Here is a 144,179-nt window from a genome sequence, read left to right on the forward strand (position 1 = left end):
GCCCTGTGAGGTAGATGCAGTTATTGTACCAATTTTATAAGAGATAACTGAAGGTAAGTGACTTGTCCAGGGTAACCCAGCTAAGTAGATGTCTGAGGCAGGATTTGGATTCAGATCTTCATGACTCCAAGACCAGTGCACTTATCCACTGACTACCCTAGCAGCAATATTTTTATTTCCAAAAATAGAAGCTCTTAATTTTCACAGTATCCTCAGATGTTATTTATCTCCTTTTTCCCCTTTTCTTTCCTGTTTTTTGCATCTTTCCTAACCTTATCATATCAAAATTTTACTAGTGCTATGTCCCATTCATTTGATATTGCTCTCAGCCTTCCCAGGGAACAACTAGAAACTAGGGGAATTCAACTAATCTCTAAATTAATGTATTGACCCCTTTCCCAGATATATTTGCATACAAATAGGGAGACAAAATGCTCTCACCTTAGGGAATAGATTGTAGAGGGGTAGTTTTCAGTTCCATGTAAAGAAAATACTTTCGAATAATGAGGACTGTTCAAAAAGGAATGAGATTCCTCAGTTCACCTTGGGTTTCTGCAGTGGCAATCTTCAAGTGTTCTCTTTGTTGATGAGTTAGACTAGAGGAACTTCAGGTTTTCCTTCCAATATTGATTCTGTGACTCTCAGAGGATAAAAGTTTGAAGTCTTAAAGCTGACTGACAGAAGCATGGATTTTGAGCTAAGAGGTCTTTCAGTATCTCTCATGCCACAGTATATTGGCAGCCTCCTATTATGTATAGGTCAATTCTTGTTTTTTTAAAGCTTTAGAAAGGCTTATATTCTTGCTATGATTAGATATCAATTCTAGATAAAACTTATTAGGAAAATATATAAAAATTCATTTGGAGACTGTTAGCACAATAGCCTGTCCTGCAAAATGTCACTGATGGCTGTCAATTTGAAAGCAAATCTTGCATGAATAGATGCACTTAGTTGCAAAGAGCCTCTCTGGATTCTGTTTGCATTTGGAACACTAGGATGCTCTTAGAAGAGGGAGTCTTTACAATGATGCTCTTGGAAGAGAAACTTTTTTAAAAGGATGCTCTTGGAAGGAGTTTTACCTCTTGGAGGAGAAGATTAAAGCAGGGGAAGAGAATGGCATGGTGTCTCACATTTCACCAGAGAAACCTCTTGGGTGTTGAAAGATCTGAGGATCTTTGAGAAGCCTCCTCCCCTCTTACTGAGGTCAGGTGAATAACACTGAGGCAGTGTGACTAAGTTCCAAGAGGTTCCATTTTTCCTGTTGACTCTTGAGATTTCATGGGACCACTCTTTTTTTGTTCTGGATGACCACACCCATTCCTTATGGGAAGGGTGATGATAGAATCCCCAATTCCTCAGTATCCCTGAGGTGATCAGCAAAGGTGACCTAGGAAACAAGGTGTGCCACCTTTGATGAACCAAAAGTGGGGCGAGTTATTAACCCTCCATGTAACCATCCATGCAGTTGGGATCTGGAACTGGACTAGAATTACAACCTTCAGCATCTAGAGACAGAGGGGGTTTGATATTTTTGCTTGGGACTTGGACATTGAAAGGGTTTGGTGTTAATGTATTTTCCTGAATTTATACCATTGTATTAGTTAGTTGTTATCCAGTCTTTTCAGTTTGTCTATCCAACTTATACATATGATTCTCATTATATTTTTATCTGATCTGTATCTATCTATATTCATATCCATACTTACATTTTAGTTTATATATATATCTAAATTCATATGTATATTCAATATGTATCTATATCTATCGCTATTATCTATATTCATATCCTTATCTACATTTATATCTGTATTCAAATCATATCTATATCTAATCTGTATCTGTAGCTAAATTTATAGCTGTATCTGTATAGATATCCTTATCTATATTCTATCTATATATCTATATAGACACATATATATATATATACATTTAATATATAGAAACAAGTACATACACAAATATATATGTATATATATATATATATGCTACATGCATGTGTTAAATGCATGTATATATTTGTTCTGCATAGATTTAAATTTTCATCCCCATAGAGTGGCTGAGAATTGCATTCAAGAACAAGTAAATAATTCCTAGATTAATTAGAAAAATTTCCCTAGTTAATGTGTTATGTTTCAATTGGATATTTTATCATTATAACCCCTTCCCCTCACACTATAAGCCCATTTAACATTTTTAAAATCAACTGTGAAAAGCATATGTTATGTCCTGCTTGCTCTCATTCACAATACATATTCAGTTGCTAAACTCAGCTCAGAGGGGATTGACTGACACTAGTCTTCTGACAGCAGAGATAATCAACAATGGCTCCTTCCTCTAAGGGAACCACTAAGAGGGAGAGGTTGTTTTCATTTGAAAATCTTAGTTTACTTCTCAATAAAAAACAAAACAGGATGCTAAAATATACACATTTTTCTAACTTTTACAAAGTAATATTTTTCTATGTATCCATCTTTGCTTAAAGAGATTCCCTAATTAAAGACATTCCTTTTTCTTTCCCCATATTTATTGATCAATATGAATGAACTACCTCCCCCCAATCCTAACAAAAGGAAAAAATAAACAACTAAAAATTGTACTTTTTTTGGTTTGCTTTGTTAAAGAGATTTTTCAGCTTTGTTAAAGAGATTTTTCATTGTTTTCTGTTAAAACTACTTTTCTATTAAGTGAGGGCAACTAGGTGGTAGGTCTGGAGTCATGACTAAATTTAAATCTGGCCTCAGGAATTTAATGGTGTGTGATCCCTGGGCAAGACACAGCAAAATGAGAATAACACCACCTACCATGTAGAGTTGTGAGGACCAGAGATGATATTATTAATTAAGAACAGTGTCTGGCAGCTAGTGGTGCTTAATGCAGAGTATGGGGAAATAAATTTGATAATTTCTCTTTAGAGATATATTTGACTACCAGTAATTAAAGGTAACTTCATTGCTAAGTACTAAAGCAATGAATTGCATATGTGTGTACGTAGATATACATTTAAATGATTTGTTTGCATTATTTTAGTTAGAAAACCTTATAGTAGAATAAAATATATGTGTATAAATACAAACATAATATGTTACTTAAAGTTATGAGATTGTACTTTGTGTCTGGGTTCATTTCATGGTTGTTGATTTGCATAGAGAACACCAGGGGGAAAGCTTTTACCAGTCAACATATCAATAACTGTCTTGCAATTTCTGGTCATAGAATCCCAGGGAATTGAACTGGTCCATACATTTGACTGGCAGAATTTGAACTCAGATTTTCTTGCCTCAGAGATCAGTCAGCTGCTATACTTCCTCCCCTGGAAGTTACTGAGAGAAGCCAAAATTGTAGCAAGAATACATTCATGAATAGAGCACTTAAGACAATCACCAATAATTTTACTTAAATTAATATATTTCCAAGACCATCCTATTTAGTCTTTGCTTGGTCTATCTTTTCCTGATTGTCAGTAGGCATTTCAGGAGAGAATGATATTAATATCTTGGGGAAATAGATGAAACCCTTTTTGGGGGGAGGAGAGTAAGAATGATCCTTTGATCATATATTTGAAGTCAAAATCAATTAAAGACTATTGTATTGTGCTGTCAAAGAAGCATTAGTTTAAAAGGGATTTTTATCACTGAGTCATTTTCTCTCTCTTCCCCTTCTTTTTGTCTTTCTTTACCCCCACTCCCTGTCCTCCAACAGATGAAGAAAATGAAGCCCCAACAGGCTAATTTGATCAGCCCAAGGTCATACTGGTTAATCATGTGATGGATTTCAAACTTAGGATTTTTAATTCTAAAATCTCCTCCAATTTATCTATTTTCCTTCCATTTATAGTTAATTAGATATTTAATTGGTGCATGTACTTTTGTCTGAAAATTAACTCTCAACAAATCAACATTTGATCTTTGTTCATTCTAAGAATTAGTGCAGAGTTACAATTATCAGTATTGCATTTAATATAAAATAAAATAAAATAACTAATTTCATAATTTTTAGTTTTACTTAATAGAATCTTTAATCTAGAGTGGGAAGGAACCTTAAAAGATCATTTAGGCTAAATTCATTCTAAGGTGAGGAAACAGGGTGGAGGAAAGTAACTAATGCTCTAGATTACCTACGAAACAAATGTCAATGGTCAGATTTTTCACTGAGGTGAGTTTACTCCAGAACCAGGAGTAATATAAAGTCTCAAACTTTCTTCACTATTTACGATGAAATGTTGGTTTCCAGTTTGAGTAGATTTACTTTCAAAACTTTTGCAGGTACCAATCATGTTCAGATAAGGAAGACCACCTATATTTATGAATCAGATGAGTCCATAGATAAAATACTGAACTGAAAAATCCTCCCTTATCCTCTTGGGTCTTCAGGAAAATAAATGTCTTTTTTGGGACTGGGAACTTTTATAAAGTTAAGCTTTAACTAGGGTCTATGACTTTAGGAATGATTTCTAGGCTAGACTTTGGAAGTGGAGAAAACTGATTAGAAAGTTCAAAGCCTAGATGAGGAAAGAATAATTATGTTGGCACAGCTAGGTGATGCAGTGGATAGAGCACCAGAGAGACCCAAGTTCAGATCTGGTCTCAGACACTTATGAACTGTATGACCCTGAGCAAGCCACTTTGCTTCTATTATCTTTCCTGCAAAATAGGAATCATAATAGAACCTACCTCCCATAGTTTTAAGAGTCAAATGAAATAATTGTAAAGTGCTCATAAAAAACATAGTTAATTGCCACATAAATGTTAATTATTTTTTATTATCATCATTATTATTATTTCTATATATAGTAAAAGAACCAAGCTCCACCATTAGATTGTTGCAAATTTCTTTCTTTTTTTATTCTTTTGCAAGGCAATGGGGTTAAGTGGCTTGCCCAAGGCCACACAGCTAGGTAATTATTAAGTGTCTGAGGCTGGATTTGAACTCAGGTCCTCCTGACTCCAGGGCCGGTGCTCTCTATCCATTGAGCCACCTAGTTGCCCAGATTTTTGCAAATTTCAAGTAATTTTCCTTCTGTTATTAACATTTATACAAACAGGGATCAACAGTAGAACTAATGTCAGACACCCCTCAGATCTAGACACATATACTCTGAATTGTTAGTACTCTGAGACTCCTTGTTCCTATCTATATGAGACTATGGGCTAATTCCAAAGTTTCATCTTACTAAATTCTATTTCAAATATGCCCATTTTGTGCATGGTTTGTTTTGACATTTCTTTGCTGTTGCCTCTGACTTATCAAGAGAGGCATCCATTTAGAAAATATTTGTTGCTAATGTTAATTATTTTCCATTTTAGATAAATTAGTGTTCTTCTACTACCACATGGTAGCAAACATTGATGGTGAAATGTCAAACCTTTATCTCCTACATAGTCACTCATCCAAGGCAGCCTTTCCACATGTAAAACAAAGTCAAATGCACATCTCTCTCTTACATAAAAGTTCTATGAACTGAGCAGAATTTCCTGGCTATTCTCCAAATTGTCCATCTCATTTCTGCAAGTATTCCAGTAGCATGAATTTGTGATGCTCCATTTTCAGGAATTAGATAAAATTGAAATTCAATCATTTGAGTATTTAAATTAACCTCCTTTGTTTCTCCACTTCAGTTCCCTGCCAGTGTTGTATTATTTCAATGACATGTCCTTATTGGGACTTAATAGAGGTTCCTTGATAGGAGAGGGGGATCCCCTGACTGAACATAGCTTCAGAATTGATAGGAAAACTGGTAACTATTTATCCAAACTACATACTTGAAAAGAATGATCATTGCAGCTTAGTTGTCAAACTTTTCCTGAAGAATTCCAATAAGATCTTCCCCTGGTGACTATGGCAGTTATTTAGAGAGAGCATTTTTCTTTAGATCAAATTTAAATTTGGGCTTACCTGACACATTTCTACCAGGGTTGCCCTTGAGGGTCATACAGAACAAATCTAATACTTCCAATATAGGCAGGATCTTTCAAGCACTTAAAAGATAATTATGGTGTTACTCCTCAGTCTTTTCCCTGATAAACAATTACAAATTATTCACTTTTTGGATGACATGTACTCCAACTTTTTATTATCCAGTTTATCCATATTTGAATACTAACTACCCTGACCATCAATATCTTTCTGAAAAGGTGGGGTTCAGAAATGAACACTAGGTAATATTTGGACTTTGACCAAGGACTATCACTTCCTTATTCCATAAGTTGTAGTTCTCTTGATATTATAAGTTCATAATACCCTCAAATCTTTTCCCAGGCAATCTGCTAATCATGTCTCCTCTGTATAGTCTCAAAAGTTTATTTCTTGAACCCAAGTATAAGACTTACTCTATTGAAATTATTATTAGATTTAGCACAATATTAAAAATCTGGTCTTTTCCATTCCTTTTTCTTTTTTTAAAAAAATAGATCAGGACAGTGTTTGCCCTTCTCCAGGCCTTCAGTACCTTTCTTTGATAAACGAACATCACCAACAGTGATTCAGCAATTTCCTCTGGCAATACTATCAGTACCCAGGGATATAATTTTCATGGACTCCATGATTTGGATTCATCAAGGACATCTAATTGCTCTCTTTGATCTCCTTACTTAAATATCAATTCACTAAAAAGCCATTTTCATTTTGTACTTTCTTCTTCAAAGGTTATTCTCAAGCAGAAAAAGCAAACAGGGTAATGGACAGTTCTGTCTTTTTTCTGTTTTCAGTTAATATTGTCCCATCTACTCTGGGGAGCAGGCAGCAGTATTTAATTTCATTTTCATCTGAGACTTTATCTTCTGAGTCATCACCTAGTCATGGCAATCTCTTCGCAGCTGATGAGGGATCTCTTCTTTTTGGAGCCATCTTTTTCCAGCCTCCAGCCTTCTGTTCAAAAGGAAGTCTGGCTAAATCCTCAATAAGCAATAGGTGGATATAAAGTATTGTCTTTGTCACAATCTGCCTGGGATCCAGGGAAATCTTGTAGACTGTCAAGTTGCACAGTCTTCCAACCCCTTGGTATTTGATGACTTCCTATTGGTCTGTTATTGTGTGTGGTCCTGTCATAACACAATGATTTGTTGTTCCCCACAAGCATGCATCCCTATGCTTCCTATTCATATTGTATCTCTTTACAAGAGACCAGAAGAAGGTACATTGTCAAGATTGCGGTCTTGTTCCTACCAGGTGTGTGTGTGTGTGTGTGTGTGTGTGTGTGTGTGTGTGTGATGCGACTTGCTCATTCCGTTGACCTTCTGCTGGAGCTGCAAGAGTACCAGCATATTTGGTAGTGTAGGACTGAAATGTTCAGGACACAACTGAGATCATAATAGAATACTCCTCACCAACCCAATAAAACCAGGGCACATACTCTCATAAATAGAAACAGCATGAAGGGGATCCACTTAAAGAACAAACTTGTGGGGACCATGTCCACACTAAATTAGACACCAGTATGGGGAGGCTTTAGAAGTTGGCACCCTCAAGCTGCCTAAGAATGAGAAAATTGGTGGCCCATGGTGAAAATGGAGCAAGTCAAAGCTTCCATACTCACTGGTAGTTAGAGTGGTCTGCTGCCCTTCTTGCCTAGGTAAAATAGGGAGACCCAAAATAAGGAAGACCCCAAAATAAAAAATAAAAGTCTAAGGATTTTCTCTGTTATTTTTTTAAATTCCTTTCCTGGGAGACAAGAGACCTTTCTAGATTGACAAAGAGCTATTTTGATTCCCACATAGTGGGGAGTCACAGGCTTCCAATAATCTTTTCTTCTTCTTCTGATCATTACTGGATGTACAGGTGGGAACCTATCATATCCTCTGGAGGGCATCATTCCTTGGAGGAAGGTATAGGTGTAGCAAGGTAAATAAGAAGGTATGGGTAAAGCAAGGTTCTTTTCTGAAAGAACCTATTGTTTCTTAGCTCCAAGTGTTGAATGGTTATTCCCCCCTCCCCCCTTTCCTTTTGCACTTCACATTCTTCTGTTTTTCAAACTCCTGACTTAGATCAGGATTCTTGCCTGACTCTCCACACATTTTTTTTCTCCTTGGTTTTCAGACTGTATGCATTTTATGTGATACTATAGTTCATTCTCTCTTAAAACCTTGAGTCCTTCATCTCTAGTGGGAGGGAAAGGTTAATATTACTTTGAGAATAACTGGCAGTAATTTTGGCCCAGGCAGAAATAAAAATATCTCACATTCAATGAAAATCAATGTAAAATTCATCCTTCTGTTCAATATTATTAATAGTATTTTCTTAATAAATGCTTTTTGATTTTTATTACTACTTTACTTCATTTATAAGATTTAATGTTTTGCTTATTTAATATGTACATGCTTATTCCCTTTTGCTGCTACTGCTTCTAATACTTCTATTACTACAAAATAGCTTTTTATGGATCTTTAATATTTGCAAAGCACTATATATATATATATATATATATATATATATATATATATATTAACTAAGCTGATCCTTTCAACAGCTTTGTTAGATGGGAGCTATTATTCCCATTTTGCAGATGAGGAAACAGACTACAAAAGGTAAAGTGACTTGATTATAATCGTATGGTTAATAATTGTCTGAGGCAGGATTTGAACTCAGGTCTTACTGATATCAAATCAAGCACTCTATCCAACTGCATCACCTCATTCCATCATTTATAAATTGACTTTCCTGACAGATTTATTTCCTTAACAACTCTACTCTCTCCATTTTCTCTATTTCCTTTAATAGCTGTTTTTTCACCTCTTAACAACTGACAGTCACATTCAACTATTTTCTCTGTATTCTCTCATCAGTGGATTGATACTCATTCAATTTTATTTTTATTCGACTTTAAATGCTTACTATATCAATTTTTTCATTTACCTTTTCTTATTTACCTTGCTATACCTTCTGCATTCCCTTGAGTTCTCGTCTTTCTCCTTGAGACATTTTTTCTTGATCTGTCTCCTTCAGCTGGAGGGATCATTAGCTACAGTCAAATTGATTAGTGATGGAGACATGAACCTAGAGCTATGGGCTAAATACTTCCATAGTGTTATCAACAGACTGCCAACAATCAATGCTGAAGCCAATGACTGCTTACCTCAAGCTGAAGTCATAACCCTAGTTGAAGTTCCAACTAAAGAAGAGATTTTGAATGCCATTAGGTTTCTCTACTATGGCAAAGCACCTGGTACTGATTCTATTCCAGCTGACATTTAAAAGGTCCATTGCTTATACCAAAGATGACTGATATTTTCCCAATTATATAGCAAGAGCATATTCTCCCCCCCCCCAGGAATTCAAGGATGTCTTCATTGTTCATCTCTATAAAGGTAAAGGAAATAGATTGTCCTGTGATAATCAAGGGGTAGGAGGTGGATGAGTCCTCTCCAGTCACTGTTGGCAAAATTCTTTTAGGAGTCCTACTTAAAAGGTTGATCCTTCACCAGAAAGATGATTATCTACCTGAGGACCAGTGTGGCTTCAGAAAAGGTTAAGGAATGGTAGATATTTTGTTTGCTGCATGAACTCCAGGAGAAATACCAGAAGCAAAACAGATCTGTACACAATGTTTGTAGATCTGACAAAGGTCTTTGATACCATTAATCATGTATGTTTATGGAAAATTATTTTAAAATTTGGTAGTCCAGAAAAGTTCATCAGTATTGTATATCAGTTTCACCACATCAATTGCCCAGATTATGGATAATGTATGATGCTCTTGTATTTTCCCAGGTACCAGTGCAGTGACAAAAGGCTGTGTTTTAGAATGATGTTTTCACCTTCAATGAAGATGAAAATGGCATCAAGGTCCACTATGCATTGCTGGTAAATTCAACTTGAAAAGAAAATAAGCGAAGACCAAAGTGGAGGGAGTATTGGTGCATGGTCTTTTGTTTGCAGATGATTGTTCACTCAGTGCAGCCTCTGAAGCTAAGATGAAACAATATGGATCAATGCTCTACTGTTCCTGATAACTTTGACCTAACAATTAACACCAAGAAAACCCAGGTGCTCCATCAGTCAGTACCACACCATCCATATGTGGAACCATCAGTTACAGCAAATGGAGAGTTTTTAATATTATAAACAAGTTCATTAACCTTGGTAGTGTAATTTCTAGGGAAGTACATATTGATGGTGAGGCTGTCACACACATTGCTAGAGCTAACTCAGTGTTTGGAGGGCTTGGAAGTAAGATGTGGAAGAGAAGACTGACTTACACACTAAAGGTCCTTGTTGTAAGCTTGTAAAACCTGAACAATCTACTAGCACTATGTATGGCAACTGAATAGCTTCCATTTAAATTATCTTAGGAAGATTCTGAAGATCACCTGACAGGACATGATACTAGACACTGAGGGTCTTTTTTGAACTAAACTGCCAAGCATTCAAACTCTATTACAGAGAGCACAACTCCGATGGGTTGTCCACATGAATGTCAAATATATACTTGCCAAAAAGATTGTTTTATGGAGAACTCACATAGAGCAAGAGTTCACATGGTAGTCAGAAAAAACTGATACAAGGACATCTTTCTCTCTTAAGAATTTTGTAATTGATTGTGATATGAGTGACACTGGCACAGGATTATCCAGCATGGCATGCCCTCATAAGAGAAGATGCTGTGCTCCAGGAGTGAAGCAGAACTGAAGCAAGTCAAAAGAAATGTGCGATGCACAAATCTAGAAGATTCATCTCAAATGTTCACATAGCCTATTTGTGTCCAACCTACGTTAGAGCATTCTAAGTTGGTATTGGTCTGATCAGCCATAATTAGTGCACTGTAACTTCAGTCTAACATAGTGGTATCATTTTGGTCCTCTTCAAGAAACAGACAACCATTCTCTTCTTCTTCCTTCTCTCTTTACTCCTCCATCTTTTTTCTTTTTCTTCTTTCTCTTCCTCCCTTTCAAATTCTTTCTTCTCCCCTTCCTCTTCTTTCTCTTTTGCCTTCTTTCCCTCTTATCTTTTTCTTCCTCATTGGCCTTTTTTCCCCTCTTTCTTTCTTTTCCCATCAATCTTTTTTTTTTGTCTTTCATTTTGTCCTCTTTTCCTTCTTGATTTTTTTACTTCACCTCTTCATTTTTTTTCTTTTTTATTTTCTCCTCTTTTTTCCCCTCTTTTTCTATATTTTTCTATTCTTCCTCCCGGCATCTCAAAGTATATTTTCCCTTCTCTATAAATATTTATTTTTTCTTCATCTTTTTTCCTAACTGATTTTCCTTTCCTTTCTCAGCTTCCCTTTTCTTCCACAATTTTTCTTCTTCTTACCCCCTTTTTAAAAAATTTTACCTCAAAGAGCTGTGCTCTTAGTCAAGCAAATCCCATCTGAGCTCTCATTTGCTTATAGCCCGAGGGTATCCTGTGAGACCTCTAACAGAATAAAGAGAAAACTGATCAATCTTGTCAAGGAATCCAGCAATGTTGGAACTTGAGAGAGCCATATCACTCAGTTGGCCAACTGCTTCCAAATACAAATGAAGGCAAAGAATTTTCCTTTTGCTTTATGACAAACGAGGGCCTTAAATTTTTTTTTTTATTTACCTCTTGCCCTGGAACCCTGAGGAAAATTGCTTTAAAGCTAAGACTTTTGTGTTTAGTGTTTCTCTGAAGAGAAACAGGACCCCTTCTCTCAATGTACAATGTAAATCATGTCTTTATTCCTCAATATGAAGGAAATGCTGAATGCAATTAAAAAACCATGAGGATCACTGTATGTATTAACAAGGATGAAAAATAGTATATAGTAACTTAAAAATGACTACCATTTCATTTTATAAGGAGATTGATATTTAAACAACATAATTTGAGGCAATAGGAGACTACTGTTTAAAAGATGAAATGTAAGGTCAGAAAGCCCATGGTATAAGCAGGGCAACAATACGAGATGAATGGAGGAGGGGTACAAAGCTGTTTATTGAAAGAAGAAACAGCAAGCTGGGTCAGAACAGACTCCAGAACCAGATAAGTAAGAAAGCATACCTTTTTATAGCATAAGTGCTATAGGAAAGCAAGGTATTGTGGTCTCCATGGGGGGTATGAGAGTTATTTCAGGTTTCCATGGAGGCTGAGAGTATTCTGGGGTTTCTGTGGAGGTTAAGATTAATTTTCTCAGTAAACAATACTCAGCCAGGCTCAACTGTGCAAGAGTGAAACACAGGCCTGGATCCAATATTGTTTAGACATTCTATATTTCATCTCATGCTATACTGTCTCCCTCAAGGCTCATCTTCCTCTCAGTGGTCACCTCTTTATTTTTTTAAATTTTTTAGGTTTTTGCTAGGCAAATGGGGTTAAGTGGCTTGCCCAAGGCCACACAGCTGGGTAATTATTAAGTGTCTGAGACCGGATTTGAACTCAGGTCCTCCTGACTCCAGGGCCGGTGCTCTATCCGCTGCATCACCTAGCTGCCCTAGTGGTCACCTCTTTAAAGAATCAACATTGAAAGGAAGGTAGAAAGCTCCTACTAAAATGTAGCCACTTCCCAATGAGGAGTTCAGGAATTCTGACTTTTTGAAATCACTAGACTTTGTCTTAGGCTCTCTAAAGATCACCATTCAGTCACCTATGCTAAGGAAAGCTAAGGAAAGAAGAGGTAGGGTAGCTAGGTGGCACAGCGGATAGAGCACCGGCCCTGGAGTCAGGAGGACCTGAGTTCAAATTCGCCCTCAGACACTTAATAATTACCCAGCTGTGTGGCCTTGGGCAAACCATTTAACCCCACTGCCTTGCAAAAAACTAAAAAAAAAAGAAAAAGAAAAAGAAAAAAATGAAGAGGTAGCCAACACCTTTCCTAGCTGAGACCCTGCTCTAGCTATCAACTAGAAGCAGTAGCTATGATGCTAATATAGAGAAGGCCACTTTTCTTTCCCTATGGGAAAGGATAGTCTAGTAATAATGAGATCCAGAAGCGGTCTCTCCTTTCTTCCTTCTCAGTAATGACTATTTGCATAGAGTCACATATAATCCCTGAAATCTTTGGAAGTCTCCAGGAGCTCCAACTCAGACCTGACAAGATGACTGTCATAGGCTTATTCCCTCCCATTTTCTATATGGTACTGCTTCCATTACAAATGCATAAATCAAGTTACAATTATTAGGGAATTATACAATTGTACAATTACAATTATAATGGAAATTAAATAGAGATATAAAACAAAATACAAAATCCTTCTCAAATTTCCTAGTCTTTCAAAGAAGAAAAAATGAACAAAGAACATTTTGTTTTGTATCCTATTCTAGGGATATAAAAAAAATCCCACCACTTTTTATAATCTTTTTCTCCCTCATATCTCTCTCTCTCTCTCTCTCTCTCTCTCTCTCTCTCTCTCTCTCTCTCTCTCTCTCTCTCTTTCTACCAGGTCTTCCTAGCTCACCCAAGCTGCTGCAAGTATAGTAACCTCTAATGGGACCAACCCACTATTCATGTCTGGGAACATGCCCTGCTTCATTTGCTTCTCCATGGGTGGCTTGGTGGATTGCCTTCTTGTGTAAAATTCATCATACTGTGGTTAGATGAAATCTCACATTCAATCGACTTAGTCTTCCTGCAATTCAAAACACTTGGATTAAAGTGATATACCAAGTCTCAGCCTCTTTGGTAGCAAGGATGTAGACCACCATATCTAACTTATGACTCATTTTTATTGAAACAAAAAAATTGCACAAAATAGGTGATGAATTATCAGGGGAAATTATAACTGGAAAAATTACAACTATCTTTTCTATAATACTAAAATTAGAGAGAGCAGCTTTTAAAATAAATTATTAAAATAGACAATGTTTTATAAAGACCTTTCTGTTTACAAAGAGCTTTAAGGAAATGATCTCATTTGTTTCTTATAGTAGCCCTATGAGGTGCTATTATTATATCCACTTTACAGATGAAGTTTAGAGACTGATAGAGATAGAGTATTCACATAATAATGTTTAACTTTCATTTTCAAAGAAGACCAAAACATCAGGGAGGTGACACCATGGCAAGCACATGAATTGGATTTCAGTGAGGGGGATGCTGTGCCAGACTCACTTTCTCCACCAGAGCCGTCTGGGTCCAGTGGCCAGATATGAATCACGATGAATTAGGATGACTGGAAATGGCCTTGGATTCAGGTTAAGTGACTTGCCCATGGGTCACACAACTAGTAAATGGCAAGTATCTGAGGCTGAATTCAAACTTCCATCCTCCTGACTATGCCACCTAGCTGTCCAAGGTATAGACACACACACACACACACATATACATATATGTATATATATGGAAATGAAAATGATATAACAATAATATAAATAAATTCGTTTTGTCATTATATTACCTATTACCAATTAAGCAATTAAAAGCAATTAAAAATAACAACTACAGTGATCATCCCATTTGACAATACCTGTAGCATTCTGCCCCTGACAATCCCTTTCTATCAAAGCGAGGGGTGCCATATTTTCTCAAACACACTTTATCGTAACTTGAGCATCTGATCAGGATCAGTGCCCTTTTCTTGAGCATTTGATTCTTTAACAAGAACATAAAAGCAAAGGAGAAATCTGATAGAGGATTTTAGAGAATCCTGGAATGCATTTCTATACTACCAACTAGAATTTTTAAGACATCCCTTTCTTAGGTATTTTGACATTTATCTTCTGTGTTCACCTGGTTTTCTTGGACCTGAGATGAGCATCTGCCCATAACTAATGTGTTTATGAGCATGAAATAGGTTGGACATTTTTTGTGTGTGGCTATAATCTGTGTGCCCCCTAGAGTGACCTAACATCAAACACTACCTGAAAGAGAGAACAAAGAGGTGATTTAAACAACAAGAACAACAAATCAGTTTTGGGTGGTGATCTCGCTGGTATTGTGGCCCAGGAAAGAAGCCAAGGAGGTGCAATGTATTCAGAACTCTGCTTCAGGGATTCCCTCAGGGCCTCAGACAGATGTGCAGATGTTTGAAAGACATTTTTGCTTTAAGGCTGAAAGAGGAGAGGGGAAAAAAAATCACTGGAATGGAACAACTAGAGAAAAATGTAGTGTGTCTAACAATGACTCTGGGAGCAATGCCAGACTTCAATGTGTTCCATCTAACATATACATACTGAGACAGTGGAACTGTGGACGAGGGGCTATTTAATGGAAGGAAGGTAATCTGGACTTGCTCAGGTTCTGCCACTAATAATGATATCTCCCATTTATGTAGAATTTTAAAGTTTGCAGAACAATATATACACACACATGTATAATTTATAACAATTTTCTCATTTCATCCTTAGACCAGCCCTAGAAGATGAACATTATTGCTGCCTCAATTTTACAGTTGAGGAAACTGAAGTCCTGAGAAATTAAATGACCTTCCTAGGATCACACAGCTACTAAATGTCAGAGGCAGGATTTGAACTAAGTTTTGACTCCAGGTCCAACCCACAGTCAACTATACCAATTATTTACTTCTCAATTGCTTTATGATCTTGATAAGTTGCTTTTCCCCTCTGATCTTTAATTTTCTATCTATAAAACGATGTTGGACTAGATGACTTAAAAGATGGAATCCTTCTAAGTCTCAATCCTTAAAATCTCTTTTAGCTATAAATCTGTGATTAAGATTCTATTGTTGGGGGGGTGGCTAGGTGGCGTAGTGGATAAAGCACCAGCCTTGGAGTCAGGAGTACCTGGGTTCAAATCCGTTCTCAGACACTTAATAATTACCTAGCTGTGTGGCCTTGGGCGAGCCACTTAATCCCATTTGCCTTGCAAAAAAAAAAAAAAAAACCCTAAAAAAAAGATTCTATTGTTATAAAGGTAAGTCCTCCTCCCTTCTTTCTTTCCTGCCCTAACCCCAACTTTCCTCTATCAAATTGCTCATCTGTTTTGGATAAAGTGCACTCCATTGGGTCATGCCTAAAATTAAGCCAGAGCCTAAGTAGCTTTGGAAAGCCAAGTTAATTCCACGTAAATACCAGTGAAGAATGCTTTAATGAGAACCTAAAGAGAGAGAGAGACTCATTCCTCTCAGGTCATTTCCTGTAGGTCATATGGGTTTTGGTTCAGGATACATTATTCATTTGGGAATGCTCTAACTTTAAATTACCCCTTTTGTTAGATAGTTTTATGAGACTAGAATCATAGGCTTCCCTTTCTTCCCCCTTAACCAAGATTCTTTCCATTTATTTATTTTTTTTAGTTTTTGCAAGGTAATGGGGTTAAGTGGCTCGCCCAAGACCACACAGCTAGGTAATTATTAAGTGTCTGAGACCGGATTTGAACTCAGGTACTCCTGACTCCAGGGCTGGTGCTCTATCCACTACTCCACCTAGCCGCCCCTTCTTTCTTAAGCTGCATATTAAATGCTTTTCATAAAAATGAGAATTCTAGATACAGCAAATGCCTAAATCATGTACCCATTTTGACCTTATGTTGTTACATGGTGTAAGATGTTGGTCTATACCTAGTTTCTGCCAAACTGCTTTTTATATATTATTTCCTAGCAATTTTTGTCAAATAGTTTTTGTTCAAAGGTTTGTATCTTTGGGTTTGTCAAATGTTAGATTATTATGGCCATTTACTAATCTTTTCCTCTGATTTATCACTCCATTTCTTAGTCTGCACTAGATTGTTATGATGATTGCCACTTTGTTATATAATTTGAGATCCATTACTATTAGGCTACCTTCCTTTATATTTTTTATATTGATTCTTTTGGTATTCTTGATTTTTTGTTTTTTCCTTTGTTATTATTTTTTATCTCTTTAGATTCATATGTCATTGAATAAGTAAATTAACAGGTAGAATTTTCATTTTTATTTATATTGGTTTGGCCTATCTTTGAGCAATAAATATCTCTCCACTTGTTTAGGTCTGAATTTATTTGTGTGAAAAATGTTTTACAATTATGTTCATATAGTTCCTGGGTTCATGGTGGGCAAAATCTCAAATATTTTATATTATCACCAGTTATTTTCAGTGGAATTTTTCTTTCTATCTCTTACTGTTGGACTTTGTTGATAATACAATAGAAATAATGATGACTTATGTGGGTTTATTTTATTCTAAATTTTGCTGAAGTTGTTAATAGTCTCGATTAGTTTTTTAGTTGATCTGCAAAGATTGTTATTTTTGTTTCCTTGTTGCCTAATTCTAATGCCTTCAATTTCTTTTTCTACTTTTATTGCTATGGGTAATTTATGGTACAATACTGAATAAGAGTGGTGATAATAGACATCAATGCTTTATCCCTGATCTTAATTGGAAGACTTCTAACTTATCTCCATTACTGATAATGTTTGCTGATGGTTTCAAAAAATTACAACTTATCATTTGTAGGAAAGTTTCATTTATTCCTTTGTTTTCCAGGATATTTAATAGGAATGAGTTTTGTATTTTGTCAAAATATTTTCTGCTTCTATTGAGATTATCATGTAATTGTTGTTGTTTTTTAATTGATATAGTCAATTATGCTTCCAATTCTCCTAATATAGAACCAACCCTGACTTCCTGCTATAAATCCTATCTGGTCATAGTGTATGATCTTTGTGATACATTGCTATAATCTCCTTACTAGTATTATATTTAAAATGTTGCATCAATATTCATTAGAGAAATTGTTGTATAGTTAACTTTTCCTGTTATCTTATTGCCTCTTACAATTGTGAATTATGTTCCCATTTTGCAGATGAGAAATTGAGGACAAGAAAAGTTGAGTGATATGCCCAGGATCAATCAGGCTACTGCCTTGTCTAAGGCAAGGTTTCAACTCATGTCTTTCTGGCTCTAAGTCTCTCATAATATTCACTGTGCTACCCTAACCACTTAGAATTATTCCCAAGTCAAGATTGACTTTTTGGCTGTCTTGCTCTACTAAATATTTCTTGGTAATATTTGCTATAGCTAAAGTAACTCTTACAAAAGTAAGGATGTTATGTTTAAGTTGTTAGATAATATACTTACTGTGGGAATGAGCCATTCTTGTCACCCTTTGACAGATGTATGTTGCATTTCTCAAGAACCAGGAATAATACTCAATGCAGAATCTAGAGAATTAATGTAAATGAAGGAAGGGATAAACTTGCAACAGCTAGGAATTTTCACATAGAGCAACCTGAGGGGTTTATTTAATTATGTAGGACAGAGCTTGATTTATCAATAGATTAGGCATGATTGCAATCTACCAGCCTTCATTTTGGGAGTGCTTTGGGGGTAAAGCATGCATTTCATTAAGACTTGATCTTGGGGTATCTTTTGCCCAAATAGTGCAAGCAGTCATATATAAATACAATTCAGGAGCCCCAGGAAATAGACTAATTCAGTTCAGTTCAATATCATCATTTTCTTTGACTCCAGCCATTCTTGTGAAGCTCTCAAGAAACTTCATCCAATTTGGCAAGATAAGCACAAAACAAGGGCCTTTCTCACAGGAAAGTTCAGGAGTGTTTAGATCTAGAACACAAAGCAAATAAGGCTGTGCTCTATATATTGATAAATGGGGAGTTAAAATTCTTACCCTTTATTTTCTCTGCCTGATTTCCCCCCCAGAAACAGGCTATCATCCTTGAGCCTAGACTCAAGAACCTAGCATGTTCATCTCCTCAGGTGCCATCACAACAGGTCAGGATACACTCTTCTCCAAATTTTTCCTCTGTCCTTATCTGACCAGACTCTACAGGCTTGTCTCTTTTCTTTCCCTATAGAAAACTTAGCCATATAACTTACCCTATTACTAGTCTCTAAATTTGTTATTTATACTATTTCCTCTAATAAGCTTCCTTGGTTGCAGAGTTGTGGAAAGATCAATGAATTTAGAGTCAGATTGCCTGGTCTATAGCAGGTGCCTCATAAATGTTTATTAACTGACTGACTTATCTGTGTAACCATAGGCCCTTAATTTCATTTTTCTCAGCCTCAGTTTTCTCCACTGCTAAATGAAGGGATTGGGCTAGATGATTTTTCATTTTCATTAAGCTATAAACATGTGATTCTAGATCTCTCCTTTCAGATTCCTTGCATCTTCTGAGGTCTATTGCAACCTTGGCTTTTTTTTGAAGGCACCACATTTCTTGACATTTTTTAGAAGATTGTCTACTCCTTCCCTGTGTCCCCTGATAAAGAGTGAGGAGTTTACAAACTCCTTGACCCTCACCACTACATTTAGATCTTCCTTCTATCACCATTAGTATATCAGTTAGCAACCACCTCTCTTCTTGCTGAGTATAAACAAATCTGGACCTTGTTTGTATCATCTGTCACCTATGGACTCAATAAAATCAAGGTCTGACCCACAGTCTTTTCTTTCCTTACTTTGTTCAGTTCAACCTCCTACCTTTCCAATTTACTCACCTTCTATGACTTCTATCTTTAATACACCCCAATTAAGTTAGGGTATGTTTATACCTTTCACTAACTTTGAGAAACTTCCACTCAAGCCCAAGTGATTTCTGATGACAGTTCTGGAATATGAGTCTTTGCTTAAAAAGGGCAACTTGTGTCAGGAAGAGGCTTAGAAAAGACCGAATAAAGCAGGAATGGGGAAATACAATGGCCATCTCTCTCTGGCCCTCCCTGAATCCAAGATTCTTAATATAGCATGGACTTATTACACCCACATTGCTGTTCCAGAACTCATTCTTCCTATTCGTCTTTGGATTTTGGGACTCCAAAAATATTCTGGTACCTACCTGACCTGTCTTTTCAATGTGTTTTCCCTTCTTCCAATGCAGATCCACAGCTCAACTGCTGCAGATGGGTATCATTATTTCCCTTACCAGAAGTCAAGGTTCAACTTTTAAAGAAGAGCCACAGATGCCTATAAGATAAAATGGTCTTCCCCCTTTGCTTTCTTCCTTTTCTCTTAATTTCTGATACTAAAGACCTTGGTTGATCCATTTAGCAATGGGAAGGAGGAGATTCTGAGTAAGGTGACTAAAAGTAAGAAATGGAGATGATATAGGGATCTGTTGAAGGACTAGGAGATGATAGGAAATTAATTTATCAATAATAGTTATAAGTGTTGAATTGTACTTAATTGTACTTTAATTCTTTAAAATTTAAAAAGTACTTTCCTTTTATTAAATTTGTGAAATAGAGAATATGGATAATATTGAATTTATTTTATAGGGGAAGACTTATAAAGGCTAAATGGCTTATCTACATTACCACAAGTAATAAACAGATAATAAATGTCATTTAAATTGACTAGTAACTTGCTCCAGGTCTCCTGACTCCCAGTCCACTACACCACAGATTCTAATTAATCAATCAGTTCTAATTCTAGTGGGCCTTTTCGTAGACTTTGAAAATAATATTTAAGATTTGTAAGTAGACAAGTTCTCAGGATTATAGAAATGGAGTGTTGTTTTTTTTTCCTCTCTCTCATTTTTATGCTTATGGCAGCATCTAAGGGAAAATCATAGTTAAAGAGAAATCATGTCAGCATTTCAGGGAAGGCAAAAATCCCTGACCAAATTTTCTGAAACATTACAGGGTCCATTCTCCCATTTTCCTTCATTGACCCATTCATTTGACCCTAGAATGACTGGTATTAGCCTTTGGAAGAACTGTGATTTGTATATATTTGGAGAAATGAGGCAATGACCTCTCTGACCTACCTCCCTTCCCACCCCCCACCCCCCACCCCCCAGTGATTCCATTAGTCTGAGAGGTATAGAAGTCCAGGGAGTCATGCACAGAAGTTTGAAAACAACACAAAATCTTCTTGGTTCACTTTTTTTTTCCAATATAAACTCAGTACTTGTTTGCTTCCAAATTTATTTAGAAAAACAAATCAACTGGCTTTAGGACAAAGTCTTATAGAAAACGTAATAAATGATAATATCCTGTACTGATTTTAAGGTTTGAAAAGAGTTTTATCTATGGCAACTCATGTGTTTCTCACAATAACCCTAACAGATAGAGGCAATTATCATCTGCTATAGCTGAGGAATCTGAGTCAAACCATGGTAAATTGAAGGCCCAAGGTCACACAGATAGGAAGTAGATGGGGGTGGATTTGAATTCATGTCCTTCTGATTCCATTTACTACCATTTATCCATTGCGTCACTTAGCTGACTTTATGAACAGGAACCTGAGGGAACAGAGGACATTTCAGACTGATCCTATTGGTAAGAAGTAAGACAACTGTCTACTTTTTGACTATTGCCTTCCTTCCCCCTATTGTTCTACTCTCTTCTTTCTAGCCATTCCTCTGTGTTATCTCCACTGTTCACGAGTAAGATCTGAAGAGAGGAGTTAATGACCATCCACTTCCCACTCTTTCCCCACACGTCTGTATCTCCCATTATTGTTCACTCTTGTCTTTCCTGTCTCCTAAAACCTTTATGATCAGGTTTAGGGAAGAAAAACTCAAACTTCATCCTCTTGATAGGCAACTGGTTCATGACCAGTCAATAAGTGAGACCCAAATACACTAATCTCCACACAGTATAAATTTAGCAGCATTCTTCATTAATCTTTTATGAACCTCTGAATTAAAACACGAATGAATGCTGAAACATTTATTAAATGTTTTCTAGGCACAAGACACTGCAATAAGTATCCAAAACATAAATATAAGGAAACATGACAGTCTGTGCTCTCAAAGAACTTATAGTCTAAGTGGGGGGAAGGCAGCATATAAAAGGGAGAAAGAAAAGTAGGAAGGGGAAGAGAAAGGGGGCACAAACCTGTGTCTTGGTTTGAAAATGAAGATCCTATAGCTTATGCTTTCTAGTGATCAAGGGAATTCCTAAGTGACTTGTTTGTAATAGCAGGTTATAAATGTCATTTAAATTGACTTGAATTACCTGGGGTTTGTTGTTGTTGTTATTGGGGTTTTTTTTTATTGGATCATGTGTGTTAGTAGAGATATCACAGATAGAAAAAATTTGTTTCTGAATTCTCAATTAAGTCATTTGAGGAATTAATAACATAGCAAAATCCATCATTTTGCACTAACCAAAGGGCATCTTTTTTCCCCTTCAAGAGAAACAGTTTAAGGAAAATATTCCAACAAAAAATATCTAGGGTTACCTCATAACATCTTTTCGGGAATGTTGCTCTTGACTAACACAAAGGCATTGTTGAAAGTATCGGCACAGCTCCATGACACAAGGGTTTATCTTCTGGAAGCTCAGGGTGAGAGGAAGAGTCAGCATCTCTTTGTCCTTGAGCAGTGGCTGTGGACATCCTGGAAGAAATATCGAGAAGAAAACAGAGTGGGGTGAAAAGAGTTTTTGAAGACATACTCATCTTTTAGTTATGGGATTATGGTTGCCATCATGAGGATCTCTCTGAGATTCATTCTCCTTATCTGTAAAATAAAGACTTTTCTTTTAGATTTTTGCAAGGCAAGTAAATGGGGCTAAGTGGCTTGCCCAAGGCCACACAGCTAGGTAATTATTAAGTGTCTGAGACCAGATTTGAACTCAGGTACTCCTGACTCCAAGGCTGGTGCTTTATCCACTATGCCACCTAGCCACCCCAATAAAGACTTTTTTTTAAAGGGGAAAACAAATTCACTAGCACAGGTAAAAGCCTCAGAAAATCAAGGATCTTGTAGCTGTTAAGGATCTCAAAGTCATTTGATCTAAGGGTCCCCTTGAGATGAAACCCTTCTATAATAATATTCCTGACAAATGATCATCCAGTGTTCTGGGATATTTCTAGGCATAGGAAAACCACTTCTTCCTGAGGAAAGTCATCCCACTTTTGGATAGCTCTAATTCATAGAAAGTTTTTTTTTTTCCTTATTGTCATAGCTCTTTAACTCTACCCTTCTCAAAGGAAAACAATTCCCAGTTTCTTCAAAAGTCATGCTATGGTATGCCCAGTGTACTCTCCATTCTGGTCATCCTCCTCAGGGTATGTCCTGTCTAATCACCATACTAGCTTTTAGTCAAGAGCACTAGTTAGGTGGCACAATGGAGAGAGCATAGGACTGGAGTCAGGAAGACTTCAATTCAATCTTGCCTCAAATATTAGCTCTGAAACCCTGGACAAGTCACTTAACTTTTGCCTGCCTCTATTTCCTTATTTGTAAAATAGGTTTAATAATAGTACCTTCCTCTCAAGGTTGTTATGAGGATCAAATGAAATTATGTGTAAAACACTGCAAACTTTGAAGAATTATGTAAATGCCATTTATTATTAAATGGCAATAAAATATGAACTATTATCATCTAGAAGTAATATATGCTTCTTGTGCTTCTTGTTCTTGTAATAAATTAGCAACAAGAGGATAGCTAGGTTTGCAGTGGATAGAACACTGGACATGAAGGCAAGAGGAAGTCCATTCAAAGCTAACCTCAAACACTGACTAGCTATGTGACCCTTTGCAAGCCACTTAATCCCGACTGCTTTACAAAATATATATATGGATGATAAATTATGATAACTCTAATCATAATTCATATAATGTTGACATTTACAAAGAGTATTATAACTATATTGTCATGTTAAATGCTATAGATTTACAGTCTGGATGCCTCTTTCAGATATCTTATTCTAATGCCCTTGCCATTCTTATATGATTTCAATACATTGTTCTTCCTAGGTGCCACCCAATTCTCACTTCATTTCTGGATTCCTTTCTGCTTGAAAATACCCTATGGACATTTTTTATTGAAAAATAAGATTAGCATTTCTCTTTTGTTTGCAAGATAATTCAAATCTAAAATGCATTAAAATGGGTTAAGGGGAAAGTCACACTCAATCAAGACTCTCTCCTTGAAATAAGAGGAAAAAACTAAATAAATGCTGAAAATATGAGGGCTTTGGGAAAAAATATGGACAGGTCAATCAATTCTCTTGATTTGGAAATAAGTCTCCTTAGGGCTGGGATGTGTAAATAAGTAATTATTAAATACCTACTATGTATTAAGTACTGTGCTAAGCTCAACAAATATAAATGCTTATTAACTGATAATTTTTTGTATTAAATTACACTGGGTTTATTCTACATCCATTTCTCCCTCCCTTTTTAATTCACTTTGAGGTTCTTACTCTAAAGGGTCTTTTATCTGTAGAATGCTTGGAAGATGGGAAAAGGTCTGTGGCAGAATAATTACACTTTTGTGTCTTAAAGCTCCATTTATTTCTTATTTGGGGTGATCATATGTTATGTGAAAGGAAGGATTATGCAGGTTGCCTTTGGATTAATAACATTCTGTTGAAATATACCCCAATTGCCTAATGCTGACGTGAAGTTAATATAGAATGGCATCCACTGGCAGGAAGAAGAGGAGAGAGCAATTAGACTGAAAGAGATAGCTTTGTACAGTATGTCTCTTATGGAAGCTGACTGGACAGAAAAGAAAGACAGCACTAGTTGTTCATCTGATAGGTACAAAGGGAGAAACCTCCCCCCCCAAAACTCAAGGTCATGTCCAAGAAAATGTGCAATGAATTATGAATGTGAGGCTGGGAGTGTCATGAAGAAGGGGAACTCAGCTAAGGCAAGAATTCTTTGTCTTTCTGAAAGCCGTTTAGAGGCTGAGAAGGTAGGATGTCCATGAAAGCTGGCAATAGCTAATTCTAGTCAGTGATTATAGGGATTGAAAACTTCACATGTTCTTTAATTATTTATATAGTATCTTATCTATTTATTTTCATTTTATTCTTCCAACTATCCTGGAATTTACTCAGAGATATGATGGTAAATGTTTACAATTGCTTCTCCAAAAAGTATACTCTAAGTATACTTTTAACTTTAGTCTGTACTACTGATTTTCCCTTTCACCTTTTAAAGCTTGGGAAATTGCCCAAACAATAAATAGAGCTCTGAACGTATTATTGAATATTTTTAAATTATAAATTCTCATACTACAAATTTATCATTAACTTTCCTGAACTTACTCCAGCAACCCCTGGTTTTCAGGAATATTAAGTACTATTGTCCTTACTAATCAATTAACCAATAAGCATTTATTAAGGATCTACTCTGTCCCAAGTAAGGTACTAGGCATAGGGGGTACAAAGAAAAAATAGTCTTTAACCTCAAGTACTTATTATTATTGTTGTTGTTGCTGTTGTTGAGAGACACGCAATATAGACATATTTAAGCAGATATAAAATTTATATCAAATACAAGGTAATGGGGGAAGGGAAAAAGAATTTATATCAGGCCAATCATGTTATAGGCACTGTGAGAAAGGGTTTATTTTTTTTTTTACACATGGAATCTCACACAGATCCTCACAACATACTGGATGATACTGGAGGATACTGTAATTATCCCCATTTAACAGGTCTGAAAACTGAGGAAAAGAGAACTCAGTGACTTGCTTAGGGTCACTTAGCTAGGCAGTGACAGAAACTAGATTTGAATTCAGCTCTTGATTCCTGGAGTAGCCATCTATCTACTGTTAATGTGGATATTTCTATAACACTAATACATGTCAGAACTCATGTATATATACATACATGTATATATAAACATATACATGTATATGTATGCATATACATAAATACACACACACACACATATATGTATGACAGAGGGCAGCTAGGAGGTACTGACCTTGGAGTCAAGAGGACAGACACTTGACACTTATTAGCTGTGTGACCTTGGGCAAGTCACTTAACTCTGATTGCCTCTCATATCTGCTCACTAGATCCAGATGGTTAAAGAGGAGAAAGAGAGGCTGGTGATTTAGCACAACATCCCCTCACTCAAATTCAATTCAAGTGCTTTTCATGATATCACTTCTCTGATGTCATGGTCTTCTTCAAGGACAAAGGACAAAATATCATCATCAACATATTTGTACATGTGTATGTATATATATATATATATATATATATATAGTATATATACTTTTTCAAATACAGTATCTCCTCCAAAGTCTTAGTATAATTTGTCTTTAATAATAATAATCTTTATATTAATATTAACTTATTGTTATTAAATTATATTATTTATTACATATTATATGTGCTATTATAACATGTTAATAATAATAGTATTTAATAACAAGCTATGCAATCTTAAAATTATAGCAAGACTTTTGAGATACCCAATACATCAGTTATACATTGTTATACCTCAGTGAAAGCATTAGCATTATGTCCTTATTCTTCAATTAGAGCATTGGAGTTCTTAGAATCTTAGATTTAGAGCTAGAAAGGATCTCAGAAGCTATCAGGTTCTTACACAGATGAGGAACATAAGTCTGGCAGAACTTGTGATTTACCTAATAAGTATCTGAGACAGGATTTGAATCCAGATTATTCAGAGTTCCATCCTAGATGCCTATGCTTAATATGATGATGATGATGTTGGTGATGATAATGATAACTTATAATTAATGTAATTATATAAATATATATAAAGTGTAATTATATTACACCTTCATAATGTTTTTAAAAAGTTAAAAGGAAGAGTTTTATAAGAAGGCACCCAACAACATTCTCTTGGGACTAAAATATTTGGTTGGAGGGATTTAAGCAGCAAGAGATAAATTCTAAGGAAACACTGAGAATCAATGTTAAGGGTCCCCTGGACATCAGTTATGTCTTAGATTAATTCTGGATAGGACCTAACAGGTAACTTAATCCAATCCCTGTATTTTACAAGGCATGAAACTGAGGTCCAGAGTGATGAAGTGACTTTCCTAAGACCATATGAATAGTAAGGAGCAGAACTGGAATTGAAATTCTGGTCCTCTGACTAAGTTCAATCCTTTCTCCACTTTACCTTAACAAATGAGAAAAGTGACTATCTATGAGCATATGTGTAATATGCATATATTATATATACATTCGCACACATATATGTATATGCACGCATATGTATACATCTTTATATTCATACACACATATGTTTATAAATTGAATTTAATATCACATAGCTAGCAAGCAAGCTATTCCACAGAATGTATTAAGTACTTAATATGAGCCAGCAAAGGCAGTGAGTGTAGTATAGTGGATAGAAAGCTGATTTATATTCTTAATCTCAGAGCCAGGAAAACCTGGGTTCAAGTCCTGTCTGTATGACCTTGGACAAATAATTTAACTTGTTTGTTTTTTGGGAATCTCTCTAGATTGCATAGAAAGTGTCAACCTCATTGGGAGAGGGGAGCCATTCAGTTAGAGCTGTACCTTACATTACTATTTATGCTGTGAGATTGCTCTGGGTAAGGATTTTAAAATTTGTGCTTCTTACAGGAAGGATCCTGGAGTGAATTCCTCATCTTGGACTCAGGAGAGAACTGAGTTTCAACATTAATTCAACAATTATTAAGTTTCTACTATGTTCAAGACACTGTAATGAAAGAGGGTATCTTCTATCTAAACTCTATTTCTAAATTTATACTAATAAGAACTTCAGTATTCTAATTGAAGTACAAAAATTATCTTTTATGTATCTTTTCCCCTCAAACCTAATTCCTCATACCAAAATAATTAATACTAATCTGTAAATATGTTTATTAAAATATGTATGTATAATGCTATCCTGACTGCCACAGGGGGAGGGGAGTGAGAAGGGAGGGTAGAAGGAAATTTTGTAACTTAAAAATATGCATATGCATATGGATGAAAATAAAGAAATACTCTAATTGAAGAATAAGTATATGTTAATACTTTCATTAATGAATAAGAATGTATCGGGTATCTCAAAAGTCTTCCTGTAGTTTTAAGCTTTAGTGATCGAAAACTACATTAAACTTTAAGTTGTTAAAATTAAAATTATAATAAAACTTTGGGAAGATGCTATATTTGAAATATACATACACATATCACACACAAATATATATAAGTTCTGATCTACATAAGTGATGGAAAGTCCACATTTTGGAGGTGGCTAGGTGGCAAAGTGGATAGAGCACTGGCCCTGGAGTCAGGAGTACCTGAGTTCAAATTTGACCTCAGACACTTAATAATTACCTACATGTGTGGCCTTGGGTAAGCCACTTAACCCCTTTGCCTTGCAAAAAGAAAGTCCGCATTTCAAAAATGAGAGTCTTTTTACTGAAGGAGTTTGTATTCCTTTCTGTTTAATTCTTAGTTCCTTTACTAAACAAGTTTGCATCCCATTGGATTCAGTTCTTGTCTTTGAAGCTGGATTAAGGGGATGCCACTTCATTAACCTGAACCTCAGTTTTATTCATCCATAAACTGAGAATACCAATCTCATCAATGCTATATAGTCAGATGTCTAATCATCTTTGATCAAAATGTCTCTCTCATTTGAGTATTTTGAAAGTTTATCATATTCCTGGAATGGATCTCATATTTACCGAAGAGACCACATTTGCAGGGACTGAACATTTTGTACTCAACTTCCTTAAAACACAAAGCTAAAGCTGTCTCTGTAGACTTTAGCCAAGTAGAGTAAGCTCAGAAAGAAGAATGAAATTTCCTTCTCCCCCTCTTGCCCCCCACCCCCCGCAACTTCCATCTTGCAGAGACAGAAGGCTTCTGCATTCTGTGATAAATGACAGGTATACTAGAAGCACAGTTTTATCCAAAATGTTAGAGATGATTTTGAAAAACAGCAGGTTGGAATTGAAGTGTACTCCTTAGAGCTATCAATCAGACTTAGAGGGGAGGTGCCTGAATTTTAAATGCAAAGTGGCCTTTGGAGAGTTTAGCTATCTGAAAAAAAAGACTAGAAGTGGAATTAGTTTAGTTTAGATTAAATTAGTTTAGATAACTGGAGATGGCCCAAAGGAACTGTAAAGGCTATATAAGTAGGCATCTCCCTGCTAGGATTCCAGTTAGTTGGAAGTCTTCACATCTGGGGAGAAAGAGGTGACCTTGCCACCTAATGTTAAAAGTAATCTGAATTTCCTTTAGTAAATGGGAGAAGAGTAGTAAAATGGAAAAGGCAAAAGATCCAAGTTCAAATCTCAGAGCCAGCATTTAACATGTGTTTAATCTAGAACCAGTCACGTCACTATCCTGGACCTCAATTTCCTCATTTGTAATATAAGAGGGTTAGCTTCAATGACCTCCAACATCTCTTTTAGTTTTAAATCTGTAATCTTATAAAAAAAATATTCCACTTGCTTTGGGAGGTCTTTTCCACTTATATGTAAATGATACTATGGTTGCTCGGCAACCATGTTACATCCCCCAGTTCCCATTCTACATGACACCCCTCAAGTTGAATGTTACTGCTTTGAACTGCCTCCCTCAAATCTGGCATCAGCTTCTAATTAGCTGTTTGACCTTGGGCAAATAACTCAACCTCACTCAGTCTCAGTTTGCTCATTTGTAAAAATGGGAACAAAACCTGCCTCCCAGGGTTATTGTGAGGATCAAATGAGATTATAATTGTAACCTTACTCAGCTAGATAGTAGCTGAGGGCGGGCTTCGGCATGAGGATTGTGAGGGAAGGGGAGGGAATGGGAGATGGAGGATGTAACATGGTTGCCAAGCAACTATAAGATCATTTAGATAGAAGTGAAAGTTACCCATAAGTGCTAGTTTGTTATTATTATTGTCATTATAGTCACCATCATCATTATAATCATTATCATCTGCTTCAGAAGTTATTTGTAACCTCATTTCATTCAGAAAAATATACTAAGTAGAAGGATATGGATAGGATATTCCCATCCAGTAAAATTTTTCTTGGATCTTAGAAATGGCTTTGAGGAATGAATATTTTCTTAACTATAAAAGGTGATTTCTTTGTCCCAGGACACAGGTGAAATAAAGCAACTCAGAGAAGTATATTAGAAGAAAGCAGGGAATTTAAAAACATGGCAGTATTGGATTTTGAGCCAAAGGACCTGTATTCAAATCTCAGCTCTCATCAGTTAGTGTCTTTGGTTAAGGGGTTTGGACTAGATAATCCCTGATCTAAGAAGATTTCTCTCTGTCTCTCTGTCTCGCTGTCTCTCTCTCTCTCTCTCTCTCTCTCTCTCTCTCTCTCTCTCTCTGTCTGTTTCTGTCTCTCTCTCTCTCTATAAATATATATACACACACACACATAAATACAGACACACACACATGTGTGTGTGCGTGCACATTCTAGACCCCTCCCTCAAATATGCTAGCTTGAAAACCATGTGACAGTCAGTCCACCATTCTCAAACCTAGGGTTACTCAACTTTACTATGACAGTATTAAGTGTTTTGCCTAATCATGTCACAGGTTGTCATAAGGAAAGGGTTTTAAGGTGTTTAGTTCTAGGTAGAATATGGTTGTTATTAAAATTGATATTGATGCTTTTAGGTTCTGTGGGTGAGGCAAGGTGAACACATTTAGGCATTACTGAGTATCTGTTGCTCCTTCTATATTGGGTCTATGGTGGACATGATGATGCATTTCATCTGCCCACCAAATAGGGGGATTATGAGATTTCTTCGACTTCACACTTTCTCAGGTGATGTCTTATCACAATTAATAACTTAGTTTTCTGTTCCTCCCACTCTTGGTTAACAGTTGATATTTGATGCAATCAGGTTATTAGGTTGTCTTCACAAGTGAAGATAATTTTGAAATGGGTCCCCATCGAGAGACTATCTTTTCATTGATACATGGAAGAACTTTCTTAAACCAATACTGTAGGCCTCATGAAGGGCTAAACTTGATCTTTTCATTTCATGGAAGTCATCTTCTTTCCAACTGATTTCTTTCTCACAGTACTTCTACTGTGACTAGACAGCATTATTTAGTTTTTTACCTCCAAGGAGTAAGAGTACCAGGTTAGAGCAGGTACCCTGAGAATAGCAAGGTTTCATCAAGAATAGACCCTTGACCTTGTTTCTGGCTGCTCTTGTCTACCTGTTCTAGAAAGAGCAGGAAGTTTTTCTTCTTTTCTTATTGTGGACAAGAATGGTAAACATTGTATGTATATAGTCTTTTCCCTTCCAGGTAGCTTTGAGGTAGACCAGCTTTAAGTATGTACTTCATACATATTTCTTTGAGTCTGGCATCATCATCCTCTTTATGGGAATAATCATGTGTTTTCTATTCCTAGGGTTATCATTAAGGCTTATATTTTAATTATGTAGAGTCCATAAAGTCACACTGAGGCAAATTGGTACAGTAAGTAGAAAGTTGGTCTCGGTCAGTTCTCAAGTTCTACCTCTGACAAAACTGAGAGGTGATCTCTCTCTCTCTCTCTCTCTCTCTCTCTCTCTCTCTCTCTCTCTCTCTCTCTCTCTCTCTCTGATCTAGGCAACTCTCTAACACTCTAAGTTGTGGAGGAGGTGTTGCCCTCCTATTAGTAAAGGGAACTTTATCAACTTCTTGGAGATTCTCAGGTCCAGTGTCTCTAATCTTGCCTTGTATTGGGTATGTAACCTTCAACAACTTATTTAATCTCTCAGTTCTCTAAGAAAACAAAAGTCTATAAAAGTCAGAGAAGATGCTTATCTAATTTGGAAGGAAGTTGCCTTGCTTGGAAATTCCTACACTTATGAAATTCCTACATTAATAAAAACCACATATCTGAACAATAATGAAGAAGAAGTCATTGTTGTGGAGTTCATGATTCCCCAGGTGGGCCATCTGCTCTGGTACTTTATGGGTAGTTAGCTGGTGCAGTGGATAAACCACTGGACCTGATTTCAAATTCAGTCTCCAACAACTGAAACTTATTAACTGTGTGACACTGGGCAACTCACTTAATCGTGACTGCCTCATATCTAGGGCCATTTCCAGTTGTCCTGATTCATATCTGGTCATTGCAGCCAGATGGTTCTGGAAGGAAAATGTGAAGCTGGTGACTTAGCACAGTAACCCCTCACTCAAACCCAAATCCAATTCATGTGCTCGTCATGGCATCAACTCCTTGATGTCAAGGTATTCTTCAAGAATGAAGAATAAACAACAGTTGAATTTATATCAATTTTGGTATGTCCATGATTTAGTTCTGAGTGAAGAATTCCTCTATGACATACATTCTGATGATTCTCTTTAAAAACTTCTCTCTTTCTAGATCATGTCTGCCCCATCTGTTTCTATAAATTATAGTGCTTCTATCTTCATATTATCTTCAACATTGAGGAGTGGGACTGTCTTGTCTCTTTTTGTATACCCAGCACATAGTAGATATTAATAAATATTGATTGAAATAAAATCTCCTCTATTTTCCATTTAAAGATTTTCATAACCAGTCCCAAACAGATCTTGAGCATCATAATATATGATTTCCTTTCATTACTCTTAGGGTTCTTTACATATATATATATATATATATATATATATATATATATATATATATTTATATGTATGTATGTATGTATAAAACATTATAACATCCATCTCTATGTCTTTTTTTGCACAGACTATCCCCCATGCCTCAAATGGATACCCCCCTCTTATCTAACTCTTAGAATTCCTTGTTTCATTCAAATTCAGCTCAAGGCCCACTTTCCCACATGAAGCTTTTTCTGATTCTCCTTAGCTAGTAGTGCTGACTCTTTCACATTAACTAGTTTTTATTTTGTATATATGTATTTGCACGTTTTTATATAGGTATATATTATATATCTGATAAAGTCAGAGAAGATGCTTATCTTGAAGGCTCCTTGAGGGCAGTAACTTTTTTCATTTTTAGCTTTATTATCTAGTACTTAGCTTAGAGATTGACATATTATAAGTGAGTAACAAATGCTTGTTTAATTGGTTAAAGCAAAACTGTGTAGTCATTTTGTTAGTTTCTGCTTTCCAGGCATGATAAAAAAAAAATCTGGCATTTCAATAGATTCTAAAAAATTCGACAACTGGTGAAAATTAAGAGGAAGATTTCCCCTTTTAGGAAACTTGGTGACATGAATCATTGAAGTATGTGACATTCTTTCTTTAGTTTTCAACACAATGCCTTAGTGTCATGAAAGAATGAATGCAACTTTTAAGAGGAAAGCCTCATAGATATGTTCACATAGGAGGAGTATCTGTCTCCTTGTGTCAAACTAACATGATGGGAGTAGAAAAGAAAACTTTTTTTGGTATACTCTTCATGGTCTGAGGATTTAGAGTTTTAAGGGATCATCTGATCCAAATCTCTTATTTTACAGGTATAAGGGTGAAGTTTCACTGATCAAAAAACACTTCACTTAAATTACCTTTGTTAGGTAAGAGCTCTTCTTGATTGAATGAATAAATGAGTGGGATCTAAGTCCATACATCATTTGGAATCAACAAAAATCATTGTATAAGAGACTTAGCCGTACATTGAGAAAGTTGTATAAAAAGGATGAGATATCTGATAACCAGATAGAGATTCTAAGATCTGTAAGTTAAAAGGAAGGATAAGGGATCATACAGAACTGAGCCAAGAATTGGTTAGCTCAGGAGTACTAGTAAAAGGTAAAGGAGAAGGTAGGATTGAAGTGTGGTAGAGAACAGACATATTGAAAAATTTATTGGCTCTACTGATATCATAAAATAGAAGTCTTTAACTGAAACCATCAGGACACCCAACCCAAGGACTGAGAAAAGTCTCAAGAAAAGGTTCATTCTTCTCCCAATATCTCCTCCACATGTCTATCTATCCACAGACACTATTGCAATAGTCTATTGGTGGATCTGCCTTCTACAAGTAATTTTTCCACTCCATAACTGATCACAGCATCCTTTCTCCTCCCAGCTCAATAAACTCTTGTAATTTCCTATCACCTCAAGGATTACATAAAAAATTCTCTCTTTGGTATTCAAAATTCTTTATAACTTTATTCCCTTCCATCCTTTCCAGTTTTTCTTCAACTTCATACTCTTCTTACTTAACTCTTCAATTCAGTGACATTTGTCTTCTGGGTGTTTTATGATTTTGACATTTAATCTCTCTGCTCTGAATATTTTACTAATTCTCCTCCATGAATGGAATGCTTTTTCTTCCTCATCTTTGCCTCCTTGATTTAGAGAACACCTCTTCCAACTCCCTTCTTTTTTAGCTCAAGGACATGATTCCCAGAGAAATTTAAGGGAATTGTACAAAGTCACCCAGTTAGTAAATAGCCAAATGGGGACGAGAATTCAGTATGTTTTGTTTTTTGTTCCCCCTCTTAATTCCTCCCCCCTCCATATGATATTAATTCAGGGGTCAGCTAGGTGGCATAGTGGATAGAGTGCCAAGTATAGAGTCAGGAAGATTTAGCTTTATGAATTCAAATCTGACCTCGGACACTAGCTGTGTGACCCTCTATAAGTCACTTAACCCTGCTTGCTTCAGCTTTCTTCTCCATAAATGGGCTAAAGAAAGAAATGATAAATTGCTCCAATATATTTGCTAACAAAATCCCAACTAGGGTCACAAAGAATAGGGCACAACTGAATGACTGAACAATATTTATTCAGGTCTGCATGTACTCAGATCACTTGCTGACCAGTCTCATGTTCAGCATTCTAGTTTCCTAGAAACTAGACAAAAGGGTCAAGATGAGCAGCTAATACATGTAATAATAACTCACATTCAACCTAATCTGCAAAACACTACAGAGAATGAGATGACTTCTCTACCTCCACCCCACCTCTTAGCTGAGTAGGGAGGTCAAAAGGGGTCATACATTTTATATATTTTTCCAAGATTTTTTCTATTATTTTTTCTTTTTTTCCATTAAAAATATAAGTAGTTTGGGGGAGAGGGAAGGTGATTTGATGATTTAAAAATAATATCAATTAATTCTATGATAATAGAAGATAGTGTCTATGATAATAATTCTATGATAATAGAAGCAGTGTCACCTTAAAAAATAGTACAGTAGTTATATGACTTTACATGTATAAACTATATTGAATTATTTGCTTTCTCAATGAGAGGAAGGTTGGGGATGAGGGAGGGAGAGAATTTGGAATTCAAAGTTTTTAAAATGAAATGTTAAAAATTGCTTTTACATGTAACTGAGGAAAATTAAAAATACTAAGAAATAAAAAAGAATTATTCAAAATACTAAAGGAGTGATAGGAGGAAAAAAATGAGCCTGTAGATTGTTCAGGCATGAGATTCAACTAAGTCAAATTATCCTGGCAGTATTGAGAGATGAAAATGAATGCAACATAACAAAAATAAGTGATATGGGCATCTTGGTAGTGAAATATTTTTATCTTTTATGGGAGTGAAATCAGGACATGTGGATCTTTGCTATCCGATGTGCTTTATAAGGAAGTAGTAATGACAGTTAAGAGGATTAAATTGGGAAAATTAATTGGACCTGAATAAAGATGAATGAAAGAAATACATGCTGAATTTCATAGACATTTAGGAATAAAGTTTTAGTATTTCAAAGAAAGGGAAATTTTGCCTAGTTTATTAAGAAAAGATAAGCAGAGAGAGATCTGAGTTTATATCTTCCTGCCTTTGAGAAACACTGTGTGACCTTGGACAAGTCACTTAACTCTGTGGGCTAAACAACTCACTAATACTTCAAGTTACATAGAAGGAGGCAAGCTATTTTGGGTGAGGGAGTTTCATTACCTAGGAATTCCTTAACTCAATGAAATTACTGGTATAGTCCCTATCCCATTTACTAAAAAAATGAATAAGATCATAAAGAGATAGGCTTTCACAAATGATATTATCTTCTTGATCTAACAAATGATGGAGAAATGTAGAAATAAACATCTTGATTTGTTTATTGTGTAATTAAAAATAACCTCACATAGCTATAGAACAAAACAAAATCCTAAAGGCTCTTATAGAAAGAGATCTTTCATGAACAACTAAGTTCATTTGAGATACTGTGAGGAATTATAAATATTGTGAACTTGAAGTCTAAGCAATTTTTATAAAATGTAGCCCCACAGCCTTTCATGTTGCTGTTATTGTTGAATTGTTCAGATTTATGTGTCCCCATTTGGAGTTTTCTTGGAAAATGTCCTAGAAGGGTCTGCCATTTCCTTCTCCAGCTCATTTTTACAGATGAGGAAACTGAGATATACAGAATTAAGGGATTTGCCCAGGGTCACAAACTAATAAATGCTTGAGATTGGATTTGAACTCAGATCTTCTTGACTCCAAGACTGGTGCTCTACCCATTGCACCACCTAGCTGCCCTCAGTCTTTTATATAGAGTCCATTTATGCTCATTTTTACATAATTTGAACATATTTGCTTATCTGACTTCTAGGCCTAGAGAGCATTAGGAGAAGTAAATCGGAAGTCAGGAAAGACTTGCTAAAATTAGTCAAATGTGGTGGCAAGAAAAGGTAGATGACAATCTGACAAGGCATGAGAAGACAGCAAAACCATAAAGGAAAAAATATGTAAGCTTCAGGGCAAGACTTTTTTTTTTTATTTGTCACGATATACCTTGTCCAGAGCTTTTTTTTTATAATTTCAAACACCAGCCAATACCCCTTAATAGTACCTTCCCTATGTTGATGATTTTTAATTTCCCCATTAGATTGTGAACACCATAGAAGGGATTGTGTCTTGTCTCCATATGCCAACAATTTTACAGTGTCTGGAGCTTACTAAATATTTATTAACTGAATGACTGACAAGGGGTTCTTATAGAGACTGACACAATAAATGCTTTATAAATTGAATACGTACAACTAAGAGACTGTGTGGTTCAATGATTTCTGAGTTGCAGTATCTAGAAAGGCATAAATGAGGAAGATGTGTCTTTTCCAAAACTCTTTGCCGCCATCATGGGATATGACCTGTATAGATTCCAAATGGAATAGGAATCCTAATAGATTTGGGGGTTCTCCAGATATTCTTTTTTTGCAAATGGCATTGAGCTGATTGTACATTTTCCAGTTGTCTAGCAAAAATCAAGTTGAGTAGTTGAATGAATCTATAGATATACTTTATACAGTCATTGTCTATAAGACAATGATAAGAATCCAGGACTTGAATAAAAGGGGGAGAAAAATCTCATTTGGGAAATTATACAGCCCTTTTAGTGATTCCCACACTCTTTACTAAAAAAGTTTTGCTTTTTAACACCAATATTCTCCTTGTGATGTTATGCTGCTGTTAAATTGTGAAGTGTCTTTATCTTAAAAGAATTAAAATTGTATTTGATCCAACGGATAAAGAACTGTGGAGAGATTATTAACCATTTTGATGGAACGAACTCTACCACATTAGTGAGATCAAGACTCCCAATTTTCTAAGGAAGATGATTCGGTTATTAAAAAAACACCATAACAATTCCTTTGCAAAGAACTTTCCCCATAATATTTCCAAGAGATAAGTACTGTGACTATTATGATGCCCATTTTGAAGATGAAGAACCAAGGCCCATAAAACAACTATAGTAACTAATATTTCTATTAAGTTTTCCAGAACAAGCTTAGTCTGTAGATGGATCAATGTAATTATGATTCTCATTTTTCATATGAGAAAAATTAGTTTCTAAGGGATAAATAATGTAACTTAGGCTGCACAACTCATAATTAGTTGGAGTTGGAAAGTTAATTGCTTCTCTTAAGGATGTATAAATTAGATACCTTCTGCTATATTGCCAGTTAATACAGGAAAATTCCTTGACCCTTTACTTGGTTTGCCCCTTAGTCAAATGAGCATTCATATATTGATTGTAGCTGGGTCAGAGATGCTACATGGATAATTGCCTAATGATCTAATGCTGGATATTAATATATGATGTTTTTGTTTAAGGAGAATAACTGAGTACAGGGTGGGCATTTTAACAGATACTTACTTGATACAAGGTAGAGTTTGGGGAAAGGTGATGACTGAGACTGAGATGGAGATATAAATGCTGGAGCAAAGTCAACTGCAAAGGAAAAGAGTTCATTAAAACAACAACAATAACAAAGTTTACTTGGGATTATAAATAAATAAACAAATGAACAAATAAATAAATAAAGATATAGGATTTCAATTGGATGAGACATTCTATCATAACTTCTCCCAAACTCAGGTGTTTTTTTATCTCAAAAATGAGGGAGTTGGATTAATAGGCCTTTATGGTCCCTTTAACCTTTAAATCTCTGATCCTATAATGAATGTTTTGCCATCAGACAGGTAATGCAGAGAATTAAGCACTGGGTCTGGAATCAAGAAGACCTGAGTTCAAATCTGACCTCAGACATTTTACTAGCTCTGTGACTCATTTTACAAATGAAGAAACTGCCTCAGTTTTCTCATCTGTAAAATGAGCTGGAGAAGGAAATGACAAATCACCCTAAAATCTTTATCAAAACAATCCCTAATGGGATAAACAGAGTTGAATATGACCAAAATGATTAACAACAATAAATAATTTCTCCAGAGTCATCTCTTTTCCAAGCTAATCCTCAATTCCTTCAATGGAACCTTTCATCACATGGGCTCAAGATATACCAGTCTGGGGGTTCTCTGAATGTTTTCCAGTGTCATTTCTAGAAGGATGAGATTATAATAATGCTTGTCCTTCATTTTTCGAACATGAGCAAATGTACAAACTGCCACAATAACAGAAGAGGATGGTCAGGCTAGTCACCATGTCATTTAAGAGATGAGTATGGAAAAGAGAAGATTGTGGGTTAACATAGCTACTGACAGTCAATTAAGCAATAAATATTTATTTGTTGTTCAGTTGTTTCCAACACTTTGTAACCCCATTTGGAATTTTCTTGGTGGAAATATTGGAGAGGTTTGCCATTTCCTTCTTCAGTTCATTTTAGAGATGAAGAAACTGAGGCAAACAGGATTAAATGACTTTCCCAAGATCACATAGTTTTTTAGTGTCTGAAGCCAGATTTGAACTCAGGAAACTGAGTCTTCCCAATTCCAGGTTTGGCACTCTACCCATTGTGCCACATAACTGCCCTATTAAAAAGTTAAAGATGAAAGAGACCTGAGCTAGTTTATTTTGTTTTCAAAGGTTATTTCAGACATGTTCAACTCTTTGTGATCCCATTGGTTTTTTTTTAATCTTGTCAAAGATATTGGAGTGATTTGCCATTTCCTTCTCCAGCTCTTTTTAGATGAGGATCTAAGTCAAACCAGGTTAAGTGACTTGTCCAGGGTCATACAGCTGGTAAGTGTCTGAGAACCAGATTTGATCTACCAAAAATGAATCTTTTTCGCTCCACACCCAGAATTCTATCCATTATGTCACCTAACTGTCCTAACCATTTATGAAACATTTACTATGTACCAGATATTGTGCTGTGTTTGGCTATTCAAAATATAAAATATACTTTGTCCTCACGGAGCTTATGATTTATATGTTTGAAGTTTTCATTTTTAACTGAGCAATAAAATTTAATTCAAGGAGGCAGGAAATGACTTAAAGGATAAAAACATTATTATTAACTCGAGTGACCCTGGTCTTAACTATGTAAGAGAATTTTCCTGATAAGAGAAAGAATGTAAATAGAGGAACTTAGGACACCCATAACTTCTTTGACACTTCTTTTATTTAGTTGTTTGTCAACATAATACTTTCTCTGCTTGTGCTGGAGATACTAAAAAAAAAAAAACTTGTAGGGAGGAGAAATCACTAAATTTTAGCCTCCTGGTCTCAGATTGTTCCTGAGTATAATTCATTATGTTGTTAGATCATTTCTTTATCCTTATTTTGAAGTGGGGCTAGACTTTGGTCTGCTTGGTCTCAGAAGATAAACTGAATAGTAATGTGTGGAAGTTTCAGACAGGCAGCTTTTGGCTTAATATATGGAAATATTTCCTGATAGAGCTCTTCACAAGTAGATTGTGCCACCATGACAGAATTAGGAAAGGGGCAGCCTTGAGGACGTTTGAACAATAGTCCGCTTCAGGCCCGTTGTTACAAGGGATAGGCAGTCATATGTGTAGAACCTCATAGATGAAGACATTTGGAGCCATAGACTTCATTTTTACTATTTTATCTTGCATTTTCAACCAGGAGAATCTCCACTCTGTAAGTAAATTAATGTCTGCATCCATCCCTACTTAGTTTAGAATGGAAAGTTTGTGAAGAGAAATTGGATTCTAAGAGCTCCAGGAGGATGGATAATGATCGATAAGCATTGCTTTGTTTGAGAAGTTGCAACTAGAAGTCCATATAAGATATATACATACATATATATATATATATATATATATATTGCTTCTCAGTTTAGTGATGATTTTACCTATCTAATTAAAGTGATTTAACTATGAACATGAGGCTGAGATGATTTGTAAAGCATATGAAGAATCTAAAAAGAAAATGATTGTGAGGTGTATGTGTGTGTGTGTGTGTGTGTGAGAGAGAGAGGGGGGTGGGTGGGTGGGAAGAATGAGCTAATGAGATTCCAATCCAGTGGCCATTATAGAGGGATGGATGTAGCAAAATGTACAACCTTTTACAAGAGGGATGAAGTTACCAGTGTGTGGCTGTTTTGGTGCAGGTGCTTTTGTTGGTTCTGGGGTATCTGTCCCTGGAGTATGTGTTCCTTTGGGGAGATCAGAGAGAAGTATAATTCAATGCCTTCAAACAATTAGTTACCAAGCATTTAAGGGCACACTCTGCCCAGGGCACTCTGCTAAGTGTTCAGAGTACCAAGACAAGATCCTTTCTTCAAGGATCATGCAATTTAATGGTGGAGAGACAGCATGCACAGAGTCTATCTAATCAAGTGTCTTTTCAGCCCCTGAGTCAGACCTCAGCCCAGAAAGTCTAATTCCAGTGAAGAGCCAATTCCTTCGCTCATTAGAGGATATTAATAGAGCAGAAAGGCCTTTAAATGTAGCTCATTACAGCACTAACTTAAATGCCCTTCCCACAGGCCACAGAGGTTCTAATTTCATGAAGAATGGGGCTACAGTCTGTGTATGGCAGTTTGAGAGAAATAATTCTGCCTAGGGTACCTCTCTGAAACCTCTGCAATAATGAGGTCCCCTGCTACCTGCTCTGAATGCCCTGGCCCAGGTGCAAGGAAACATTGGAAAAATGTTCTGACAACCCTTCCAAAGAAGCACCATAGAGGCCCAGCATGAGGCCCGTGATCCATCAGCAGAGCAACCCTATGTTCAGCCTGAGCAGCCTTCATTTGCCTCTGGAATGACTTCTTGGGGTTTTTGAGTATAGCATGATTTATGTGATACCTGATAATGACAGGAAAAACATCAACAGAGTTATGGGCTAATGGGGCATGTTTTCCTTCCCAAATAACTCTATAGCATGTTAAATGTACTGCAATTCTCCTCTTCCAGCAAGTTGCACAATTTATGTGCTCCTGAGCCACCATAGTATTGCTTAGCCACTCTGCTAGAGAGGTTAGACATTTAGAAAAAGACAAAAAAATAGAAAGCCAAAAATAGTCCCCAATCTTCTGTAAGAAGGTTCATGAACTATCAATTTTTACTCAACAGCTGTTCAAGACAACCTATTGAATTCATTCATCCTATTTTCCTGTATATTTATCCCATCACTTCAGTGGGAAAGACATCATCATTTGGTGTTCTTTCAAGTCCTGAATTGGAATCAGAAGATTTGAATTTGAAATTTAGGTCTGAATCTGTGACCATTGACAATTCCCTTCACTATTCTGGTCCTTATTTTCCATGACTATAAAAATATTAATAATACTTCTAATACCTATTTCCCAGAGTGATTCTGAGAATGAAACAAATCAATTCATCATATATTAATAATAAATACCTTTAAGTTTTACAAAGCATTTTACAAGTAATGCCTCACTTGATCCTTACAACAGTCTGGGAAGACGATGCTCTTGTATTCCCCATTTTACAGATGAGAAAAGTGGGGCAGAAAAGAGTTTAGTTCACTTATGCAAGGTCACATAATTAATAAGAAATGGAGGCTGGAATAGATTTCAAATTCACCTCTTGTTGGTATCATCTTTAATGGCAATAAACTACAGGTCTTTCCAATAAGATCAGAGGCAAAGCAAGTATGACTGTTGTCATCAGTGCTCAATATAGTGCTAGAAATGCTAACTATAGCAGTAAAATAAGAAAAAGAAATTGAAAGACTAAGTCTGGGCCATGAGAAAACAGAATTATGAATTTTTGTAAATAATATGGTTTACTTAGAGAATCCTAGAGTCAACTAAAAACCAAGTGCAAAAATTAGCAACTTCAATAAGGTTGTAGGATATAAAATAAACCCATAAAAGTCACTTTGTGTATATTAGTAATAAAATTCAGCAGGAAAGGAATAGAAATCCACTTAAAATTAATAGGAAAAAGTATAAAATACCTGGGCTTCAAGAAATAGGAATTACATGAACACAATTACAAAACAATCTTTGCACAAATAAAGATAGACTTAAACAATTGGAGAAATATTTATTGCTCCTGGGTAGATTGAGCCAGACTGTAAAGGTAGAGAAATTTGTATTTTATCCTAAAGGATAAAAAGGGAAGAGTCACGTAAGGACAATACTATTAGACCAATGCCTTAAGTAGGTTATTTTGGCAGCTATGTAGTGGATGGATGGGATCAGAGAGATGTTAGAAGGAAGAAGCTCATTTAGGTAGTTTATTAAATATAATAAAATTGAATTATTTAGTATCTTTGCCAACATTGTCAAAGTCTTGGTTATATACCCAAATCACTGAAGTGTATTCCTTTAAAATTAAAATTAAAATGGCAAACACTTGCATGACCATTTTGTGGGTAATTTGAGACATTGAATTCAATACATTACTAAGCTTGGATAACTTAATGGGAAAGTTATTTGCCATACAAGACTGCCCATAACATATGAGCAATCTGCCACTGACTAAAGCATTTCCCCCTCAGAATAAGTGTAGTTCATTACTTAAGCTGTAGAGAAGTTAATCCCCATAAAATCCACCAGTCTACCACTCAAATATATAATTATTCTGACTGTTTCATAAATTCTACTGAAGTCATAGACTGTTATGCTGAATGAGAATAAAACAAATTAATAAAAGGGACAAAGTATAAAAAATTTAAACGACAGGAGAGGCTGATATGAATGGCCCTAGCTAGACTTGGCCTTTTAGGAGAAAAACTGAAGCAGTAGTCTGGAAATAGAATGAAAACATGTCAGCCAATGGGAAATAATGACATCATCAACAACCAATCTGATTGGTTGAAAACTTGCTTAAGCCAGTTATGCATGTTGCTTAGCTAGTATGCACATCCCCTGCATTTACACTACTTGGAAGACAGAAACAATTTCTGAGTACTAAAAAAAGTTGAATTCAGAACGTATCAAGTCTCAGCTGAGTGATCAAAACATATTCTTATCTAGAGCTCTAGTCCTAAAATCCTCTTGGATGGGAGGAGGACTTTAGCTTTAGGAAGGACACTCCCCCCTCCTTAAAAAATATTCCCCATTCCTACCTTGTGAATGGAGGTTAGAAAGGCATTCTAGGACCTTTGTTTAGGGCAGTGGGCAACAGTGAAAAGAGCACTGAATCTGGAATCATGCAAACTCATGGAATCAAAGATTCAGGACTAGCAAGAGGTCTTGGAAGACAATTTGTTCCATCCTGTCCTTGAACAGGAACATAGTCAGTGAGCAGTGGTCTTTGCTGAAGACATCTGTTGAAGGAAAAATCCCTCCACCTCCTGAAGTAGCCCATTCTCCTCTTAGCTTTATTAGAAGTTTTTCCTGACACTAAGTCTAGCTCTATTTTTCTGCATAATTTCTACTCATTGCTCTGACCCTCTACGATCAAGCAGAATTAATCTAATTCCATTTTCTTTAACTATTTAAAGATAATTATTTTCTTCTTCTTCAGGATGAATATCTTTATTTCTTTAAGATAATCTACTAGCAGATTTACTACTGAGTTATGGTGGGTAACTCAATCTCTATCAATCTCATTTTTTCATCTGTATAACAACAACAACAACAACAATAATAATAATAATGATGATAATAATCCATGTCCCAACATTATTTTGAGGATCGAATGAGATAATATTTATAAAATGCTTGGAATATATTAGGAGCTTAATAAGCACTTATTCCCTTCCCCTTCCCTTCAGTCTTCCTAAAGATCTTCCTTTTTCCCCAGTCCTATAAATTCAAAGCTCACAAGCTGTGTCTTCCTCCCTCAGAAACCAGAGGAATATTTAATTGACAATGAAGAGGGGCTAGTGCTTTCAGTCCAGTGATCAATAGCTCTTCTCTGCTCAAAAACCATCAGTTTTCCCCAGTGTCTCTCTAATGACATTTAAGATTATTCATATAGATTTAGAGCTGAAAGAGACTTTAGAGATATGATTCCCTCACATCCTTATCTTACAGATGGGGAAATTGAGGCCCACAGAAGTTGTCACTATCCTAAATTCTCATATCCTAATTTCTCAAGAGGCAGAAGCAGAAGTTGATCTCAAATCTAGTATTCTTTCCACTGTATGACTCAGTCAATATGCCTATATTACCTGTCTCAACTCCTCTTATTCTCTAGCCAAACTAGCCTTCAAATTGTTATTTAATCTCATCTTTTTCTCTCCTACTTCCATGTATTTGTTTAGCCTCTGTCTCACAACAAGGGCAGCTAGTTGGTACGGGGATAGAATATCATATCCTCTCTTATTAGACTATAGGTCACAGTGTGTCAGTTTGTGTCACTCTTCATAGCTTCAGTCAGTGTATTACATATAAGCCTTTTAATAAATATTTTTGAATAAATATGTCCGTGAATGAATGAATCTAATCTTGTTCTCATAAGAACAAGCCTATCTTGTGCTCTTGTTCAAGAATTTTATTTTCTTTTATATAAATGACAATGAGTGGTAATAGAATTTATGGATAGTTCACCTATGGATTCTTCTGAGCCCTTCTAGAATATTTTGATTAGAGGAAAAGAGAGAAGATTATAATTCAATGTTCAATAAGGTGCTCTTTTTATTCTCTCAGAATTTCATTTAGCCTTCACTTAAGTTTATTTTTTCATGCTATGATTATTCAAATATGTCCATCTCCAGTTGCTCTCATTCATATCTGACCATGGAACTAGTTGGCTCTGGAGGGGAAAGTGAGGCTGGTAGCTTAGCACAGCACCCCTCACTCAAATCCAATTCACTTGTTGTCATAGCATCACCTCCCTGATGAATCAGGAAGCCTGTAAGATAGCCCTGGATATGAGGCAATTAGGGTTAAGTGACTTACCCAAGGTCACACAGCTAGTAAACATCAAGTATCTGAAGTCAGATTTGAACTTATGTTCTCCTGACTCCAGGACTGTGTCACCAAGTAGCCAAAATAATATAATAATGATAATAACAATTATTATTATTATTGTTATTATTATTATTATAGCAAAATTTGATAAGACAAGCAATTGAATTCAGAGTCAGGAAGATTTGCAGTTGAATTCTCTCTCAGGTACATAACTGTGGGCAAGTTATTGTCTCATTTTCCTCATCTGAAAAATGGAGATGATAAAAGCATCTACCTGCCAGGGTTATAGTAAAGATCAAATGAGATGCTATGTTTAAAATTCGTTACAAACATTAGTAAGGTGCTACATACAGTAAATATCAGCTGTTATGAGGATGATCCAAATATGCCTGCTCATTTGATGGACATATTATTTCCTGAGAGGTAATAAAGGATGTAGTGGATTAGAGCACCAGCCCTGGAGTCACGAGGACCTGAATTCATATTTGGAGTTCAAATCACTAATTTTGTGACCTAAGGCAAATCACTTAACCTTGATTGCTTCATAACCAGGCCATCTCCAGTAATTCTGATTCATTCTGACCATTTGACCCAGATGGCTCCGCAGGAGAAAGTGAGGCTGGTGACCTAGTATAGCACCACTCACTCAAATCCAGCTCACTCAATTTAGTATCACTTCCTTGAAGTCAAGATCTTCAAGAATGGAGGACATGCAACATCATCATCACCATCACCATCACCATCACCATCATCATCATCATCATCATTTTTATTACCTCCTGAGAGGGACTCACCTGAGAGAGGAAATTCATTGGTCATATCTTCTTTCTGCTTGGAAGGCATGAGAGTCATTGATGATGGTGAAGAACTCAGTACTAAAATACAAAAGAAAAAACAAAACAAAGATTAGAGATGCATTTTCTTAGAGTTAGAAATAGAGCCAGAGATGTAGAATGTGTGGATGGTGAGAGATATGATTATTAATAGCCAATATCTTGGGGAGATTCAGAACACCCACCCTCCTTTCCCTTTCCTCCTAAGTTTTGACTTTAAGTTCAGTTTCTTGTAGGACCTTGCGAATAATGAGATTGGACTCCCTTTTCTGTTCAAGGTCTCACCCTGGTGGAAACTATAGAGTTCTGCTCAGGCTTGGTGGGGTATACATTCTTTGAGTTGATAATTAAAAGCTATGGATGGTCTGGTATAGAGATTCAGTAGGTGAGACTGGTGACTTAGTTCTGTTCCATGTCACTCAAATTCAATTCATATACATGTCATTGCATCACCTTCCTGATCATGGTCTTCTTGAATGAATCTAGAAAATCATTTTCCCTATCCAAAGATGCCATCCTGAGTCTTTCATTTTAATATATCCCACCTCCAATTAAATTAACCAATTAACCTTGATTATTATTTGATGGATCACCTCTTGCTCAAAAGCATTAAAAACTTGAAAAATAGTCAAATGGTTTCTTTAGGAAGGAGAGGATTAGGAGCCATTTTTGTCCATTTCTTACCTGTTGTTATTGATGAAACTAATTATAATTTACCCAAAATTTTGACTCTTAAAATTATTATTTTGAAATTATTTTATTCACCATACAGATAGGAGTCTCTTGATAAGACCACAGTAATGAGGTCAAGAGAACTGAGTTCCAGGTCTAGCTCCCACTTTTACAGGATAATTCAAGTACTAGAATTTTTGAAAATTAAATGAAATCCAGTGACTCCCTATCACATCTGGGATTAAATATAAAATCTTCAATTTGGCATTCAAAGTCCTTCATAACACCACCCTCATTTTTCTAGTTTTCTTGCCCTTTACACCTCAATTACTTCACATAGTCTATTCTAGTGACACTAGCCTCTTTGTTATCCCATGAATAAGATATTTTTATCTGACCCCAAGCACTTTCACTGACTCTCTCTCATGCCTGTAATGGTCTTGCTCCTGATCTCTGCCTCATAGTTTTCCCAGGTAAAAATCACAGCTCCTTTGAGAAGCCTTTTCCCATCCCTCTTAATGCTAGCACTTCCCTTCTCTTGAATATCTCCTATATTTCCTGTCTATAGCTCGCTTAGACATGGTTGTATGTTTTCTACCCTCACTATGTTGTGGGTTCCTTAAAGAAAAGGACTTTTTTTCTTTTCCCTTTCTTTGTATCCCCCATCTTTTGGCACAGTGCCTGATACATGACAGGTACTGACTGACTTAAGGGCAAGTCACTAAACTTCTTTGATCTTCAGTTTACTAATTTGATGAATAGAGATAGTGAACCCTATATGATTTGCCAGTTGTATGGAAAGTACAATCAAACCTCTGTGCAATTGTAAACTGCTGAAAATGGAGAGAACAATGAAAGAAGGGATGGGAAATAAAAGGGCAATGAATGCCTTTAAAAATATTTTTCTCTTCCCATACTTACTTATATTGCCCCCACAATAAACAAAGAAAAAGAAAATCATCAAAAAAAAATAAGCAAGTCAAATGAAGAAAATCCCCCTCCTCCTCATTGACTATGTTTTAATCATATAGCTTTTATCAGCAGAATTTGCTACAAGGATTTTCCCCCAGTTACCTTTATTGGTTTTGTTTGTACAGTACTTTAAAATTTTATGTAATTAAATATGTCACTTTTAACTTCTGTGATCCTCTATCACTAATTTGTTCATGGATGCTTCCTCTTTTCATAGATTTGAAAGGTAATTTCTTCCTTGCTACCCTAATTTTTTTTATAATGCTACTTTTTATGACTAAATCACGTATTCACTTTTAGTTTATCTTAGCATATGGTGTGAGATGTTTATCTATAATTAATTTTTGACAGACTAATTTCCAGTCCAACAACTGAGATCTTTGGATTTATTGAACACTGTGCTTCTTTGCTCATTTCTATGTTCTATGTTCATATTGTATATTCAATTTATTCCACTGATCTCCCTCTCTGTTTTTAACCATTGCCAGATCATTTTGATGATTCCTACTTTGAAATGTAATTTCAGAACTGGTACTTCTAGTCCTCTCTTTTTTTTCTTCACCTTTTTCTCCCTTCTTTCCCTTATAAAAGGAAGTTTTTGATCTTTGTTCCTACAAATTAATCTATTATTTTTTTAACTCCATAAAATGATCCTTTGGTAGTTTGATTGGTATAATACTCAATAAGGAAATTAATTTGGGTGTATTATCATATCTAATTGAACTGGTAAACCTACCTACCCACAAGCAATTATGATTTCTATTAATTCCATATTTTTATAAATAATTTTTGTTATTTCTTTCGTATAGTTCACAGTTGTGTCTTGGTAGATAGACTCTAAGTATTTTATATATTCTACAATTATTTTGAATGAAAGTTTTTATCTCTTTTAGTTGGGTTTTGTTGGTAACAAACAGAGATGTCAATGACTTACTTGGATTTATTTTATAGCCCATAAGTTTAATGAATTTATGGTTTGATTTAATTTTTTAGTGACTCTTAGTTTTCTCTAGATAGACCATTGTCTCTTTGTCTGTATTTATCTCCTCAATTTCTCTTTCTTGTCTTGTTGATAGTATTTTGTTAAGAAGTAGTGATGATAATAGACACTCTTGTTTTTATCCTTGATCTATTAGAAAGGTCTCTAAACTTTCCTCCATTCACATAATATTTGGTCTTGGTCTTAGATAAATTCTATTTGTTATATTAAGGAAATATCCATTTTTCTCCATTTATTTCTGTGCTTTCTAATACTTTTAATAGAAAATGGAATTGGATTTTGCCAAAAGACTTTTCATCATTTATTGATACCATGGTTTTATTATTTATGCTAAAATATGATTTATTATATTTATGGCATTTTTCACACTGAACCAACCCTACATATGCCAAACCTGGTATAAATGCAACTGGTATAGGTTAGATTTAATAATCTAATGTTATTAATAATATAATATTGTTAGATGATAATCTTAAGCTTAATATTTTATTAAGTTTTTTCTTAATAAACTTTTTGTATCATTTAATTAAAGGTGGAAGTTTACAGGTTTCTTTCTTTACTTTTTTTCTCCATGTTTTAGGTATAAAGACAATATTTACATCATAGAAAGAGGTTAGAAATCACCCCCTCTGTTCCTAATTTGGCAAAGTTTTTATGTAAAATTGATGACAATTTTTCTTTGAATGTTTGTTAGATTGTAAATGTATCAAGTCTGAAGTTTCTCCCTTGCCTTTTGTGGGTCATTTATGGCATTTTCAATTTCTTTTTCTCATATTAGGTAACTTAATTCATTTCTTCTTTTGTCAATCTAAGTATTTTATATTTTTGTAAGTATTTATCTATTTCTTTTAAGTTGTCAGTTTATTTTTAGCAAATAGGAAAAATTCTGATAGCTTCTTTTATTTCCTTTTCAGTTATTTTGAATTCTTTTTTCAATTTTTGATATGAACAATTTGACATTCTGTCTTTTAAAAGATCAAACTGGCTAAATAATATCTGTTATGGGATTGATCTGATTTGTTGTTCTTTTTTTAATATTACTTTTTTTAAATCATTTATTTGATTTTTTAATTTTGTTGATGAAAAATATGAAAGATATAAAATTTCTCCTAAGGACCATTTTATTGTATTCTATAAGTTTTGGTATATCACATTCTTTGATAAAATATTTATTTTTTCTAGAATTTATTTTCTTACCACTTCTTTTGGGATTAAATTACTTATTCTCAATTAATATTTAATTCTTCCCTAAAGACCCCATTTTGGGGGCAGCCAAGTGGTGGAGTGAATAGAGTACCAGCCCTGAAGTCAGGAGTACCTGAGTTCAAATCTGGCCTCAGACACTTAATAATTACCTAGCTGTGTGGCCTTGGGCAAGCCACTTAACCCTATTGCCTTACCCCCCAAAAAAATCTAAAAAAAAGACTCAATTTTGAATAGAATTATGATCAATAATTGATATATTTAGTGTTTTTTGTCTTTTAGCAAAAACTGCTTTAAACAGAAAAAATCCTGAAAGGCTTTTAAGCCTTCCTGTGAGTTTTTTTTCTTAATACAAAGTCAATTTTTGTAAATAAACTTCTTTCTGCTCCCTTAAAGAATTTCTTGTTACCTGAAGTTAGATAGGTTGGGGATGAAGAAGCTTGTGTCATGGTAACCTTTGTAAGGAAAGGAAACTTGTAAGGTGTTCTTGTGTATAGCGTCTCATCTTCACCTGAAGGTTCAGTGTGCATTGGAGATGAGATTTTCCTAGAGGAAATTGCAGATCCTTCTGATCTCATGGTTTGGGTCCAAGATGGGAATTTTGTAGCTGTTACTTCAAGTCTTTTCAAAGACTCACTCTGAGCCCAGGTAGTCATTCTAGTGGCTGTAGAGAGACCAAAAAAAAAAAAAAAAAACTGCACTGAAATGTATAACAGTCTTGATTTAGAAATCAGTATTGCCAGGAGATTGAAAGTTAATTAAACAGTAAATGTAGCTTTTGTTGAGAAATAATAACTCAATTTTATATAGTACTTTATACTTGCAAAGCTCTTTACATATATTAACTTTACTTATCTTCATCAGTCTTTAAAAAATCAGATTAGTTGTGTTCCCAGAATTACAGATACGTTGCTAAGTCCCAGGAAAGTCACTTAATCTTACTTCCTTATTTTTCAAAGGGAGGGATAAGCAATATAGACTCTAGAGTCACTTCAAACTCTAAAACTATCATCCTTATTGAAGGAACCTTAATGGGACTTCAAATGAATATGATATTTAGAGTTATGGGTCCTATTTAAAGGATGTTAGAAACAGTTTTGTAGGAAGAGTTAGTTCATAAGATATTGATTTAGAGCTTGTTATTTGGAGCTGGTTATTGACTTAAATTCATCCATGTTATAGATTAATAAATTGATACTGAGAGATATTAAGTAACTTACTCGGGGTCACCAAGGTAGTAAATATTTGGAATGGCATTTGAACTTAGGTTCTCCTATGAAGGAATTTCTATGAGAAGTCCTCTAATGATGAAGGTGATGAGGCAGTCCCTTCCTTCCTTCCTTCCTTCCTTGCTTCCTTCCTTGTTTCCTTAATTCCTTCCTTCCCTCCTTTCTCCTTTCTCCTTCCTTTCCTTCTTTCTCTTTTTCTTTCTCTCTCTCTCTCTCTCTCTCTCTCTCTCTCTCTCTCTCTCTCTCTCTCTCTCTCTCTCTCTCTCTCTCTCTCTCTCTCCCTTTCACAGTCACCTCCCAACACTCCCCTTAAGTATTCATGATCATATGTGGGCAAAAGGAAATTAAGTCTCATGAGTGGAATTGAAGCCACCTGATAACTAAGTGATCTTGGTGAGTACAAGGTTCCAAATCAAGACTATAAAGAATCTAGTGTTCTGTTCTTTTACTTTAGGCTTCATGTGTATCCTTGTTCATAACAAGGTGTGCTGGCAAATGTTCACCAAGCAGAAAAAAATGGACTTGACACATTTTATGTTTAATCTCTATCATTAATATCTCCTTTATAACTTTCTTAAGTCTAGGCTATTAAAAAAGCAATAAATAAAATCTTGATTTTCAGTGTTTGCTGATTTCTATGGCCCAAATGCTCACACTAAAAATTTAAAAATTGGCTCGTGTAAGTTGGTTCTGCATTTAAGCTGGCCTACCATATGGGTTCTATAAGTAACTAGCTGAGAAAATCTGGATGATTTTTCAGAAGAGATCTGAGTCTAGAGCCAGAGTATCTGAGTTTAAATTTGACTTTGGAATTTCTTGTGTGATCTGTCCCCTCTAGTGTTAAAAAAATAATCAAGTTTCCACTTTTTAAAATATTTAACACACTAAGTTCATTTTGACTAAAAAGAAATCCTCCTTACAGGTACTCAGACTGCCACAGGCATTGATCCTCTTTAAAACTAAGGACAAACACAAAATAGGGTGATGTTTTGAATCAAAAATAAATTGGTTTTTTTTTAAATTTATTTATTGGGGCAGCTAGGTGGCACAGTGGATAGAGCACTGGCCCTGGAGTCAGGAGGACCTGGGTTCAAATCCCGGTCTCAGACACTTAATAATTACCTAGCTGTGTGGCCTTGGGCAAGCCACTTAACCCCATTTGCCTTGCAAAAAAAATTTATTTATTTAAGGCAATGGGGTTAAATGACTTGCTCAAGGTGACACAGCCAGGTTATTATTAAGGAGGCTGCATTTGAATTTAGGTCCTCCTGATTCCTGGGCTGGTGCTCTTTCACTGCCCCACCTAGTAGCCTTACATGAGTTGCTTTTAAGTGAGATAGAGTTACACAAGGTCATTAGCCTCACTCACTCCAGAATTATGGAAGCCTAGTGGCAAGACAAAAGTCAGGCCAACTGGCAGTCGACTACCAGGATGCAGTAGATGATTTTGGTGTCTTTGATGCCTGGCCAAGCTCCATGATATGGAAGGGATAACTGTACTTACGAAGCCCAAGTAAAGTGTTTTTTTTTAGTGTTTTTTTTTTTTTTTTGCAAGGCAAATGGGGTTAAGTGGCTTGCCCAAGGCCACACAGCTAGGTAATTATTAAGTGTCTGAGATCGGGATTTGAACCCAGGTCCTCCTGACTCCAGGGCCTGCGCTCTATCCATTGTGCCACCCAGCTGCCCCACCAAGTACAAATATTAATGCGGGAGACCTGATTCTGTCTAGTCTTAGTTCTTCTTATTTTCTTAATGACCTTGGATTTTCCCCTCAGAACTGAGGTGTGAAACAAGAAGGAATTAGAAAGATAGAGCTTAGGGAACTCTTAAATATATTGTAGAATCAGCTTAAAAGATAATCATTCTCATTTTGACTGGTATATTGTTCTATAAATCTACTTAAGGTCTTAAAGTAACTGGTGGAGCAGTGAATATTGTGCTGAACCTGAAATTAAAAAGACCTGAGTTTGAATTCAGCCTCAGGTGTATACTAATTGTGTCAAATTGGACAAGTCACTTGATCTTTGTTTGAATCAGTTTCCTCAATTGCAAAATGTGGATGATGATATCAGAATTGGGGACATCTCAAATGAAATTATATCTATCTATCTAACTATATATATATATATATATATATATATATATATATATATATATATAACTATATATGTGTGTGTGTATGTATTGTATGTATACATATATATATATGTATACATATCACTTTATTGGGGTGCTTATTTCTGTTTCCAGCCAAATATTAAAAACAACAGCAACAATGATGACAATAACAACAAACAATAACACAAAAATTCTGTAGTGTTGGGACATCTAAGACTTGGCTTTGAAACTTAGTGTCTGTGTAACCCTGAGCAAGTTACCGAACCTTTCTGAGCCTTAGTTCTTTCATTTGGAGAATGAGGATTATTATATATTGCTTATAGGGTTCCTTTAAGGTAAATGCTTTGTCAACCTTAATATTCTTTAGTGATGTAAGCTATTGCATGCTTAGAATCAAGCCAAATTTCAATGTATTTCCCCTGAATACCTCATTTTTCAAAAATCTCTCTATAGACTGGGGTCTATAGAAAAGACAACATTTTTAGCTTTTTGGGTTCCAGATTTGTCATAAATGAAATGTGCTAACTTAGACAAATCACTCACTAAAATTTAAAATCCCACCTCTGATTCTTAATGGTTATGTGATCCTCAGGCCCAATGCTTACCCTTTTTTAGCAACAATTTCCTCATCTGTAAAATGAGCCAGCTGCACTAAATCTATAGGCCTATAACTCTCCCTAAGGAAAGATTGTTATTATTTCTAACACTAGATGGTGCCTTTGCCTACTCTATAGAAAATGTCCCATTGAAGCTTGTCCACTGATTTCTTGGATTACTGGAATTTGACAAAGGAATAATGTTGGGAAGAAGAGAAAAATGTAGCTAACCTGGTTAAGATAGTAAAATGAAAATTTTATTTTAAACTTTGGCTCCCTGGATTTTCATATTATTATTTTATGTGAATTTATGTGTATCTGTTCTAAATAACTTATTGCAAAAATCTTATGTTAGTTTGAAGCTTCAAGAATGTAAAACCACCATAAGACTTTTGGGACACCCTGTATATACCAGCAATTTTCAGATTTGGAATTTAGTTAGAAATCACTAGATAATAACTTTAGAGTTGGAGGAGACCTTAGAGGTAATCTCTTCCAACCTCCTCATAGACTTTAAATGACCTGTCCATGGAAAGAATTAAAGGTTGTAAATTGGAGGGCCAGGTTCCAAACTTTGGCTCCCCAAGTCTTTCCACTGTATTGTGTCATATTGATACTCTTCTGCCTCTACTTGTCATATAGGTAGTACTTAACTCACTACAATATAATTCCTCAGGAAGCAGGATATGTCATGAAATGGAGTTGAGCTAAAACTTCTTATATGGAGGATTTGATGATTAAAGTGGGATTTTTAAATAAAGTATAACACCTTTAAGGTTATTTATTCTACAGGATGATTATCTACAACTAGATACACTTGGAAGGGAGTTTAAATGTCTTCTAGTCTATCCCCTTCATTTTTCAGTGAAGATATTGAGGTCCAGAGAGGTTAAGTGACTACCAAAATCACAAAGGCTTTAAGTAGAAGAACCAAATTGGAACTCAAGACCCCTTGCTCTATCTAAATCAAGGATCTTTTCACTATGGTATACATGAAAGACTGACATTTGAGTTAGAATTTGAAAGATAGGATTAGCATAGAAAGGATGGAAGAAGGCATTTTAGATTGCATAAAGAACATTTCTAGGAAGAACAGCATGAAATTCAGAATGGGGAGTGTCCATAAGATCTTCTGTTCTAGTCCAACTCCCTCAGAATTATAAAATATTTCCATGCAGAAAGAGGGCCTTCTTTGAAGACTATCTACCTTCCTGGGTTACCTGTTTATCTGTGCTTTCTGCCTCCCTGTCTGTCTGTCTATTTGCCTGCTGGCTTGCCTGCCAGCTTGCCTGCCTGTCTGTCTGCCTACTTGTCTTTCCTGTCTGTCTGCCCTCTCTACCTGCTTGCTTGCTGTCTATTTGTTTGTCTTCCCTGTCTATTTGTCTGTCTGTCTGTCTGTCTGTCTGACTGACTATTTGCCCTGACTGCTTGTCTATCTGTCCACTTGCATGTTGGGTTGTATGTCTACCTGACTGCCTGCTTGTCTATGGACACATCTGCTTTTAAACTCTATTTGTCTGTCTGTCTGCCTGTCTGCCTTTCTGCTTGTCAGTCTTCTGGTCTGTCTGCTTGTCTATCTCATCTGTCTTCTCTGTCTGTCTGTTTGTCTTTTAAACCACTTACCCAGAACACCAGATACATTACTAGTAAATGTGTAGTTAATAACAGGGGGCTTTTCTACCATTTCCCAGAAGTCAGAAAGATTTCTTCCTGTAGAAAAAAGAAGAAAAGGAAAATGTAGAAAAACAAAGATTCTCCCCCCCCCAAGACTCCTCCAACCACAGAGCTAGATTTGAATTTTGATATCTAAGAAAAAAAGAAAACAGTTGTCTCACCTGTTTTCCCTGTCATCACACAGATGTAGATGCAGTCGGACTCAGTGCTCTGACTCACTGAAAGACAAATGAATACATACTGACAGCTTTGTAATTGTATCCGTGTCACAAATGCTTTGAATAAATGAAAATTCCCAGACCTAGCCATTGAGGGGCACAGACTTCAGCAACATAATCCCAAAGTGCTTCAGAAAGAAACTTGTCCCATGGCAAATGATAGTGACAACTAGACATAATGAAATCTGATGTGAATTCTAAGGGTAAAAAACGACCAGGATAGGACTAGGTAGTAGTATATGAGTATATGATAGAGTGAACAGAGAACTAATGCCATAGCTGGAGTATATATATGAGTTCAAAATGTGATTATATCAATCCTTTTTAATTTATTCCCAGGCTTTTAACCTTGGGCAAGTCCTTTTACCTCTGTGTGCCTCTGCTGTAAAATGAAGCAGTAGAACTGGATGATCTCTGAGGTCCTGTCACTCTAAATCTATGATACTCTGCATATATTCAGCTATTTGATTCTTGTTAAAATGTTAGTAATCCAGTTCCCTGGGAATTGATTAGATCAATCTTTTTTTTTTTCATTTAATTTATTATTTTTTTTTTACATTACTGCAATAGACTTGTAAAAGGAAACATAATTCCCCTACCCTTTTCAAAGACAGAGAAACCTCAAGAAAATAAAGTAAAAGAAAAAAGTGTGTTTCAGTTTGTATTCAGACACCATCAGTTCCAGTTCTGTTTTTTGGATGGATATTATTCTTTATCATAAGTCCATTAGAGAAATTGTTTCAGTATTTTTCCCCACAGTTGCTATTGGTATATATATATACATATATATATATATGTATATATATATATATATTTCCCTCCATCCTATTCTTCCACACCTCCATTTATTCAATTCTCTCTCTCTCTCCTTTCACCCTGTCCCTCCTCAAAAATGTGTTGTATCTGACTACCCTCTTCCATGATCTTTCCTCTCTTCTCTCACTTATACCAATCCCCCTTCCCTTCCCCTGTACCCTTTCTCCCATTCCTTTCTTCTCCTTTTGTCCTCTAGGGTAAGATAGATTTCTATATCATATGTGTTTATATATTATTTCCTCTCTGAGTCACTTCTGATGAGAATGAAACCTCACTCTCATTCCCTGACACCTTTTCCCCTTCCACTCCATTGCAAAAACTTTTTTGCCTCTTTCATATGAAATAATTTAGCCCATTCTACCTCTCCTTTCCCTTTCTCCCACTACATTCTTTTCTCATCCATTAATTCTTTATAATATATTAAACCTTCACATTCAGCTCCCTCCTTTGCCTTGTCTATATATGCTTTCTAATTGCTCTAATAAATGAATTATCAGAATCATCTTCTCATGCAAAAATACACACAGTTCAACATTATTAAATCCCTCATAATTTGCCCTTCCCATCCACACTCTCTATGCTTCACATAAGTCCTGTACTTGAATATCAAACTTTCTGTTCAGCTTTAGTCATTTCAACAAGAAAGTCTGAAAGTTCCATATTTCATTGAATGTTTATCTTTTCCTCTGAAAGAGGATGTTCTGTTTTGCTGGATAGTTGATTCTTGGTTGCATTTGAAGCTCTTTTTGCCTTCTGGAACATCATATTCCAAACCCTACAGACCCTTAGTATAGATGCTGTTAAAGTCTGTGTAATCCTGACTGTAGCTTCATGATATTTTAATTATTTCTTACTGGCTGCTTACAATATTTTCTCCTTTACTTGGGAATTCTGGCTATGATATTCCTGGGAGTTTTTACTTTGGAATGTCTTTTAGGAGGTGATCAGTATATTCCCTCAATTTCTATTTTACCCTCTGCTTCTAGGATATCGGGGCAATTTTCCTGGAGAATTTCTTTGAAAATAAAGTCTAGGCTCTTTTTTTTAAGGATCTGTTTTTGAGATCAGTTGTTTTTCCAATAAGATATTTCACATTTCCTCTGTCTCTGTGTCCTGAACACAGTGGAGCAACCCCCATCCAGAAATTCAACATGTTGATTTTGAAGATCAATGTAAGAGAGATCTTTGACTCTCAAGGAAATCCCACTGTTGAAGTTGCAAAAGGTCTCTTCCAAGGTGCTGTGCCTAGTAGGGCTTCTACTGGCATTCATGAAGCCCTGGAGCTCCGAGACAATAATAAGACTTTCTATCTGGGGAAAAGTGTCTCAAAAGCAGTTGAGCACTGGGCGGCTAGGTGGTAGGGGGCAGCTAGGTTGCCCAGTGGATAGAACCCTGGTCCTGGAGTCAGGAGCACCTGAGTTCAAATTCGGCCTCAGACACTTAGCTGTGTGGCCTTGGGCAAGCCAATTAACTCCATTTGCCTTGCAAAAAAAAACTAAAAAAAAAGAGTTGAGCACATCAAAAAAAATTTTTGCACCAACCCTGGTTATCAAGAAAATGAATGCTGTGGAGCAGGAGAAGATTGACAAATTGATGATAGAGATGGATGACTCTGAGAATAAATCTAAATTTGGTGCAAATGCCATATTGGAGTGTCTCTGGTTGTTTGTAAGGCTGGAGCTGCTGAGAAAGTTGTCCCCTTGTCCCACCATATTGCTGACCTTGCAGGCAATGTGGAAGTCATCCTGCCAATTCCAGCCTTCAATGTGATCTGTGGTGGCTCCCATTCCTAATAACAAACTGGCAATGTAGGAGATCATGATCCTCCCTGTTGGAGCAACAAACTTCAGGGAGACCATGCACATTGGAAATGAGGTCTACCACAACCTGAAGAATGCGATTAAGCAGAAATCTGGTCAGGGTGCCACCACCAATATAGGAGATGAATTTCCTGGAGAATAAAGAAGCTCTGGAACTGCTGAAGGAAGCTATTGGTAAGACTAGCTATACTGACAAGGTTATAATTGGCATGAATGTTGCTGCTTCTGTATTCTTCTGGTCTGGGAACTATGATTTGGACTTCAAATCTCCTGATGATTCCGACAGATACATCTCATGTACTGAGCTTGGGGACCTCGATAAAACCTTCATTAAGGACTATCCAGTGGTATCCACTGAAGATTCCTTTGACCAGGATGATCGGGAAACTTGGAAGAATTTTACTGAAACTGCAGGCATCCAGTTGGTAGGTAATGATCTCACAGTGACAAATCCCAAGAGCATTAAAAAGACTGTGAGTGAGAAAGCCTGCAACTACCTCTTGCTCAAAGTGAACCAGATTGGATCTGTGACCGAATCTCTCCAGGCATCCAAACTGGCCCAGTTCAATAGATGGGGAGTAATGGTTTCCTTCATTCCTTCACTGCAGACCTGGTGGTCTGGGTCTCTGCAATGGGCAGATCAAGACTGGTGCTCCCTGCCAATCTGAACATTTGGCCAAGTATAACCAACTTCTCAGAATTGAGGAAGAGCTGGACAGCAAGGCTAAACTGGCTGAAAGGAACTTCAGAAACCCTCAGACCAAGTAAGTTTCATGGCTAGGAGGCTTCAGAGCTAGTAGGTGCCAGTCACTTCTGTAAAAATCCTTGTCCAAAGAATGGGCAGCACCAAGTGGTAGAAAAGTTTGGTTTTTGGGGATGGGGGCCTCTGCTACTTAACACCCCTCTCTCTTCCTCTTTTTTGTGTTGTTCTTACTGCTTCACTAGAACTGTTTTATCAGAGATTGTACCTGATCATTTGGCCTTCTGTTGGAAGACCTTTTCCACCATGATTAGGCTAGAATGATCTGTTCTCACTCCCCCCCCCACCCCAGTATTGATTGCAGAACTATATACTTAAGATGCAGCCCCAAGAAGCCCACAGGCCAGATCCTTAGTGGTTTCTATATGCAAAATAAAAGTATTCAGTAATCTACTCGGGTGGGGAAGATATTTTGCATTTTCTTCTAGTTTTTTTATTCTTTTGGGTTTATTTTATTGTTTCTTGATTTCTCACAAAGTCATCAGCTTCCCTCAGCTCCATTCTGCATTTGAAGGAATTATTTTCTTCAGAAAGCCTTTTTATCTCCTTTTCAATCTGACCAATTCTTCTTTTTAATGCATTCTTCTCCCCATTAACCTTTTGGACTCTTTTTAGACTGATTTTTAAGATGCTATTTTCTTCAGTATTTTTTTGTTATCTCCTTCACCAAAATGTTGATTTGGTTTTCATGATTTTCTTGCATTACTCTCATTTCTCTTCCCAGCCTTCCCTACCTCCTTTACTTTATTTTCAATTTTTTTTGAGCTCCTCCATAACCTTAGATCAATTCATATTTTTCTTGGAGACTTTGGATATAGAAGCTTTGACTTTGTCATCTTGTGGGTGTGTATTTTGATCTTCTTTGGAACCAAAGTATATCCTTTTTCTTCTGTTATTTCCTCATTTCCCCATCCTATGACTTGATTTTAACTCTTTGTTAAAATGGAGCTCTGCTTCCAGGATGGAGGGTACATTGTCTCAAGCATTTGAGGGTTTTTGCAGCTGTTTTCAGGGACACCCCCTATGGGACCTTATGAGAGGCTCTGACCACTCTTCTGGTCTGTGTTCTGGTCTGTGGATGACCATGAGTACTCCCTCTGCCCTGGAGCTTTGAGGAGGCCCCTGCTACAATATGGCAGTAACTTCCCCTTTCTGAAATTGGAAACTGAATATAGACAAAGTAATAGAGTCCCTCCTCAGAGATAGCAGAGAAACCCTTTCAGTCTCCCCCAACCCCCTTACTATCTGTGGGTTGAGCATTCTAGCTTTCCACTTCCAGTATCCAGGGTCAAGGCTGCTCTGAGGCCTGCTCTAGACTGGCTCCATTCTCACTCTGGTGCAGCACAGAGTTTTCCCACTAATATTCCAAGTTGTTCTTGGCAATCCATGGGTTGAGATGTCTGGAAACTGCCCAGGTGTTCCTGGATGACTGGAGCTGGCTTGCTCCAGTGACAAAGCTGGTGTGGCCTGGGCTGCACTGCAGTCCTTTCCAACCTCAGTGTAATAGACCTTTCCCATGGATCTTCCAAGTTGTCTTGGGCTGGAAAATTATTTCACTCAGTCTTTCTGTGGGTTCAACCACTCTAGAATTTGGTTAAAGTCATTATTTAAAAGCATTTGAAGGCATTTGGGTAGTCTGGGGGAGAGCTTCTGGTATTTCCTTCCTTTACGCCATCATCTTGACTCCACCCTCTAGATCAGTCTTTTTAGTAATTAGTTAATTGTTTGCTGACTTAAATACAAAAGAGGAGCAAATCATAGGTACATTTTTCATATTCTTTCACATTTCCAAACATAATGGTTAGCTACGCAATATACTGTATAAGATGAGAAAACAAACTAAACCTCAAATATGCAACTCATAATATATCATTTTATCATTGATGTAGGACAGTCTCCAGATTATATTTCCCTATCAATAATTCAAAGAGGTGAGTAGGTCATTGTACACTCATATTACAGATGAGGAAACTGAGGTTCAGGGAGGTTATGTTATTTGCCCATGGTCACACAAATAATAAGTATTACAAAACATAATATGGAGTTCACATTTTCTTACTCAAGAATAGCTGTAAGATTGATTTTCTTGTGCAGTAATTAAAATTATTGAGTTTTTATAATTGCACCTTCCTTATAATCCTCAAATCTCTTTTAGCATTAACTAGAAGAGTCACCTCCTTCTCTCTTGCTACCTTTTTTGTTATGGTTTATGTAATATGGGATGGAGGAATGAAGGTCCAAGAAGCAAAATCACTAAGCATCAATGATTTGAATTTTCACATGTTAGCAGGATTAAACCTTAATTGACTGTTCATTCATAATGCAGCCTTATTATCTATACTTATATCTATATCTATGTATTTGTATGATATACATGTATATATATATATATATAAACATTCATATACACAACACATGTACATCTATGGACATCTGTATGGGCAACTAAGTGGTGAAGTGAATTGATTTCCATGAATGGAGTCAGGAAGACTCATCTTGAGTTCAAATCTGACCTTAGACACTTATTAACTGCAATACCCTGGACAATATTAACCCTGTTTTGTGAAATGAATTGGAAAAGAAAATGACAAAGCACTCTAATACCTTTGCCAAGAAGACCCCAAATTCATCAAATGGTGTGATGAAGAGTTGGACATGACTGAATTGACTGAACCACAGCAACAACAAATACATATATTACTTTTTAATCATATATATATGCATAAATATAGCATGATATGGGTCGTGATGATGTCATTGGATTATTGCATGTAGATTCAAAAGAGGTAGCATAATATAGTGGATTCAGGGCTACTTTTGGAGTCAGGAACATTTAGATTCAAATCCTACCTATGAGACTTTGGTGATACTTGAGAAGTCACTTAACATTTCTGAGTCTCAGTTTTCTCATCTGTAAAATGAACAGGTAGGCCTAAAAGTGCCAATGAGGAACCCTTCCAGCTCTAGATTATGATGCCATGATTCCTGTACTTTCAAGACTGACCAACCTGAGAGAATGGAGGTTGATTTGAAAATCTCTGTGAGGTAACTAGTGGAGTTCCCAATGATGTCAACCAGGAGAGCTGTAAAATCTAAAAAAATGGAATAGAACAGGTTTATCATCTTTGTTCATAAGCACATGAAAAAAAAATCAAATCATGTTCACCCTACCTCTTTTCTCACTTTCAACCAGTCTCTTTTCTCATTTTCCCCTTAATTTCTTCTTAGTTCTAGTTTTAATAGTTTCCTTATCCTCCCCCCTTACACACTCTTCTCTTAGGTTGAGGATGGAGGACAATGGCTTGCTTTATACTCTTCAATCTTTTATAGTTTCTAACATAATCTTGTATTTAATGACTAACATTTGTTAAGTACCTTATGATTTACCATATTTAATTCTAAAAATAATCAGGTGAAATGAATGGTATTAGGATTATTGGAGCTGTAACTAGGGTTAGATGGTCAGAACTTTTTCCTATAGAGTTGATGTGGGAAGAATATTCTTCTCTTATTGATCTGCTGCTAGCCAGGTATCAGAAATCTCTACATCCATGACAGGGCCTTGCTAACTCTCTTTAACTTTCAAGGACCACCACCATCCTCTCCTCCTCAGCCATCATCAGACAACTTTCCTGAGGTCCTATTTGCTAGAGGGTACCACATCCCATGGGGAGGGAGAGGGCTACTGTTCTCTTTCCCCTTTCCCTTATTTCTTACTCTCCTCTACCCACCTCACCTCCACCCCATACATTCTAGAGATTGTCAGCTACATCACAAAGCCATATTAGGTTCTCTCAAGGAAGGGACACTACATATTGTATAGGGCCACCTAGGTCAACTTTGATGAGTCAGGTCTTTGCTTGACATTTACCCATGGTTTATTGAAATAAAGGCTTTTGCATGCTGCCCAAGGTGAGATTCTGTGCTCTGGATGCTCTGTCCATTGCCTCACTCATCCTTCTTTCTCCCCCCACCCCCAGCAAATCCTTGAAGATGCCTGCTAGTATCACAGTATTTATATTCTCTCTTTTCTTCCCTTGCTTCATCCATTGTTTTGGTATTTGCTCCTTGGCACTAGAATTTCTAGTTATTATAATGAGTATTATTGTCACCATTGTCATTTTTTGACTTGGTGAATCTCCCTTTTTAAAAAATGTAGATGTTTTTATCTGAAATTATAAACATCACATACAAATATTTCTACGTATAAAGTAGAACAAAGAAAACTCTGAAAACTGTTAAGTATGTAATTCATTCACAGAGAAATTGTAAAGTATTTAATTCATTCATCACATTATGTTCAAAATTCTTGATTGTGCTTACTTCTGAACTTCCTTCTTTTATCTTCTGTGCATTTTTTTAAAAAAAAGATCCATTTCTTTTCTTCTCTTTTTTTTTGGTATTATCATCACTACCTCTTTTCCCAACCTACTCTTTCAATTAAAAACAGAGAGGAAAAATCCCTTGGAACAAATAAGAATAATGAAGAAAAACAGACCACACAGTGACCATGTCCAAAAAATGTATCTGCTTTCCATACTTTGTGACCACCAGCTCTTTATCAGCTCATCATTGTTTCTTTGGGAATACCACTGCTTTGATCTTTCAAGGCTGGGCATTTTGTTCTGTTTTATTGTCCTGTCATGGTACAGATTGTCTTCCTGATTCTGCTTATTTTAATCTGCATCAGTTTATATTTTCCAAGATCCTTTGAAATCATCTCTTTTAATATTTCTTTAGGCACAATAGCATTCCATTACATTTATATAACACAATTTATTCAGTCATTCCCCAATTGGTGAAAAATGCTCTTTCTTCCCCTGCTCTTTTTTAAAAAAATATTTTTCTTTTAATTCCTTCTTCAGGTATAGGAAATTTGTTTTGCTTGTAATTATTCTTTCCCTGGCATTATCCGTCCTCTTAACTAGCCTTTCCTGTGTCCTGCCTGCTTCTTTGTTCAGTTTAATGTATTTCCATACCCAACTTTGTATATATGTGTTTAATTCTCAATTCTCTTTGTTTATTTCAGATAGAATGAGGTTCATATAATGGCCTTCATCCCCCTCTTGTCCCACCCCACTTTTATCCAAATATTAACTTGAACTTTTCATTCACAGCAATTATAAGAAATAGCATGTCTTTTCCTTTTTTTCTTTACTTTCTTAAAACTTTAAGAATAGAACAGTCCCAGGTCCTCTGTTTTTCCTATTTTCCTATTTAACTTTCTTAATATCCCTAGACGATATTAGGGTTCTGAAATGATACTTGTTTCTTTTCCCTCTATTAGAATGTTAACCCTACAGCATCATTCAGTCTTTTCCAATTGCTCAAAAAAATAACTTTCTAGATTTTCTTGACTTTTATATTTGAATTACAAAATCCCTTTCAGCTCTATTCTTTTTATAAGGAAGGCTTGAAAATAACCTATTCCATTAAAATTTCTTTTCCCCTCTTTTAGGATTAATATCAGTTTTTCAGGGTAAGTTATTCTTGGTTATAAATCTGTATGCCTTTTGGAATATTGTATTCCATGCTCTTTGTGCCTTAATAGGAGAAACTGCCAGGTCTGTGTAATTATGACTGTGATTTTGTTTTACTTGAACAATTTTTTTTGGATGCTTGCATTATTTGAGTTCTATCTATAACAATCCTTGGACTTTTCCTTTTGGTGTTTCTTTCAGGATATGATTTTTGGATTTTTTTTTTCTAGTTTCTCTCTCATTTAAATAGAATCTTCATTTATAATTTCTTGAAATTTAGTGTACAGGTTTTTTAAATCATAGTTTTCAAATTGTCTAGATTTTAAAATTATTTTTCTTGTATTATTTTCAAGCTTTATAGTTTCTTTAATATTTTGATTTTGTTATAATATTTCTTCTTGTCTTATGGAGTTGTTGGTTTCTATCTCTAATTTTCTGAGAGTCTTGTTATTTGGTTAAAGTTTACCACTTACTATTCTAAACAAATTATTTTCCTTTCAATTTTTTCCTCCTGACTTTAATTTTATGCTTTAAATATCTGTTTTATTTCTTCTAGTTATTCAGTAGCTCTTGTGAAAATTTAATCCCCCCCTCAATTTCTGCTTGCAATTATGGTGATACTCTCCAAGTTGGATTTTTTGATACCTCTGGATTTATTTAAATTATCATCATCCATATCTCTTCTTTTTATTCATATCTCCAATCTTATTTTTTGCACTGGAATCTTTGTATAGTTTAGGCTCTGCTTCCTGCTGTGCTTTTGGGTAGGTAGCTTGATATTGTTTGAACCTGACCTGGGCCACCAGGGATCCTGACTTCTACTTTTCAAGGTATGTCCACACTAAGAGCAGTGATAGGATTAAGAATCTTGTGAATCTTTGAAATTCAGCATACTAACTCTTCAAAGCTGTATATAATGTTTCAGAACAGAATACTGAGATCAAACCTCAGGACTTGGGTTATGGCATTGGTTGCTACCTATTTCAGTAGTTTCCACATTCTATAATGTCAGTTTGGGGTTACTCTGGGATTTTCTTTGCTCTTGCTCTCTCAATGTAGCCTTAAGTACATGGCTCTGGTCCATCTCTCATCAGGCTAGGTAGTTATCATCTGTAACCAATCAATTAGTTGACAAATATTTATTTAGTGACAACTATGAGCCAAGCATTGTGCTAGTTCCTGGAGATGTTAAAAGACAGCCCCTTTTCTCTAAGGTGTTGATAGTTCAACGTATAAAGCAACATTCAAATGAATACTCACAAAAAAGTCATATACAGGATAAATTAGAAATAATCAATAGAAGGAAGACATTTGACTTAAGAGAGAATGGAAAAAAGAAAAATTCTAGTGCTAAATTTTCTGACAAGTCCCCTTTCCTATTGTTTGAGGACTTTTTGTTGACTTATATTTCTAGAATCGAATAAGTAATTTACTTAAGTTTCTCATCGGGTTTATTGATTTTTTTTTCCAATATGGAGCTATTTTTAAGATTTTACTAGAATGGATGTGAGGCAGTTGAATTGCCTTTTAATCATCTTGGCCACAATTCTTCTCTCAGGAGATTCAACACCTGGTAGACTAGTCTCTTGTGTTCATCAACATATCACTGTCTCCTTGACCACCTTGTCCTCCCAGGTCATTAACCTCTGAAGGTCTCAAAGAGATTTTAATTTGAATTATGCCTCAGAATTTTGTTGTCTTTGTGAATTTCTTTCAGCTTTTGATTCCTCATATCTAAAGCAGTGATAAAAATAACATTGACTTCTCAAGGATCAATAGATACAGTGTATGTAAATAATTTCCCAATTTTTTTCATGTTACAAAAATGCTAACTATTAATATTTCATTCAGTCATGGAATGGTCATGCCTTTGAATGATCATTATCTATATGGTTTAATCTGATTTAGTGTTTTGAATTTCTGACCAAGGTCTCCTATCACTTCATCATTCTTTGATTTACTCCTCCAGAGATTCACTAGGACCCTCGATAACAAGAAGTATTTAAGTATTTATTATGTCATTGTTCTTAGGGCACGTAATACAAAGAAGAGCAAAAAGAAAGACATTCCCATTGTTTTAGGATCTTACATTCTAATAGTCTAAGACAACACAATAAATAGAAGCTAGGAAAAGAGGGTAGCTAGGTGTAATAATGGATAGAGTACTAAGCCCACAATCAGGAAGACCTGAGTTCAAATTCAGTCTCATATACTTATTATCAGATACTATATTGCCTAGTGACTAGGCAAGTCACTTTATCCTGTTTGCACCAGTTGCCACAACTATAAAATGAATTGGAGAAAGTTATGGCAAGCCACTCCAGCATCTTTGCCAAGAAAATCCAAATGGGGTCTTAAAGAATTAGACACAACTGAAAATGACTCAGCAATAACAGCAACAATGGTGGAGTGGAGAGGGTACAATTATCTGATTGAGAATGTGGTGGAGAGGGGGCAGCTAGGTGGTGTAGTGGATAGAGCACTGGCCCTGGAGTCAGGAGTGCCTGAGTTCAAATCCGACCTCAGACATTTAATAATTACCTAGCTGTGTGGCCTTGGGCAAGCCACTTAATCACATTGCCTTGCAGAAAAAAGCAAAACAAAAAAAAAACTTTAAAAAAGAGAGAATGTGGTAGAGAAAGAAGCCCCAAAATTCAGAAGCAAAGCCAGAGAAAAGTGAAAAGTGTATGATTTGGGAGGAGGGGCTGCATTCTTAAAAATGGAAGAAAAATTCATAAGAAGGTACTGCAAGGTTAGAGGCATCTTCCTGAATGAAAGGCTGCTGGACTGTAGGGGTAAGGACTGTAGGTGTAAATGATCAATCAAAGAAAAATTTCTCAAGCGTGGAATGTTATAAGATTACTGGAAAATTGTGGTGAAGGCAGATTCTAGGTGAGGGCGGCTTCACCCTTTCTAGAATGCTATTCATTTACAAATCTATATCCTAGCCAGAGAAATCCATTTTTCCCTATTTTCACTTATTAAAAGCTTTTTCTTCCTTTCATCACAGTAAGGTACTAAATTCTTCAAGCAACATTCTATGTTCTTTAGGTAAAAGTATATTGTCCCTCTCCAAGCTTTTTTTTAGGGAATTTTGTGGGGGTCTTGCCATTGCCTTTCCTCCTCTACACATTCCAATTCCACTTCTGATACTTTGCATCTTTATGACTTTGGGCAACATGCTTTAATTTTCTGGGTCACAGTTTCTGCAGCTAGGTGGTACAGTGGGATAGAGCACTGGGCTTAGAAACAGAGAAACTCATCTTCATGAACTTAAATCCAGTCCCAGATATGTACTAGCTGTGTGACCTTGAATAAGTCACTTAACCATGCTTGCCTCAGTTCTTCATCTGGAGAATGAAATGGCAAAATTCCAGTGCCTCTACCAAGAAAACCCAAAATGGTCTTATGGAGAGTTGGACACACTGAAAAAATGAAATAACAACAACAAAATGAAGAGAAAAAAATTGTATAACCTCTAAACTACCTTCTAATCTTATTATGATATTATAATCCTACTTTATAGAATACTTATCTAATTTCTTGTTTTATCTTACCAGAAAACTGAAAACCACTCTTGGCCAAGGACTGTGTCATGTTTTATTTATGTATCATCAGCATCTTGCATAATGACTTGAATTTTATTTTGTTGTTATTTTTGTTCTGAATGTGTGGAAATCCTGATCAACAAACTCTTCATTAGTGCAGATTATCAATTTTTGTCTATATATTACAGTTTTAAAAAATTACCTATGGTACTCAAGCCAGTCCATTAGAGGTAGAATTTGTCAAAGCTAGAGTTTGAACCCATTTCTTCTTGATAACAACAACATCCTCCTTTTTATTGTTTCAAGCTGCCTCTTGGCTTGCCCAAATGTTTGTTGAATTGGATTTTTGATTGATTTTCCATATTAAAGGAAATTTAACTGAACCAGAATTATGACCTACAAATCCCAAAGACTACAAGAGTTTTCTAACTTGTTTAGATTGCTAGATGAGAAGTCATTGTAAGGAAATTGCTTTTCCATTGCCTTTTGTAGATAAAAGTTATGAGGAAATTTATTAGAGTTCTGCTTGCCTAGGAAATGGAATATGTAGGAAGGATTCCACAATAGACCTCTAATGGTCAAAGGGGAAAAGAAAAAGTCATTAATAGGGTAATTAATCACTTATTAAGAAATGAAATTAATAGAATTCTACCCTTGATAATGAAGACAGAGGTGACTAGTTCAAGAAAGCATAGTATTTTAAAGTTATGCTGGTTTGAATCCTTGCTGAAAACTATACCCACCTGAGAGGTCATTGGTCTGATTGTTTAAACAGTAACAGTACCGTGTGGGAAACTTGGTGGGATCCATGATTTTCAGGTTAGAAACTGCAAAGAGAAAAAGTTAATGTATTGTAAATGTGATAGAGCCATCTCTCCTTACCCCACCCTTGCCTTTGCTACCCAGATGGCAAAGTAAACTTTCCAATTTGATGGTACCTACTGTTATAAATCACCACCGAGAACTTGTGGAAGGCAAAGGAGCTGTGAGAAGTTATGCTCAACAAGGAGAAGAACTTTTTGCCGTCTGCTGCGGAAAAACAATACAGTAAGTCACTAGATAGTATTTAATACTCAAAGAGATATTAGGTCATTAAATGTTCAAGCTAAGGAACTCAGAAATCCTCTTAACGGCCTCCTTTCATTTTAAAGATGAGGAAATTGATGCTTAGAGTTTAAGCAATTTGCCCTAAGTCAAATGGCTCATTTATTAGTGATGGAACTGGGACAAAAGCCCACCAGACACCATTTTGCTATAAAATGCTGCTTCTCTGGATCATGGGTCATGGATTTCTTCCTTCCTCATCCTTTATCTTTCATATTTCTAAGACCCAAGTCTAGGACTATTCAGTGTTCTAGTGTACCAACTACATGGTTTTTAAAAATCCCACAGAAGGACTCAGGAAATCAAATACCTCAATATCTTTGAGTAGCAATATGGGCAAAATTGACCCTCAAATTTTCCCTAGAGTGCTGTATGGACTTCTTGAGGGAAACTAGGTAGCTCAATGGATAGAATGCTGGAGGCAGGAGGACCTGAGTTCAAAGAAGACTCAGACTCTTACTGACTTTGGGCAAGGTACTAAATCCCATTTTCCTCAGTTTCCTCATCTACAAAATGAGCTGGAAAAGATGGCAAGCCACTCCATCATCTTTTCCCAAAAAACCCCAAATAGGATCATGAAGATAGGACATGACTGAAACAATTGAATAACAACACTGAGTTCTAGGAGGGAAATATCTAAGGAACAAAATATCATGGGAAGGTAAGAGAACAATGATTTATTATATCTATCATGTAATAGTCATTGTGCTAAACACTTAACAAATTTTATCTTATTTGTCCTCATAAGAAGACAAAGTAAAATACGCCAATTAAGAATTCAAATAACAAGAATGAAATAAGCATCTAATGAGTTCAAAATGGATATATGGATAGACATTAAGTGCAGCCTGGATGATAAACTCTGAGGTCATGGACTGAAGTTTTAAATTTTGTATGGAGATCCAATGAACATTGTTAGAAGTGTCCAAATGACTAGAATGTTCAGAACTAGATGGTATTCATTGAAGGAACAATAAAAAATACCACAAATTTGCCATTACTCAGTATTTTGGTATTTGGAATTCTTTATTGACTGGCACTTTTAAACTAGCATTTCCCTTGGTCTTTTATAGTATAATAGAAAATAATGGCATAATGCTGTTCCTGTATCATTATAGAATCTCATGGTACCTTCCAAATCATTAAAGAGGGTTCCATGTGACTGAGGAAGGATACAATAGTAGTAGAGGCTTGACTTCAAAGTCTGAAATAAGTGTGATTTAAGTCCTTCTTCTGATACACAGTGGCCTCCCAGCTGACACTAGGCAAGTCATTTAGTCCTCTAGGCAATTCTGTGAGATTATACATAATAGGGATACTGTTTTTGGATAGCCATACTGTTTTTGGAAGAGGAAGTTTTCTTATAGTTTTCTATATTCCTTCCTTATAACAATGAAATAATGAATCAAGTCCCTATCCAAAAGTAATGTTTAATGGAGTTCAAATATTATTCTCAATTAATCAATAATGTATTAAATTCAATAAATATTTTTTAGCTTTTTACTATTACCAAGTAAGTGTGCAGTGAAGCCAGCTTAAACCACCCAGGAACGAATGTTAAATATTCATTGTAAACATTTATATTTCAGAAATTGGTAAAATATTACCAATTGGGGCTTGATTTATTATTTTATGAAATATATAGACCGGGGGGTCAAATTCAGAAAGATAATGGAGCCACTAACCCTTACATAAGGACTAAGAAAAACCACATATTAACATTATTTGTGTTTTATTGTATTTTTATTTATTTTGTTAATTAAATCCCAATTATATTTTAACCTGGTTCCTGCCCACCAAGGACTGTTACTTTCTTTGTTTAATAGCTAAAGTCTAGGCTTTAAAAAGTGTTGGAAAAACTATTAATAATGTAATTAAACTCAAAAGTGTGTCATGTATATTTTTTTCTGGAGTATCTATTGTTAGACATTTACCAGAGAAGTGTTTCTTGGCCATAAGAAGTAAACTGTTTGTAAAAGGGTGTAAAATAAACATACAGATAACCATATTACAGTGCAACATGTGATAAGGACCATAGGAAAATTATAGATACAATATAATAATAATAATAATAATATAATAATAACAATAATAATGCTAACATTTATATAGCACCTACCAAGTACTATACTAAGAACTTTACAATTATTATCCTGCTCGTTCCTCACAACAACCTGGGAGGTAGGTGCTATACTCAATTGAGGAAACCAAGGCAGATAGAGGTTAAGTGACTTGTCCAGCTAGTATCTGAGACCAGATTTGAACTCGTCTTCTTGACTACAGGTCTCAGGACTCTATTAGAATTTCAGAGACAGAAGGAAGTTTAAAGTCATCTACATCTAATCCAATCTTCACTTGAATGAGAAACTCCTCCACAACATGACTGAAAAGTGTGGTCATCCCAAAGATCCTTTTGAAGATTTCCTGCGTCCTAAAGCAGTCTGTTTCTCTATCGAAAAGCTCAAATTGTTTGGAAATTTTCCTAACTCTTTGCAACATCCATCAAGTTTTAGTTCTGCCCTATGAAACCAAGAATGCCTTTAACCCCTCAATCACATTGGAGTTCAGTAAGACTCCATTTCTTTTTAGAGCTCCATGACCTAGAGCTGGAAAGGGATTTTAAAGATAATTTAGTGCAACTAGTTTTTTTTTTAATACATAGTAGGATCCCAATTTACATTTTGGGCTATGTTTTGCTACTGTTATTACTAAAAAATGAATAGTGTAATAGAATCATAACTCTCGACCTTGCAGAGACCATAGAGGTCTTTGACTTCAATGCCCTCATTTTAGCAATAAGGAAATTGTGACCCCAAAAGATTAAATGACTTCCCCAGGGTCACACAGCTCTTTAAGTCTCTCTGAGGCAAGATTTAAATGCAAATTTTCCTAATTCATCTATGGTAAATAAATCTTTCTGTCTTTATTAGCCAATACAATTCTTGGCTAATTGTATGTTGGCCACATCTTTGGAAGGAAAGTTTCTCCGAGAAGGAATTCAGATGATGAGGGATGACAAATGACCTCTCTTTCCCAAGAGATGAAGCTTTTGCAAAACAGCAATAGAACTGATATTAGGAAGGAACACAAATGTTCATAGGGAAAACAATAAAGACAATGGCAAAATAAAAAAAATATGAAAGAACAAATGAATATTAGGGAAAAAACCAGGAGGTAGCTGTGCTAATGGATAGATGGATTGTACATGGGATGTCTGAATATCTATTTGAACTGTAAATTGATTTAGAAGTTGCTTCTTCTTGAGCTGTAGGTTCACAGAACATCATAGTGGGAAGAAACCATAAACGTCATCTAGTCCAATGACTTGGTTTTTAAAGGTGAAGGAACTGAGACCATAGAAGTGATGTTCTGTGTAGCACAATTGACATTCAAATTCAACTCTTCTGGTTTATAATCTATTACTTTTTCATTATTCAATGTACCTTTAGGACTTTTGTAACATTTCCAGGAGCTTGCTAATAATACATTAATAGGTTATTTTAATGTTTGTGATTCATATTTTTTTTAAACATTTAATTTTATTTTCTTGTTCACAGTCTCTCTTTCCCCTGACCCCATTATGTAATGAAATGTTAATTCTAGATTTTTGAAGGTAGAAGGTTGTAATAATTTAATTATCTATTTGGAAGATCTAATATAGATCAGATACTTTTCTATAACATTAAAGGTGGGGCAGTGGATGGTACCTGACCTGGAATCTAGATGACTATTTTTCCTTGGCTTCAAATCTGGTTTCAGACACTGTATGATGGGCCAAGTCATTTAACCTTGTTTGCTTCAATTTCCTAATTTCAGCTGCAGAAGTAAATGGAAAACTACTCCAGTGTCTTTTCCAAAGAAACCCCACATGAAGTCATGAAGTGTCAGACTGAAATGACTGAACAATATTGACAACTTACTAGAGAGGTGACTGGTCCAATGAAAGGCTAAATAACTTTCCTAGGGTCACATAGTCAATATGGGACTTGATCCCTTGTCTTACTATTCTATTCTACTGTCTTCTAGTCCATCCTACCCTCTCTTAATTATCAGGAGAATCTGCAATGTAAAAAACATCTACCATTTACATTACTCTTACAATGCATTTTAGACAATTTTTAAAATTTGTAGTAGAATTCCTTTTTCTTTTGAAACTGACAATAACTCTGTAGATTAGGATGGGTTTTTTTGTTTTGTTTTGTTTTGTTTTTGCAAGTCAATGGGGTTAAGTGATTTGCCCAAGGTCACATAGCTTGGTAATTATTAAGTGCCTGAGGATGGGTTTGAACTCAAGTCCTCCTGACTCTATCTACTATGTTATCTAGCTGCTCCCAGTTAGGATGGATTTTAAAACTGTTATTTTACAGACAAGGAAATGGAATTAAAGAAAGGTCTGATGTCTTTTCTTAGGACCAGACTCCCTTTCTTCTTACCTTTCAAGGCTTTGGTCAGCATCCCATTTACTAGTTCTGTAAGATTAACTGTAGACAGATCAATCATCCTTGCAGGCAGCTCTGAAAAAGAATTCAGCAGTTACATGGGGGGCATTTTCATCAATCAATGAAAAATCCTCTGCTTATTTTTTTTAAGTTTCTCTTCCGATCTTCTCAGTCTTCTCATTCATTTATTCCCTCTATGTTCTCTAACACTTTCCTCCTTTGATTCCTTATAAAGAAAACTTCATCTCCCAAGTGGGCATTTTCATTAGCTGTCTCCGAGTCTTGGAAATCTTAGTCAGAATTCTGATTCCTAGTTATACTGATTTCCTTCAAGTCCCAGATAAAATTCTACAGAATCTATCCTAGTTCTCCTTAATCTTCATACTTTCCCACTATTGATTATCTCCATTTTACTCTGTTTATTGTCTGTTCTTTGTTGTTTTCATGTTGTCTTCCCATTAGATTTTTGAGGTCCTCTACAGCAGGAAGCATCTTTTTTGTCTTTCTTTGCATCTCGAGCACTTACACAACTCCTGGTACATAATAGGTATCAAATATATGTTTGTTGACTTGATAAATGAAATATTTCATTGACTCAAAATATAGGCTAGTGTGGAATCTTCAGAGGATTATAGAATGTCAGTGTTGGAAAGGACCTAAGATGCTTTCTCCCCCTTAGTTCTAATTCTTCTTTTACAACATGACTAATATGGGATTGTGTTAAATACTATGTTAAATACTATTGTTTGTTGCCATGGGAAGGGGAAATGAAGGGAGGGTGGTAGAAAAATGTGGAACTCATAAACTTGTAAAAGAATGAATGTTGAAAACTATAATCCTATGCAATTGGAAAAAATAAATTAAAAAACTTTGCTAACCATTAAAAAAGAAAAAACATGAGAGGCCATGAAATTTGACCTATGTCTGAACAAGAATCTCCCATCCAACCACCTCATTACATACTCAAGAAATATTCATACAGCCTCTGTTTGAAGAACTTAAGGGGAAATCACTTGATTTTTCACTTCATTTTATGTCCTTTCAATGCAATAGCACTTATTAAGTATCTTTGGATATTGTGTTCTAAAATGAAGATACAAGGACAAAAAGAAAGTAGTCCTTGACCTCAAGGAGCTTCCATTTTGCAGTAAGATGTCATCGAACAGTATGTATATGGAAAAGAAAATGTAGGAAACTTAAAACAACTGAAGTAATGGTAAGGTACCATACAACTGAGCTTGTTTTGAGTACAATTACACTTCTTAAAGTTCTGACTTCACAGGCTAATCATATAGTTATTGAGCTGCTGAATAGGAAGGGAGAAAAGTAAAGAGAATTCAAATTGGAAGACACTCTCCTAAAGAGGATTAATCTTAATTCTGCTAGTCAGTAGAGTGTTATATTAGAGATAGACTAAATAAAATACATTAAGGCCCTAATTGTGAAGAGAAGGAATAATCAATAGCTTTAGGGAATGTAGATAGTGATAAGATATTATCTCTAGTTGTCTAATTGACAAAAATTGACTATATGTGCCATAGTACACACACACACACACACACACACACACACACACACACATACACGAAAAAGATAAATATGGTAAGTTACCTTAAGGAATTATCAGGCTCAACCTAGCTCATTTGTCGAGGATTAAACTGAGGACCTGAGGAAGTAATTGACTGTCAAAAGGTCATACATCTGCTTAGTGATAGGATCAGGCTATAACTTCTAGTCCATTGTATTTTTCCCAGTATATTGTACGGCCCCCACTACATGGTAAATACATTATTAGAAAGAAGAAAAAAAGAAAGGATACAAAGGATGATGAAAGTATAATGATGATGATGATAGTTAAGAGGATGATAAAATATATATAAAACTTTTTCAAAATACTTTCATTCTTATTCATATCATACCCATAAAGTACAGGGGAAAAGAAATGTCCTTTCTGTGTGTGTGTGTGTGTGTGTGTGTGTGTGTGTGTGTGTGTGTATGTATTCATATACATATATATAAATTAATGATATAAAATAATTCATATATATTAAACTGAATAATTAATATATATTAAACTGAATAATTAATAGATATTAAATTGAGATGTACAGAGGTGTAGAGTGGTATAGGGAGACTGATGTATTTCGAAAGGTAGCAAGAGCATGAGATGATATGAAGTGCTCACAACTTACCAGTTGTAGCTAGAAAAGCTACTCCGCTTTCTTTCTTAGACTCTCCCTTAATAGTAGACCCTGAAAAGTGAAGACAATTCATTAGAAAAATCGTATCCTAGAATCTCAGAATATGATACCTCAGAGAACATCCAGTTGTCACTTCATGTTACAGATGAGGCATATGAAGCTCAGTGAGGTGGATGGTCTGGTTCAGGAACAGACAACTAGTTAATGACTGTGTTAGGACTAAGGCCAGGTTTTCTGAGGTTCTGTACTCCTTCTACTCTACATTGTTAATTCTCAGAATTCCTTGTTCACAATCAATGCCATCTTCTTGGGATATACAGGAAATAAAATGATTACCATGGAGAATAAAAGGGGATGATATTTTATCTCATTTGAGCCTCTCAACAACCACTAAGATAGGTATTACTACCCTCCCACATAGATACTCCTAGGAATCTCATAATAGTCACTAAGATAGGTACTACTGCCCCTAATATAAGTACATTTAGGTGGCTAGCAGGTGGTGCAGTGGTTAGGGTGCTGGATTTGGAGTCAGGAATACTTGAGTTCATATTTCAGCTTCAAACATTTGTCAACTTGACCCAGGGCAAGACCTTTAGTCTTCATCAATCTGAATTTTTTCTTTAGCAAAATGGTGATAATAATAGTGCTTACCACCTAGGTGTAATGAAGACACAAACCTTATGGTACCATTGAAATACTAGTTATCATTATTATTATTATTTCTATTATCACACAACTGAGAAAATTAACACTTTAGAGAAGTTAATTGACTTCTCATGGTCACCTAGTACATAACTATATGTAATATTTACTACTTTATAAATAGTTCAAAGTTGCCAATGAGATAATTAGAGACATTGTTTTTATCAAGATATATATTTTCAACAGCTATTAATCCTTTTCACAATTAGAGATGTTATATTATTTAGATCCTCTTTGAAATATGTCTCTTTTCAAGTCTCAAGTGTTGGAAGAAAACCAAGTCTAGCATTCCTGAATCCAAGTCTAGCATTCTTTTCTTTTCTCTATCATGTGTTCTCTCTCTCTCTCTCTCTCTCTCTCTCTCTCTCTCTCTCTCTCTCTCTCTCTCTCTGTGTATGTGTTTATGTATAGATGTATATTTCTATATGTTTTTGAACAATTTTTCATAACTGCTATCTCAGATATTTTATGCCTCATAAGAGAGGCAGTTGGGTAGAATGGCCTTGGATTCAGGAAGACCTAGGTTAAATTCTCACCTCTGACATATGTAATCTGTGTGACTTTGAGCAAGTCACTTTAGTTTTTCAGTAGTCCAGATAACTGTTAAGATTAGCAGAGCATCTTTTTGATAGAAGAACTTTCTTCACTAGGAGTTCCATATCAAGACAAAAACATAGAACCAGGTCTAGAGAGACCTGCTGCTCACCCTGTTCCCTAACACACACTTCAAATAATCTCCTTTTCTATTCATTATAGTAGAGGGCACAGTTTTCCAGAAGAAGAGACATCTGCCCAGAAGGGATTGATTTGGCTAAGGTTATATAGTCAGTTAGTGAAAGAAATGGGATTATACCCATCAAACTAATGGAGAGGGCTAGAATTAGAAACTAATATCACTTGGAACTTGGAGTGGGCCATGATACGCTTGTTCATTAATCATGAAGACTATTAGAGAGATGGCATGGAATAGGGGAAAGAACACAGGATTTGTGGTCAAACCTGTGTTCAAATACCTTTACCTGACTTTTCTTGAGCAAGATCTTTACTATCTTTCGACCTTAGTTTGATTTGACTCCAAGGATCCATATTCTCTTTTCAGAATAAACTGATCAGCTGAAATCTCATCATTAAGAGGATTGACTCAGATTTTGATGCTCAAGACCTTCTAAATTCACTCTCCATTGCTTCTCCATTCTGATTGGAGGACTGGAAAGCAGAGCCCTAAATTCCTCCCAAAGTCTTTCTTTTAAGGGGGCTCAGAACCATCTTGGTAACTCCATTTTCCATCAGCATCTCTGCTTGGCTTCAACTCCAAGGAACTAGATATGTCCTGGTACCTCCTCCCTTCCTTTTGTGTATTGTCTTCTCCAATTAGATTTTAAACTCCTTGAGAGTAAAGATAATCTTTTTCTTATTTGTATTACCAACACTTAGGACAACAGAAATGTTCAATCATGTCCTTTGGGGGTTTCTTGGAAGAGATACTGCCATTTCTTTCTCCAGTCCATTTTATAGATAAGGAAACTAAGGCAAACAGGGTTAAATGATTTGCCCACTAGTAAGTGTCTAATTTGAATTTAGGAAACCAAGTGCACCTATCCACTTTGTCATCTAGTAGTCACTTAATTGTTTATAGAATTAACCTGAAATAATTTCTTCACTTGTGAAATGAATGGACTAGAATCAAAGATCTTCTTCCAGATCTTGATCTGTGCTTAAAAAACTCATTCTCAGTTCCTGGAGAAGATGATTATTCCCAAGAGCAATCCTTAAAGCCCAAATAATGTCAGCAAGGTCTGGTATTTATGTTAAATTTTCAATATTCTCACCTACATCCCAGAGACAAAGGAGCCATACTAGGCTCACGTATAACAGCCCAGGATGCCAAGATGTCTGAAACAACAGCATGGCCAAGTAAGTTCTTCTTTAACTAGAAAAAAAGAAAATGGGAATTTTGGTGAGTCAGGAATATATAGACATGGAATTTTTTTTTCCTGTTCAGTTGTAAGAGTGAGTCAGTGGGTGTACTTGAAGGTGGAGATAGGGAATTTACTAATGTTTAACAGGAACTCATCATCTTAAATAATAATCATAGTTATAGCCATCAGAACTGCTGTGTAAGCTTGTAGGCTTCTTGTACCAGATACTGCCCAGTACATTTTTAATCTAAAGTTGACCTGGGCACCCACAACAGTAACTATATAGGTACTGCTGGGAAAATTTTCTACTCCTCTACCAAAACCATCCCTCCTTTTCTTCCCCCCATTCCAGATTATCTCATAATGAGTACACCTCAGAGGGCAGACTATGCTCAGGGTAGTGGTTTGTAGCTGGTAACAGAATCAATCTCTAATTCTTTTCATTTCTGATGGAACAGAGTGAAATTTTCAATATGAGTAGGCATCAATAGCACTATCATCCTTCCAGTCATCAGATGCATCTCCTTATCTGTGGTCATTAGATAATATAAACATCTGCCAAATGGTTTTCCTAAAGACAGGGTCTGACTATATCTTGCCTCTATTCAATAAACTCCAAAGACTTCCGACTGATTTTTGGACCAAAGACAAACTCCTCAGTTTGGCATTGAAAAACTTCACCACCTGATTCCAGGTTTCATATACAGTGCTCCTGTTCTTGCATTCTAATAATCTAATAATCTCTTCACATATAAAATACAACTAAATTATGGAAACATAAATAGGAAAATAAATTCTTGATACTATCCATTAATTGAAACCACATAAAGTGAAAGGAATGGATTTATAATGAAAATTTTCTGTCTAGTTAAAATTGGAGTTAATTCACATATTATTATTATTATTATTATTTATTGTTTGTGAGAAGTAGCTTTATACAGAGCTCCTGGAGGGAAAGTTATGTTTGTTATCTGTTGTGAATTTTTTCTAACTTTTGTATTTTCTTTCAATAATGATAATTTTGAAAACCTAACAAATATTTTCACCTATTTGGATGACTATATAGAAAATATCTTCTCCAAACTTACTTCTACATACTATTAAAATAATTATATCTACTATCCATCTCCCTGTTCAAAAATTTTCAGTGACTCCCATTTGTTTAAAAAATGAAATACTTATACTGGCATTGAAGCTCCTATTTAATCTGCCTGTTATAAACATTTCTAATCGTATTTGTTACTTCCTGCACTTTACATTCATTTTGGATATTTAGTTGTTTCCCAAATTTGGAATTGTGTTCTGTTTGTTTGAGCAAGGCATGGAGAGGTGAACAAAGGGTAGAGATGAAGAGAGAGGTCATTCCAGGCTTGGTTGAATGCACACAGTAAGTGACTAATATAGTTCGGAATGAATTGAATTGAATCAAATGCATACTCCACCAATCAACAAATATTAATTAAGAACCTAATGTGGTGCAGATTGCTAAGTCCTGGAGATAGAAGAACCAATAATGAAACAATGTCTTCTATAAAGGATTTACATTCTAATTAGAGTCAATAAATACTATCAAAACACATGCAGCATATAGATAATATAAATTATCTGTCCTATTTTATGTCTAATTAAAAAAATTGGTTTTTCAGCCTCCCACTAATAACTATAAATCTAACTGTTGTCTTTGTGTGTAAAAATGTCAATCTCCCATGGCAAGGCCTGTCTCCAACATCTCAATGTTGGCTTGACTTGTGTCAATACTACTTAGTCAACTTTGTAATAGCCCCAATAAGTTCCTTTACCTGGGTCAACAAATCACAAGATAAGAGGCATCCAGATGAGGAGAGAGCAAAGCCTATGGTTGTTTGTAAACATTCCTTCTCCAGCCTAAGTGGGATTCTTATCAATAGGAATTTAAAGCAAATATTATAACTTAGGAGAGGATCATAATGTAGAACTATGTCATCCATATAAAATCTCATCAGTAGCCTTTATGATTCGTAGTGTTTTCTATATAAAATGACCCTGAAATTTTGCATCAGGCTTGATATCTTTAATAATACCATCCACCCATAGGTTTGGTAAAATCTTAGAGAATAAAATTTCATGGATAAAACTAACTTTTTGTTGTTTCATTTTTAGCCTAAGAAAATTATTCTTAACAAAATGAACATAAATATATACAAAGGTGTTAATAATAACAATAGCTATTATTTTTGCAGTATTTTAAGATTACAACTAGGGAGCACAGTGAGTAACTCCAAGCCTGGAGTTAGGAAAACTCTTCTTCCTGAGTTCAAATACTGCCTCAGATACTTATTAACTGTGTGACCCTCGGCAATTCACTTTGCCTCAGTTAACTTCAGTTTCCTCAGCTGTACAATGACCTGGAGTAGGAAATGGCAAACTGTTCCAATATCTTTAATAAAAAAAAACCCCAAATGAGGTCACCAAGAGTCAGACAAGACAGAAAAACAGTTAAATAAAAATGAAGCTTGCAAAACCCTGCACACATTCTCATCTGACCCTCACAATAACCCTGTGAGATAGATACTATTATCACAACTATTTTGCCAATGAGGAAACTGAGACCAGATAAAGGATTTGCCAAGGTTCATAGGATTATAAAGCCCAGGTTTTCTGGACTTTGAACCCAGTCCTCTTTATTCCCCCATACTTAACCACCCAAGTTGGGATGGAGGGCACCATCAAAAAGGACTGAAAGTTCCCATCTTGAGCTGCAGGTTTTTGGGTCACATTTTTAAGAAAGAAAGGGACTTTAAGGGACAGAGGTAAGGAGGGAATACATTCCAAGCATTAGGATAGCCAATACAAAGATAAGAAGACAGAAGATGGTATGTAGCTGGAGGTAAGCTGTGAGAAAATGTTAAGTGAAAGGAATAAGCATTTAGAGAACACCTCCTGTGTACTAGCCACCATGCTAAGAACTTTTACAATTAGCTCATTAGGTCATTCAGAGGGTAGACTACCAGGATTTGCCAGCAGGGAGATGTTTATTTGATTTTCAGATTTGCTCAACTCCTTGTGACCCCATTTATGGTTTTTTTGGCAAGAATTCTAGAATGTTTGCCATTCCTTTCTCCAGTTCATTTAAAAGGTGAGGAAACTGAGGCAAACAGTGTTAAGTGACTTGCCTTGGGTCACACAGCTAGTATATGTCTGAAATCTGATTTGAGTTAAAGACGAATCTTCCTGACTCCAAATACAGAGTTCTATCCACTTGACCTGAGCTCAAATCCTATCTCAGATAACTTAGTAGAACCAATCAATTTTCAATACATTTCTTATCTTTGTAATTGCATAGTCCCAGCCTCTTCCCTATCCTATTAAACAGATTTCTTGAGGGACAGAATTATATTATAGTGTCATAGATTTAGAGGTAGAAGAGACCTTAGAAGCCATCACACTCAGCCCTTTCATTTTTATAGATAAGGATATGGACTTTAAAGTTAAATGACTGAAAGGGTTACATAGCTGGTAAGAATCTGAAGTGGGATTTGAAATTGTCTTCATGACTCCAAGTGCCCTGTTCCCTCCATTAGACTGGATGGCTCACATTTTTTTCGTCTCAATAGAACCAGTTCCAAGAATAGTATGTTGCTCATAGTGGGCATTTAATAAATATTTGCTGAATTGAAACCTCATTTTAAAAATTAGGTAGATTGGGTGAAGTCCATTATTGAACCATAGAACACTAACAAGATTAGTCAATAAATGTTTGTTAAGTAGCTTCTATTTGCCAGACACTGTACTAAGTGGGAGGCATAGAAAGAAAAGTAAAATACAATTTCACCAATTTGGAATACTTTCTCAATGGGATCAACTATTCACTAAAAATAATGTGCATGCTTGTATGTATATCCACGTAATATGTGTACATAAGTGTATGTTTTTATGCACCTATACATTACATTTATGTATATATATATATAAATGTTCATGTATACAAAATGTGGTGTACAAATATTTTATATATATATATATATATATATATATATATATATTACACACACATACGTATGCATAGATAAGTAGATAGGCAGACAAACTGATAGATTGAGAGACATGGACTACCTCTTAAGGACACTAAAAATATTATGACTTCTCAATTCTAGCACATTGAGGGTATGCTTTATGATAAATTTATGGGGGGATATGTATAACAATAATCCAAGATGAGAAGTCTTGGCTATGCTGTGACATGCTACAGAGAGATTTGTATTTATAAATTAAAAAGAACTTTTGGTTTATTTAAAAATATAAATGCCCTATAGAGAAAAACAAGATTTTGCAATGATATCATAAACTCACCTCTACAATACTATTAATTAATTTAAAATCTTAGAGAGTGAATATAAAAACTGCTAAATTGAAGGTTATCTGGACAGTGATTATAAAATACCAAAGAAGCTGGTAAATCAAATTGATTCCATCAACAATATGCTTCCCATTAGTTAAAATGCCAACCGAATCAGGTTATTGGAACACATATAGGCAAAAGAACTGGTTCACTAACAGAAGTTATTCATTTTTTGGACCATCATGATGGCATCCTGGAAAACAGTCTGTGTTTCTTCATTTAGGATAAATGTTTTCAAAATCTAAGCGATCTACTTTTCATGTAATATTCCCATTCTTTTTCTCTGTGGAGTATGGAAAGCAACCTCAATAAATTAAAAATATTGTGTTTGCAGCCAAAAACCTTGTGTTGTTGCTGGAAATTACTTTATAAAAAATAAATATGTTTACATAACTCTTATATACCCACCTTCTTCCCGTAAATTAAATTTAATTAAATTTAATTCCCTTAAATTAAAAACGAATGATCATTAGAATTAGAATTAGAACATAGAATTTTGCAACTAGAAGATGGAAAGATAGAGCTAGATTATATCTGAGAACAAAGTATACAACCTCTAGTAGAGATCCCACAAGATGTTTTGTCCAGACCCCTCATTTTTCAAATCAAGAAATTAAAGCTCAGAGTGACGTGAAGTCAAATAACTTGTCCAAGGTTTGCAACTAGTTAGTACTAGATCCAGAATTAAAACTCGGATCCTTTGACTCCAGTGCTTTTTTAATGAAAAGAATTTGTACAAGGATCTTGGTATTGGAAATGTGTATGAAAAATAAGAGGTCTGGAGGTGTGGGGGGTAATAATTAAATAGCCATTATTTTCAGTTTCCCCACTTAAGTCTCAGCACAATACGGGGATTCTTGAAAAGTAGTCCATGAATTTATTTTTTTAATTTGATATATATATTTTTCAATATTATGCTCACTTTGTAATTTTATGTATTTTATTTTATGCATTTAAAAATATTTTCCTGAGAAGGGCCCATAGGTTTCCCTTGACTGTCCAAAAAGTCCATAACCCCCAGAAATTAAGAATCAGTGCATGATGAAGTCTCTTTTTGATATGGGAATGGCTACAGGTTCTTTAAGATACTGCCAGAGGCAAGACAGACTTTATTGCCAAACAGGCATAGAATATAGTTAGATAACGAACTGTGTATCTGCTAACTGGGGACTAGCCTAGCTGAATTCAGAGAAACATCCCTGGATTGACTGCAAGGAGATGACTTGCTGCAGAAAAATCTTCAAGGCCATCTATTAATTTAAAGCAGTCAGAGCTTTGGGACTGTGGAAATAACACCACATGGACAAAAATCACAGTCTTCAAGTATTGATAGAAGCTAAATCATCCATGATCACATTTCATCCAATGTCTTCCTCACACTTATCTCAGAACAGATGATGAATAGATTAAGTTGTCAAGGAAACTAGCCCTCAGTGCATTTTGCTATCTCTATGATGCTCGATCAAATCCCAGGAGTTTTAACAGAACTGAGGCAGTGAGGTATTAGAAGGGAAAAATGAAGCTTTTTTTTAAAGGACAGTTTCATATTTTCCTCTCACATTTTCATTTTTCTGATTAAAGGTCACATTTTCTGCTAGATAAGCAAGGCAGAGTCATCCTTTTGCCCTACACCAGTTTTCAAGTTTTAATATAACTCATTTATTATTTTTTTCCAAAAAGAACTCATTGCCTTAAAGCAGGAAGCTAAACTTAGTTTTGACGTTAGTCCTGCCTCTTAAAGAGTGCTCTCAGCTTTCCATCAGCTCCCAAGACCCCCATTCTCAGAAATTAGAGTTGCTTCCTTCTTCAGTATTCTTAGCATCTGAGAGTCAAAATGGAGGAAGCTTCTGGTTTCTTTAATATCTGAAGGGTGAATCTTATAATAGTGACTTACCTGTCTTCAGAGCAGATGAGAAATTTCCAGGGATTAAAAGAACTAAGAAAGTGACCCCTGAGGTTCCTACAATGTGTTTCTATGAGTTCTTAATGAAAGATAAAGGAGTGGCTATAAGGTAGCCTGATATCCATACTTTAAATCCCCAGAAAATTGCATTTAAATCCCCCAGAAAACATGGTGAGGTGAAACAGGATCTCCTCTGGAGCCAAATGCCTTGTCTCTCTCCTGAATGGAATCTGTAAATGAAATGATTTAGCAACATCCTAGCTTGGGATGGGAAACCAGTACGGTCAATAATTACTTTTATTGAAAGAATCGAATGAGGGTAATGGGTGGTACATTTCCTCCCTGTTAAAAAGACAGCTATCACAAGAGGAGTGAGCCAAATAGTAAATAATATGCTTGGCTTTCTGGATCCCTTCAAAGAAGGTTTAAGGATTTTTTGTTTTTTAGGTTTAGATGGAAATATTAGGGAAGTGATAGAAAGTACCTTAGCTCTTAAATCTCTCTCTTCACATAGTTTTGGGTAGTCAGAAAACTTTCGAATTCCTCTCTCACTTTAGCTAGCTGTATGAGTGTGGGAAAGTCATTTGACCTTCTGAGGCTCAGTTTCTTTATTTTTAAAAGGTAAATATTGGATTTCATTATCTATTAAATACTTTTCAGCTGAAATATTCTGATTTTTCTTGGAGTCTGAAAAACTACATAACAGTTTTCACTTATAGACTGCCAAGATTTAAGAAATATTTTTGGTATAATATTGTAGCCATCATATAAACTGTTCTCCTTGTTCTTCTCATTTCACTCTTCATCAGCTAATACAAGTCATAATCATTTCTTACTGCACAGTAAAATTTCTTTACATTCATGATCATAATAATGTGAGGTAGAAACTCAGTTATTTTAATATATATTTATCTAATTTTCAATAATTTGTGGCATGTTTATGGTTGTTGATTGCCTGCATTTCTCATTTTGGTAGTGCCCTGCTTATGACTTTTTGTCCATTTATCTATTGGCAATGGTTCTCATTTTTATATCTATATCCTTTTCCTGTTTTCTTTGGATATCAATCTTTAACCAAGAAATTTTCTGCAACATTTTCCCCAGATGACTGTTTCCTTTTAAATTCTATCTGCATTGATTTTGCTTGAAACAAAACCTTTTCAATTTTATGCAATCAAAATTGTTCATTTTTTCTTTTTTTAATCATCTCTATACTTTGTTGAAGAACTCTCCTTCTATCCATGATTTTGAAATGCATCTCTTTCCTTTATTCTCCAAGTTGTTTATATGATCATTTATTTCTAGGTCATGTTTCCAATTGAACTTATTGGGGTGTATAGTATTAAATGTTGGTCTAAATCTAATTTCTTCTAGAATATTTTCTAATTTTCATAGAAAATGTAGTAAAAAAAGTGAGTTCTTGCCATAACAGTTGGAGATTCTTTATCATTCTATGAAAAGTGGGTTATCTTTATAATTCTGTGTGAATTGTTCTTATAATTTTTGCTCCATTAATTTTTTCACTAGAATTTCACTTAACATCCATTTCACTATCTGAATCATGCTTAGTTAAATTTCTTCTCTGAAATGATGTTATTTGAAAAAAAATGAGCATTATAAAGGTTAATTAAGTGACTCAAAGGTTCATATCTGAGAATTGGAGGTTGTATCAAAAGGGATCTAGTCTAACTTCTACTAGAATAAGAATCATCTATAGTTTCTCAATTTATGGTGATCTAGACTCCACTTGAATACTTCTAGTGAAGGGAATCAACATTAAATATAGATTAAGGGTGAGTTACTGATCTATATTCAGGAAGTTTGCTTTCACTTTTGAATTCTGTATATTGTTATGATCGAAGGTCTAGAACTACCCCCACCCTTACTCTCTCAAAAGAACTTTTGTTCATTGGCCTGGACCTGTAAAACTTTCTTCAGAGATGGACCAAGTAGCTGTTTCATAAAATATGTTATGAGTTGCTTGCAGCAACAGAAAATTAAAGTTTACCTCTATGATCACATAACTAGAGAGATGTATGCAAGAGAAGAACAAGTCTTTTTGGTGAGTCATGAAAAATAATTCTCTTGACCCCCACAAACTAAATGCTTCATACATTGATTAAAATTTAACAAAGTACTTTTTTGACAATAATCTTGCAAGATGGATTATGTAATGTTAGTATTATTGTCTTCATTTCATAGATGGCAAAACTGTTGACCCATGTCTTCTCTTGCAAATTACAGTTGACAGGTCAAGGGGAGAAATATTTGCTGTCAGTGTCCAATTAATAAATGGGAAAGTTAAGAAACTTATTGGTGTGTTTAGAATACTTATAGCCTAGGTGAATAAGAAAAAGTCTTTAAGAGTCCTTATCTCACATCCTCAATGCATTTTCTATTAATAATTCAATGATTATGAATGATCAGGGGAATTCTCTTCTCGGAAAATGATTTGTTTGGGCTTCTCTGCGGATGTGCTTCTGTGGTAAGCGCAGAGATTAAAAACAATCTCCTGATTTTAGGATGAGGAAACTGAGTCTTTTAAAATGAATAGTTTAAGTCAGTATCATTGTTGTTGAATCATTTCTGGCTCTTTGTGACCCCATTTGAGATTTTCTTGGCAAAGATACTGAAGACATTTGCAGTTTCCTTCTCCAACTCATTTTATAGATAAGGAAACTGAGGCAAACTAGATTAATTGTCTTGCCCAGGGTCAAACAATAAGTATCTGAACTGGATTTCAACTAATGAAGATGAATCTTTCTGATTCTGAGACCCACTGTGTTCTATTCACTGTGCCATCCAAGTGCCCTTTAAGTTAACATAGTAACAGCAAAATGGATTTTGAACACTATGAGATATGTTTCTAGTGTTACTCTGTGTTACTTTGAACAAGTAAGATATTAAACAGAAAGACAAACACTTGCCACAACTGGTCACAATCATATTTCATTGAAACCAATAAAAAAATTGAATACTGTCTGAGAAAGGCATTCAAAATGTTGGAAAGGTTCTCTAAAATTACTAATTCAAAAGTATGAGCAGGAATTTCCCAGGGTGTTAAAACCTGATGATGCTACAAAATTCACAAATGGAGGTACTAGTCAGGGCAGTAAAATTATAGCATCAAAGAAAGTCAATATCCAGGTGTCCCTCATTTGACATGATAACAATATTGCTGAGAAATTGGATATAAAATCGATCATGTTTTAAATGCTTTAGAATGTGTTTTTATTTTGTCATTCTGCTAAATTTCTTTGGATGATAAAGGATCTTTTGTATTCAGGATAATAACATAATCCTGATAATATGAATAAGTTGTTCCCAATTTTTCTGCTTTGGAACTCTGATTTTTCTTTGTTGGTTTTTAAGAAGGCGCATATAATAATAGTGAGAATATTTATGATGTTAAGTAGAAGCTTTGGTCTTCAGGAAAACAGTAATTCTTCAATCTTACTATTATTGAATGAGGATAGCATCCCTGTGACTAAAGAAGAATATATTGACTACAGATCTGCAAGTCCTTCTGGAACAATTTTCAATAAATCACTCAATCAGTAAGCATTTTTTGATTGTCAGCTGCCAGATGTTAAGGAATAATTGTATTTGATTAGAAAGGATAATGCTCCCAAGTTCAAATTTTGACCACTGGAGGTTTAATTAAAGTTTGAAATCTCAGATTCTTATTCTTCATGTTGTTCTCATGCTAAAATGATATACAAAAATAGGACCCCCTGAACAATACTTATCCTATTCTTTTATGGAAAAAGCAGGTATTCTACTGATTTGAGGAGACTTGTCTTCTCCTATAATTGTCCCCACCACAAATATCAAAGAAATTAATTCAGGCTATTCATGAGAGCTTACATTCTTTGGCAATATGATGAAAATATGAAACTCATTGAAAATGAGCCTGGTATTGGGAAAGATTGAAGGAAAGAGGGAAAAAAAGGACAACAGAGTATGAAATCAGTAGAAACTGTCATGAAAATGACATGTCAATGAAAATAAATGAAAATGAAAATAAATTTGGGCAGACTTTGAGAGATAGTAGATGAACAAAGGGCCTGGTATGCTCTGGCCCATGGAGTCATGAAGAGTTGGGCATGACTGAATGACTAAACAACAACCTGATAGTAGTATCCTGAACTTTATATCATAAAAAAAGGTTTATTACTTGAAGTTAAAGCATTATTTGAGAGAAAGAGGATGGCCAAGTGAGTACAAGGAAGTATCTGGACATCAGTAGGCAAGGAGAAACAATGTAGGCAATTAAACACACACACACACACACACACACACACACACACACACACACACACACACACACACATATATATATATATATATAAATATATATGTATATATATATAAATATGTAGACATATACATATGTGTGTGTGTAAATAGTGTATATGCATGTTTAAGTTTCTACTTAACAGCTCCTTTTGGTTTTAGAGTATGACAAAAAAATCAGCTAATTATTGATTAAAGAAAAAGTTGTTGGCAGTTGATCTTCATTAAATAAAACCAAAATGACATTGCTATATTTGAATAAAGGTATAGTGCAGCTGGTTATGGCTGATCAGACCTGACCTGAGAAAAGGTGAAAACTCACTTTAAATAAATTTAACCTTCTCCAAAAACTCTCAGAAATCACAGCCAAAAGAGCAAAGATATATGGTAAAAAGGGTATTTATGACAAGAATTGGCCATTAGGACTACCAATAAGAATCACAAGAAATATGATGAGAAGAATTTTGCAGTGATCTACAGATGTTTTTATTTCTACTAGTTACTAATAATATCCACATAATCAATGAAGAGAAAGTTGATCTACTTTTTGAAAAAGAAATTGAAGGGGCAGAGCCAAGATGGCTGAGTGAAGGCAGCATTTCCCCAGAACTCCTTACCCCTAAAACTCCAAAGGTCAACAAATTATGACTATAGCCAAAATTTAGAGCAGCAGAACACACAGAAAGACTGAGTGATGCATTTTCCTAGTCCAAGATCACTTAGAAGTTCTGCAGGAAAGGTGTGTTTCACCAGGACTGGGAGTTGGAAAAGGCCTCAGTAGCAGCACAGCCCTGGAACAGTTTGAAGGGGTGGGGAGAAAATTCTGCTACACCATAATTAGTGTGGAATGAGGGAGCACTGGCTGCAGAACCTGCAGCAAGAATCTAGAGAAAGCAGTCTACACTGCCAGAGCACAGCTCACAGATGGTGGGGGGGGGCGTCAGGGAAGACTGCAGAGGTTTCTCTGCTCTCCCTCAGGGTAGGACTCTGATGTTTGCCCACACCCATATCCAGGTTGCAGTTTGGGATTCCATACTAAGATAGTCAAGCAGGATTTCTCCTTACAAAACCAGGGCAGAGGGCAGTGCTGTGGTCATCTACATATCAAAGCACAGGCAAGAGAGCATAAGACCTCAGAGGAATAAAGGTCCCAGTGGGGCCCCCCAAAAAACCTCCAAAGCCTTAGAAGTGCTATAAATTAGTCTTGGGCTGAGGAAATGAGTAAACAATAGAAAAAAATAAGAATCTGAACATAGAGAATTATTTTAGTCCCATGGAAGATCAAAACACATATTCAGGGGCGGCTAGGTGGCATAGTTGGGGCGGCTAGGTGGAGTAGTGGATAAAGCACCAGCCTTGGAGTCTGGAGTACCTGGGTTCAAATCCGGTCTCAGGCACTTAATAATTACCTAGCTGTGTGGCCTTGGGCAAGCCACTTAACCCCCTTTGCCTTGCAAAAAAAAACCCCAAAAAACCATATTCAAATGATGACAAAATCGAAACTTCCATATCCAAAAACCTCCAAGAGAAATCGAAAATGGGCTCAGACTATGGATGAGGTAAAAAATGACTTTGAAAAGTAATTAAGGGAGGTGGAGGAAAAATTGGGAGGAGAAATGAGAGTGATGCAGAAAAATCATGACAACTAAATCAACAGCTTGGTGAAAGAAATAAAAAAAATATTGAGGAAAATAATATGTTAAAAACTAGTTTAGGTCAAATGGAAGCAAACACAAAAGGTGAATGAGGAGAAGAATACCTTAAAAAGCAGAATTGGCCAGCTGGAAAAGGAGATAAAAAAGCTCTCTGAAGAAAATAACTCCTTCAAATGCAGAATGGAACTAAAGGAAGCTGATGACTTTGGAAGAAATCAGGAAGAAATAAAACTCTTCCAAAAAAAGCCAAAAATTAGAAGAAAATGTGAATATCTCATTGGAAAAACAACAGACCTTGAAAACAGATCCATAAGAAATGATTTAAAAATTATTGGGCTATCTGAATGTCATGAACAGGAAAAGAGCCTAGACTTCATTTTTCAAGAAAGAATACAGCAAAAGTGCCCTGAGATCCTAGCAGCAGTGGGTAAAGTAGAAATTGAGGGAGTTCACTAATCACCTCCTGAAAGAAATCCCAAAAGAAAAACTTCCAGGAATATTATAGGCAAATTCCAAAATTCCCAGATCAAAGAGAAAATTCTAAAAACTGCCAGAAACAAACAATTCAACTACCAAGGCTCCATAGTCAGAATTGCACAGGATCTGGTAGCATCTACATTAAGGGCTCATAGGGATTGAAATATGATATTCCGGAAGGCAAAAGATCTTGGTTTACAACCAAGAATCATTACCCAGCAAAACTGAACATCCTCTTTCAGGGGAAAAGACGGACTTTCATTGAAACAGGAGGCTTTCAAACTTTCCTATTGAAACAACCAGAGCTGAACAGAAAGTTTGATTTCCAGGTACAGGACTCTGGTGAACCACAATGGGGGTAGATGAGAAGGACTAACTATGAGGAACTTAATGATATTGAACTGTTTGTATTCCTGCATGGGAAGAAGAGATTAATAACTCATATGAACTTTCTCATTTATAAGAGTTGTTAGAAGGAGCATATATAGACAGGGCACAGGAAGGAGCAGAATATAATGGCATAATATAATAAAAAAGGTGGAATCCATGGGTGATAAAGGAAAGTACTGGGAGGAAAAGAAAGGAGATGAAGAAGCTAAGAAATTTCACATAAGAGTCAAGAAAAAGCTTTTTCAATTGAGTGGAAAGGGGGGAAGGCAAAGGGGAATGAGTGAGCCTTCATTTTCATCAGAAATGACTCAGAGAGGAAATAACATACACACTTAAGAGAGTGTGGAAATCTGTCTTACCCTAGAGAATAATGAGAAGAAAGGAATGGGGGGAGGGAATGACTTGTGACCCTATAAGTTTGATGCAATTCTCTATATATTTTAGAATGAGACCTTCATTAGAACTTCTGGTTGTGAAGGTTGCTTCCCAGCTTTCCTCTTTTCTTTTAATTTTGGCAGAATTGAGTTTATTAGTGCAAAACCTTCTTAATTTAATATAGTCAAAATCATTCATTTTGGAGTTTATAATTCTTGTTTTGTCATAAATTTATCCTTTTTCCATAAATCAGATAGAATATTTTTGGCCTATTAATTTATTTATGGTATCACTCTTTATGTCTAAATCCTGTACCATTTTGACCTTATTTTGGTAGAGTGTGAGATGTAGATCTATGTCTAGCTTTTGCCATACTTTTTTTCCCAATTTTCCCAAGAGTTTTTCTCAAATGCTGAGTTCTTAACCCAGAGGCTGATGTCTTTGGGTTTGACAAAAAGTAGATTGATGTAGTCATTTTTAAATCAATACTAGGCAATTTTAATGACTGCTGCTTTATAGTATAATTTTAGATCTGGTAGAGCTAAGCCATCTTCCTTTACATTTTTTTCATCAGTTCCCTTGCTATTCTTTTTTTTAGAAAGATTTTATTTATTTTGAGTTTTACAATTTTTCCCCCTAATTTTACTTCCATCCCCCCAATCCCCACAGAAGTCTATTAGTCTTTACATTTTTCCATGGTATACACTGATCTAAGTTGAATGTGATGAGAGAGAAATCATGTCCTTAAGTGCAAAAAATAAAGTATAAGAGATAGCAAAATTACATAATAAGATAACAGGTTTTTTTTAAATTAAAGGTCTTTGGTCTTTGTTCAAACTCCACAATTTCTTTATCTAGATACAGATGCTATTCTCCATTGCAGATAGCCCCAAATTGTCCCTGATTTTTGCACTGATGAGATGGGCAAGTCCATCAGTGTTGATCATCACCCCCATGTTACTGTTAAGGTATACAATGTTTTTCTGGTTCTGCTCATCTCGCTCAGCATCTGTTCATGCAAATCCCTCCAGGCTTCCCTGAATTCCCATTTCTCCTGGTTTCTAATAGAACAATAGTGTTCCATGGCATACATATACCACAGTTTGTTAAGTCCCCAGTTGAAGGACATTTGCTTAATTTCCAATTCTTTGCCACCACAAACAGGGATGCTATGAATATTATTGTACAAGTCATGCTTTTACCCTTTTTTATCATCTCTTCAGGGTAGACCCAGCAATGGTATTACTGGATCAAAGGGTATGGATTTTTATTGCCCTTTGGGCATAATTCCAAATTGCTCTCCAGAAAGCTTGAATGAGTTCATAGCTCCACAAAAATTAGTGCCCCAGATTTCCCACATCCCTTCCAACATTGATCATTGTCCTTTCTGGTCATATTGGCCAGTCTGAGAGGTATGGGGTGGAACCCCAAAGATCATTTAATTTGCATTTCCTATAATAAGTAATGATTTTGAGCAATTTTTCATATGACTATGGATCACTTTAGTTTCCTCATCTGTAAATTGGTGTATTAACCTAGCAATAACTTGTTGTAGTCTCATTGCTAAAATTTTATTTAAAATTTTTGCATCAATATTCATTAGGGAGATTGGTCTATAATTTTCTTTGCTTTGGTTCTTCCTGGTTTAGGTATCAAGCGCCATGTTGGTTACACAAAGGAGTTTGGTAGAACTTCCTCTCCTATTTAGTTTATGCAGAATAGGATTTATTTGTTCCTTAAATGTCTGGTAGAATTCACTTGTAAATTCATCTGAACCTAGAGACTTTTTCTTAAGGAGTTGATTAATGGTTTCTTCAATTTCTTTTTCTGAAATGGGGTTATGGAAGTAATTTATTTCTTCTTCTATTAATCTGGGCACTTTGTAACTTTGTAAATATTCATCCATTTCATTCAAGTTGTACAATTTATTGGCTTACAGTTTGTTAAAGTAGCTCTGAATTATCTCTTTAATTTCCTCCTCATTGGTGGTTAGTTTACCCTTTTCATTTTTGATACTGGTTATTTGGTTATCTTCTCTCTTTTTAATCAGATTTACCAGAGTTTTGTCTATTTTATTGGTTTTGACATTGATTTCATAAAAAAAAATCTAAGAGTTGGTTTTGTCATAAAATAATCAATAATTATATCCAGGAATTTTGAAAGTCAAGGGAGAGATTAATAATTTTTAATAAAAATTATTTGTAATAAAGGGTTAGGGAAAGATAAGCCAAGAACTAATTGGAATCAATGTGTTTTTTTTCCTTCTATTTTATTAATCTCTCCCTTGATTTTCAGAATTTCTAGTTTTCTCCATTTTATTCATATAGGTAGTTGGAGATATGAAGTTTCCCCTCAAAATTGCCTTGGCTGCATTCTACACATTTTGGTATGATATCTCAGTATTCTCATTTTTTTGGATATAATTATTAATTATTTCTATTATTTGCTCTTTGATCCACCCATTATTTAAGATAAAGTTATTTAACTTCCAATTAGTTCTTGGTTTATCTTTCCCTAACCCTTTTTTACATATAATTTTTATTGCATCATGATCTGAAAAGTGTGCATTTATTGTTTCTGCCTTTCTGATTTTTATTTTAAGATTTTTATGCCCTAGTACATGGTCAATTTTGGTGAGGGTGCCATGTACTACTGAGAAATTCTTTTCTGTACCCATTAAGTTTTCTACAGAGGTCTATCTTATCTAAGTTTTCTAAGATTTCATACACCTTCTTAATTTCCTTCTTGTTTATTTTGTTGTTAGATTTATCAAGTTCTGAGAGAGGGAGGTTGAAGTCTCCCATTATTAAAGTTTTGCTGTCTATTTCTTCTTGTAATTCACTCAGTTTTTCCTCTAGGAATCTGGAAGCTATCCCACTAGGTGCACACATGTTTAGTAATGATATAGTTTCATTTCAATGGTGCCTTTTAAGAAGACGCAATTTTATTCCTTATTCCTTTTAATGAGATTGACTTTTGCTTTTACTTGTCTGAAATTATAATCTCTACCCTAGATTTTTTTACATCAGCTGAGGCATAATATAATTTGCTCCAACCTTTTACCTTTACCCTGTGTGCTTCAAATGTGTTTCTTATAAAGAATATATTTTAGGATTCTGGTTTTTAATCTATTCTGCTATCCATTTTCTTTTACGGGACAGTTCATCCCATTCACATTTACAGTTAAGATTACTAATTCTGTATGTCTCTCTATCCTAGCTTTCTTCATTTATATTTATCTCTTCCCTTTTCTCTTATTGATCCTCACCAAAATTTTAGAAATTTAAATTTCAGTTTATTTTCACTTAAACCTTCCCTTCTATTTTATCAGTCCCTTCTTCCCTTATCTTCCCCTTTCCCAGTCCCTCCCCCCTTCCTGTACATTGAGTTAGATTTTTAAATCCAAGTGAGAATGTATCTTATTCCCTCACTGGGCTAAATCTATTGAATAGAATTTATAAAAATTATAAACTTTTGTGCCTCTTCCTTTGGTGTTCTAATATTATTATTCAGATATCATCAATCACAGTTCTTTATTGCTTTATAAGGTTTAATTGTTATCAAGATATCATCACAGATTGTTTACTTGATTGTTTGATATGCAGCATTGACTCAAATTACATCAAATTATAATCATTTTTTACTTAACACCCTTTTCAAGTATCTTTCAAGTACACACAACCTTCTTCACAAGCCAAAGTATCCTCCAAAGCCATATCATTTCTTGAACTATTTGTGCCCCTCCCCCTATGCTTATTTTCTTGCCCACTTTACCTCCCCCCCACCCCCTACCCAGGGTACTAATTAACTGAAAGTATCTTAAAGATTTCTAAGTACTGGGAGCCTCTGGAGGTCTCACTGAGAACTTTATAAAGGATTGTAAATAATAGAGACCCTGTCTCAGGTCCTTGCAGCTTATGATGCACTCATTAGACAAGGTACTTAGCACCTTGTGATTAAAGCTATTCAGAGTGTAATGAGATACTTAAGTTAGAGATAACACTCTTGTTTTTTTTTTTTTCCAGAGCTTTTTATCTCAAATATAGTGATATGATCTTGGACCTCTTCAATTGAGAGACAAGATACAATTAAACCTGTATCCCTTAGGTTCATTCTCTAATTATCCTTAGGGAAGTAAAGTTCTAATGAGTTAAAATTGTTGTATCTTCCCTTTTAGGGATCAACATTTGTTTCAAACAGTTTTGTTTTTACAGCTCCCTTTTTCATTTACTTTTTTATTGTAATTCTTCAGTTGTGTATTTGGCCATTGAATTCTCTGTTCAGTTCTGGTCTTTGTGTCAGAAAATTCTGGAAGTCCTGTATTTCATTGAACATCCATCCTTTTTCTCTGACAATATATGTTGAATTTTGAAGGGCAGTGCATTCTGGGCTGTAATCCCAGGTTCTTAGCTCTCTGAAATATGCTATTCCAATTCTTCCCATCCTTCATTGTTTAGGCTGATAGGTCCTGTTAGTCTGATTATGTTCCCTTTGTATTTGAATTGTTTTCTTTTGCTGTTTGCATTATTCTCTCTTTTATTTGGGTGTTCTGGAATTTGGCTATTACAGTTTTATCCTGGTGTCTCTTTCTGGAGAAGTTCTTTCGATTGTTATATTGTTATCTTCTAGTCGATTGGAGCAATTATCCCTTATAATTTCCTGCATGATGTCTTCTAGGTTCTTCTGTAGGTCCAGGCTTTCTAGAAGTCCAATGATTCATAGATTATCTCTCCTGGATCTGTTTCCAGGTTATTCATGTTTCCCTAGAAGGTATTTTACATTTTCTTCAATTTTTTCAGCCTTTTTATTTTGTTTGATGGAGTCTTATAGCCTTGCAGATTTGTTGGCTTCTAACTGTTCAATTCTAGGTTTTAGGATTTTATTTTCTTCAATTACCTTTTGTGTTTCCTTTTTTAAAAGCATTGAATTCTCTGATCAACTTTTTGCAATTTTCCTGTATAACTTTCATTTTTTTCCTATTTTTCTTCTTCTCTTCTTTGCTTTTTAAGTTCTTTTTTTAAACTCTTCAACAAACTTTTATATTTGAGTCCAATTTATAGACTGTTTTGATTCTTCTCCTGTGAGTGATGTTTCACAGCTTTCTTCTTCAGACATGGAATTTCTGTCTTTATAGTATTTTTCTACAGTGAGCACGTTTTTTAGGGTTTTTTTTTGCAAGGCAATGAAAGTCACACAGCTAGGTAATCTGAGACCATATTTGAACTCAGGTCCTCCTGACTCCAGGGCCTGTGCTCTATCCACTGCACTAACTAGCTGCCCTGATAGTGAGCATTCTTTTAGCTTTTTTGCTCATCTCAGTTGTTGTAGTTCTTCTCCTGGGGTATATGGTGTATAGATCCAAGCTTTTATTTTGCTGAGGCTAGGGTCTGATCCTGGCTTGTTGTTGGCCAAGATATTGTCAATGTAATCCAGGCCTTGCCTTTTTTTTTTTTTTTTTTTAGTATTTTTTTGTAAGGCAATGGGGTTAAATGGCTTGGTGAAGTCCACACAGCTAGGTAATTAGTAAGTGTCTGAGGCTGGATTTGAATTCAAGTACTCCTGACTCCAGGGCTGGAACTCTATCCACTGAGCCACCTAGCCACCCCCCAGGCCTTGCTTTTGCAAAGGTTTTTTTCCCCCCTCTCTTTTATGTCCAGGTTCTGACTTAACAAATGATTGTTCCTGAAACAGTCCTGTCTTTTATCTTGGTGTTTTCAGGATTCAGACTTTCTTGGAGGTTGGGATCCTCCCTGCTGGCTTATTATCCAGCTGCTGGGACCTTTGTTATTATTATTAAGCTGTTGGGACCTGGATTGCACTGTGACTAAAAGCCTCCTGCTGGCTTTCCCCACTCTACTGCCTCCTGATCTTTCCCTTTTCCCCCAAAGTGACCGACCTTCAGTGATGCCTACAGTTGAAAACTTCTTTGACTCTTCTCTGTTTCTTAGTGGGATCTGTAGTGTGAATATCAGAATAGAGGTTTCATGTATCTTTGGTGGGGAAAGGTTTCAGGAGCTTCCTGCCACTATCTTGGATCTGCCCTGGGGGGTCAAGAAGACATATTCTTCCTGAGTTCAAATCTGACCCCAGAAGTTTATTAGTTGTGTGACCCTGGTCAAATCACTTAGCCTTATTTGCTTCAGTTTCCTCATATGTAAAATGAGTTGAAGAAAAAAACTGACAACCACTCCAGTGTCTTTTCCCCAAATGGGGACAGTCAAAAAGAGTAGGAATTGACTGAAACAACTAAATGCACACAATGGAAAGAATTGAAGGAAGTGCTTCAAAGAGACATTTTGCACAGGGCATTCACAAACAAGAAAACACAGAAGTTGGTGAGAAATCATGAACACAGAAAAAATATCCTAAACATCAAAATAACTGGAATTGTTTAATTTAGAGAAAGAAGCCTTGAACGGTGCATGATTGACCTCAGATATTTGAAGGACTGTGATGTGAAACAACTGAATTTGTCCTGCTTTTCTCTAAGTGTAGAACTAGGCAATCAGGGCCTATAATTAGAGGATCTGGGTTGAAATTCTATTTCTAATATTAACTACCTGAGCAATCCCTGACAAATCACTTAATATCCCTCAGTTTCTTCATCTTCAAAATAAATGGAAAAGATTAGATGACCTTTGAAATTCCTTCCAACTTTAGAGCTATAAATTTATGAAAGAGGAGGAGTGAATAGACAGTGCCAAAAACAGTTTTTGGAGCTATTTTATAAGTGGATTGGAATGCTTCAGGAAGTAGTTGGTTTCTCATCATTGGAGGTTTTCCAGTTGAAGAAGACTAGCCATCTCTTGAGCTTATAAAATAACTTTTTGGGTCTGGCACAGTTTGGAGTAGACCATTTCTCAGATTCTTTTTATCTCTGAGAACTTTGGACTATGCTTCTAAGAGAACTCTGTTGAAAGCTAGCTATGGTATTTAGGAAGATCAATATGGCATTAGGAAGATTTGGAGATAAATTGTGTGGATCAAAGAGAAAGTTTCCAGGAGTGGATCACTGTCCTTCTTAGGAAGGGAAAACCCAGATATTTCACTATATTTCACACTCTCAATTGCAATAGAGAATGGTAAGACTGGACATTCAAGGATAGCACATGACATTATATGTTTTAGTCTGGACAATACTTTGATGGATTTAAATACATTTACACATAGAGAAGTAGGTGAAGAGTTCCAGTAATAGGTAATTAGACATTTACTATACTTTGGGGCACTGCCAATGTTAAGGAGCTTTCCTTTACACGAAGCTGGAATATGGCACTCTGTACCATCCACCTATTACTCCAAATTTGTCCTTTGTGTCCAAAAAGAACCATTCTCAGTAGTTCACCACTTGGGGATATTTTTTAAAATCTAGGGTAGAAAGCCATTAGAGAGTCCTTTTGGAGTCAATATGATAAAATATTATATCCTGATTCCAAAACAGTATGAAGTGATAAAGTGTTAATTGACAATTATAATATGAGTCCTCTAACACAGCCTTGCCTATAATTCACACCTACACACATGCACAGAAAGAGAGAGAGACAGGGAGGGAGAGAGAGAGAGAGAGAAACATATCTGCTGAGAATGTTTCCAGGTTGTTTGAAATTGAGATAGGAAGAATAATTTGAATTTCAGCATGGTAGACAAGATATACTTCTTCAAGATGAAGTAGTCTCTTTCCCCAAATCCCATGACAGCTGGGATGCCCAAACAATTCATGGAAGCTGATCTTTCTCTTGCTTCCCCTGATGTGTGAGATGAATTTGGGAACAGTGGTTAGGTTTAGAGAATAAATAAACTGTCAACTTCTGAATGGGCTTTTGCCCTTTTTAAACAGATGGTGAGGAATTTTCTCAGGGATATATTGTTTTGGCTTTTTTTTTTTTGTTGCTGAATATCAGTTGTGTGAGATATAGAATGACTAAAGGTTGAGTCTGACTCCTGTGATCTGAATGTGTGATTAGAAAGTAAGCACTCAGTTCTAATTCACAGAAGAATGCTAATCAAAGATAATGACAGATACAAGATGATAAGATCGTGTTATTATCCAAAAAAAGAACAAAAACGACAAACAATTTTTTTTTATTTCTTTATAGTTCTGATTATGGTCTTATGAACAATTTGGAGGAAGTCTGGCAATAACAATGTGTACCACAGAGGATCATTTTTTTGCAGGAGAGAAATTTCTGGCACCAAATATGGATTACCTACTAATTGTATGAAATAATAATAACAACAACAACAGCAAGGAAATTTAAAGATAAGAAGTGCCTTCTGTATCATCTTACTCAACAACTTCATTTTACAAATGAAGCAATTGAAGCCCAGAAAATGACTTGTCCAAGGTCACATAGCTAGTAATGATAAAGTCAGAAGGCAAAAAACCAACTCATAAAAACTACATTTTATAATTAACCTTCTAGTCCAAAGCATACCTGAATAAGAATTCTCAATATTCTTAACAAGTGGTCATAATGAAGGGGAGGAAGTAAGGAGGGAACAACTGAGTTCAACTTCTTTGCAACTTCTCCCCATTACCCTTTGATCTGACCTCTGAAACCAAATTGAAAAAAATCTAATCTATCAATTCTCTCTCTCTCTCTCTCTCTCTCTCTCTCTCTCTCTGCTTCTATATCAAAGTTTAAACTATTCTTTGTTATAAGAGTTATAACAAATCTTCCATAAGAGTTCCACTATGATGTCTCATTGTAGTGTGGAGGGGACTCAGGGTTCTCAAAGTTTATGATAGTAGAGTGAAAGTTTTTGGTAAGTTATACCATGCTGGAAGAGTTTTGAATATGGTCCTTGGAACAGACTAAGTCTGCTTTCCAAGAACTAACATTTATTAAACACTTACAATGCTTCAGATGCTGTGATAAATCTAAAATATCATAGAAAGAATTGTCATTAGTAAGCTAGTAATCTATTGATAAAACATTTTTGTTTTAAAAACCTATGAAAGAGGACAACATAAAAAGTAGCTCTCATTTTGCTGCATTCCCCTTTTGTTTGTGCAGTGTAGAAGTCAGAAACTTTGAAAGAGGTCAAAGGGTGCTAAGAATCACAGAGCTTTTAAAACATCAACAATCTTTAATTTTACTGTAGGTACTTTATTTTTTTTTTTAGGTTTTTGCAAGGCAAATGGGGTTAAGTGGCTTGCCCAAGGCCGCACAGCTAGGTAATTATTAAGTGTCTGAGACCGGATTTGAACCCAAGGTACTCCTGACTCCAGGGCCGGTGCTTTATCCACTATGCCACCTAGCAGCCCTGTAGGTACTTTAAATGTGAGATCATTGTCCAATAACCAATGGGTGGAAATATTCCTGGAGGAGCTCAATCATATCAATCTTGATATCCCTGTTATAAATGAAATTAGAGGAATGAACAGGATAGCTCACAGACCCTACTTGAAGAAGCAAAGAAAGATCTCTTGTCTTCTGTCAAGAGTATGTTTTATCATCCATTTAAAGACTACAATTAAATATCATTTCATGGGATACTGATCATTGTTGCAGTATCAATGATAAATAATTGCAAAAAGTCCATAATTAAAATCATTACCTTTTATAGGTCAACATTATTTGTTGTGCATCAAGTAAATTATAGAGGAATTTTATGCAGAATTTGATAAGACTCTCCAAATCAACATAAATGTGATCTTTAGTGACTTCAGTGAGAAACTTGGAGAAGAGTAAGTGAATTTGCAACAGACATGAATGTATGACTTAGGAGAAAGAAATGAGAGAGATCTGTGGATAATTATTGACCTATGTGCCTGAGCTGTTTTCTGCACAAAATTTTCTGAAGAGTCATTTCTACATGAATTGAGATCATCTTTAATTAAGTATTTAGTAGGGAATTACAGGTTTTTGCAAATTATATTCTATAATGAACTGTTTTGCTCATCTAACTTTTTTAGAAGATATCATGCAAACATAGATCAAGATCATTTAAGAATTCTTAAAAGGAGGGGGAGGCTAGGTGGCACAGAGGTTAGAGCACCAGCCCTGGAGTCAGGAGTACTTGAGTTCAAATCTGGCCTCAGACACTTAACAATTACCTACCTGTGTGGCCTTGGGCAAACCACTTAACTCCATTTGCCCTGCAAAAAAAAAAAAAAAAAACTAAAAAAATATTTCTTGGAAGGGGGTAGCTAGGTGGTACAGTGGATAGAGCACTGGCCCCGGAGTCAGGAGGAACTGAGTTCAGAACAGACTTCAGACACTTAATTATTGCCTAGCTGTATAATCTTGGACAAGTTACTTAATCCCCTATTTTCCTGTAAAAATGTAAAAAGAAAAGAAAAAAAGATTTCATGGAAGATGTAACCACATAAGTCATCCAGTTCAATTACTTTAAGTTTATAAAAATAAAAAAGATTATAAACATAAGCAAAGGTATAAGGCAACATTTACTTACTGAAATTATTTAGCAGACATACATCACAGACTGTGGGTTAAAGTACCATGGATGCTGAGGTATTCTAAATACTCCTCCTGTTTCTGAATGACATTTATTAATTGCATTAAGCCCCATAACACTCCATAACATCCTGGAAAAAATCTGTAAAGATGTCCTGCTCATCCATAAGGAAGAGAAGGAGGATCTGAGAGAGGGGAAAGGAGAAACCCTTACAAAGGAGAATCTTCTGTGAACTTTAGTGTCAATATATTAAAAAAAAGGTTAATTATAGTGCCTATCTCACAAGATTACTGTGAGAATCAAATTAGTATATGTAAAGTGATTTGTTAAACTACAATATATTATCATTATTGTTGTTATTGTTAATTTAATTATTTTGGGCAAGTTAATGCCCCCTTTCTGAGTCGATTGCCTTACCTGTGCAATGAAAGAGTGTCTTCTATTTTCTTTTTTTTTTTGAAAGATTTTATTTATTTTGAATTTTGCAATTCCTCCCCCATCTTGCTTCCTTCCCCCCACCCCCCACAGAAAGTAGTCTGTTAGTCTTTACATTATTTCCATGGTATGCATTGATCTAAGTTGAATGTGATGAGAGAGAAATCAAATCTTTAAGGAAGAAACATGAAGTATGAGATATAGCAGAATTACATAATAAGATAACATTTTTTAAAAATTAAAGGTAATAGTCTTTGGTCTTTGTTCAAACTCACAATTCTTTCTTAGGATACAGATGGCATTTTCCATCACAAATACACCAAAATTGTGCCTGATTGTTGCCCTGTTGGTATGAGCAAGTCTATTAATGTTGATCATGGCTCCCATGTTGCTGTTAGGGTATACAATGTTTTTCTGGTTCTGCTCATCTTGCTCAGCATCAATTTATGCATATCTTTCCAGGCTTCCCTGAATTCTCATTCCTTCTGGTTTCCAGGAGAACAATAGTGTTCAATCACATACCTATACCACAGTTTATTAAGCCATTCCCCAATTGATGGACATCCCCTCAATTTCCAATTCTTTGCCACCACAAACAGAGCTGCTATGAATATTTTTGTATAGGTGATGTTTTTACCTTTTTTCTTCATCTCTTCAGGACATAGCCCCAGTACTGGTATTCCTGGATCAAAGGATATGCACATTTGTGTTGCCTTTTGGGCATAATTCTAAATTGCATTCTGGAAAGGTTGGATGAGTTCACAGATCCACCAACAATATATTGGTGCCCCATATTTCCCACATCCTATTCAACATTGATCATTTTCCTTTCTGGTCATATTGGCCAGTCTGAGAGGTATGAGGTGGTACCTCAGAGATGTTTTAATTTGCATTTTTCTGATAAGTAATGATTTAGAGCAATTTTTCATATGACCATGGATTGCTTTAATTTACTCATCTGTAAACTACCTCCACTCACACTTTGACCATTTGTCAATTGGGGAATGGCTTGTTTTTTTGAAAATTTGACTTCATTCTCTGTATATTTAAGAAATGAGTACTTTGTCAGAGATACTAATTGTAAAAATTGTTTCCCAATTTACTACATTTCTTTGAATTTTGGTTATAGTGGTTTTATCTGTGCAAAAGCTTTTTAATTTAATGTAATCAAAATTGTCTAGTTTATTTTTAATGGTGTTCTCCATTTCCTCCTTGGTAATAAACTGTTTCCCTTTCCATAGATCTGACAGGTTAACTACTCTTTAATCTTCTAGTTTGCTTTTAGTATTGCTTTTTATGTCTAAGTCCTGTATTCATTTGGATCTTATCTTAGTATAGGGTGTGAAGTGTTGGTCTAATCCAAGTTTCTGCCATACTAACATCCAATTTTCCTAATAGTTTTTATCGAAGAGAGAGTTTTTATCCTAATAGCTCAACTCTTTGGGTTTATCAAACAGCAGGTTACTATAATAAATTCCTGCTCTTACACCCAGTCTATTCCACTGATCCACCACTCTTTTTTTTAGCCAATACCAGACAGTTTTGATGACTGATGCTTTACAACATAATTTTAGATCTGGTCCAGCTATTCCCTTCTTTTGCACTTTTTTCATTAAATCCCTGGAGATTTTTGACTTTTTATTTTTCCATATGAATTTATTTATAATTTTTTCTAACTCAGTAAAGTAATTTATTTGTAATTTTGAATGGTAGGGTACTAAACAGGTAGTTTAATTTTGGTAGAATTGTCATTTTTTATTATATTTGTTCAATCTATCCATGAGCAGTTGATATTTGCCCAGTTATTTAAATCTGATTTTATTTGTGAGAAGTGTTTTGTAATTGTTTTCAAAAAAGTTTCTGGGGTCTGCCTTGATAGGTAGACTCCCAGGTATTTTATATTATCTGAAGTTACTTCTAGCTCTTTCTGCTGCATCTTGCTAGTCATATACAGAAATGCTGAGGATTTATGAGAGTTTATATATCCTGTGACCTTGCTAAAGTTGCTAATTATTTCTAGTAGTTTTTTAGATGATTTTTTGGAATTCTCTAGCTATACCATCATGTCATCAGCAAAGAATGAGAGTTTTGTCTCTTCCTTCCCTATTCTAATTCCTTCGATTTCTTTTTCTTCTCTTACTGCTTGAAGCTAACATTTCTAATATGATATTGAATAGTAGTGGTGATAATGGGCATCCCTGTTTCATCCCTGATCTTATTGGGAATGCCTTTAGCCTATCCCCATTGCATATAATGCTTGTTGATGGTTTCAGATATTATTCTAAGGAACAAAGCATTTATTCCTACACTCTATGGTGTTTTTAGTAGGAGTGGGTGCTGTATTTTGTCAAAAGCTTTTTCAGCATCTGTTGATATAATCATATGATTTCTCATAGGTTTCTTATTGGTATAATTAATTATACTGACAGTTTTCCTAATATTGAACCAACTTTGCATTCTTGGGATAAATTCCACTTGGTCATAATGTATTATCCTAATGATTACTTGTTGTAGTCATTTTGCTAAGATTTTTATTTAAGATTTTTGCATCTATATTCATCAGGGGGATAGGTTTATAGTTTTCTTTCTCTATTTTAACTCTTCTGGTTTTGGTATCAGCACCATATTGGTGTCATAGAAAGAGTTAGGCAGAATTCTGTCTTCAGCTATTTTTTCCACAGAGTTTATGTAGAACTGGAACCATTTGTTCCTTAAATGTTTGATAGAATTTACTTGTGAATTCATCTGGCCCAGGAGTTTTTTTCCTTAGGGAGTTCAATAATGGCTTGTTGAATTTCTTTTTTTGAGATAGGGTTATTTAGGTATTTAACTCCCTCTTCATTTAATCTGGGCAATTTATATTTCTTAAATATTCCTCCATTTCATTTAGATTATCAAATTTATTGGCATAGAGTTGGGCAAAATAATTTCAAATTATTACTTTAATTCCCTCCTCATTGGTGATGAACTCACCTTTTTCATTTATGATAATAACAATTTCTTTCTTCTTTTAATCAGATTGACCAGAGTTTTATCAATTTTATTAGTTTTTTCATAAAACCAGCTCTTGGTTTTATTGATTATTTCAATAGTTTTCTTGCTTTTGATTTTATTAATTTCTCCTTTAAGTATTAGAGTTTGTAATTTGGTATTTAATTGGAGGTTTTTAATTTGTTCTCTCTAATTTTTTTTAGTTGCAAATTTAGTTCATTGATTTCCTCTTTCTCTAATTTATTCATACAAGCATTTAAAGATATAATATATCCCCTGACAGCCACCTTGAGTGTATCGCATAAGTTTTGGTATGTTGTTTCATTATTGTCATTGTCATCTAGCATAAAATAATTAATTCTTTCTATAATTTGTTGTTTGATCCACTCATTCTTTAAAATGATGTTATTTAGTTTCCAATTAGTATTGGATCTATATCTCCTTGACCCAATATTGAATGTGATTTTTATTGCATTATTATCTGATGTATTCACTATTTATGCCTTTCTGCAATTGATTACTAGGTTTTTATGCCCTAGTACATGGTCAATTTTTGTGTAAGTGCCATGAACTGCAGAAAAGAAAGTATATTCCTTTCTATCCCCATTCAATTTCCTCCATAAGTCTATCATGTCTAGGTTTTCTAACAATCTATTTATCTCCTTAATTTGCTCCTTGTTTATTTTATGGTTAGATTTATCTAAATCTGAGAGTGGGAGATTGAGGTCTCCCACTAGTAGAGTTTTGCAGCCTTTTACCTTTACTCTATATGCATCTCTCTGCTTCAAATGAGTTTCTTCTAAGCAGCATATTGTAGGATTCTGGCTTTTAATCCACTTTGCTATTCACTTACATTTTAAGGGAGAGTTCATTCCATTCACATTCAAAGTTATAATTACTAACCCTTTATTGCCCTCCATGTTACCTTCCCTCTGTTTGTATTTTTCTGCTTTTCCCCCTTTATTCATATTTCCTGGTCTTTTGTTTCTGAATACCATCACCTTCAGTGTGTTTGCCCTCCTATATCCAACTCCCTTCCTCCTTTTTTCCCTTTGTCTTTTTCCTTCCCTTTCTTCTGTTGGTTCCCCCTTTCCTCCCCCTCCCCTTTCCCCCTCTTAATACTTTAAAAATAAGATAAGTTTCTTAACTGAACTGAGTGTGTGTATGTTAACTGTAAGCCAGTCCTATGAGAGTAATATTCAGGTGGTTCTCACCTCCTCCCTTTTTTCCCCTCTATTGTCACAAATCCTTTGTATCTCTTAATGTACTGATATTTACCCCATTCAGTCTCCTCCATCCTCTCATCTCTTTACTTTCCCCCTTTTTTAAGTAAGTTTTGTTTTTAAATCATTCTGAGTCACAGAAAGGTCATGAGTGTCCCTCACTTCTGGCTAAGTATATTCTTTCTACTAGAATTTCAATTATTGACAGTTCTTAGAGTCTTTCTCCCAGGTAAGGATCTAGCTAGTTTAATCTTGTTGGTAGCAGTTTCTTGAATAAGTCATGAATGTCCATCACTTCTGGCTAAATAAATTCTCTCAAAAAGAGTTACAATTCTTGAGAGTTATTAGAGTCTTTCTCCCAGGTAGGGATAAAGCCAGTTTCATCTTATTAGATAGCAGTTTCTCAAATAAATCATGAGTGTCCATCTCTTCTAGCTAATTAAATTCTTTCTAATAGATTTACAGCTCTCTAGAGTTATTAAAGTCTTTCTCCCCGGTAGGGATAGAGCCAATTTCATCTTATTTGATGACAGGTTTTTTTTCTTTTTCTCCCCCCCTTTTTAAAAATTTTACCTTTTCATGTGTCTCTTTAGTCTCCTGTTTGAAGTCCAAATTTTCTATTAAGCTCTAATCTTTTCATCAGGAAAAGCTGGAAGTCTCCTATTTCATTAAATGTCCATCTTTTGCTCTGGAAGAGAAGGCTCAGTTTTTCCAGATGATAGATTCTTGACTATATTCCAAGCTCCCTTGCTTTTTGGCATATATCATTCCAGCCCCTTTGATCCCTTAATGTTGATGTTGCCAGGTCCTGTGTAATCTTTACTGTAGCTCCTTGTTATCTAAATTGTTTCTTTCTGTCTGCTTGCAGGATTTTCTCTTTTATCTGATAATTCTGGAATTTGGCTGCAATATTCCTTGGAATTTTCATTTTAGGATCCCTTTCTGGTGGGGATTGATATGTTCTTTCAACAACTATTTTGCCCTCTGATTCCATGATATCAGGGCAGTTTTCCATCACTAAATCCTGTAATATTGAGTCCAGGCCTTTTTTCTCTTCATGTTTTCAAGAAGACCAATAATTTTTAGGTTATCTCTTCTCAATCTATTCTTGAGGTCAATGGTTTTGCTGATGAAGTATTTTACATTTTTCTTCTATTGTTTTTCATTTTTTTTTGTTTTGTTTAACAGATTATTGTTGCCTCATGAAGTCTTTGGTTTCCGCTGACTCCATTCTTTTTTTTAGGGAAGAATTGTCTTTATTTATCTTTTACAACTCCTTTTCCAATTGGTCAATTCTATTTTTGTAAGAGTTTTCCATTTAACTATTTCAGGTTTTGAGAGAATTAATTTCTTTTTGCATTTGTCCAATTGTATTTTCTAGGGGTTTTTTACTTCTTTCAAGGTGTTAATCTTCTTTTGGGTTTCTTTTCCCAAATTTTCCAAATTTTCCAATCTATTTTTAAACTCCTTCCTGATTTCTTAAAGGAAGTCTTTCTGTGTTGGAGACCAAATCATATTCTCCTCAGAGGTTCTACATCTCTCTGAGTTAGGCTTTTTTCCTTCTAGGAATTTTTCTATGGAATCCCCTTCCTGCTTGCCTTTCTTTAATTTCCTAAGATCTCGTGTTGGGGGAGGAGCTGTTTCACAAAGGTTTAGTGTTGGGATCCCTAGAGGCTTTACTCACTGGCTTTAGTAACTCTACGTTGGCCTTCAGTGAGTGTAATATCTCCTCCTGGCCAGTATGGGTGCTTACCAGCCCTTATGGTAAGTCCCAGACTGTCAGTCCCATGGCCACACCTCCACTCTCTGGTTGTTTCTCGGAAGCAAACCCCTCTGGGGCTGATCTTAAGCTACACTGGCTCTTACCCTGCCCCCATTGACTGTCTGCACTCTATGCTCAGCACACCCACAATCCCCAAAGACAGACCCTGAGGTAGGTGTTATTCTCCTAGCTTCACTTTCTGGGTTTTGTCTGTTAGATTTCCATTAAGAGGTTTGTTTTATATTATATATGAGGGAAGATCAGGGGACCTTAGCACAGGGCCTGGCTTTTCTCCACCATCTTGTCCAGAAGCTAGTCTTCTATTTTCTAAGAAGATCAAGAGATAGCTTATATTATCATTTCCCCTCACCTATGACTGACCAGGAGGGAACATTAGTTTTCTTTTCTGTCTTTGGGCTGACAGTCCAACCTCTGGGGCTCCAGGCCACAGCAGTTCTTTTTCTCCTGTAGTTTCATATCTCTGCTATTATTGTCTTTGTTAGGTTGAAATGTGTTTCTTCAATCGCTATATACTTGGTTGGCAACAATAATTATTTTCCCTCTTTCTTTCTCCTTGTTAGTCCCAAGAATTACATTCTTGAATTGGCAACTGGCATTTTGATTTCATAAGGAACAATCCAGTATAATCTCATTAGCATTGAAGTGATATTCTTAATGTTTATTAAGATACAATGATACATTAAACTATTAAGATATTCTTAATTCCTCTAGATCTGTGATTTTATTATCATATAGTATTGCAAGAAAAGAAATGTCCTTTGTTAATACAGACTGACAACTCTTCTGGAAATAAAAGTCTTAGAAAGTTGCCTGAAGGAATTGAGAACTTAGATGATTTATCTGTAGTCACAAAGTTTTTGTTTATCAGTGGTGAGACTTAAATTCAAATCTTCTTGAATCCAAACTGCCATCTCTTGAGAAGTTATTTTTTGAAGTATATGGTAGTATTGAGCTTTCTTAAGATCCCTGTACTTGCTAACCATGTTGTTCATTATATTCTCCTATTTTTACTGAAATTCTGTTCATTATAAACTCTTTTTCATGAATTCCTATCTATTCTGGCATTCTATGTCTCTCTCTCTCTCTCTCTCTCTCTCTCTCTCTCTCTCTCTGACAATGAAACAGGACAAGACAATTTTTCCATTGGCAAAATAAAAAAAAAACTCCACCACAATATCTGGGAAAGGGAGTTGAGATGAACTTTCCCCCAGCAGAATACAAAACTATGGAATAAAAAAAACATACAAAATAACTCTTTTTCTTTGAGTTAAGGAAAATGAAATATGAAAGGAGAAATTCCCAATAGGGAATATATGAAAGGTGACAAAAAAAGAAATAGTTGAAGAAGACAAGGTCCAACTGGAAACTGGAAACCATTTGGATGTTCTTGTCTTTGTTAGGTTTGAAATGTTTTCCTTCACTTGATATATAATTGCTTGGCAACATTATGTACAATCACTTGAGGACCAGTGCTTTAACTAAGTTTTGACACCTTCAGGACCAAGTCTGAATTTCCTGATTGGGATTTCTTTCCCTAGATGAACAGTATTATTTTAACCCCCCCCCCACTAAAAATACTCCAAAACAATAACAAAAAAGCAAGTCCTGGAAATTAGGTGGGCATATAAAGGGTTTTAAAAGTCTTAACTTTAAAATTGCACTAAGACATTTGGAATATCTAATAGTGAGTGAGAAGTACAGTGAGACTGTAAGGGTCTATTCTGAATCCTGGCTTTGCATTTACTATCTGTGTGACCTTGAATGAATGAATCATGGAACCTCTCTGGATCTTATGTTTCCTCAAATATAAGGAGAGGAAATTAGAATAAATTGGTCTCTAAAGTCCTTATCTCAATTGATAGTCCCATGACCTTTATTCCCAATGTCTTGGGATAGATTATCTAGGCCTGCCCTTCAGTTTAAAAGAATTTTCAAAGCAAATGACATTCTTTCAATCCATCATTGAAATTTCCATTTATTAATAAGTGGTGCGGCATTTCGTTATTTGATTGTTCATTTTAAGACAGAACATAAAAAATCAGGTAAGAAGTATCGTTTGCATAATATAGATGGAAATCAACATATTAAAGTTGTTCAAATATCGGACAGTGCCAGAATATAAATTAGACATACAGTTTAAAAATTACAGGAAATCATATTAGAAAGAGCACTAAAGGCCACTTGTAGAAAAGTTGTGTTCCCTTGTAAGCCAGAATGTGAAAAAAGCGTATCCTTTGTAGCTCGGAGACAACTTCAGGGAGCAAGGCACCAGAATTCTATGCCATAAAAGGAAAAAAAATAAAGTACCCCCCCAAAGGAAAAATAGCAGGTTTGTCACATTTTAACTTATCTTGTCCTTCAGAGATTCAAAATGGATTTCATTCTCTTGCTATTTGAAGTCACTTTGCTATATCAGAAAGAAAAACAGAACAGAAATACCCAGTCCCCTTCCAAACCATTCCATAGTTACCATGGATGGTCTGCCCAGGCTGGTTCTAACAATGCACACATTTTTTCTCCTTCAGACCCTTCAAGTTATTCAATTAATAGCATAAACCATTTATTTTCAATATTTACTCTGTATTTTTTTCATCCCTATACAAATTATATCCCTTTGGGAGTATATAAATTCTTTGAGGCTAAGGATTCTTTTTTATCCTTGAAGTTTGGATATAATGGACATTGAATAAATGATATTTTGAGTTGAATTAGAATGAATTAAAAACCAGAGTTGAATATAAATTTGAGAAGGATAATCGGGACTGAAGGGTCACTATTTTACAAAAACAGATTTTATTTTATTTTCCTTAATCCTTGATACTAGCATATTTCTCAAGAATAAAGACACAGAGTGGATTTTTTTAGCATAGAGACTCTGAAAACAACTTTACATATAAAAAAGATAAAGAGTTTACAAAAACAAAACAAAACCCAATTCATTCTTCCCTTGGGAGCTCTGTGCCTGTGTCTGAAAGAATATGCTGGTGGGGTGCAGAGAGAGGTTATCTCTCTCCAGTAAAAAGGTGCTGACATCAGAAGAAAAGATTTGTCTTCCAATCTTGGGAATAAAGAAATTTCTAAGTACAAAGAAAGGTACCCATTCTGTGTTTTCCCAGAAGAGACTCAAAAGAGAGGGCATTTGAAAATAAATATGCTATCTATGAAGAAAAAGCTGGCTCCAATCCTAATAATAAATAAAAGGTCAAGGTAACTGTGGAGTCAATTGGGACATTTGAACCTTCATAATTGAATTCAACAAAAAAATTAAAAATAAAGTTACTGACAGCATAAATAGTTTGGAAAATGAATGATTCTCATGGAGTTCTGAGTAGTAACTCTGGAAAGAAAAAACAGTGTTAGTAGAAGTCAGTACAAAGTGAGTCATTCATTATCACTTGACACCCTCCCAGACCTCAAAGAAATTTCAACCAGTTCAACAACTATGTTTATATGAACAACCAACAAGATCCATATCTTTTTGCCCCGTTGGAAGATTCCAAAGCACATCACAGAAACATTTTTCTATTCTAGTAAATCTATCTTGAGACTTTCATGATTATAAAGTAGGAGAGGATCAGCTAATAGGTATTTTAAAAACTTGCTAATGTAAAGTTAGTTTCTAGTAGAAAACCAGGAAATTTGATACTGGAGAGCAACTTTGGTTCTGGTATTTATCTTTCTGGTGGTGAAGCAATACTGAGTTTTATTTACTCAATACTAAGTAAATAAAATATATTTACTGAGGCTTAGTGGGGGCAGGGGCGGCAATTGCATCTCAGGTACTGCCACTGAAGACTTTCATCTGCCTCAGTGGAATGCAACCTTCTTAAAGGCAAGGATTTTTTGTGTGGGGGAGGGTGCTCTTTGTCTAGTGCTAAGTATAGTATCTTACATAAAGTAGCTATGTATGCTTTTGTTGAAGATATTGAGAGGGATGCTAAGCAGAGGGTCTGTGGTTGCTTTGTTCCCTAATAATTATGGACACGCTATCCTCAAAATGCTGTATGGGACCTTTTTGTTTTGAATCACTGATGGGAGGATGCATTCCTCTGCCATTCTCACTCATTGGCTGGGATACTGATTTATGGCAGGTCTGACAGCAATCATAGAGGAACCAGCTGAAAATGCTCAACCAGCCACTGAAGGGAAAATGTGTTCTTCCTCAGAGTAAACATTTTTAAAGATCTGGCAAATCTTCCTCTAACACTCTACTATAAAATTCCTGTTTATAGCCTTGGGGAGAAAATAATTTAGCAGCTTCCCCAAATTACAGGAATTAAGACTCACCCTGAACTGGGATCATGGTGGTTAGCATAAGATTCAATTCATTTCAATTTAGTTCTATTTGTTCCAATTCAATTCAATATCAATCATTTGAACAAACATTTCTGTGGTGACTACCATGCCAAGCTCCATGCTAGGTGCGAATACAATGAAAAAAATATAAAGAAATAATCCCTGTCCTCAGGAATCTTACCTTTCTTTGGCCTATTGAAATAAATATCAGCTCATACATTTTTACCTCCTCAGTTACATCAAGGATCCTTGGACAAGCTCAGAGTGAAACACACCATATTCCTAAAATTGAGACCATTATTATTGACTACTGCATAATTATTCACTCTGCAGACTTTCAGTTGAACATTTGAGAGCCCATTGAAAAATGATCATTTTCCCCCCTCATACTAGTTGGACCCCTAACTTGCTAAATATCAGGCTGCTATTGGAATGATGAAGTTTGGGGGATAAGGGACACAGGATTCAGTGAAAATATTTTCAATTACTCAACCAATCTCTTGAGATCTAAAGCATTTGATAATTTTTTTGTTATGCTTTCTCTTAGGAGAAGCTTCTTCTATATTCATAAAACATAACAAAGACTGTTTGAAAGCCAATTAACAAACAAAAAGAACTGTCAATGACAAGGAAAGCAACAAAATCTTCTCTAGTTTTTTTCATTCATAAAGGGATGGTTTTGGATTAGATGATTTAAAAGAACCTTTCCCACTTGGAATCTATGATCTTGAAAAAAATGAAAAAGTACCCTCTGGCAACAGTACCCAGATCCCCATCATAAGTAGAAATTAATTATTGACATACAGATTCAATCCCCAAATCTTGATTTAGCCAGAAGTTTTAAACTTTCTCAATGACCCAACCATTTTTAGTCATCTGCATGGAATAGCTTGGCCCTTTGGTGGAGGCGTTTGGTAATGAGCCATAAAATGGCAGGATTAATAAAAAGGAAAACTAGAGGCACAGAAAACTTGCTAACAGGAGACCAGAACTTCTAATTGTAAAGTCTTTTAAACCCAAACTATTATTTGGGGTCATGTAGATCTATGTGATTTGCCAAATTCACCTCTTTATTTCGTTTTTAACTTGAATGTCAAATGGGTTTGTGTGTGTGGAGGCTGCTGGGATATTGACTTTAGAGGCAGGATGAATCTAAAAAACAGACTGATGATTTGTTGGGATCATAGGGTGGAGGAAGGAAGCAATTGGGAAAAGTTAAAAAGATTTTTAAAAAAAGGGTGTGTGTGATGGCATGGCCTTAAAGACACTGAACCTTAAGGGATTTTGGTGAATTCTATTGGGAGGATCTGAACTAGAATTGGAGAAGGGGAAGATGATCCTTACTAAGACATGGGAACATTATCTTCTGTCCTTTGATCAGTCCCTAAAGACTCAGGATATTTGTCCATTGTTCAGGTTTGGGTGTGCCTGGTAGAACTGGAGGGCAAGAAGATATCTGCCTTGTCCACTATCCTGTGCTATACTTAATGAAATGCTTTAATTCAACATTTTTAATCTCTAAGGGCAGTCTTTTGAAAAATTTTTGAATCTTCTATACCTATAGAAGATTAATAATTAATAATTAATAAAATTAATAATCAAACATGAACCTTTCCCCCCAGTTACCAGCTATGGTGCTGAAATAGAGAAATTTTAAAGGGAGACTTCATAGGATCTTAGATTTGGATCTAAGAGACATTAAAAACTATTGAGTCCAACCTTCTTGATGAGAAAATGGAGAATGAGAAAAATGGAGAATTGAACTGAGAGGTCTATGGTTAGATAGAATCTAAGACAGGGTCTGAACTCAAATGTTCCTCACTGCAAGCTTAGCACCACATACAATGTGATGGTGTTTTGAATCTCAATGGGAATCAGAACTAGAAATACATCAGTCCCACCAAATTAATGGTTTCATGTGCCTAGAAAAAACAATGCATAAATTTGAATTGGTTACATAACTTTTTCATTGGAAAGAGAGGAAAAAGTCTCATGGGTCTTTGGTAAGAGCCCACTAGACTTTTCACTTTAAATCACCATTGTTATTCTGCAGCATTGTTTTCCATCTGTTCACCCATGAAAATGTGAAACCAGCCAACTATTAAGATATATTACCCACTAGGGATTCATGAATGAACCCAAGGCAATATAGCCTTACTCACTTCCCATGACAGAACAGCTTTCTCATTTCAGTAGTTAAATATAAATAATTCAAAACACAGAGGTATCACTATCAATAAGTGGCTTACAGTTATAATGTCTTAATACTAATCATTTTAGATACGTGCTTAACTTTTTTTAAGCTATGAAATTTTTGAAAGTTAAGTATTCATAGCAATGTTTAAAAGTCCAGTTTAAGGCATTATACAGTACAGGCACTGTACTGTGAAAATAAAAAGGAATTCTTGTGTTCTGAATCTTGATTTGTTAGATCTTTTGACCTACAAAGACCAAATTTATATTTGAATTCCCTGGTATCTAATAGTGTTATACTTTGGAAAACCTGGTGTGACAGAAGACTGTTATAAGACACAACTACTCCATTAGTTATTTGTTCATAGGAATAAATCATCCTTTACAACAATGATGGGACTTAGTGTAGAAAGTGAAGTCCATTGAGTCATTTTGAAATAGACCCTCAAATTAATCATATCTTTGCCACTGAAAGCTAAGATCAAGAAATAAATACTGTAGGATGCTCATGATCAGATGATCTCTTTCCAACAAATGGAGGATCAATGTGGCAAAATGAGTAGCAAGATCTAGAACCCAGAAGTCATGAGTTCAAGTCCTACATCTAACACATCTAATGGCTTTGTTATCCTGGATCTGCCATTTAACTTTTCAGTATTCTAGGTACCTCTTTAAAACATTACATTTCATAAGCCTTCTGCCTGTATTGGTCTCCTTTTCTAGGATAAACCCTATATCAACATGATAAGGAGTTTTCATGACATTTTGGTTTGTAAAGACTACTAAAGATCAACTATATAGAAACTCTAAGGATGGGAATTTGCAAAGAACAACCCAATAATATCCCCCACAAAATTCAGGCAACTTTTCAGACCACTGACCAAACCAATAGATGTCTCCAGAAAAGTAATTGCTTTCCCTTAAAATAGGTGTTCTGCCATGGAGCAAAAGTTTCAAAGACCAGAAGGACTCTAGGATAAGGATCTGTAAGTTCATCATGCCAGCAAGTGAGGGATAAAAATAGTCCATCTGTTATCACCAATGTAGGAATGTTCATAAGGAATGACTTCATCTCTCAGATTGGATTTAGGAAAGTGTAGGAAGAGAAAAAAAAACCTAACTTTACCATCAAAAGAAAAATAAATCTTAGTTAATACACAACTCACTCCTTTGTTGAACTAGTCGGAGATTAGTTAGGCCAAATTGATAAAATCAGAACCTAAATCCTTCCCCATCACACCCCACCATCTTGTCCTTAGAGATGAGGTCATTTGTACTCTGATAAGAGCTCTTACCAACCATTTGAAATCCTAGTCCTCTATGTAAACTCACTTATGCAGATGCTAAGGATCAATATATCTCTAAAGACAATCTTGTTTTCATGAGGCAAGATGTCCAATAAAAAAATAAGCTTCTTAAGGATAAGAAGTTTCTGTTCTTGTCTTTATATTCCCATTCCCAGTACAGTGCCTGGTACATATATAAGGCATTTTACAAATGCTTATTGATTGATTGGTCAGATAAAAGCTAAGCTCTCTATTTATCACCTTCCTCATGTCATGGTCCTCTTTGAGAATGAAGGGCAAGCAACAAGCTCTCTGTTCTTATTGGCTATGCTTCAAAGAGCCAATCTGGCAGCAAGTATTTGTTAAGCAACTACTATGTACCAAGCACCATGTAGGTGCTGGGGATACAAAGGCAAAACATACTTTGAAAACTGACATTTCTTTTAACCTTTACTGCTCCAGTGGCATCTTGTTATAAGGCTGGAAATTTTTGGTATACAACAGAATCTCAAAATTCTTTGAATCCTCAAATATAATTTTGACAAAGTTACCTGAACAAGAATGATTGCTCATTCAATTTTCTCATGAAGACCTCCAATGAAAGGGAATTCACTCCCTACCAATGATAGCATATTACTTAGCAGGTGCTTTGTCCATAAAAAAATGTTTCTCAAAGGAAGGAAAAAGTCTATTCCTTTGTTATCAGTAAGCATGAGCATAAATATCCTCTCACACCAATTATTATCTGTTAAGATTCTAAGAGAGTGTCAGTTTCTTAGACAAATTAATTGGTGCAAATATAGAAAATCTGATCAATTTTCCATCAATCCCTTAAAAAACTTTAAAAAACAATATGTTGAAAACTTAAAGATATTTCAGCTGTTTCTGGTAAATGATAATTTCTTGATTACTCAAAAATCAATCTCAATGAAAGAAATTTGATTCATTGAGTCAGAGACTCCCAATAGTCCATCTCAGAACAAGTGATTGGTTAAAAGATAACAGTTATATCTATGATCACCTCCTGTGACAGTAAGTCATAGTAAGGACAGAATCTGAGCTACAGCCTAGGTTCCCATAACCTGTTTATTCTCTCTAACTCTTCAGTCAGTACTTTTTCCTATATTCCAATCACAAATACCATAGCAATTTCCTCCTTTCCCATCTTTCTTTCTCCTAAGTAATCTACAACTCTCAGTCAAAAAAGTCAATCTTTCCTACCAAAACACTGAAGTTCTCTCCATTAGTTTATATATAAACTCATTTACTGAAGTATCTGCCAGAATTATTATTCCTCTAGGCAAGATCTTTAAGTATTCCAGTCTTCTTGTTGAACAGATAACATATAGTCAACAAAATGTGCCTAAATTTTAGCTAATTTGGTCATTTTGATAGTTAGTTGTTCCAGAACCAATAAGCAATTGCTTGAAGAGAGGCAAGATCAATTCAGGCTTATGCAGTTGCTATCCATTCAGCCCAATTTACAGGAAAAATCCCACTGTCAAAGTACATTATAGATTATCAAGTGGAAAGAGAAACCATAGGCAGATTGTGCTTGGTAATTTTTGTGGGATACTGCTACAAAGCCCTATTTCTTTAATTTAATTTAATTCTTTTTTTTGCTGTTCCAATGTCACATTTAAGTATTTTCATAAAAGTGTGAAAGGAAGGATGGGTGAACATGATTAAATAATTCCTGACTGGTTAGCCAATTTTCTGGTAATGAATCTGTTTATATTGAGCCAGGCTGGTCCTTAGGAAACAGAGAAATCCAACTGCTGAGATTATATTCCAATTTGTAATACCTTCACACTCCCACGATGGAGAATCCCACTGACATTCATTTAGTTTCCGATTCCCTTAATATGAAACCTTCATCTAATAACCGATGAAGTAACAGATGGATAAGATTCATTATAATTTGTATCAATGAAAAATGTACCCCACAGTGATGCAATTATGCATTCACTGAAATAAAATGATAATAAATGATATTTCTATGTCTCTAACATTCTCAAAGTGGTTTACATACATGATCTCATTTGAATTAATAATGAAGAAAATGTAATGGTTATCACATTGGCCAATTCATACATCAGTAAAACTACAGTCAGCCATTGTTCTTGAAGCAAAAGAAGCAGAATAAAAATGAATGTATTGTGTTTCACAATTAAAAACAAACTTTATGATTTTCACTGGTCAACTAGGGCATGATATAACTGACATTCTGTATTCAAGATACTACAGCTAAGTCAGTCACAGAGAAAACATTGAGCCATTTACTACTAGTGTGACCTTGAATAACAACTTTTCTGGGCCTCAATTTTTTCATTTATTGATTGAGAGGAGTTTGCCTAGGTGCTTTCTATGATCTCTTAAATCTCTGTGATTCTTGTCTAAATCTCAGTATGAATTCCATTTTCTACACAGAACATGTAAATCATTTAGGAGTCCTGAGTTCTGTGTTCAAATCTGTTCTGCCATTCTGACTATGGGAAAGGCATTTACCCTCTCTAGACCTCAGTTTACTCACATGTAAAGTTATGGAGACTAATTCAAATGTTCTCTAAACTTGATTTTGTTGCTAATGGATATTTTGCAAAAGATGATTTGCAGGGAATAGAAGTTGGGTCCTTTTTAAAGGACAATGAATTAATAACAAAGCATTCTTTATTTAATGTGACTCAAAAAAATATTTCTATTTGGAAATGTTAATTTTTTCCAGTTTCTTTATAAATCAGGATATCCATGGAATGAGAAAAAAGATAGATATCCTCCCTTCCCCTCTATATTATATTGAAAGAGAAGCAACATGATATAGAGGACAGAGGGCTTCCCATGGAGACATTAAGACCTATTGCCAGGTCCTATTTCTGACACATGTTAGCTTTGCTAACAGGGGCATCACCAACCTTCTCTGAGTTTGTAACTGAGAACTTGCTGACTGGTTTCAGTGGAGAAAGTTTTTGCTGTGGGAGGTCCATACATGAATGAAATCAGAATTCCTCCAAACATTATTATGTTTTCTAATGTTATCATATTAATGAAGGGGGGGGGTAGACCTCACTGAACTTGCTCTCCATTCTGGGAATTTCTGAGAGTTAGTGAAGTTATCAAGAAAATGACTTCATTATTTTGAAAAAAAAGTGGGTGTGGATTCCAGGGCAGGTGCCAGAACACAAAGGGGCAGTGACTCTAGAATTAACTGTAACTATATTATCTGTTTTTAAAAGAAAAAGAGCATGGAATCTTCTATAGTCTCTCCCTGCATAGGCCCAATTATGGTTTTTAAGTAAGAACAGCAGATAGATATGTATTCTAGAAGAAAGTAGCGGTACCATTTATATAGTGTAAAGTCATGCAAAGCATGCTCAAAATGAAGCGGCTTCCTTGCGGTGTCTTGGAAAAAAAATGTAGCTGTAAATCCTCATGGAATGGTGCAGCGACTACGACTAACACATGCATTGAATGCAGCCATTGGTGTTCCAACTAGTAAGCTTTGGGTGTAAGAGTAAGTGAGCTATACAAAGTTTGTCTACATTACAAGGAGAGGTCATCCAGTGACCCCCCCTCCCCCTTTAAACTGGTTTGTTGGAAGGAGTCCATATGGAATCTGAAATCCCTTCCCCTGTTGAAGACAAAGGCATAGAGCCACTCGGGGTAAAGGGGTCTGTGTCTGTGTCTGTCTCTCCCTCGGCCAGGTAGCGCTTCTCCCTCATCCAACTCGAACCCCCATTTGGGCCGAAAAGGTAATCGTCTCTGTCCTGGGAGATGCTGAAACCACTGGGTGAACGTTCTAGTTCTTCATGGTTGACAGAGAGGAGGGATAAGGGTGTATCACTGTCCCTGGTGAAGCTTCGTCTCTGCCTAGGTGAGATGCGTTCCTGGTAGGGGCTGTGCAGCTCAGCTTGGGAGTGGTAGCTCACTCGAGAGTCTAGGAGAGTGAGGATAGGCAAGACGGTGGGTCTTTCTGCATAGGGGACCGAGGAAGGGAGAGTCCTTGGGAGCTTCTCCCTCTCTGCTGGTGGCCCTCCTCCTCCTCCACCTCGAGGCAAGCTCCCTGGGTCATGTGCAAAGAAAGCATAGGGGCTGACTTTGTTGACAGGAACCTGATGGAAGCTATAGGGGGTTTCATGGGTGCAGGATTCAGAATAGTTGTAGATAATGGTTTTCAATTCAGAATACTTGTTCTCTTTCTTCTCGACCTCTACTGGTGTAGCAGTGGCCTTTTTGGTTGGGTAATATTCTGTCACTTGTACTTGGAGCTGTTCCATGTGCTGCATGTGCATATCAACAAGAAAATCCAGTTTCTTCCCCATGTCATGAACCTGGGGAGGAAAAAGCATAGAGAAAAAATTATTGGATCATTCTTGATTCCAGTTATTCATTTTGTTGCATAAGGCAAAAGAAGGCTAAGTCACTGAATTCTCATTGAGCTTCAGTTTTCTCATCTGTCAAATGGGGATGATAATATCTGCCATGCTTCCACTAGGAAATTGTGAAGTTCAAGTGAAATAAAGTATGTAGTGTGTTTTTATCAATTTTACATTATATAAATTTTAGTTATTATGCACTTGGACACTTAGTCATTTCTCAGTAATGATAAAAACTGTCTTATTTATAGTGAATTACACCTTAACTTTATACAACTGTATTTTTGCTAGCAACCTAGTGGGGTTGTTGTGGTGATTTATTATTTTTCCCAACTGCATATAAAAATAATTTTAAAATTTTTAAGTTTCAAATTCTCTCTCTCCTTTCACTTTCCCCAAAATGTCAAGTAGTTTGATATAGATTGTATATGTGCAAACATGACAAACATATTAGTCATGCTGTGAAAAAAAAAGTCAAGAGAAAAAACATGGAAAAAAATTAGAAAGTAGAAAAATAGTATGTTTTGAACTTCTTTCAGACTCCACCAGTTCTTCCTCTGGGAGGAAATAACATTTTTCATCTTGAGTCCTTTGAAATTGTCCTGAACCATTGTATTTCTGAGAATAGCTAAGTCATTCATAGTTGATCATCCTATTATGATAATTGATAAATAATATTTATTATTGATAGATATTAAATTCTGTATGTAGCTCTTCACCAGTTTTTGTTGGGCTTTGCAGTGCAGGAGAGTTAAAAAGTCATATACCCCTGGATAAGAGGATCCCTAAAATCCATTTTAAAAACCCTAAATTATATGGTTCCAGGTCACTGCCAGAAAGTAAGAAAGCTAGGTGTTAAACTCAACCAGGTCCTCTGATTTCAAGTCCTTTGTTTTGATTATCTTATCTTAACCTCAAAGAAATTGTTCCATCTCCTGCAGTTTGAGGGTAATAATCATTCTATTTTATGACTATATACATATATATACATATATATGTATATGTATATACATATATATGTATGTGTGTATATATATATATATATATATATATATATATATATATATATATATACACACACATATGAAAACTTGAGATGTATCCAGAAACTAGACTCAGGTACATCTAATGCTTGGATAAAATACTGATTGCCTCCACATGGAGATATCCCTTCAGAAAAGAAACTTTGGATGAGTGGGCACATCCCCAGAGATGAACATTCTTCTCTGAAACCCTCCTTCCTCATTTTTGTCTTTAGTTGTACTGATCCATATCTGGTCAATGGACCCAGTTGGCTCCAGAGGAGAAAGTGAAGCTTTGCACATCACTTAAATATAACTCACTTGATGTCATGGCATCACCTCCTTGTTTTCTTTGAAAACAAAGGACAAACAACGACAGCTTTGTTTGTTAATGTAGTTACTTAAGTCAGAGACTAATGTTAGATCTCATTTTTAAGACAAGCTGAACTGCCTAATACTGTTCTTCCCACATCACTTGCTCTTATTGTTAGAGGCAGGAATATCTTTGGATATGGAAGAATCCAAGCCTGGTTACATGGATGGTGTAGCCTCAAAACAAATCTACAATGCATTATAGCAATGAAAAAATGCAATCTTAGGCATAATGTCAGAATCAGAGGCATGATAGATAGGTCCTAGACTTTGATATTCTTTTTTATTTAGGTTTTTGCAAGGCAATGGGGTTAAGTGACTTGCCCAAGGTCACATAGCTAGATACTTAGTAAGTGTCTGAGGCCGGATTTGAACTCAGGTCTTCCTGACTCCAGGACCAGTGCTCCATTTGCACCACCTTGCTGCCCCTAGGTCCTGGACTTTGTCATAGTCAGGTCATATGTTGAACATCAAGGGTACTATATTTTAGGAGGAACATTTATTAGTTGAAGAATGTCCAGTGAAAGACAACAAGGATAGTGAGATGTTTTGGAATGGAATGGAATAAGCATTTATATTTTTCATAGGCTCCAGACCTTGGGTTAAGTGATCTTTATAAATATTAACTGACTTGATCCTCACACCACATTTTGAGATAGGTTATTATTATTAGCTATAATTATCCTCATTTTGTAGTTGAGGAAATGAAGGAAACAGAGATTAAATGACTTGCTCAGGATCGCACAACTGCCTGGGAACCAGCGTAAACTCAGATCTTTCTGACTCTAAGCCCAACTCTCATTCATTCATGACATATAAGGATAAACTAAAGGAGTAGATCAGGATGTTCAGCCTGTTCCAAAGAAAACTCAAAAGGAGCCTGAAAATTATTTTTAGCATCTGAAAGACTATTAAACAAATAAGAGATTCAATTGACTCTGCTTTGTTCCACAGTGCAGATCAAAGAAAAATTTTGGAAATTATATTTTAGCTCCCTAGGTAGATTATTTTTTAATCTTCCTTGGCATTTGATTAATGCCTATTCCCCATTACTGACCATGAGTGGCAGAGTCACTATGACCTCAGATTTACTGGACAATGGTCCAATCTGATTTTGTTAATTCCCTAAAGTGTCTTCCAGAAGAATTTCTATGATGCTCCTTTTTTCAATCTGGGACTGTGCCATTCATTAAAAATGTTGAAAAAAGAATGAAGGAAGGTTTTGAGAGGAAATAGATTTCCTAAACATTAAAGAATTGACATAAAGAGGCAGGAAATTCCATGAGAATAGCAAAACTGCACTAATTGTATATGTATATATATATATATATATATATATATGTATATAGAATGAAATTTTATTACATTACAATTGAGATAGTAAGGTATGGAAGACAGAGGGTCAACCTTGGGTTCTGGTCTCTTTGTATTATTTTTGGCCCATCACTTAACTTCAGGAACCTCAGTTTACCTCCCAGTAAATATATGTTACAGAATAATTGATGATCAATACTGAGAAACAGAACTTTCTGATTGGAAATTTCATATACTAATAAAATTATCTGTCCTATGATTTATATGATTTAAATATCTCAACATGTGTTTTAATTAGAACATTTTAATATAAAAAGAGTAGTATTAAATTGCTTTTAGAAAACAGATTGAGGGGGTGGCTAGGTGGCACAGTGGATAAAGCACCGACCTTGGAGTCAGGAGTACCTGGGTTCAAATCCAGTCTCAGACACTTAATAATTACCTAGCTGTGTGGCCTTGGGCAAGCCACTTAACCCCATCTGCCTTGCAAAAAACCTAAAAAAAACCTTAAAAAAAGAAAACAGATTGAATTTTTTAAGATATGTTAAATATTAAACATTTGCTCTATATTTTCTTTCAAGATCCCCCCACCCCCACCATTTTTAAAAGTATAGCCTGGTCTAGCCTTTCTAGTACGCCAAGATTACACAATTAAATTATAAAAAGGGAATTCAACTTTATGAATTTTGTCCACATTTTCACAATTTCTAAATAAGTAGAGTCAGACTCAATGATGGTTTGAATATTCCAGCTCTCTCTCAACTCTAGGGGCATCTCCAGTCATCCTGAATCATCTCTGTTCATTGGACCCAGCTAGTTCCTGAGGATAAAATGAGCCTGGTGACTTTGCACAGCCCTCTCTCACTTAAATCCAATTCACTTGCGTGTCATGGCCTGATGTCATGATGCTCTTTGAGAGTGAAAGACAAATAGTAGCAATAACAACCCTCTCCCTATAGGAGCACTGAATTTTTTAACCTTGCTAAGTCATTTGGTTTTGATTTTTATGGGCCTGACTGAAGATATGAAAAGGAGTTTAGTTAGCGTAGGTGAGTTCAGAAGATGGGAATTCAAATCTTTCTTCAGAAATCTGATGTAATTGTTGTTATTGCGTAGCCTGTGCAGTTGTTGCTCATTAGTTTCAATTGTGTCTTCACAACTCCATTTGGGGTTTTCCTGGCAAAAATAGTGGAATGGTTTGCCATTTTCTTTTCCAGCTTATTTTACAGAGGAAGAAACTGAGGTAAACAGGTTTAAAAAACTTGGCTAGGGTCACCTGACTAGTAAATGTCTCAGGATGGATTTGAACTCAGGTCTTTCTGATTTCAGGCCTGGTATTTATCCATTGTGCCACTTGTCCTTAGTATCTCTGTGGGTTCGGGCAAGACAACTCAACCTATTTAAACTTCAGTTATCTATAAAGTTGGACGGAGATTGTTGCTGTTGCTTTTCTTCTTTTGTTAAATCAATTAATTAATTAATTGATTTTTTGCAAGGCAATAGGGTTCAGTGACTTGCCCAAGGTCACACAGCTAGGTAATTAGTGTCTGAGATTGGAATTGAACTCAGATCCTCCTGACTCCAGGGCCAGTGTTCTATACACTGTGGCACCTAGCTGCCCCATATGATTTTATGATTCCTATGTCCAATGGAATAATATTATATTCAGGATTATATAAGATGATGACATAAAAATATTTTTCAATACCATAAATTATATTCAGAACCCACCTGTCTTTCAACTTTAACAAATTTCCCCATCATGCTTTGGTCTTCAATTTCTGATGAGGATGCTTTGGCTACAAATGGATCATTTCTAGGAAAGAAACAAGAGTCCCATGAGATCATTCCATTCCATTCTATTCTACAGTGTTATCTATATCTTTGGTAGCTCTGGAGATCTAATGTCAATATAACCATACCTGCAAAGTTATATGGATAGATGAGTTCCCTCATGAGGTTCAACAGTTCAATTTAAGTTAGGAAAAATTTTACATTCTACTCTCCTCAATTTGAATTTGAAACTGATGGATAGAAATTCTGTGCTTTACTGAAAGACAATTACAACTGGAGACTAAGTAGGCAACAAATTAAATTTTTTCACTTTGTGTGTGTGTGTGTGTGTGTGTGTAGCAACAAACATTTTAAGTCATATAGCAGAAAGAATTTATTATCTAGACTAGGGGACTTGATTGTTAATTCTGATTCTTTTAATCCTATGATTCTAGAAATATCTTAAGGATAATTAAAAAAATTAGCTGTTCAAAAATATAGTATCTACTGATAGTGCAGTGGTCAGAGTATACATTTCAACTGTATGACCTATCTTACACCCTGTCTTCTTCAGTTCTTTCAACCATAAAATGAATATAAAAATATCATAGAGTTGCTATGAGAATCATATATAATAATAATTATAAAATGTTTACTCCAGCATCTGGCACATAGTAGCATAATTCTAACTTATATTTCCAGTATTTTAGTGTTTGTTAACTTTTTCTTCCCCAATCAGAAGGTAGATAGCTTAGGTGATATGATACTCATTTTCAAAATGAGAAAAATTAAAGAATAAAGTGATTTGCCCATCCAGGAAAAGGCAAATTTAGGATTCAAACTTAGACCTTCTTACTCCAAGACCAGGGCTCTTATCCACCAATCATGTTGCTGGTCATATATTATACTTCAAGCACATATGTTATATGAAAGTTTTCATTTATTCCAAATGAAAAATTATTTTGAAAAAGTTGCTGCCATAAGATTTCTTTAAATTCAGACTTCACTCTTGCATTTCACAAAGGATTTCCATTTACAATGGAAACTGTAATTTTTGAATTGTATTGCATAATATTCTCTACATGAGTTCCTACTTTCTATTCATTCTCCTTATCACTTCTGGGGAACAATAAATCTCCAAACCCTAACTGAATAAAGTTGAGACTAGAGGATGCTTATAGAGTAGGAACTGGTCATCATGGGCCAGACCATTCCTAGCAGCAAACCTTGGAGACTGCTGGGAAGGGTAGGTGAAGGCTCCACCTCGTTGGGATTTCTTGTGTTTTGGAGTAGACGGAGGTCCAGGAGTGAAGATCATATCTACTCTGAAAGAGAGAGAAAGAGAGAAAAAAATTGGAAAGAACTATTCCAAAGATCTTCCTTGAGACCACTCACCATAGAAAATAAGACAAGGGCTGTGAATCTACATGTAACAGCATAATCCTGATACATCATCCATTTAGGCTGAGCAAAAATAGCTTCTTATTATTATGGAGAACATTGTGGGCAGAGTCAGAGACAGGGAGATAGATGCATCTTATTATTTCTCTTAGCAACCCTAATAAATTAAGCTGTAAACCTAGCTCATCTTTGGCTTTTCTTCCCCCTAAGACATCTAGTTAGGGAGGTTTTTACTGCTAACTCTAAAGGATCAGTTTTTAGTGGCATGAATCTTTTTTTAGTTCCCTAGGTTTTTGCTGGTCATTAGAATGATGGATCTGACAATATTCTGCCAGCATAATGCTTTCATTTCCTGCAACCTGCACCATTTCATGATCCTCATTCAGTGGAGCAGAAATGAAACCTCTTCTGCCTCTGCTCCATAATCTTGTGTGGGCAGCAGGTTTTGAGGTCCATGCTGTCCCCAAGCTCATTAAGGAAATAGTCTGAGTGCACCAGGAAATAGTCTCTGAGACTATAATTGTCTGTGCAATGGTCTCCTTTTGTCCTTTCCCAGAAAACACAGCAAATTTTGCAATGTAATAAATCCAGAAGAACGAAAGATCCTTGAGGGTGGGAACAATTTCTTAACATCCACAGATTCTTTGCATTTAGGAAGCAACTAACAAATGTTTTTGCACTTGAAATCATGCATTTTTCAAAACTTTACTTGGGTTTGGTCTAAGAAAATTCAAAAAATTCATTTTAGTAACAGTCAGGCACTGATATATATCCTTCCTTCCTTTCCCCAACACCTCATTCACAATGTAACACCTCCATCCATTAATATTAAAGGCAGGCAGAAGCTTAGGTGGTGCAGTGGATAGAGCACTGGCTCTGGAGTCAGGTGGACCTGAGTTCAACTCTGACCTCAGACAGTTACCTAGCTGTGTGACCTTGGGCAAGTCACTTTAACCCAATTTCCATAAATAAAATTTTTCAAAAAATATTAAAGGCAGCAGAGATTTAACATTTGAGTCTAAAGTCATTATATTTGACTAGTATTGAATGAAACTTTAAGGGTTATCTTGCTTTATTGCATTAAATGCCTTTTAAAAAATAGTAGTCAAATTACAAACATAGTGGGATGATAAATTCCCTACATCTTTTAGTCAGTTTTGCAATGATTACAAACAAAACAAAAAAAAAAGCAATTTTGCTATGGTAAAGATGTGTTCAATTGTGGAATTACTTTGGGAAAACCTTCTAACTTCCTTATAATATCCTTACCATGGTTGCCATCCAAGTGCACTAGATTATTACCATGGAAAATAGGCATACAGATTTGAAATTATTTCGAATTACTAGGTGGTCTTGCTTATTTTTTGGAAGGGGAATGTCAGACAGAGGTGTCAAACACCTGGTCATTAGGCTGAGTGAGATCCACAAAATTTGTGAGTGAGGTTGAACTAAATAAAAATGTAGTTCCTATCTGATTTTAATGTGTTGATGCAGTAAAAAAAATAAAAAAGAGAAATATATAAAGATGTGATTTTCTATGTCAATATGCAGAACCCAAAAAGTCTTATGTATGGGTCAGTGGCCCCATTTCTTTTTGGGTTTGATACCTCTAGAGTAATGAATAGAGATTTTGTTTTATGCAGGGTTACATTTTTGCCTCTAATATTTACTGACTTTGTGACTCTAGGAAAATTATTTAACCTCCAGAGCTCTAGGGGGAAAAACTGTTGACTTCCATTAGTAAAGGGAAATTCCTCCCTTAGGAGTCCCTTATAACAATGAAATTATAGGTCCATTCCTTATCCTTTAAATCTTTTGGGGGGGGGGATAATAATGAAGTCTAAGATTTTTCTCCACACCCTTGATATCTTTCCCTCATTCTTATACATTGAGAATTGAACTCCATGGGAGTAGAAGCTACTTGAGAGAGGACTGATTTTTGGTCATTTTTTTTAACATCCCCAGGATTTAACACAGTATCTAGAGAATTAAAGAGCTTAATTAAAGACGATTGATTGATTGATTGATATCTCAGCGTTTTCACAATGATACTACCTCCAGACTAGGCCTTCTCTGGGTACTTCTGATCTAATTCAGAATATCATTGAAAAAATATGTGAGCAAAAATAAAGACCTGCTAAGTGTAAACAATAAGATTGAGATGTAATCTGGCTTATTACATGGATATGGAGTAGAGAAAAATTAACTTCTAGTCCTTCCTCAAATACTGACTAGTTGTATGATCTTAGATAAGTCACTTAATCTCTCCCAGCCTTAGTTTTCTCATCTGTAAAATGGAAATAATGACCGCACCAACCTCCTAAGCTTGTGAGACACAAATGAGGTAACATATGTAAAACTCGTTGCAAACTTTTAAGTGCTTAATAAATTTTGGCAATCTCATATGCTATCTCCTTGGCATGAGGAAAGGATAAATATTGGAAAGCCCAGCTGCTTAACCAGTATCTTTTTTTCCTAAAATTTAATATTTTATTTTCCCCAAATATGTGTGATACAAAATTTTAACATTCAGTTTTTTGGTTGCTCCCATTTAAAAAAAAGAACTTTCTCCTATTTTAATAGCATTTTTTCTCATTTATATTTCAAGGCAATTTTTAGCATTCATTTTTATAAGATTTTGAGTTCCAAGTTTTTCCTCTCTCTTTCCCTCCCTTCCCTCCCCTCTTCCTAAAATGGTAGGCGATTTGATATGGTTTATATATGTACTATCATGTAAAACATTTCCACATTAGCTTCAGTTGTGGAAGAAGAAACAGATTAAGAGGAAAAAATAACCATGAGAAAGAAAAAAATAATTGAAAAAATATGCTTCAATCTGTGTTCACAGTCAATCAGATCTCTATCTGGATGTGGAAAGTATTTATTTTCCTTCTTGAGTCTTTTGTTCTTATCTTGAAACACTGTGCTGATGAGAAGAGCTGTCATTCACAGTTGATCATTATACAATGTTGCTGATATATATGTACATATATTTTCCTATTTCCACTCATTTCACTGTGCATCAATCTGTACAAGTCTTTTATTCATTTTTAATTTAACTTAATTTAATTTTTTCCAATTATATGTAAACTTTGTTTTCAACATTTTGACTTCCATATTTTTCAACCTCCCTCCCTTCCTTGCACCCTCCTTTTGTCAGCAAGTAATCTGATATAGGTTATACATGGTCAATCAAATTACATATACTTCCATATTAGTCATGTTATGAAAGAAGAATTAGAACAAAAGGGAAAAAATAAGCAAGAAAAAGCATAAAACAAATTTTAAAAAGCAAAAATAGTATGCTTTGTTCTGTATTCAGGTTCCATAGTTCTTTCTCTGAATGTAGATGGCAATTTCCATCACAAGTCTTTTAGAATTGTCTTTGATCCTTGACTGCCAAGAAGGGCTAAGTCTTTCATAACTGATTATCACACAATTATTGCTGTTAATATGTACAGTGTTATCCTGGTTCTGCTCAATTCACTCAGCATCAATTCTTATAAGTCTTTTCAGGTTTTTTTCTGAAATGTGCCAGCTCATCATTTTTTAATCCACAACATCCCTCAGTTTCCAATATTTTGCCACCCCAAAAGGGGCCACTATGAATATTTTTGCACATGTAAGCCCTCACTTCACAATGCTCTCTATCTTTTGTTAGGTCACAAACCTATAGCTCACTGAACTTCTTCAAGAATTTGGATGCTACAATTGATGCAATATATTTAGTATTGATATTACTTCATTGTCTATTATACTTATTAGCAAGATACAGTTTCTTTCCTTATCTTTTTTAATTAGGTCCATTTTTTCTTTTGCTTTGTCTAATACTAAGATTGCTACTCTTGCTTTCTTTTTACTTCAACTAAAGCAAGATAGATTTTGCTCCATCCCCTTATATTTACTCTATATGTTTCTCTACTTCAAACATGCTTCTTGTAAACAATATATTGTAGAATTCTCCCCTCTGCTATCTACTTCCATTTTATAGGAGTTCATTAATATATTCATTCATATTCATATATTCATAGATAGGATAACTGTGACTTTCCCTCCATTCTATTTTACCTCCTGCTTGTCCTCTCTCCTTTTACCCTTTCCCTCTTTGACAATGTTTTGCTTTTGTCTACCACCTCCCTAGGTCTGCCTTCTCTTCTGCAAGTCCCCCTCCTCCCCCTCCTCTCTATTGACCTTTACTTAATTTCTTTCCCTCCAACTTTCCTGTTAGGTAAGATAGATTTCTATATTCAGTTGATTATGTATATTATTTCCTCTTGAAACCAATCTGATGAGAGTAAGTTTCAAACAATTCCCATTGCTCACCTCTCATATTTTCCTGCACTGTAATAGTCATTTCCTGCCTCTTCATGTGAATATCCCATTTTACTTTTCGCTTTCTTCTACATCCACCTCTTTTTCATCCCTTATTTTTTATGTCATTCCCTTCAATTTGCCTCATATGCATAACATTTATCTATGCACATTCCTTCCATTATTAGTAGTAGCACAATTTTTAAGGATGACAAATTTTATCTTCTCATGTAGGGATGCAAAAAGTTTACCTCCATTGAATCTCTTATGTTTTCATTTCTCTTTTTCCCTTTTTAGACTTCTCTTTGATCTAGATATTGGAGATAAAAATTTTTGCTTAGTTCTAGTCTTGTTATTAAAATTTAAATCCTTCTAGTTCATTTAATGACCATTCCCTCCCAAAAGTATTATGCTTAATTTGGTTGGATAGGTGATTCTTGCTTGTAGTATTAGCTCCTTTGCCTTAGAGAATATCATGTTTCATGAGCCATGATCTCTTATTGTTATAATTGCTAAATCCTATCTAATCCTGATTGTGGTTCCCTCATATTTAAATTGTTTCTTTAGGACCGCTTACATTTTTTTTCTTGATTTAATGATTTTGTAATCTGGCTATACTATTCCTTGGAATTTTTATTTTGGAATATCTTTCCTGAAGTGATTGATGGATTTTTTCAATGACTATTTTGTTCTTTGGTTCCAGGATATCAGGGCAGTTGTCCTTGATAATTTCTTGAAAGTTGCTGACTATGTTCTCCTTTTGATTATGGCTTCCAGGTAGTTCAGTGGTTCTTGTTGTTGTCTCTTCTGAATCTATTTTCCAGGTCAATTATTTTCTCAATGAGGTATATTTCATTTTCTTCTATTTTTTTATTCTTTTGAATTTGTTTGATTGATTTTTGATGTTTCATTGAGTCATTAACTTCCACTTGCTCAAATCTAACTTTAAAGCTAACTCAGTTAGCTTTTGTACTTCCTTTTCCATTTGGCCAATAATACTTTTTAAAGAGATTTTTTCAGTGAATTTTGAATCTCCTTTTCCATTTGGTCAATTTTACTTTTTTTTAAGCAATTGTTTTTCCAAGGTGTTGACTTTTCCCCACAATTCTCTTGCATCTTTCTCATTTATTTTTCCCAGATTTTTTTTTTGGGGGGGGGTTGAGATCACTTCAATTTTTCTTTGGGATTTTGCTCATAGGTGTTTTGACATTATTGCCCTCTTCTGAGCTTGTATCTTAACCTTCCCTGTCACCACAATAATTTTCTATAGTCAGATTCTTTTTGGTTGTTTTTTGCTCATACTTTTTGAATTTTTCCCTTTCTTTTCACTGTGAAGGGGGTGTCATATCAGTTTCTTGGGACAGACTCCGTAGGTCCTGGCTATTTACCTACTACTGAACTGATCTTGCATGAGCACTCACAGGGAACCCTCATTCATTTCATGTTTTTACTGATTTTGCTATTCTAAGATTTGTTCTAAGGGGTGGTTTTATGGTTGTTTGGAGATGAATATGGGAGAGTTACAGTGATTTACTGTTTAACTCTGCCATCTTGGGTTCTGGAAATCTCCTAGCATTCATTTAAAAGAAATTGAGTTCTAAATTTCTCTTCCTTCTTCCCTCCCTTACTCTTCCCCACACTTTTGAGAAGGCAAGCAGTTTAGAATAGGTTATACATAGGCAATCATGCAAAACATATTTCCATGGTATGTTGTGGGGAAAAAACAGACAAAAATACCCAAGAAAAGTAAAAAAAAAAGTATTCTTTTGTTCTGCATTCAGATTCCATCAGTTCTTTGGTTCCAGATTCTTTGAGCAATTTAATTATGAAATGGTATTCCATCTTACAATTGAATCATCTGTTAGAATCAATCTGTTTAAAATTATCAGAGAGAACTCTAAAGTTTCTTGCCACACCTAGTTGTCTTAATCTCATATTTGACTGAATGAAGATTCTTCCTACATATCAATTTTACAAAGTACTGCCTATGGAAGATCAAACTTTCCTGCATAAGCAAATACTGCCTCTGTAGCTAATTCAGGAACAGTGCTAACCAAGTCTGCATCCACAGGGGCTTTATTAGCCAGCTGTGACCACAATGATGTGTATACCATCTGACCTACAGATTCCATCAATTCTTCCTCTGGAGGTAGTTAGCATTTTTCATCATAAGTCCTTTGGAATTGTCTTAGATCGTTGTATTATTGAGAATAGCTAAATCATTCACAGTTGATCATTGTAGAGAAGTAGCATTACTATATATGTTCTGCTCATTTCACTTTCACTGCTCAGTTCATGTGAGTCTTTTCAGTTTATTCTGATAGCATTCTACTCATCATTTCTTATAGTACAACAGTATTCCATCACAGTCATATATAAATTGTTCATTCATTCCTCAACTAATGAACATCTCCTTGAATTCTAATTTTTATTCACTACTAAAAGAGTTGCTATAAATATTTTTGTACATATGGGTCATTTTCCTTTTTGTTTTTTATCTCTTTGAGACACACATTTAGTAGGGGTATTAGAGGGTCCAATGACTTTGGGCTAAATTACTCTAAAGAATGAATCAGTGTATCATTTCATCTGGTATCTTCTTAATAACAAAAGAAATGAGAAAAGGCTTTCAAAGGATTCACTGTGGGTATTTGAAGGGAGTACACAGTTAAAAGTTGCATGAGTCAAGAAGACATAAATGGATTGCTTTCTGTCCTGTTGGAAGGAATATCGACAAAAAGTAGAGTACAGACGCCTGAGTATTGGCAAAGGTAACTCCCTATTCTATATGTCCTCTCTTCCCTTTCTTCAGTTTGTCAATCACCAACCATTAGGATAAAATTTTGAGATTCAGTGAGATTGGTTTTAGTTATATTTGAAAAATAGAAGACCCCCTTCCAATTCAGTCCAATTCAATCTAATACAGCAAAACATTTAAATATCTACATTGTAAACATCTGTGTAGGTGTTTCTGACCTCAAGAAATTTTCATTCAACATCACACATAAACATAATCTCATCAATCTTCAATAGTGACACTTAGCCAACAAAGAAGACTACTAAATGCTTATACATAAATAAAGCAAGACTGAGAAATGCTGAGTGACTCTTCTCAACTCATAGAGTAAATCAAGGAAAAGCTTATCTTAGAATCCATATCTCTTGAGCCCTAGTCCAGATTCACATTATCCTTTACTTCAGCCATTAAGATCTATGTAATATCTATTCTATAATTGGCATATAAGACCTCTCAGGAGGGGAATCAATGCAGGTCAGGTATGACGAAGCATGCCTTTAATCCCTACTACCAAAGGGGCTGGGTTTGGAGGATCACTTGAGCTCAAGAGTTCTGAGATGCATGAGGGTTAATAATTTGGTGTCCATACTAAGTCAAGCATCAATAGACAGGGAAGGAGGGATGGACAGGAATTAGGGAAGGGAGAAAGAAAAGAGTGAAGGAAAGAAATGTAAAAAAAATCCCACGATCAATCATCAAGGGATGTTTCCTCTTGTCTTCATTTCTTATATTTCTTGTTTTCCATGGCAATTTCTGGCCTTCCATTCATTTGAAATGGTTGTAAATTGTTCTGGTTACACTTAGCTGCTTCTTGTTCTGGCATGTCTGCCTTACCTTGTCTGAAGATACTTTATTCTGGAAAGCATATCCAGATGTCCCGCAGAATACTGCTCAATAACATCCTTTACATCATAAGGCCTCAAAGTCTCCTTGAATTTTTTTTTGTAGAGACGGAATTGTAGTATTCTATATGTGAACAGGAGAGAGAAATATTAGAGAGTCAGTACAACACAAGTGTGTTGGAGTACACACAGTTCCAGTTGCTAGGGAGGCTAACACTAAGAGATCCCTTGAGCTCAGTAGGATTGAACTGAAGAGGGTGAAAGCCAATTCAACATCCATTTTAAGTCCATGGTGATCCTTAGGGATTGGGGGCTCACCAGGCTACCTAAGGAAGGGTGAGTTGGAACAAAGTTCTCATGGTGATGAGAAGTGAGTTTGTGCCCATAGGTGGCTATTGTACTTCTAGTCTGGGTGAGATAGACAGACACAGGAAAGAAAGAAAGAAAGAAAGAAAGAAAGAAAGAAAGAAAGAAAGAAAGAAAGAAAGAAAGAAAGAAGGAAGGAAGGAAGGAAGGAAGGAAGGAAGGAAGGAAGGAAGGAAGGAAGGAAGGAAAGGAAGGAAGGAAGGAAGGAAGGAAGAAAGAAAGAAAGGGAGGAAGAAAAGAAAGGAAGGAAGGAAGGAAGAAAAGAAAGGAAGGGAGGAAGAAAAGAAAGGAAGGAAGGAAGAAAGAAAGAAAGGAAGGAAGGAAGAAAGAAAGGAAGGAAGGAAGAGAAAGAAAGAGAAGGAAAGAGAGCAAAAGAAAGAAAGAGAAAGAAAGAGAGAGAGAAAGAAAGAGAGAGAAAGAGTGAGGTTGAGAGAATGAATGAATGAGAGAATGAAAGAGACAGTGAAAGAGTGAAAAAGAAAGGAAGAAAGAAGGAAGGAAGAACAGAAAGGCAAAGAGAATTGATAAATAACCCATTCACTTTTTGCATATATCTATTCTCTCCCTCCCACTCGAGTCATCCTTTCTTATTCCCCCGGCCACCACCATAGTACAGGAACTTAATTTCTCCCACTTAGACAATTTCAATAGCCTTCTAACAGTGCTTTCTACTTCCTCTCCTTCCTTTTTTAAAATTCATCTTTTATACCATTGCCAGAAGAATTTTCCTCTTGTATAAATGTAGGCACTAAAAAAAAAAATCTTCAGCAACTGTATTGCCTTCCAATTGGATGAAATTCAAATCTCTTTTCTTGGCTATTTCAACCTTCCACAATCTGTTACCACTCTTGCTTTCCACTCATCTCATAGAGAGGTCTATAGACAACTGGCCTTGAAGTTAGAAGACCTGAGTATAATTTCTGCCTCTGGTTATGTAATAACCCAGAGCAAGTCACTAAATATCTCAACATTCCAGGCAACACTTTAAGGTGACAAAGTTAAGGAGAAAATGTACTGCTAGAGGGAGTTTTTCTCACCTGAGAGTTCTCTGTGCCAAGGAAATTACAGGTCCACTTCCTCTCCATATTCTTTTTTTTTTAGTTTTTTTTTTCTTTTTGCAAGGCAGTCGGGGGTTAAATGGCTTGCCCAAGGCTACACAGCTAGGTAATTATTGTGTCTGAAGCTGAATTTGAACTCAGGTACTCCTGACTCCAGGGCCGGTGCTCTATCCACTGTGCCACCTAGCCAACCCTCCATATTCTTTTGATGCTCCCCTTTATGCACTCTCTCTTCCAGTCAAACTACCATTCTGTTTCTAAAAATGCCTCATGTTCTCCTGCCTCTATTCCCAGCCTGGAATATGTTCTCTTCTTCCCAGTGAGTTCTTACTATAAAGCCCAACTCAAATGCCATTTCCTCCATGAAGAAGCAATGCTATGAAGAGCACTGGGCTTATAGTCAGGAAAGTTTGAGTTCAAACCCTAACTCAAACAGTTATTAGTTGTGTGGCCCTAGGCAAGTCATTTACTATTTAGGGAATCTGCAGTATAAGGAACATGAATTCCCTGAGCTCTGAGATGCCTTTAGCTTTAAATCTGTACTTAAGTCTTTGCTAGTTCCTTTTATGCAGCAGTATTTTTTTCCTCCTCAGATCTCACTTTTTATCTCTTTATTAAACATAGCAGTTGCTGCATATCATATTATATATTTGCACCTTATCTCCCAGCAGGACTATAAGCTCCAATATTGTATAGTCCCAGCAGGACTATAAATTCTCCAGGAGGGCATTGTGGTGTATCGTCTTAATTTTGCTTCTCTCTCAGGCCCTGCATGATACCTTAAAAGGACTCAAAAATATCTTTTTTTGAAAAAAAAGTTATGAATGATTACAAGATTGTAGAGAGGGAGAGGGAAGGAGGGAAAGTGAGAGACAGATAGAGAAAAGGAGAGGAAGAAGAAGAAGAAGAGCATGAGGAAGAAGGAGAGGAAGAAGAAAAGGAAGCAGAGGAGAGGAAAAAGAAGGGAGAAGAGAGATGGAAGGAGGTAAGAAAGAGACAAGGGAAAGAAAGGGAGAGAGACATAGAGAGGGGAGAGAGAGAGAGAGAGAGAGAGAGAGAGAGAGAGAGAGAGAGAGAGAGAGAGAGAAAGAGAGAGAGAGAGAGAGAAAGAGAGAGAGAGAGAGAGAGAGAAGGAGAGAGAGAGAGAAGGCAAAGAGGGAGGAGAGTGGGGGAGAGAGTGAGAGAGAGTGAGGGGACAGTGATTGGGAGGGGGGAGGGGAGAGAGAGAGAGAGAAACTGAGAAAGGCAGAGAAAGAGAAATAGGACTCCAGGATACTTAGGATGGAGGATAGTACCAGAAGCACTTTCTCAAGTGAGAGCCTGCCTCAGGGCAGTCAAACAGACTTGAAAGAATGGACTTCTAAATTTCTAAAGTGAACATTTACAACAGGACTTGATTCATTGTTGATTATCTAGAGATTTACAAATGCTATAGAGAAAATGTTAATGAAGTAAATGTAAGTGTTCTGTGTACCTTCCTCAGCTCTACCCCTTTTCCAGCTCTAGGTGTTTATTGCTTGTGACCTTATAAAAGTCACTTCCTCTCTCTAAACTTCATTTCCCTTATCTAGCAAATGGCGAGGGGAGTTGTATTGAACTAAAAATGGTCTCTCAGATCCCTTCTGTCTCTAGGACTGTGAGCAAAAAGTAAAATGTTGCTCTCACTTTCCCTATCTTCATGTACAGAAATGGAACAGAAAATACCTCATGACCAGTGCTACCAGGACCCTAGATAGAGGTGGGGAGAGGGAAAGGTTTATATATTTGTGACTGAAATAATAAGCCTGATTCCACAAAGTCATAGAAAAATCATCTCTGAGTCCACTGGCTATGGTGAAACAAGAGTCTGATATCTTAGACCTATCATTTACTAGCTGAGTCCTTTGAGAGTGTCCCTAAGTCTCGTTTTCATCATTTATGAAATGGGAGTAATTAACACCTATTCAATCTATTACTTGAGGCTGTTTTGAAAAACAAATATGATAATGGATTCTTTTTTTTAATGTATCACTGCAGATATACTAGCCTTTAAGCTATAGTAATGTGGGAAATGAATTTTTAGTAGAGAGAATTTTGCGAAGCAAGTCCTAATTTCTTTGATGTTTTAATCTTTATTTTTATAGTTTTTCATTTGATAGGGAGTCCTAATGCTTCAATATAAGTTTCTTTGCCTTCATTCATCTTCATAAAATTATTTAGCAATCCATAACATTAGAATTTCCATGTAATAAAGAATAAAGTTATTTCATGGGGTCCTTTTCATAAGGAATCTCTATGAAAATAATCATAGTCTAGTTGGCTCTGAACTTAAAAAAGTTCAGAGAGTTTGAGAACTGAGTGGCTTTATATAGAGGGAGATAGGGTTTCATTTTGCCTATGAATTATTAAGTAAATATGAATAGAGAGATTAGACTTGCATTTTCTAGTCTAGACAAAATCCTGTGCTTGATTGTCTTGTTAAAAAAGAGAGGTTAAAAAAAGACACTAGAATAGTGGAGGAGAGAAAAGACCTTCAGACTGACTTGTTAAAGTCAGCCCAAATTTGATCCCTGCCTGCCTTTTCAATCAGAATAGTTATTATACAGGGAGAACACTGCTAGAAGGTACATGGAAGCTATTCTCTGATTTTTAGAAGGAAAAAAGAACCGCTGGGAATTACTTGTTACTGCATAAATCACTTTCTTATGTAATAGATGATAGAAGCTCTCATCTGAAATAAAATAATATAAAGCACTTCACAAACTTTAAAGTTCTATATAAATGCTAATTATTGTATTGTAGCTGTTATCTGGAGGTAGTTATCAGTTCTGGTACTGAATTGGGAGAATGGAACATGTTAAGAGGATGGAGAGGAAGATATCAAGGGCACTTGAAAGTATCATATGAGGATTTAATGCAGCAACTAAACTGCTGGTGAAGACTGAATTAATGATGACATACAAACATTTGAAAGGGTGGTATGTAGAAGAGGGGTTAGTCGCATTCAGTGTACTTCCTGATTTCCCTTCTAGTGCTACATTCTATGACTCTGTGCTTTTATGTAATATTTTAAATGAGTGTGTCTTTTAAATTTGACTTATGTAAATTTGACATATTAACAAAGGGTGGAACAGCTAGGTGAATAACATCAAACTTGGAATCAGGAAGACCTGAGTTCAAAATCAGCCTTAGATACTTACTAGCAGTGTGATCCAGACTTAACACTGTTCAGTTTTCTCACCTATTAAATGCTGGTAAAACGCTTCAGTATTTTTGTCAGGAAAACCTCAAGTGGGGTCATAAAGAGTAAGACATGGTGGAAACATCTGAATAATAACAACAAAAGCTAAGGGTGATACTTACCTGTCTCCAAAGTCGACCAAGGGCCAGTATTTCCCTGACCACTCAGGGGAGAATTCTCCTTGGAATAGAAATGATTTCTGGTTGTTTCAATTTGTTTCTAGAGAAACAAAAAAAAATGCAATAAAAATAATACCTGACTGCTCTGATGGCTGACTTCAGAGTGGGGATCATGTCTTCTATGAGGAATTCATTACTGTAGCCCCGTTCTTCAGTCATGGGTTCTCCTGTCCCAGCATCTAGGAAATAGGATACAAAAACCTAAAAACTGGATCATGGAACCCCAGGAGGCTTAGGGATCTTTTTGAATTAGCACCCCAGAAAGGTAGTATGGTATGTTAGATTTGGAATCAGAAAGACCTGAGTTCAAATTATGATCAAATAGTGGCTAAATGTGAGGCCCTGGAGTAATTACTTAATACCTTTTTGACTTAACTTCTTTATTAATAAAATGAGGAGTTGGCCTCTATGACATTTTTTTGCTCTATGCTTTCTTTTAAAAAATAATTTCAATTAATTAAAACTAGACGTTCAGCTTTAGAGTTCAGAATTGTGTGACATATTGGGACTTCGTGTTGGAAGAAATGGGATTGAGTATTGTCTTTATCAATTACTAATTATAAGATTTTAAGCATCTTACTTAATTTGAATGGGTCTCAAGTTCTTCATGGGTAAAATAAGAGTATTGGAATTACTTTCTTCATGGAGCTGCTACAAAACTCAAAATAAGATAGATTTGTGAAGCACTTTAATGTTAGGGAGATATAATGTAATATTTGTATGTCCTGTAAGACTCCATAAGGGCAAGGGTCATGGCTTAGAGGATCATAGATTTAGAACAAGAAAAGAAATTAATGACTAGTTGGTCCAAGTCCCCTCATTTTGCAGATGAGGGAATGGAGGATGAGAGGTTAAGTAAATTAGTTACCTAAGACCACATAGGAAGTAGGTGGCAGAGCTAGGATTTAAATGTGGGTCTTTTAACTTCTAATTCCCACCCCCTCTGACTACTAGTATCTACTATGTTCACAGAAGGAGTTTAATACATGTTTATAGGGCTAATATTCTATTTCAATGCCTTGGTATGGCATAGAGGTGAGTCAGTCATTTATGGTCAAGCTCAGATGTGGTCTTTAAAGTTGAAAATAGTTGAGTTCTCCTATGTTTTGTCATCCAAGGACCAGGTTATTTAAGTTTGGAAAGGTTCATCCTTGTGCGTGTTATCATTATTATCATTATTAGCCAAGACAATATATTGAGAAGTAGGAAGTTTGTGTTGGTAGGTAAATATATCACAGAAATCACAAAAATCTTCAAACAATAGAATGATAAATTATTTATCTGTGCATACCCATACATACATGTGTGTATGTATATATGAATAGAACATAAACATAATTCATGTCTATATATGCATACAAGCATACAAAACACACACATGCACATAAATGCATATATTCCTAGTTGTGTGTACACATGTATATGTTATGTCTACTCATGTATACACAACACAATATGTTTGAGTTGGTCTGTGTATGTAGGCATGTATATGCATAAATGCATGTTTATATATATCTATACACACATATATATATATGTATATATATTATCAGATTGCAAGTACCTAAGGGTTCATTTTTTGTTCCTCTTCAGACACTATAATGTGCCTAGCAGAGTGCCATGCTCACAGAAGGCAACTGATAAATATTGAATTATTGAATTGTACAATTAGTGCTTCTTGAGACAATCTGGTGTTATGGCTAGAGTACTGGATTTGAAATAAAAAATTCCTGGCTATGTGTCTCTTAACTCCTCTGAGCCTCAGTTTTCTGATCTATAAATAAGGGAGTTGGATCCAATAAGGTCATTTCTTGCTCTAAATCTATGATCCTATCATTTATATTCCCTAAATTCTCAGTGAGTGGAAGTGGTATCACATCCTAATCTAACATATTCCTTTTTAGAAAAGATCCTTTAGAGATATGATAATGAAGCCAACAGTTGTGAATCCTAAGAATTTGCCATGTACAGAAATGCTATATAAGGTACTTATATAGGGGTAAGAGATACAGTGTATAATAATTATAATAAAAATAGTAACAATATATCTATAATACTTGAAAGCTTGCATATAACCTTTAGAACATTTTTCAATGGATCCTCATATGAACCTGTGAGATAGGGACTCAGTATATCATTTGCATCTTACTAATAAATTGGGGTGAGTCTCAGAAAGGTTAGTCACTTGCCCAGTATCAGAGAGAAAAGAAATGTCAGAGTCAGGATTTGATTTGCAGCTTTTCTATCTGCAACATCTTGCTGCCTTTCCATATTCACTATCCTCTGATGCTGGAGGGTCCTGAAAAATGGAAGCGTTATAACTTACCTAAAATATAATTAGTGAATCAAGAAGATTTAGGTTCAAATCCTGCCTTTGCCATTTATTTACTATGTGAACACGTCACTGGACATCATTAAGCCTCATTTTCTTTCTCCGTAAAAGGTTATAAAGGTTACATACCCAAGCAAAGTCTCAAATAAGATAATATAGAGAAAGACTGTTGAAAACTTTATAGCAATTTACAAATGTTAATTATTATTATTATTATTATTAAATGCATTTGTCTGGTTGGGATGTATATTTCCTGGAAATTTACCTTTTAACTTTTTTTTGTAGGGAGAACTTTCACCACCAAATGCTTAGTGAGAATGCAAAAGATGGGCTAAGGTGGTGAGTTACTCAGATTTAGAGGGAATGGGCTATTTCGAAGATCCTGGCAAATTTCAAAGACAATTAAATAGAACTGGAAAAGGAAATGAGTTCAGAAGTGGAGAAAAAGCGAGAGGAAGTTGGAGGAAGGAAGGAGAGCTGGGGTTACCTTCAGAGCTCTGCCAAAAGGCATATGCTTTCATTCGGAATGCAGTCCGAAAACGTTCCTTATTGTTCAAGCCAACATTTTTTGGCTCTTTAGAAGGGCTTTCTTCTATGGCATCTACATTCAGAGGGGTAAATAGCTTTCCTTTAGTATTGGTACCACGAGGATTAGAAAGTCGAACCCGATCCAAGAGACCCAGCTTTTGGCTACAAAATAAGCAAAAGTGAACAATTTTCCTCCTTCAGTAAAAACTTTTAACATTGCATGACCATCTCTGTTATGAGCCTTCTATTCTAAGATCCCCTCACACATCCCCAGGAAAAGGGAAAAATGTGCTTGGTGAAGAATTTTGAAGATAGAGGCATCCCTGGTTGGACATTAGTAGGTATAATGTTTCTAGTCATTTGAGGCTGGGGTAGGATTTAAAATGGATGATCATGTTAACTGGCACATTAGATGGAATCTTTAATATGGGAGTCATTTGCTTTTGAAGTCAAGGGTCCAAACATTCAAGCTCTATGTTCATTTATTAAAGGGGTATTTATGTGCCTTTCAAAGGGCATTTCTCTATGTGAACACCATGGACTTCTTCCTCACAGAAAATACAAATGTCTACCATTGGAACTATCCTCCCACCTTGTCATCTTTTTTTTTTTCTGGAAACTTTGTGGAATTCAATTTAAAGGATTAATTAAACATTTACTGCATTCCAGTTACTGTGATAAGCAGGTAGGTAGATACTAGAGATACAAAGATAAAAATGAAACAGTCCCTAACCTCAAGGAGCTTACATCCTAATAGTATTGGGTACTTGGGAAGAAACAACATGTATATAGATAAATTATATATATATATATATATATATATATATATATATATATATATATATATATAATGTGTGTGTGTGTGTGTGTGTGTGTGTGTGTGTGTGTGTATGATAAATGCAAAATAGTTTTGAGAATGAGGAGTGACCTACCACTGTATAATAATGGTTTAAATTTCAGACAAGTCTCAATGTACAATTATCTTTGTGAGCTGAATTAGGATCAAATAGGAATCAAAGTAACAAGAAATAGGGGGATAACTGAAATGCCTCCTGAGATAGGTCAGGTCCTAACTCAAGCATGTCAAATACTTGATGTCAGGTGTGTATATCTGCTTATATTTTATGTTCACTCCTAATTATTAAAAATTAGAAGGCATTAGTATACTTCCTGTCTGATCCATTATTCAGTCATATTTTCTTAAGTTAAATAATTCTTAAATGGAACAATTAAGGACAAAGGTATTCAAATGCTTTATAGACTTCAACAAGTTGAGTTTTTTCCTTGGTATCATTTTTTTGTTGTCTATGCATGATAATAGTATTGCAAACTCCAATAATGCTTTAGAGTTTATGAAGCACCTTCCTCAAAATCCCCTTATGGTAAAGTAGAGCAAGTGTTATTATCTCTGTTTTACTGAAGTAGGAATTGAGGTTTTGAGAGATCAAAGAGGATTTGGCCATGATCAAAAGGCTAATAAATAGCAGAAGTTAGATTTGAACTCAGATCTCCTAATCCATGTCCAGCATCCTGGGTTGTAACTGATATTTTCATGCTTATTTTACAGATGAGAAAACTGAGGCAGATGTGGTTAAGTGACTTGCCCAGAATAACACAGCTATTAAAAATCTCAAGTTGGCTCTTTCTGATTCCATTTTTATTGAGTCACCTAACGCCTCATATAGAAAGATTAGAGGTAGTCTATGAGACACAGTGTACAAATACTTGATTTGGAATTAGAAAACCTGAGTTTGAATCCAAGCACTGTCACATAACAGCTTTGTGAGTCTGGAAAGGTTGTTATACTTTTTCTGGGTCTCAGACTAATCACCTATAAAATGAGGGGAGTGGTCACCCAAGGATATCTATAATTAGCACCCTTGCATATAGAGAAGTAAGTATTGAATTTGAAGTCAAATGATCTCTTTTCAAATCCAGACTCTGCTCCTGTAGCAGTAGGCATTGCCATTGCCATGTAACTTT

The 144,179-nt window shown here is 35.5% G+C and overlaps 2 protein-coding genes across 2 annotated transcripts in view; both read right to left on the reverse strand.

Moving 5' to 3' along the window:
* Positions 1-14,893: 14,893 nt before the first annotated feature.
* Positions 14,894-78,141, reverse strand: HHLA1 (HHLA1 neighbor of OC90). Its single transcript, XM_074202132.1, has 13 exons — positions 78,120-78,141; positions 75,573-75,632; positions 73,375-73,455; positions 68,780-68,863; positions 68,581-68,664; positions 61,818-61,901; positions 55,357-55,413; positions 55,145-55,231; positions 49,988-50,242; positions 45,693-45,773; positions 21,981-22,137; positions 17,906-17,988; positions 14,894-14,937 (listed from the first exon to the last, which is right to left on the reverse strand). Exons 1-13 carry the CDS (start codon positions 78,139-78,141, stop codon positions 14,894-14,896), a joined length of 1,179 nt encoding a protein of 392 aa, XP_074058233.1.
* Positions 78,142-110,527: 32,386 nt separating this feature from the next.
* Positions 110,528-144,179, reverse strand: part of KCNQ3 (potassium voltage-gated channel subfamily Q member 3) — a 457,133-nt gene continuing 423,481 nt past the window's right edge. The window contains 6 exon segments of the mRNA XM_074202412.1: positions 110,528-120,636; positions 125,121-125,205; positions 126,389-126,487; positions 134,506-134,637; positions 139,413-139,515; positions 142,156-142,358. Of these exon segments, the coding sequence (XP_074058513.1) occupies positions 119,887-120,636; positions 125,121-125,205; positions 126,389-126,487; positions 134,506-134,637; positions 139,413-139,515; positions 142,156-142,358 (1,372 nt within the window). The 3' untranslated portion in view covers positions 110,528-119,886.

The sequence above is a fragment of the Macrotis lagotis genome, chromosome X (genome assembly GCF_037893015.1).
Source record: "Macrotis lagotis isolate mMagLag1 chromosome X, bilby.v1.9.chrom.fasta, whole genome shotgun sequence".
Classification (NCBI taxonomy): domain Eukaryota; kingdom Metazoa; phylum Chordata; class Mammalia; order Peramelemorphia; family Peramelidae; genus Macrotis; species Macrotis lagotis.

Coding starts and splice junctions, on each gene's coding strand:
- HHLA1 (XM_074202132.1), bottom strand. CDS start 78,141: ATGGCTCCTTTGTCTCTGGGAT. Junction 73,456..75,572: donor AGCTTTTCTAGCTACAACTG/GTAAGTTGTGAG, acceptor ATTCTTTTTCAG/AGCTGCCTGCAAGGATGATT. Junction 68,864..73,374: donor GCTGACCAAAGCCTTGAAAG/GTAAGAAGAAAG, acceptor TTTCCGCAGCAG/ACGGCAAAAAGTTCTTCTCC.